The sequence below is a fragment of the Triturus cristatus genome, chromosome 4_1, assembly GCF_964204655.1.
Source record: "Triturus cristatus chromosome 4_1, aTriCri1.1, whole genome shotgun sequence".
Lineage (NCBI taxonomy): Eukaryota > Metazoa > Chordata > Amphibia > Caudata > Salamandridae > Triturus > Triturus cristatus.
The window spans coordinates 1,054,252,266-1,054,396,444 of record NC_140585.1 but is presented as its reverse complement, the minus strand read 5'-3'; positions in this window follow the sequence as shown (position 1 = coordinate 1,054,396,444).

Here is a 144,179-nt window from a genome sequence, read left to right as displayed (position 1 = left end):
TGACTTACGCCGGCCAAAGTGACAGGCGCACTTTGAAGCTCTCCACTCAGCTGGCTTAGACAGCTGGGTGGAGACCAAGCACAGGCCTACAGGGCGTGAAGGAGCAACCAGCCAGCCAGCTCCATCCAATCCAAGCGCCTCCTAATGCTGGTTAGCAGCATGAGAGCAGTGTCCGAATTGGTTAGGGGAACTCGACTACTGATTCAGAAGTGGAACACTGAGGAGGATGGAGGATGTGCCGCAGTGGGTAAGTACTATTTACTTTAAATGTTAATCTAGTGTTTGGTTTTTACTTTTGGAAGGAGGGGTGTTGTGTTTTGGGCTTTTTCTAGGAAGGGACTATTTTATTTTGAGCTTTTGGAGGGTGGGGTGGTTTACTTTATGGTTTTGGAGGGAGGGGGTGTTTTATTTAGTTTTTTGCGAAGTTGTGGGGCACTTCACTCCCCCGCCACTTTAAAAGGGTACAAGCTGCCCCTGCATTCTTTCAAGGACTTGATGAAGTGAAGGTCTCTTTAGTTTCATTCTTGACTTCCTGAAGGAAAAGCAACTCCTCTCAGTAGCCTTGGTGCCACTCTTCACAGTGATTTACAAATCAAATGTGTCAATTGTTTTCTTAATAGGTTCCCAGTAAGAAGGCTACAGACACATAGGGCACAAAAAAAACTCACTAATATGGGTAATTCTTGATTGAAGATGACAAATAATGTAGAGATTAATAAGAAAGGCACCAAATCTAGGGTTGCGCTTCTCAGGATCCTAGGGCATCGTTGATGTAACCATCCCCATTGATTGCTCCTGGGATCATGTGCCTTCCACTCCTTGTGCTTCTCTAGATCCTTGGGCTTCGTTGTCAGTCACTCACTTGTCATTTCATCAGCACACATAGATGGACTTGTGTGGCTCGCACTTCTCATTCTCCTCAGGTTTCTCATCTTACATAGTTCCCTGGTTGCTTCATGGCATGGTTGCTTCATGGCATTCAATCAGCAAGAATTATTTGCTGTGACTACTTCACACGTCTCGCATTTCTTGTTCTGTGTCACTCACACATTGGTTTGTGGCAAACCATGAGGCAAGTTCCTTGGACTGAGTTCTTCACACCCTTCCAGATCCTCGTGTATGTGGTTCCTACATTACTTCATGCCTTCCAATCAGCATACAATCCTCATTGTGAGAAACCAATCAGGGATCTGTTTTTGGGTGGTTCATAGTGATAATTCCATTTCTGTAACTCTGAAAAGCCACTTTTCTCCCCAGATTGGAACAAGCCTTAAGAGCCAGGAAGCAAAGGACCGGGCCACCATCAGCCCAGAACAGGAGTACCAGTAGCCAGCCAGTAGAAGATGCTCATTCAGAACTAGGACTTTGCCCAGAAATAGGAGGAAGCCCAGGAGCAGCCAGCAGCAGAACCCTCCTCCCACTTAACTATCTGATTTGCAACTTTTCTGTCTTCCCTTACCCCCAAACTCCCTCTGTCTTCCCTTTCACCGCTACTCATCTCCTTCTCATCCCTGCCCCTCCACCTCTAATGCTCATTTATTCTCATCCTCAAATTTCATCCATCACCTACCACCCGACCCATTTCTCTTCTCTCCTCTAGTTTTTCTTTCTATAGTTATTACTCCCAGGACCTGCAGTTTCCTTTATTTGCCTTTTTTCTTCTCCCCGCAGTGCCACGGATTCCATAACTCAAACAATTACATTATTGCCACCCATATGAAAAAACATACAGAATACCCTTTACCACAACAAATGTTTAATATAATTATTATCAAAATCTTATGTCATTTAGACATCAGAATTAATCTGATATATCACATACATTAAAACACAAACCTAACCTAGCAGACAAACCATTGACACTGTAATATAATAAAAAATCTGGTAGAGAAAGTTCCAAGCATTATGGTACATTATCTTCATTTAAATGTACATTCAACCTATACAGTAAATGTTAGAAGGCTTTTCTTTATTATAAGGCATTACATTTTCAATGTTTTATCGACTAAGGATCCATAGTTTCGGCCAACGCATTTCAAGCCTTCATTATTATTACACCTCTACCCGGCTATTTTTAGTTTTCTTCTTTTATCGATGTATTTAAAATATATTCAACAAAATATTGTTCCATTATTCAAATTATTCATATAATTTTAACAATATTTATTCAGATCACTTCAAATCCACATCATTACAGAATTCTTCAGGACATACGTCCCATACGTTTTGTTTAAACTGGTACTTTGCACATCTAAAACACATGCAATCACTTTATAAAGTACATACCAAATGCTATTCTTCATTAGAACCCGAATCTTCCTATGTTTTAAAAATAATCACAACTAATGGCATTAGTCCATTCCTTTGTATTGTCACTTTAAATCAGGCCTGTTAACTGACTCAATTGTCTCCCAAAACTTGCATAAGGCCATATCACAATCTCGCCAGAGAATAACTAAGACATATTTTTCTACTAGAGATGAAATTCTAGGAAACATTGACATGTTTTCTCACTAAATAGTCTGAAACTGAAGAAGGTTGGGGATCTAATCACAAGGAAGACCTTGCATGATTTATAAATAGACCCTTGGCCCTAAAAGGTGAGTGCAAAGTAGTGAAGTGCATTATTGACATATCAAGTTAATTTATTGCCAATGGGATTCTCTCTGTGTGATTGAGGAAAATGTTGCCTAGGCAATCTTAGTAGAATGAACAGGAACAAACAAATAGTATATAGGAATAATAATGGAACACAACTAAGTTGGTTAACAGGCCTGTTATAAAGTGACTATATGAAGGGATAGAATACTGACATTAAAGCTTTAACCGACAGCCCAATGTATGAAGTGCTGTAACACAAATGTGTTCACTCTTGGAGTAAGCACAGTCTTTGCAGCAGAAACATGGCGGTACAACTGACTCCAAACAGAGCAGAAGAATCATGACTTTGGCAGAGAGGGTACTCTGCTACATTTGTGAGAGTACTCTGTCTTCAGACTCTAAACTTAGACCAACATCTCTAAGCTCTAGCCTTTCAGTGGCAGTGCTTATCAGATAAAGATTCATCTCAATTAGACAACCATTGACATCCTCCACAATACTTATGTGAATGGAAGGCATGTTGTTTATAAACAACTATGCACACAAGCACTCTTTTATTTACAAACCACAAAAGATAACCATCACTCAGGCTGTTTGATAAATATAATCTTCATCAATGTGAATGTAAGTAGTTAGTCCTTGCTTTACTTTAAAAACATAACCATACATATCACTACACGTCTAACACCTAATTTATATCTGGGGATTCTTTCAAAAAGGTTTATTACTTTATTGTTTAGTGTAATGCAATCTGTTTTAGTGTTAGCTAGTAATCACAAAATAGGGGTGACTGGTATACTCACTTGAAATTGATTTGCAACTCCCATTACTCATTTACTACTACTCGTGGGATAGTGTACTTTGTGTAAAATTGCAATGTTTTTATTTATTTTCCTCCCCTGTTGTGTGTTTATTTTGATACCAAGTAAGTTAACAGACAGATCTGCCTTGCTGTGTGTGCCCTCTTCTTTGAAAGCACAATGCAAACAATTACAAGAAATGTGTGGGTCAGTGGCATTGTTTGAATCAGATTGTGCTCCAGCTGATCAAATATATCCTGAATTGTTTTCTGTGCCCAACATCGAAGCAAATATCTGGTTTAAAAGTCCACAGAAAATGCCAGTAAGACCACAGGAAGGCCTTTTTGGATGTAATCTTCTTGGTACAGATGAACAGTTATTTCACTTCTAATGCTTTGATGTCCTACTAATAATATTCACTACTCTAGGTTATACTGTTCTTCTTTCATGTCATTCTGACATAAGCACAGGACCAATCACATGGAAATCTACTTGCGGAACCCCCAACTGTACTAATATATTCTAAAACACAGAACAGAAGGAGCGCAAGAAATCAAGTGTTGTGGCAGGGAAGGTAAGCATTTCCCACCCTATGCCTGTTTCTCATTACAGATCTTCCACAATGAGGATACACCAAGCAGTGATAAGTCTACAAGCAGTATCCAACAGTAGAACCCCAGGAATCATGCACCAACAATGGTTCGAGAGGGAATAAGATTGCCAACACACACTTGTACCAAGAGTGACAACTGGAAGATACAGAAATGTGACAGCCACAGGCGGCCAAGATGACTTAAAGCATTGTCCACCAAAACAAGAACACAATGAATAGGAAGTTGGGATCTAAGACATTGGAAAGACCTGTTCAATAACTTCTGTAATGTCTGTCACACATCTGTAATGTACTGTGAGGTGGATTTGTAGAGTGCTGCTTGTCACCTGTGAGGGTATCTAGACGGGTCCACTCATAGAATATCGATGCTAAAATCACTGATGTAAAAAATATCCTAAAAATATATAGAATGCAAAAATATCGACTCCCTATACTTAAACAGGTAAGTACAAAAATATTGAATCAAAAATATGAAAGGTAAAAATATAGATGTAAATAATATAGATTTAAAAATATAAATACAATAAAGTAATATATATTAAATATATAAAATAATAACATTATTTTTTACAAAATTAATTACATTTAATATACATTTTAACTAAATATAAAAACAAAACTTAATTTAAAAAAATATAAACACGCAAACATAATAATTTATACATAAACATATATTTACTTAAAATAATGGATTAACTATTATGTTTATTTAATTTTTAAACTTTTAAATTATATAAAAATAAAATATATACATATATCAATAATTTTAAATAAAAAAAATTCTATAAATAATTAAAACATTAAACTATTAAAATAAACATTTCGCATATACAATAAATCTAGCAGTAGAGCAAATGTTGGATAGCAAAATTATAAAATGTACTATTCCAACTCCAGTGAGTGCAACAGTAGGGAAAGTGTTGGATAGCGAAGGGGTAAAAAAGTGATATTCCCACTCCAAAGAGTGCAACAGTAGGGAAAGTGTTGGATAGAGGAGGGGTAAAATTTACTAGTCCTACTCCAGTGAGTGCAAAAGTAGGGTAAATGTTGGATAGCCGAAGAATAGAATTTACTATTCCAACTCCAGTGAGTGCAACAGTAGGGAAAATGTTAGATGGTGGAGGGGTAAAAATTACTATTCCCATTCCAGTGAGTGCAAAAGTAGAGAAAGTGCTGGGTAGTGAAGGGGTAAAAATGACTATTCCCACTACAAAGCGTGCACCAGTAGGGAAAGTGTTGGATAGCGGAATCGTTAAAATTACTATTCCTACTCCAGTGAGTGCAAAAGTAGGGAAAGTGCTGGCTAGCGGAGGGGTAAAAATTACTATTCCCACTCCAGTAAGTGCAACAGTAGGGAAAGTTTTGGATAGCGGAAGGGGTAAAAAATACTATTACCACTCCAGTAAGTGCAACAGTAGAGAAAGTTTTGGATAGCGGAAGGGGTCAAAATTACTATTCCCACTCCAGTAAGTGCAACAGTAGAGAAAGTATTGGTTAGCGGAGGGGGAAAAATTACTATTCCCACTCCAGTGAGTGCAACAGTAGGAAAAGTGCTGGATAGCAGAGAGGTAAAAATTATTATTCCCACTCCAATGAGTGCAACAGTAGGGAAACTGCTGGATAGGGGAGGGATGCAAATTACTATTCCCACTCCACTGATTGCAACAGTGGGGAAAATGCTGGATAGCGGAGGGGAAAAAATTACTATTCCCAACCCAGTGAGTGCAACAGTAGGGAACGTGTTGGATAGCAGAAAAACAAAACTGACTAATAACATCTAAACAATTCGAAAAAATGTAATAATCTTAAAAATAAATAAATAATATGTTAAAAATATAAAATTTTGTATATCAAACATATAAAAAGAACACATAATATAATGTTAATTACATATAGCAAAAAGGTACAGCTATTATATAAAATTAATTAATAAATACATTTATAAACAATATTTATTTAAAATGAGAAAATATTAACAAACAAACAAATTATTTAAAACATAAATGTATTTATTTAATTTCCTACCCTATAACACCACACCAATAAAAAGAGACTTCAACATTTTTATTTAAATGTATTCCCGTAATTAACAATGAATTAAAAAAATGTATTTAAAAAAAGATAATAAACACTCTTTGAATACACATTCTTTAACACTATAATATCCACAACACACACCTAAAATAAATTACACAATTACCATAATTAATTACTAATTAATTAATTTAAATTAATTAACAACTAATTAATAATTCATCAATAAAAATAAATTACTTCCCACCCTTCCCACCATTTACACCTATAAACACCACAACACACACCTAAAATTAATGACACAATTATCAATATTAATTACTACTTAATTAATTTATATTAATTAACAACTAATTATTAAATAAATAATAATACATTAATTTCCACATTTAACACTATAACATCACAATTAAACAAATATTAATAAATAAAATTATTCAATACATTTCATATGAATAAATTACTTCCCACCCTATTCCCCTATAAGCCCACAACCTGCTACAGAACTAAAAACGCACAATTCAAATTAAAAAAAAATTAATAACTACTCAAATTTAACACATATAATAAAAATACAAAAATTCTAATACAAGAAACCAAACATCAAACACATAGAAAATCTATACTAAAATACATAATATTCATAAAAAATCGATATTTTTAACAACTACATTTTTGCCAAAAATATTAAACACTCCGATATTTTTGAAATCGATATTACTTACCTAAAATCAAAATTTTTGACCACAAGAATTTGTCTGTTGATATTCCTGACCCACAATAATTTGCCACGATATTTGTACAATTCAATATTTTTTACTCGATATTCTGTCTCCGCACCATCTAGACGATGAGTAGGTGAGTGCAGGTGTGTAGTGAGGCTAGGCTTGAATAAAGGCAGTCTTTATGGTCCCACAAGAAGACTAGTTAAATAGCGAGGTCTTCAGCTTCTTTCAGAATTCAAGAAGTGAAGAGGCCCTGATGTGTTAGAGGAAGTCATTCCAGGATTTGGGGGCTTGGTAAGAGGAGGATCAACCTCCTGTTCTGATTCTGTAGATGTGGGGTGTGTGTGAGAGTGAGAGTGATGTTGAGCAAAGTTTTCTGGCGGGTTGGTGAAATTGAAGGTGGTGATTGAGGTATGCTGGTCCTGTTTTGTGTAGTGAATTGGATGCACATGTGAGAAGTTTGAATTGGCAGTGCTTCTGGATGGGGAGCCAGAAGAGCTCTCTGAGGATTGATGTGGTGTGGGTTCTGCACAGGAGCTGGAAGACGAGCCTAGGGGTAGCGTTTTGGATGGTTTGAAGTCTGTAAAGGAGATGGGTTTGATACAGGCATTGAGTGGTTGCCATTGTCCAATCTGCTCGTGATCAGGGCATGCGAGATGATGTGTATGGTATCCATTGGGAGCCACTTGAAGATGTTATGTAACATGTAGAAGAATGAGTAGGCAACTGCGTTGACCTGGGACTTCAGGGCGAGGTTGGTGTCCAGAATGAGGCCTCGGTTCCTAGTTTAGTTGGTTGGGGTGGGTGTGGATCCAAGATCGGCGAGCCACCAGGTGGAGCCCGAAGGTGAGCATTTATTCCCAAAGCTTAGCACTTCAGTTTTGTTGGTGTTGAGATTGAGACAGTTTTCTTTCATCCAATTGGCCACACTGGTCATGCATTATTTGAAGTTTGTCGTGGTGGGGACAGTGTCTTTTAAGAGGGAAAAAATGAGCTTTGTTTCATTGACGTAGGAGATTATGTTGATTTCTTGGGATCTGATGATGTTTATCAGAGGAATCATCTATATTTTGAAATGTGTGGGGGTGAGTTTCCACAGATGAGGTCCTTGTATTCCTGCTGTGTGCAGTCTGGTGGTGAGTGTATGGTGGAAGATGAGTGTATGGTGGAAGACGGTATCTAAAATGGTAGAGAGGTCAAGGAGGATGAGGGTGGCGGTCTGGCCACAGTAAAGGATGGTGCGTATGTCATCTGCAGAAGTGATGAGGGCTGTTTTGATGCTGTGGTTGTTTGAGAATGCTGATTGTTAGTCATCCAGGAGTTTTTGGCCTTCTAGGTCCGAGAGTTGTTTGTAGATGGTCTTCTCAATTACTTTGGCTCGGAAGGGGAGCAGTGAGATCAGTCAGTGGGGGTGATTTCTGTGTGTTTCCAGCTATCTGGGAATGTGGATGTTTTGAGGGAGGTATTGATGATGGAAGTGAGTGCAACACTGATTGTGGTTCTTCCCAGGTTGTAAATAAACATGTAATGAGGAGGAACTCCTTTATCCAACTAATGAACAGCTATGGGGAAGGAGAAAACACACTATTTAGCATCATCTAGCACATATGACCAGATTGACTTTTCCCATCTTCTCATGTCGTGCGTCATATTAATGGTTCCAATGGAAGCTAGGAGTAGAATATCCTTGATAAACCTGGGACAACCCCAGGAGGAATCACAGTGGCCACTTACCCATATCCATGTAGGAACTGTATGAAACTTAGGGGCATATTATCAAGACAGGTGATAAAATTATCGCCGCTTTAGCGGCAGAAAACTGCCGCTAAAACGGCAATAATGGGCTTGATAATATGCTCTATGGAATTCCAATTGAAGCTCAGGTTAGATATCCTTCACATCTAACATGGGTTTCAATTGGAAGTCCATAGAGCATATTATCAAGCCCATTATCGCCGTTTTAGCAGCAGTTTTCTGCCGCTAAAGCGGCGATAATTTTATCGCCTTCTTGAAAATATGCCCCTTAGAAAGACGTAACAACTTTGTTTGGAAGAAAACAATCCTTATTGCATACCAATGGCAACCAAAAGTTACCATTTAAAGCAGAGCAACAAAGAGAACAGATACACTAAGCTTAAGATATTTATAAAGGCCAGGTCAGGCCTTCCAACAGTGTCACAAACTATAGGAGCATTCATCCAATTAGGGACCAAGGAAAGCAAAACTGAGGTAAAGGAAAAGCAAATCTGATGTAAGAATGTGTAAAAAGGTACAGAGCCTGAAAAAACTGTTTTAAACAGATTAAAAGCATATCATTAATCTTCACCACTACAAAGCCTCTGTTTTGACCCACCTGGAAAACATACAAGATGGTACATAATCATTAGGCAACTGATACGCCTATCTAAAGCTCTAATGATATTCAATATGAGAGCCCTAGCAGAAACACACAGCAGAGCAAAAACGTTTCCAGATTCATGAAAAATGAAAATGCCTACAACCAGCAGATGGTAAATTATTTTAATGTGTTTATTTGCCTTGATGTAGGCCATGGAAAGATGAAACAAAGGAAGTTACCAAGACCTTAGCATTGAAGGGCGGACATAAGACCAATTCTTTATATTGTCCACAAACTGCCTTTGACAACATACAGCAAACGGAGTCTTTAGGCAAGACCTAAAAACATTTCCCTGTAGAGAGAAAAGAAATACTCAAGTTACATGTGCAAATGCACATTTTCCCGTGATTTACCAATACAAACTAGCCAAAATCTTTTACCCTGTAGGAAAATGTCTGTAAATTTACGACTGTTGTAGATTTCCTGTAATATGACTGGGATTCTTTGTGAATCCCTAAAGGGTTAAAATCTACTCCAACGGAATGAGTATACAGGGGGAGAATATTTCTGAACTTTTTCCAACCTGATTTGTCTGCAGCGCCATATATAACCATTACATTTTCTTAATCATATGTTTATAACCCAGAACAATCACTAAAACTTGAATAAAGACACAAACTCTTGAAATATAAAAAGCAAAAACAATAATTATTAAATAGAAGAAAACACAAACTTTGCTGAAATTCATTATATCCACCCTAGCACAGTGGAAATAATCTCAAATAACAAATATGAAATGAGAAAAAATTAATCATCTTTCATGGAACTACAGCATTGATTATGGTGGAAAGTATTTAAAATGAAATTTGAGAATATCAACATCACAATTAGCATATTTAAGGAAGGAAAAGCTTACACAGACAACCAAAAATTACACAAACGTTTGGCACATATTGAATTGAACATGACTAGTTCAAGACTAGCAAATGATGGGTTGCAACATGCATAATTTGAGTGGCCAGTGAAAGGCTGGGGACATGCTTGTGTAGAAAATTATGCCTACGCCATATTTAATGGTAAAACAAGTGTGGGCTACAGTGGTTATAATGTACCACGTTAGCTCTTGGTATTAGTGAAGATCAACATGTTTCTTGCCGCTAAGTCTAAAAAGATCAAGGCAAATCATCAGGACCGTGAAAGATAACATAACATAAAGTGGTTCAATGTACCGACGGTTCGAGCCGATCCGAGTAACTGGTAGGTCATACACATCCTGCACCGATCAATAACCGCAGTAGGATATTTCAGCGCAACTCCGTTTCGGCTCATTGGAGCCCTCCATTCCACATCAAGCGGTCGGTGCATTGAACTGATTTAAGTTACACAATATCCTTTCTGCACTTGGAACAGCCAGGCACCAAGTAAGACTGGTGCATACAACTGTCCATTTAGGAGTAGTTTCAATGGTTCTTTCACGGTCCTGATGAATTGCCTTGATCTTTTTAGACTTAGCTGCAAGAAACATGTTGACCTTCACTAATACCAAGAGCTAACGTGGTCCATTATAACCACTGTAGCCCACACTTGTTTTTAATATAACCTAGGGTTCTAAATAACTAATAGAATCTCCTTTACTTATCCTTAGAGTTAGTTTTAAACACCCCTCACCGCTCTCCTCACACACCAGACCCTCACTACAACACCCACACTTCACAGACAGCAGCTCAAAAGACATCCGGCAAAGAACCCCCGCAGGGCCCAACGAGGAGCTGCCCAATGATGAAGCATGTCACCCCTCGGGTGTGTGAGGATTCTTGCTCCTGAAGGAACAGATCCCTTGGACTCGATCCATTCAGGACACCACCGACCTACCACCTTAAATAACTGCACATCTTTCTGTTTCTCAGTCTGACCCAGGGGCGTGTGTGCTGGACATTCATTAGCCCTTTGTCCCTCCTTTTGTTTTTGGTATTATTATATCATCATCATAAACGTATTTATTTGGCTGTAGATACGCCATTAGAACAGAACAATACATACAACTAATACATAAAACAAGTAAAATAACGATGAAATGATAACACTCAGTTAAACAGGGACAGATAAAAAATTGTCAGTTCCACAAAATGTCCCAATTTTCAATGTTAGATGAATAAAACTAATTACTGCCATACAAACGTTTTCCGTGGGAGAAGTTGAATAAAATGTATTGTCAGTTTATACTTCCTAATATTAAGATATTTAAAAAGTAGGACAAGAAACAGTTTCCGAGGGGAACCACACAGTGAGCAGAAAAGCACAGCGGGCAAAGTACTTCTCTGTAACATTATCACAAAAGCAGGCTGGGTGGTTTTGAAACCAAGTACCAGTCACTGGAAATGCTCAGAGAAAGTGTAGGCATGTTAAATAGAATCTATACTGAACAGTTCAAACTCACAGTAAATAGGGTTGAGGCACTAGTGGCGTTTCCAGCGCAGAGTGTTCACTCACCACCCATTTTGCATTTCCAATTAGCCTTTTTTATGCTTTTGAGGTTTGTAAAACAAATGCTTCACTCCGAATTTAGTAGTGCTATTGATAAGTATTGGATGCTCAAACAACTCAGGGGGCCGCAAAGCTGCTAAAGTTTGTTTAACATATTTAAGCTCAGATAGAGCTTTCATGTTGTCCAATAATAGCCAGTCATTAATAACTGCTTTGGAGAACTCTGTATCAGGTGTTACCCAAATTGAAAGCCAAAACAGGATGGGCCAAGCTTTTATAAAAATCAGCGATATAGGGTAAGCTAATCTCAGAACGGCAGATGGAGTTAGGGCATGATTTCAGTATGCCCAATAGGTGATAAATAAAGTTTTCTCAACATACTGGAGGGGTCTGGGGGCTCAAAAACCCAGACCCCGCCCCCATTTGTGCCCACAGTGACACTCTTAGATTTACATAACTCTTCATCAGTGCTTAATTTTAGCCGGTGGTTTCTGGGGTTCAGCACCGGCACTCAATCATCAACACCGGCGCTTTTCATGAGTGCCTGCTGAGGATACATTCATTTACGGGAGATTAAGTGATTTCTGCAGAATCACAGGCTGCTGAGCTGACACCGAGATCCAAACCTGGTTCCACAGCTCCAAAGTTGCCAGCTCTGGCTATTACACCACATCCTCTCCCCACTTTCATGGTTAGTAGTTGGTTCTGTTTTAGGCAGAACTAACAGGAGAAATGGCCTGGGGCAAGCTGTCTCCTGACGGGAGCCCCAGCACTTCTTTTATTACAAATTAACCACTGATCTACAGAATAGCTTTGATTGATTAAGCCACTAGTTTCGTTGCAAATCGAAATACAACCTCACTTGAGCTCAGCAGTTGTTGAGGTTTAATAGTAAACAGATGCCTCCAATCTAGGCATGAAGGGAACAGTAAACCCAGATATAAAAACTGGTATACTCTCCATAATTCTTTATATGCTATATAGTAAGATCTGATCTTGCTTGCCTTTGGTCCACATGTTATAACATAAGATTTCTTTGCATTAATATTCAGGTCCAAATCATTCATAAATCTAGTGAAGGCATCCAATAAAGAATGGAGGCTGTTTACCTGTCCTAAAGAGGAGCATAGCAACATCTGCATACAATACTACTACCATTGGGTGACTTCCCAACCGTGGCCAATCTTTCCATTGGCTAAATAAGAATGTTTTCAGACCATTACTACATGTAGAAATAGAAGGGGGTCAAAACACACCCATTTAACCCCTCTTGACAGTCCAATCTTTTCTGTGCAGGCCCCATTGGTACCATAACAAACCCTGGAAGATGTATCCTGACGTAGTCTCTTGAAGATGATAATTAAAATCTTCTCCACCCCCATTGATTTCATCAGTTGCCAAGTTTGGATCAATTCACTAGGTCAGAATCATTAGTTAAATCCATAAAACTCATATAGATTGATTCATGGTATATTTCCCAGTTAAAATGTGGAGATTGAGGCATTGCTCCATCATTTCCAATCCCTGGTGGAATCCATATTGGATCCCACAGAGAGTTCCAATTGACTCAGCCCAGGCTTCTAGCCTTAAAAGTAAGACTCTATCCAATATTCTCCTTGCTCTGCAAAAAGTGACATGGAGTGATAACAGGTAGCAAGAATCGAGCCTCCATTTTTAAAGATGGGACTATGATTGCTTATGTCCAAGTATGTGGGGGTAGTTCCTATAATAGTGGCACTGTTCACATTTGTCAACAGTGGAGACCACAAAGGGATATTCGTTAAAAAAATATCGACTGGTACACCATGCGGTGCTGGGGTCTTGCAATGGGAGAGGATGTGGTCCGTCGGCTAGACTGCTGACTTTGGTGCTGGAAACCAGGGTTCTAGCTTCGGGGTCGCGTCCACATCCTGTGATACTGGGCAAATCCCTTAATCTCCCGTGCCTGAATGTGTAACGTAACCGGTGCTGATGTGAAGTGCTCCAATACCTTCGGGTCGAGTTTGCGCTATCAAAAATCTACACAAAAAAAAGGTAGACTAATCAACAAAGCATTGCTCACTGCCTGAAACTGGATTGAATTGGAGAAGTAGAACAACCCCTCAGTGTAAGCCACTGCTTCATGCAATTCTGGCACACCATGGATGTCTCTTGAGTTAAAAACTTTTGAAAAGTATTCCACCCATTTATCAACAGGAATTATGTAACCAAGGATGAGAAGGTGTTTTACACCTTTCAGCATTAGGATGGTCTCCCCCCCAATGTTTGTCTTCACCCTGCTATTCTGATCCATTTTTGTTGGCCATAGGACTCTGTGCACTTTGTCACCACTCACCAGTGCAAAAGTGCTTGCGCTCACTCAGTAACACTTGGTAAAATTAGCTTACTCCTGATTGAGATAGTTCATTTACTTCTAAAACCCTATAAAAGTGGTATACCATATGCTCAGGGACTGTGAATTGAATGCTACTAGTGACCCTGCAGTACCTTTTGTGCCACCCACTTGAGTAGCCCTCTAAAACATGTCTCAGGCCTGCCATTGGAGCCTGCTGGTCATTGGAAACTGCCAATTCGACTTGGCAAAATAACCCATTTTCCAATCCTAAAATTAATGTTTAGTATCTGAGGAACTGTAATGCAAAATCATCTTTAATGATAAAGTCGTATTTTAAGTCACTATTCTGAAAACACCATGTTTAGAAAGTCGTCATTTTCTTGTTCTAACCATTTGGGGCCTGCAGCCTGTTCCTGGGTCACATTTCTAGATGTGAGTAGCAGTAGGCCTTTGCATATTTCTCCCTGACAGCAACACAATAGAGGGACTACGCCATCTCAAGTAGGATGGAAGGCAGAGCTATGCACACTAGACTTTTGTGCCTGTAGTCATGCTGAAGCCAGGGCATGAAGGCAGGGAATTGCAGACACTTCTGTGGGGGGAATCCTCCAGAAAGTTCTCCCACTTCAAAGAGGTCACCAGGTATAAAAACTGGACCCTCAGACCCACTCTTCAGTTAATTTCTAAATCTGTTGAAAGTCTCTCAGAGGACTGCCTACTGCTGTGTACTGCTGTATACTTCATGGGACTGCTTTTTTGCACCAAAAAGGGCTGCTCTGCTGCCTGAAGCCAGCTCTGAACCACAGAGGTCCACCCAGCTCCTTGAGCCCTGCTCTTCTCCTTGAACAAAGCACTTCCAGATGTGACCACAAGGGAGAGTTGGCTGGCCTCCTGATCAAACCTCAGAGACAACAAAGGCTTCAACCAACTTGATCCCACACCTGGGCCCTGCCTGATTGAGTCTTTATTCTCCAACTGGTGCTTCTCCAGTCCCGGACCCTTGGAAGTGGTTATAAAGGTTCCCTGATAGGCAAAATCTGTAACCTGACTTTGTGACAGCTCCCCATACATTTTTTCTGCAGCAGCAAATCATGTTTAGTGCCTCCTCACAAACGGGGTATCGGCCTTGTGGAACCACTGCTGACTACAGTTTGCAGCTGCATTTCTATGGAGATTTTCAACTTCCAAAAAAGAGACCAAGTCCGAACATAGAATCCTCACTGCAACTTTGTCCAGTGTCCCCCCAATGACGACGCCTCCTCCTCAGACCCTGACAGTTTCCTTGCCCCGGTGAGCTTTACCTTCTCAGACATTTTTCCTTGGCATTTATACTAAGTCTGGAGAAGAGACCGGGCACAATCGCCTTTGTGTATTCGAATCAAGCTCCATTGCGGTCGGCCATAACTTTAGTCTTTGCCTAGGTCTTGCACAAATAGACGAACACGATTGGTGCTTTGATCTTCTAGGTGATGTTTTTCACTTTAAACTTAAAAAATGTATGACTTCGGTTATACTGATTGGATTTTTGTCGTTTTGATATTAAATAATTTACCAAAATGTACTCTATTTTCTAAACTCATGTGGCATTGTTCTTGTTTTTGTATTTTTGCTTTATTATTGATTGTGTGTTGCATAAATACTTTACACATTGCCTCTAAGCTAGGCCTGAATGCTTTTGTGCTAAGGTGCCAGAGTGTTAAGCACAGGTTAATTTAGTGAATTTAGTGACCATCAACCTATTTTCTCACAAGGGGTTATTGCTAAAATAGGGGGCATTTACCATGCCCCAGAAAGCTCCAATGTCCTTACATTGTCCAGCTGCTTCAAGGTCTTCCCAGGTTTTTGTCCTGATCTCTTTAATTGTGTTTTAGTTAAAAAAAGCCTACACTCCCTGATTTAATCCCAAAATCTTGGCTCTTTTTTTAGGGCTGCCAAAAGCTGTTGATGAGCACTGGAGTAAGCATGATTTAGCCAGCCTCTTCTAGCTGCACGTTAGTTAAGCTATGGTGAATGGCAGTACAGAGATATTGAAAAACACAAACTATTTCAAAAGGTATTCCTCACAATTCAAGCATGTTCCAAAAGCATCTCCTTCATCGCCCAATAAGTTCAACCAAAAACCTATAGGAATCAGTCTAACACCCTATTTTTCCGAATATATAATCACCAACCCCTGCTGTGGGTATCAAATTCATATTGAATTTTGTCTTTTTCAGTGTAAAGCAACAGAATGGCTCTCCAAATATTTTATTTTATGTGGTATTTTCACTTCTACTTGTAGGGGACACTTTGCGACAAATGTGCCCGAAATTAAATGTACTACCATCTATATAAACAAATTTATAAGTGGTTAGAAAATTCAAATATATATTTGACAACATTTGGCTATACCCCAATTAATACTCATGCTTAAAGTAGTTCTACCGGGGTTCGCTTGACTCTCACAGCACTGGGAAGCCTGAGGGTGGCCATGCAAGCTTTATAAGTCAAGATAAGATAAGATATGTATTAACTCAATGATTTAAAAAGTGGCTTATGTCCCGTTTCTTCATGTGGTACATGAGAATGAAAATAGTTATCAGTAAAACAAAAATCTGTAAAAATAAACTGTAAATAATTTTAAAACATATTTTTATTTGTCCTGAGTAGGCTTTTAAAAACGTATAGAAACACACAAATAAATATAAAATCTGCCTCTTTCCACAAAAGAACAATAATGAGTAGATCAAAACAGTTAAATCACCTGCCGTGTGCCTAACAAAACAATCGACTGACGAGCAACAGAAAATAAAAGCACATATAATAATGAAAACTTATGTTACGCATACACCACAAACTAATTAAAATCAAAACACATGACATCTAGCTCCGGCTGCATTACTGGCCTCTCTTTGTATTGAGCACCAATCCAAAATAGCCAACGTGTTCAAAAGGCCGTGTTTATTTTACTGTATGGTACACGTCTGTATTTCAAAGTGTTCTGATTTCTTTGTGGATGGCAACTCCACATCAAGGTGTCGTGCCACGTAATGTGTGCTTCAACCACATGAAAGCCTGTGTATGTTTTACAGAATTCCGATGGCATGCCGTGGGAAGGAAAGGGCTGACATTCCTGAGCATCAAACCGGCTTTGCATCTTTGATTGTTGATGTAGGCTCTGAAGTTTCTGTTTCGAAATCCTTTGATGCCACTTTATTTTGAAAGCTATAGTCACACTACTATCAGTTGAACTGCCTCAGTGGCTGGTGACTCTCTTCTGACTCCCAGCAAATCAGCCCCGATCAGGTAGGTTGCGTCAATGCTGAGCAATCTTGCAAGGTGGCTGGGTAATTCCTGATTACCAACCCAATAGCAATGGGGTGGGGAGGGGGCATTTTTTCCTTGTACATAATAAAAGGGAATGAAAATACTATGTATTTGCCCAGTGTGCTGCTTTTCCTTAATGCGCAATACACCATGTAAATAACCCTCAACTGGGGGAAAAGCAGGTGCCCCCTGGCATTCTCTGGAGGCTATAAATGGTGCAGGTCTCCAGGTGCATTGCTGGGGATGTTTGTGAATTCTCACAAGTAGTACATTGACGCCTGTAAATAGGAGTACTTGTCCTTTCTTTATGGAGCATAAGCACACACTGTACTGCAGAATCACCATCTCAAGTATCAATTTGACGTGGTCATGTCTTGTTAAGGGTAACATGATTTTTAATGTCTCAGCAAACCTCATGAAGATTTTTTTCCTAACATTTCCTTATTACATGAACTTTTCAGAAATTAAAAAAATGGGGGGGGGGGGAAAGAGTTACAAGTAGGTGTTTGCAGAAAACCGCAGCAAAAGAAAACCCTTAATTTTACTGAGAGACTTTCAATGAAAATTCATCGGCAAAACATTTTCGCAGAACTCTTTGCTTGCAGGCAAATATGTGTTAAGTTCAGAAACTTCTCACAATTGTGCCCACACATTTTAAAGAAAAAACTCTAACTTTTTTCTCTATGATATGCATTTTGAAGCAGTAAATAAGTGCTGTTCCCAGGATAAATCTTCGCACTCACAGCCTTAACTTAACCGTGACTATGCAGATGCTGCCATTGGACATGAGGGTTCAACAATTATTCACATTTCTCTGAAACCCAGAAATTCTATTTCTGCCACTTTTACCCTCCTGGACCACTTTGGTCTCACAGAATGGCCCACAGCTGTTTGTGTGGCCCCTTCTGTGACACCCTTGTGAAAGCCTGAAGTTAGCAGTGTACAAAGGAAAGTGGAAGTTTGGTCAATTGATTGAGAACATGGCCCCATGCAAAAAGCCATTTCCCCTACTCCTGCTCCTTGTAGGCACAGGAATATGGGAAGAATAGCCTTTAAGTCTGCACTATGTATGCGTCACCCAAGCAAGAGGCGCATTAGTTGCATGCACCCCAAATAATTTTTGGGGAGTAGACACAGCCAAAGTAGACCCTTCAGGGATGACCCAATAGAATAGTTCATTCTTGGACTATGCAAAATTTCAAAGCTGTTCCTTTGCAAACTACCCATGTTTCTTGCACATAAAAACACTACTCATTGGTTGCATAGTTCTAAGTATGTGGTTTATCATGTCAAACTCTGAGCATTTGCCTCATTATAAACCAGTTGAGAGATAAACAAGATGTGCAAATTTCATTGCAGTTTCAAGGTAGCAAGATAGTAGTTTCACAGTGTTGGACTTCACCCTCTCTGCAGGGTTACCCCCAAAACATTTTGTCGTCACCCCTCCTTTTTTCTGAATTTAATTTATGATTACCTTAGAACTCTGTGCACTTTACCACTGCTAACCAGTGCTAAAGTGCTTGTGCTCTCTCCCTAAAACATGATCAAATTGGCCTACACCTGATTGGCCCATTTATATGACTTCTAAGTCCTTAGTACATGGTACTTGAAGGAAATTGGGTTACTGGTTGAGAGGGGTGAATCCCTACTTACGCAGCAACCTCAATGTCAGGGTGAGACACAAGCATGCCCCAAATTAACCTGTGCTTAACCTGCTGGTACTTTGGCAAAAGGCAGTCAGGCTTAACTTAAGAGCAACGTGTAAAGTATGTATGCAGGAATTTAAACAGTTATAAAGTGAAAACACAGTACAAGAAAATTCCCACCCAAATATAGAAACATAGAGTAAAATGTTATAAATGATTTGAGGTAAAAATGACAAAATTCCAATTGGTATAACCAGAGATATGTAGCTTTAAAGATTTAAGTGAAAGTAGTGCCTAGAAGCACAAAGCAACAACTGTGGTGATCTGGTCATGCTGGACCAGGACAAAGTCACAAGTTCAGGCCGACCACAATGGAGCACCAACTGGATACAGGTACCAAGATAGGCCAGCTAAACAAAGTGCTGTAAATCCTGGGTTGCTGAGCTTTGCGAGATCCAGCATCAAGGATGCATCACACAGTGGCAGTTCTGAGGAAGCTGCTGGGCTGCGATGCAGAGTTTTGTGTCATCATCAAGAAGGCTTCTAGCAAATGGCTTGTGATGCAAAGTCCTACGTTAAAGATGCGGAGCACTGAGTCATTGTTGAGGATGCCGCCACAGAGGGGCTTGTGAGATGAAGGCCTGCATCTGTGATGCGTCACACAACAGCGGTTCTAAGGAGACTGTGGGCTTGGGTGCGATGCACTGAGGCAGTGCTGTAGTAGTCACAAGAAGATGCATCACCCTGCATCGGTTTCACTTACAGGACCACAACTGGGTTGGCAGAGCACCTTCAGGCCCATCTCTAAAGGGCCTGGACTGGGGTGGCACAACTTGGGGTGTAGTATTCTCAGCAGACAGAGTTCTGGTGCTGGGGTTCAAGATGGTTAAAGACTGTTCTCTCCCTGAGGCTCTCATCAGGAGACCAGAAGCAAAAAAGCCCTTGGGATCAAGATGCCTTTCAGTCAGGCACCAGAGAAACAGTGCAGCAGTGCAGCAGGACAACACAGTAGCAATCCGTCTTGTAGAGCAGCGCAGCTGTCCTTCCTAGCCTTTCACAGTTACACAAGTCCAGAGGTGTATTGAAGAGTTGTAATTGAGGGTCAATTATTTATACCTGGTACACACTTTGAAGTAGGGGAAGCTTCTGGAAGTTTTGACCCCCAGAGGTGCTTGGAATTTCCTGCCCCTTGCCCTGACCCCAGCTTGAGAGACTAGTGTCAAACCCTTTGTGAGCGTGCTCAGGTAGAGCCTTAGTGATGTGCGATTGAGGTAGGTGACAGCTCCACCACATCATTAACCCAGAGATGGCCCATCCTGCCAACACTTATTCTCCATTGTCTCACTGCCTGGGAGCAATACACAAAAAAGGAATTTTCAGAATTGTGACTTAAAATCCAACTTTACCGTTAAAGATGGCTTTTAATTCCACGTTTTTTAGACCCCAAACTTGACCCTCCTACCTACTCCCAATTAAAAGTAATCACTCATTTAGTGTAATAAGTGAATCCAGTGTTATCCTATGGGAGAGGCAGACCTTGCAGCAGTGAAAAACAAATGTTAGGAGTTTTTCACTACCAGGACATGTAAAACTTAAAAGTACATATCCAACTTTTTAAATCCACTGCATTCTGCCCTCTGGGCTATTTAGGACCTACCTTAGGAGTGTATTAAAAAGGAAGGTTCAGGCCTGGCAGAAGGTTTAGTTTTACAAGTTAAAATGCCAGCTTAAACTGCACACACAGGTGGCAATGGCAGACCTGAGACATGTTTAAACGGCTTCTCGGGTGGGTGGCACACCAAGTGTTGCAGGCCCACTAGTAACATTTAATTTAGAGGCCCTGGGTGCATTTTGTACCACTTAACTAGGGACTTACTAGTAAATTAAATAGTCCAATTGGTTGTAAGCAAAGTTCCCATGTTTAAAGGAGAGAGCACAACCACTTTAGCACTGGTTAGCAGTGGTACAGTGCGCTGAGTCCTAATGTCAGCAAAACCAAAGTCAGCAAAACAGCAGGATGAAAGGCAAAAGGTTGGGGGAAAAACATGCCAAGGATGTCAGGTCCAACAGTACTATATGGTACTCAGGTTCTGTACTTTAAATGCTACAAGTGGGCCTGCAACTCTCACTGTGTTAGACCACTAAAGCAGCCCTTCAAATCATTTTCAGGTCTGCCATTGCAGTCTGTCGTGCAGTTCTAAACTGCCAATTCGACTTGGCAAAATAAACCTTTTGCCTTGCCTAAAACTCCCTTTTTGAATATTGCCCCTAAGGTAAGTCCTAAAAACCACACAGGGCAGGGAACATTGTATTTAAAACATAGGGCGTGTGTTTTAAGTTTTATATGTTCTGGTAGAGAAAAACTCCAATGTTCATTTTCATTACTGTAAGGCCACCTCTCCGATAGGATTACCTTATTACATTCAATAAGTGATGACTTTTGTTTGGGAGCAGGTAGAAATATTATGTTTTGACCCAAATGAATTGTAATTTAAAATCCTCTTTAATTTTAATGTTGAATTTTAAGTCATGATTCTGAAAATGCCACTTTTAGAAATGTAGATTTTTCTGCCCTAACCATTTGGTGCCTGATGCCAGTGTACTGGCTCACATGATTGAATGGCTTATCTGTTGGTCTTTGAGCATTCCTCCCAGACAGTGAAACAAAGAGGACTTGTGGTTGGCAGGATGGGCCATCTTGTCTGAATTGCTGGGGGTGGATCTGGTCCCTGCCCCACTTACATTTCAAATGACTGCCTCCAGCACATACATAAAGGAATCTGACACTGGTTGTTTGTCTCCCCACATCTTGGAGCCTTGACAGAAGAAGGGAAAAACTTTGCAGAAATAAGATGTGGAGGTAGCCTAAAAGATTTTGCCACTTCAACGGGTGTCCCCGGGTATACATTTTGGACTCTCAGAACAACTCTTCAGTACACTCCTGGAGCTGTGGACATTACAGAGAAAAGATTGCCTTTTTCCCCAGAGGACTGCCTGGCTGCTTGAAGCCTGCCTTGTTTCCCAGAGGACTGCCCTGATGCTAGAGGCCTGCCTCGATCCCCAGAGGACTCCCCTCCTGCTACTAGAGGACTGTCATGCTGCTTGAGGCCTGCCTTATTACCCAGAGGACTGCCCTTGTGTTCGAAGCCTTTCCTGTTCCTCAGAGGACTGCACTGCTGCTTGAGACCTGCAGTACTCTGTAAGAAGGAAGAGTAGACCAGCTTCATTTATTCCAAGCTAACCTGAGTGACTCCAAGGGTCCATTGGCTTACCTCCAGTTCTGAGTTACAAGGACACAACTGCTTCAGAAGCCTCCCTGCAGCTGCCCAGCTGGCCTGCTACACTGGACCTGCCTGAGCCCTGTTGGCCTCTGCTGGAGTTACTCTCTGATCCCCAAGAGGTCCTTGGCCCCTTGGCTGACATCAGAGTTCACTACTTTCTTAACTGAAGGTTTTATCAAGTCTGATGTGAAGCAACGCAAAGCGATGTTAAAGCCCACAAAGGCTCAATGAACAGATGAAAGATTCATTGGAACCATCACTGAGTGATGCAAAGATACGCAAATCCCAGCTGCACATCTGCAAGCTTCATTGGAACAGATGCCAAGCAAAGCAAAGACATGTCGCACAGATTTATCAGAACCAAGGCTGGCTGATGAGAAGCATCACAAACTAACGCCACGTAGACCTTGCACCAAGACATAAGGTACAATTTTCAGTGCGCCAAACATGGTCAAGTGCCAAGCCTGTGCTCCATCGCAGTCGGCCTGAACTTGTGACCTTGTCCCAGTCCAGCAGGACCAGATACCCATAGTTAGTGCTGTCTGCTTCTTCGTGCTGTTTGTTCTTGAAACTTTAAAATTAAAATTCAATGTCCCCAAGTCTACTGATTGGATTTTTGGTGTTGTGGTGTTATTTTATTTATTACATTTTACTCTTTTTTTCCTAATGGGCATGGGATTTTTCTTGTGTCGTGTTCTCACTTTATTACTATTGTATGCTGCATAAATACTTTACACATTGCCTCGAAGTTAAACCTGACTGCTTTTCTGCCAAGCTACCAGAGGATTAAGCCCAGTTTTATTGTGGTTGTTGCTAGAGTGGGGCTTACCCCCATCAACCAATAACCAGATTTCTTACGCACAGAATATCAGTTTCACAGTATACGAACTTCACAGAACACCTGTTAAAAAACTGCACATTCCTTTCGGTGTCAAATTGCAGTTGTGAGGAAACATTTTAGATACTGGGAAAAACTAACAAATGACATGACATATGGCATAAACATATCGGTATCCGGATCTGCCAAGACTTTGCTTGTGTGATACAATTGTTTCAGGCACCTAGAGCAGTCACATGCTTGACCTCTCCATACAAAGACAGTGAGAACACAGCCGGGGTCACCCTGTCAGTATTTGCAGAGGGCCGCCCTACAAGGATCAGAAGAGTGTTCCACATGCAGTAACAAAGAAACGTGGGCGAGCCACCCTCTGTGTTTCTGTTCTGACTCCAACCTATGTGCTAACCTGGCTACTATGCACATAGGCAGAAGGCATGTTAGTGATTGTGTCCTACCCTGAGCTTTGTTGGGACACCGCATTCGGTTGTACCTCTGCACAAAATGTAATCTGGGACACATTTGCTGCTGACATTATCTTTCTTTACAATATTCCCATTTTTTTGCCGTTTTAATGTTTTAATGTTCTTTATGGCTTTATGCATACAGTACAACATTCACGACAAACCTCGTTCAAAAGCCTAAGACATAATGGCTTCCACAAAGCTAAAGGCAAACGTGCACTTTAAAAATACTGCATCTGCTTGAAATTCAAACAGTGAGCACTTTAGAGAGCATCAGTCCTGAAAATGTAAATACATCGATTGCTTTAAAAACACTTACAATGAATGATAATTGCAATTGAATTAGCAAGATAACTATAAACAAATTAAACAGGTCGATCTTTGTAATGACCTAAATGACTCCCGTTTTTCTCTTTAATTAAGATGCAAATTTTTATATTATACAATCTTAAGCATTCTTCACAGATCTTATTGTTTAAATTATGAGTTGCATAATAGCATTTGTTCTGTAAACAATTAGGCACCTCAGTCTGCCAGTTGCAGATGGAATAGTGGCAGTCCCAAAGTGACATGAACATTCTTTTCGAAGGTTAGAAAGACATCTTGGTTGCTGGAAATGAAACACAAGGAGGGGATATGCACAGAATTCTCCCCAAATTCACTAGCACAGATGGGTCAAAAGTACATTTTACACATACTATGGGGCAGATTTCCAAGCCCCCTGCGCCACCAGTACGTCACATTTTGTGATGTACTCGAGGCGCATTTCACTTTTCCATATTTACAAGGAGAGGAAAAGCCTCCCTGCGTGATTTTTCCTCTCCTTGCAAATATGGCCCCTTCCTACTCAGCACTTTGCTTGGAAGGGGCGTTCCATGATGTTGCTGTGGGTGTCCCCACCCAACACCCATGAACCGAGGCACATTTCCAGATTTACGAGGAATCGTAAATCTGGAAATGTGTGTCATTGCTACGCCTCCCCAGGGGAGGCGTAGCGGGACACAACGAGGATAAATCTTTTCATTTTTCCTCGTTTTTTCCTCTTTCAAAGCGTGCTGCATTCTACAGCATGCATTGAAAGAGGAAAATGCCTGTAGTGATTGTTTTTGTGCAGGAAGGTGCCCCTTCCTGCACATAAACAATCTCCCCACGACGCAGGCATCCATGCACCATGGTGCAAGGGTGCCTGCGTCGGCGCATGGCTGGGGGAAGCACAGGAATGCGACATTATTGTAAATATGTTGCATTCCTGTGCTTATGAAGTGCTGCAGCGTGATGCAGCCAAAGGGCTAGCGTTGCTGCGCTGCAGCACTTCCTTGTAGATCTGCCCCTAAATCCACATAAAATCAAGCTCTATTTGTGCCTGAGTCTGGTGCAGAAGAATACTGGAAATGAATGACAGCTTGGCAAGAAACATGTGATCTCTGCTCACTGTGAGCAGGAGGGTTCATCATTGTATTCTACCTTTAATTTAGGGGAAACAATTAAATTCCTTTGCTTTCATATGATCCATATATGTCAATACGGCTCCTGTGTGTGACATGGGTAAATGAGTGGAATCCTGCCGACATTGAGAGGCTCCCATCACTTCAGCCACGTGACATACTGGACCCTAGGACATGTGTGCAGGAAGGACTAGCGTTGAAATGTGAGTGCAGTAGCTGCTCACAGGTCCTGCCTTTGTATTTTGGTTCAAGCCCCAGAAAGCTGCAGTGACACATATGGCCAAGTAAATAGCTCTTTGCAAATGTGTTAGATTGCAGCCCTTACGAATGCATCAAACAGTATTAGGGTTGCGCCCAGTGGACAGCCAGGGCTGACCTTCTATAGGAGTCAGAGGGCTGAATTTAGAGTTCAGCGGAAGGGATACCCCCCACAAAAACATGACAGGTATAAATTCTGCCACATTACATGTGAATTATGTCTAATGGAACTTGTCATATGAAGGAAGCTATACATGTCACAATTGTGACAGAGTAACCCACCCGCTGAACTCTAACTCAGGCCCACAGTAACACCCTACTTAAGCAGGATGCAACAGCAGCCTATCAGGGTAGAATGGGCTAAGGTGTCTGCAGGTCATTTAGGCCTGAGGCAGTGCACCCAATTGTTTTATGGCCATATAAAGGATTTTCTACTTTAAAAAACGAATGTTCCTAGGTAATCTGCCAGACCCTGAAATGCTCAACTTTTTCATGAGTTTCTCTCCAATTCTTCCTGTAAATCCACTAATTTGTTATATTTTAAAAATGATGCTGTAAATTGAGTGGTTTGGTTTATAGTTGGAGTTTTTTGTGGGAGTGAGAAGCTCCACCCGCCACTTACTAGATCTGTGCCCTACATGGATGGTGGGCTACAAGTATTACTTCAAAAGTGCCACAAAGGACCATTAATGGATCTACTATTTATTGTGCTCAGTAGCCTGTATTAAAACCTAAGTTCATGCTTCTAGATCTTGTGACAAACCACTTGTGGCTTCTATAGTCTATACTATGGACCTTTTGATATCAAAACATAGAGGCAACAATAACAACATTTTATACCAACAATACCTTAAAGGAAAATGGGCTGCATTTAAAAAAATAAAAATAAAACGTTTTCATTTAATTTTTTAAGGGCAGGTAGTGGTCCCTGGGACCACTGTCTGCCCCTAAAAAATATTTCCCCTGCATTTGCAAAGGGAAATGGGTGTCCTGGGGACTTCTTCCCATTTCCAACTGCATTACCACCCTCTTGAAGAGGGCAGTAAATTGCGAGTGTTTTGTGACCACAATTGCTCCTTCCTAATTGCGAGTCGCTAAACACTATTTTACGAGTCGCAATTTTTTGCGACTCGCTAAATAGTGTTAGTACATGGCCCACAGGGATTTTGCATGCGCAAACGGGTCGCAAACCCATTTGCGCATGCAAAATCACATCGTACATCTGTCCCTAGATGTTAACATTGTTGCCTCTCTGTTTTGATATAAAACTTCCGGTATTAGGTTGTTTGGTAGTCAGCCTATAGAGGGGGACAACCAGCTTACATACACAGGGGATTTTATTGGTTGTGCAGCACATTGGTCCTTAGCTACCTATGTTGTTTATAAGTTATACTAAGGGCTTTATTATGAGTTTAGGAGGGGGGATACCAGTCATAAAAGTGACAGATGTACCTTCTGCCCAATACAAGCACCAAAGGCTAAAACATACTTGAAATGAGGCGAATGGATACTCGTGCAGGAGAAGCCGGTGCAGGTAAGAGCAGAGGGGTGGGGTGTGGGCGACTCGACAGATGATGACAAGGGAAAATTAAATAAATAATTACTTTCCCTTGTCTGTCGAGTCCCCCCACCTCACCCCACCGCTCTTACCTGCACAGGATGCTCCTGTACCCACCACATTTGTGAGTTTCCCATCCTCTATTAAGGCCCTAACTTTCTATTAACATTAATCATAATTCCTTCAAGTTTGCAGAAGACTTTCATCAGATCACGTTAATCAACAATGCTTTTCAAATATTCACATAATGTTCTACATAAGTCAGTCACTGTATAATGTTTTGCCTAGTTCAGAGAATTATGGCAGTACAACAATGCTAAGCACTGAAATAGCTTTCAATGGGAGCTATAAATGTACACTCTGTATGCAAATAATTTGAAGCTGAGGAGTTGTTTGTCTCTTATGAGTAAGAAAATCAATACAATTGACGTCTGTGTAAATCATATTGATATATCAATGATACAGTGGTAATTTGGAAAGCAGAATAGACAAGACAATAACAGTTGCTACAGCGTGTAAATGTAATCAACACATTTTCTGCGTTCTACTGAGAAACAAGCAGCAAAAATGGAGAGGGGTTCATAAGCAACAATGAACAAGCACAGACATTTTAAGTATTTACATATATAATATTGCTTGCCATTTTGCAGTTTTTTTCCCAAAAACAAATGGGTTACATTTATTTTATAGTCAAATAACTTACAGAATATAAGGAGGATTCGATGTGGGAATTGTTTCAAAACATTGCGAAAATAGCCTGTCCATAATTAACAGCTTAAACAGTCAATTCTACAAAGTACTTTATTCCTTGAAAATAAATGCAGGAGCTCAAAGTTTTTCTTAAGATCCTCTCAATGGAGCTGGGGAGGGTGGGGTTTCCGAATGTCAAGTATGCCTTGATTCCACCTCATGTTTCCTTCTTCCACAATCTTCCACTTTTGGGGCCCGATTAACAGAACTAACTTAAGACAAAATCCTAAACTTACTACCATTTACTCATTTTGGTATTCACAGAAGGCACTTACTCATTTTGGTATTCACAGAAGGCACTTACTCATTGTTGAGTAAGTGCCTTCTGTGAATACCAAAATGAGTAAGGGCACTTACTCATTTTGGTATTCACAGAAGGCACATACTCATTTTGGTATTCACAGAAGTCACTTACTCATCAATGAGTAAGTGCCTTCTGTGAATACCAAAATGAGTAAGTGCCTTCTGTGAAAACCAAAATGGTAGTAAGTTTAGGATTTTGTCTTAAGTTAGTTCTGTGAATCGGGCCCCTTGCCTCTATTTCTCACTCTTGCAAGTTCCCTTTTCCTCCTTTTGCCACTACTTGCCTAGCTTTTTTTTTCTCTTTCTCCTTCTTTATTCTTTATCTGTCTTGTTCTCCGTTGCTCTTGGTTAAATTCTGATAATAAAAAATAAGTCCAGGTGACCAAAATTGTGAGGCCGTGAGCACAACCCATAACCGATGGCGCAAATTAAGCAAATATTCTTCATTACAAATTGCATAAAAGATTGCTTTTGACGGTCCTCATCTCAAAACAACTATGGCTGATTGCAAATTGCTTCTGCAGACATTTATGTAAACCACTAAGAGGTGTGGGATATCGAGGTGCACCTTCCAGTAAATTAAATAAATTGTTGTAATGCTCTAGGAAGGCACAGATCACTAGTAAACCCATTACTGCACATGTACCCTTTATGGTCATTGCCCGTATGTTTAAGATGTTTAAAACTTTATTAGGTAAGGTGGAAATATCTTATTGATATGCAGCCTTTTAGGACTATCAATGAAGAGTCATAGGACTTCTCAATAAAATTAGAAAGGATTGTCACACTTAATTTAAGACAGTCTCTTACCATTACATTTCCATTTTAGTTTTTAGAATTTCAGACTTAGGGCCTCATTGCGATGGCGGTGAGACCGTAACTGTCAGCCCGTTGGTGGCGGTCCCACCGCCATCTGACCCTGCCTCACCACCGCCACATTTTGAAGACGGGCGAGTGGTTGGTGATCGGAGAGATCAAGCCCGTCAGACCATCGGAGGGAACCGCAATACCTACAATGGTGGCGGTGCCTGCCAGGCACCGCAATAGGGATTGCAATGTCCCTTCCAGCCAGCCATTCATGGTGGTTTACCCGCCATGAAAAGGCAGGCAGAAAGGGAGACTAGGAGCCCATAGTGGGTCCCTATTCCCCTCTGGCACTCAGACATGGGACCTGGGGGGCACCCTATCTCTGCACCATGTGGCAGGCACCGCATGGTGCCTGAAACTCAGTGCAGGGATATGCAAAATGTGTATTTTATGTACTGCGTCGTGTGTTGCAGCCGAAAGCACATGCCGCAATACAAAGAATACCCTTTGCGACTGACTTGAAGGCGGTCACATTCTAATTCCAATGGTGGGACCTCCAGCTGAAAGTAGGGCGGTCCCATTCCTGATATCATCCATCATAATGAGGCCCTGAATTCTTCCATCCAGCCCCGTAAAACACCCAAAGTGCTGATAACATAAATGGAGATAATCTTTTATATTTTTTCCTTTTGTCATTGGCTTGTCAATTTGTTTTGCACCGTTTTTGTCAGTAAGATGGACATGCAGTAAACGAAAAGTGATTGAAGCAGCACAGGCCAGTGCTATGGACTAGATTTATTCACAACAGCCTTATCATGCTGTAGGGGTAGAATGTTGGGGTTGTGAGTTTCCTGCGTGGAACTTGGAATGTGGGCTGGAGCAGGGGTTCACGGGAGGCCGGCAGTTGCTGGTGGACGGAGGAGAAATAAAGAAGCTTGAAGTTACCACAGTCTGGAAATCCTTTCAGTGGCGACAATCTGTCCAGCAGTGCTTCTGTCTCGTCGAGCATCGAGTGACCTTGCCGGGTGCTGGTGCTCCTGTTAGAGGTCAGACACACATATTTGGTCTTTGAAAGAAGATATAATAAAGAAACATGGGAAGAAAATCTTGAAGTGACTTATGGACTCCAATTTGATACATTCAAACAAATTGTGGAAACCAGCTTTTCTGGTTCAGTACAGTTTATGTGTTCCTCGGCAAGTGCGTGAAAAGAGGTCAGACCGCCGCGCTGCCAGGTGGATCCTTGTACTTATGTTGATGGTGGTGTGGAGGATCATTTGGCCTCTCAGCACCACCTGAGTATTTCACCACCTGAATGTCACCTGGGTAGTATTCCAGGCCGTCACATTTTGGACAAGTGGTCCATGCGCCGCTGTTCTGGGACATTGCGCACATCATTGACAGTACTGCGCATGTCCGGAGGCCATTTTAGTGGATTGGGACGCTTCAGGACATTGTGTACATCAGTTGGGCATTACTGCGCATGTCAGGTGGCCATTTTAAATGATTGGAAAGATTCCCAAAAACACGCACAATATCCTGTAAAAACAAACTCACCATGTGTTTACCGTGTCGGCTTGCTTGGGTGAGGACGAGTCACCTGTTTTCATAGTTTTTCCATCAATCTGCCTGCTTTATTTTTTTGGGTGACAGGCACCCCGATAAGGAAGTACATTGTAAGTCTGTCTGTGTTAATTACCTGCATTATCCCTCGGTGACGGCACACCATTAAAGAAGAAATTGTGAATCTGCCTGCACCTGAGAGAATCTTACCTGTATTATTGCCAGAGACAGCCACACTGAAACAAAAACATTTTAAAGAAAATAAAGGTAACAAATGATTAACATACCTGTATAAATAAACCCGGAACAGAATACACTGTGGCAACATCTTTCTAACAATTATCCCAGTAATTATCTCATGGAGAGAATTTTAGCACCAGCACCATTTCTACAAGTACCACATACTCACCCATTGAGTTGCCAATGATGGAAAGAAACCTTTGAAGCTTACTTGGAAGTAATTGATGGTGATACTTTCACCTCCAAGAGGAATAAACCACTTTTAGTTTTCAATTTAGGTACTGAAGGTCGGAACATTTTAAAAACACTACCATTGGAAATTGTAAGTGTTTTCACATTGGGTGGGGAAAACAGTGATTCTTCAACGGCGATTGATGAATATGCGTCCATTATCAGTACCTTAGACAAATGATTTAATCCTAAAAAAAACACTGTTCTTGAACACCACAAGTTTCCTCAACATTTCCAATTTCCAGGCGAATCGATTGGCAATTATGTTGCAAGTCTCAGAACATGTAACTATAGGGAGTTCAAGGATGAAATCATTAGGGACCAATTAATAAAAATAACTAATAATAAGAAAGTGCATCCGAAGACACTGATTTAGAATCAGCATTAAAGATGGTGAGAAGTATTGAACATTCACAAATTTGCATGAAAGAAATGAATGAGTGTACCAAACCCATGGAGGTGAAACATCTTAAAACCAGATCAAATCCTAAGCAACCAAATAAAGGAACCAGTGCTGTTTTTCCCTGCAAGGTTGAAGGATACTCATCTAAACTTAGGAATGAGAAAGTTTAAAAGGGTGAAAACAGATGTTTCCGCTGTGGTAGCAAGTCTCATCAGGGCAATGTCAGATTTTGCTCAGCATTGAGTCAAACGTGTTTCAAGTGTGGAAAAAAGGCCACTTTGCATGTGTGTGCAGAGCAAACATTGGTCAACGATCCACTCCCTCACAGTCAGTCAAGAACTTTGAGGAGGATTTTTGTGACTCCGATGGCGAGGGCAACAATGTTCTAATGTTATCCTCAACAGACCAAGTGGAGAGTGCGGTTGTAGAGATATTTTCTATGGAAAGTTCACAGAAAAAGAAGCCTCCATCTTGCATAATTTCTGTGAACAAGAGAGATCTAAAATTCTTGGCAGATTCTGGTTCTCCTTTCACTTCGCGACACCGAAAAGTATTTTGGTGAAATTGAGAACACTGTTGTGCATTAGAATTTTCGCATATGCGGCAAAAGAGTGGAAGTGGTGGGGAAATTTGATGTTGATTTACAGTTTGATGGTAAACATGCTGGGCGACTCATACATTGTCAAGGATGGTGCCAATTTATTAGGTTGGGAAGAACAAGGTGAACTAGGGATTATTTTGGACCCTAATCATCCTGACATGGTGATCTCCAAACAGAAAGGTGATGATATGTTTTGTACCCATTCATTAACTGATTTTTCTAATTCCAGACAGGTTAACCAAATAGAAGCTGAGGAATGGGCCAAATATTACCCCAAGGTTTTTAGTGAACAGTTGGGGAAACTTAAGGGTTTCCAACACTGTGTAATTTTAAAACACAACACAAAGGCTGTAGCTCACAAGGTGCGCGAGGTACCATTAAGTTTATGTGAAGAACTAAAAATTGAACTGGATAAATTATGTTCTGTTGGCATAATAGAACCCATTAAAGGTTCAGAATGATTGCCAACCATTGTACTTGCACATAAGGAAGATAAGTTGATAAGACTTTGTGTTTATCTTAGGGATCTCAATTCTAATATCTGGGTAGATCGCCAACCTTTGCACAACATAAACGAAATGTTGTCAACTTTGGGTAATGTCAAATACTTTACTTCTCTAGACGTATCTTCAGCGTATCACCAGATTAAGTTAAGTAGGGACTCTATGCACTTAATGTCATTTTCACGCCTGAAGGGGCATTTCGGTATATCCGAATGCCATTCAGGGTAGCATCAGCATCTGCTGCTCAATGTGCACCAAAACCCAAGAACAAACACCAGCTTTGTTCATTGCTTAGGCTGGTGGAGTATGTGAGAAGTTGGTCTGGTATATGCTGACCACTAATTAAAGTGGGCACCTTGTACCAGTCCAAACAACCCTTATTGATGATTAGGTTAAAGACAACCTTTATTGAAAGCTATCCTAGTGGTAGCTATGGAGAGCAGCCTTCAGGCTAAGTCTCGAAGGAATGTAAAGCAGCTTGGTTTACCAGATTATAACCTCCTGAATGACCAAATGAAAGGAGAACCACACTAGGAATATATAAAATATATGTATATATTACTAAACACACTCTACTAACCTCTTTATGAGATTAGAGAACAAAGCACGCATTATTAAATCGCTAGAACGACAGTAAATAGCATAATAGAGGGGGAGAACAAACCATATACTAAGAAAGTGGTATAACAACCACGACTTGAGTAGACACAGTGCCTACAGCATGTAGAATCACGTGGACCCCAAGGAACCACCCAAGGTAGTGACACAGGGGACCCACGGAGGACGGGTGCAGTGTGAGAACACAGACGCGAGTTCTGTACAACTCTAAGGGAAAGTTGCGGTTCGAATTTTAAAGATTAAGGACACTTCGGACTTCAAGCAACTCCAGTTAAACATAGAAGGTTGTAAGGCCACGGGGACCAAGATATGTTGATGGCAACCAAAGTCTGGAGGTGAGATGTCCCCCAAAGGATGTCGAGTGCTGGGGGGTCAGTGTCCGGATTGAACACCAACAAGCCTTGGCAACTGCAACCCATGGGGTCAGAGGAAAGATGCTTCGGTGAGGACCAGCAAGACCCTGGGGACTCTCCAAGCTATGGAGAGTCAGGGCACGTCTAGAGCAACCAAGAAAGCCCACAGAAAGTCAATGTTACCTTCACAGGGATCCACAGTTCGACGGACCAGGGATCGCGAAGGGACCTCAAGCTGAATCACAAAATACCAGCCCACGGAACACTCGTGGAGTGTAGGCCAGAAACCTTCAGTGCAATTACTGCTCGGGGTCAGGTCTCCAAGTAGCCCAAAGCACAGCCTCAGGGGTTGCCAAAAAGCATATGCTGCTGCAAATGTACAAGGTGCACAGGGATTTGGGTTGCACAGTCCCCACAAGGGATAAGGGCCTCAGAATAGCTGAGAGCGAAGATCAACCTCAGAGACCATGGGAACCTACCTCCTGTGTTGCAGAAATCTTTGTAGTCCTCAGGAACTTGGGAGATGCAAACTGGTCAGATGTGTTTAGGTGCCTGCCTTGCAGGGGAGTAAACCCTTTATTCCAAGGGAGATTCTTCAGTCATCCAGCGTCGTGCAGATCATCGAAGTACTTGGTTTCTGTAGCAGAATTTAGTCCAGGTAAAATCTAAAGTCCTGTAGTCAGGGGTTCCTACTTTATACCCAAGGAAGGGGTGGGACAAACTCTGGAAACCCACCTATGGGAGGGTCAGGACAGAGGTGTGGATACACCCATGTCCTTTGTCCAGGTTTGCACCAGAGCAGGAGCAAATGCCTCCTGCAACTGGTTTGAGATGGACTATGCACAGGGACACCAAATGTGCCCCTAGTGCAGACATCAAAGCGCTCTCAGAGTGCACCCACCCAGCCCCAATACACTAAAGCCTGTCTGGGAGGTGGTCACACCTCCCTGTGACAGGAAGCCTATTGTCAAGCCTTCCCCTGCTTGAGCTTGGCTCAGCAGCATGAGGGCAGACTCGTGTCTGTGGCTGGCAGCATCCATTTTGTGATGTCAGGGTCGAGAAAGCTGGTACTGGGTAGCCCGGTATGTCATATTTCCCCCTCTAGGAGGGTGGAATCATACCTCCCCCGCCAGTTACTGGTGGGGAGGTATGATTCCAAGGTGTTTGACACCAAACACAACATGTTTCCATGCAGCGTATTAAAGTTAGCATTTATCGCGAGGTTATAATGCACTTAAGTATTTATGGTTGGCTGCATCACAAACAACCCCGGAATATGGATTCCGAAGGCTGCAGAGGGGCTCTGCTCATGCAGGTGCACCCTCTCACATAATGCCCAGCACCCTGCCTTAAGGATTGATAAGGCCTGCCATAGAGGTGACTGATAGTTTTATATGTGCAGTGATATAGGATAGCTATAGTGAACCTATATCTAAGTAAGGGGTGCAAGCACCACCTTACACAGGCTGCTGTAGCAGATCTTTGGTGTCATTTTCAATGGTCTCTCAGGGGTGGCACAATACATGCTGCGCCCCTGGGAGGCCCTAGGGTACCTATGCCCTGGGTACATAGTATACCATATACTAGGGACTTATAAGGGTACCCCAGAATCCAATCTGGAGTGTACCTAAAGTACATGCAATCAAATCAAATCAAATCAAAATAAGCTTTATTCGATTTTAGAGTATAAAATCACAAAAGCAGCAAAACAGATAAAAACATGTTAAAATATTCCTAGCTAAAAGTACAAATGCGCTGTACTCCTATAACTTGTTCATTTGTAAGTGTACTTGTTCTAGGCTGGTAAGTGAATTCATCATTTAAAAGAAAGAAAAAAGAAAAACAGAAATATACACTACATACATACAGAAAAATCCTGTACAATAAAAGCTAAGCTGTTTTCTAAGAGGATAGAACATTTATGCTTTTCCTTGCTCTCAATATGCTCTTTATATAACCAACCATAACTCCAATGTAGTAATCACTTTCCAATAATTGCAAGTATAGCAGAGCCGGTCGACATTGTCTCTATTCCCCCTTGTTAGCAGAGGCAGAATCCATCTTGATCTTACCGTAGCATAACATTTACAAAACAAAATTACATGAATATTCGATTGCGGGGACATATCATCACAGGGGCAACGTCATAATTCTTTGGACCAATTGTTAATATCTGGGTAACTTATTAAACGATAAAAAGTCCCAAATCTGAAGCGAGTTAAAACATGCCTATCGTACCCCCTAAACATCTTAAAAGGTATGGTTGCATGTCATAGGTTGATAAAATCAATTGATGCTGGATTACTGTAGGTTTTCTCTTCTCCAGTGCAAGTCGGATTGTCTCTACATGAGACATGCATAAAGCTTTAAACTCTTTCCGGGATGTGGAATTCATTGACTCTGGGCAGGTATAAAAAGTTGGGTATACTAAAAAAAAAGGGAGTTTAAGAGGGACAAATCAACCAGGCCACCCTCCACTCAGTCAGTAATACACACTACATGACCTGGAGATATCAAGCACTATTTCAAAATGAATGGGATTGGGAATGGGGTAATATAAACAATTATTATACCCTCAAAAGTAGTTCATATCATGAACTATCAATACCATCCCAAGTGCCTCAAAATTTAACATTTAAAACAACCCAACATGTGCAAAACATTCCACCAAAGGCATCAACCAGAAAAAATGTGTGGAGAATGAGAAAGCATCTCACGTGCGCAACACCAGAGGAGCTGCTGGCTGGTTCTCGCGAGAACCAGCCAGCACATGTTGGGTTGTTTTAAATGTTAAATTTTGAGGCACTTGGGATGGTATTGATAGTTCATGATATGAACTACTTTTGAGGGTATAATAATTGTTTATATTACCCCATTCCCATTCCCATTCATTTTGAAATAGTGCTTGATATCTCCAGGTCTTGTAGTGTGTATTATAAAAAGTTGGGTGACAAAGATCATTCATACATTTTTTTACATAATTCAACCAAGGAATCTTGGCAGCATGGTCCAACCTCATAGAGTCTTTAATTATTTCTCGATTGAGACCAGTGCAACTTGAGGTCCAAATCCTGTGCCAAAGTAACAGTGGTTGTACCTTAATAACATCTGTGATGTACGATATACCCAGCTCACTATGACAATTAAACACAGGGCAACTGGCAGGCACTTCTAAAATGAACCTTAAAAATGCATTTTCGACATATTGAATAGGGGTGGGATCATGAAAGACCCAAACTCCTACCCCATAGGTAGCAATACTTGCACATTTTGCCTGGTAAATCTTGAGGAGAATCCCTGGGGCCTTTTACCCATTTTTTTAAAAAAGTTGACCAGGTCGACTTCATAAACAAGAGGCTTCGACTCTTGACCGCTTGATTCCAAGAACCAGTGCGATCAAATAGGACACCCAGGTACGTGAACGTATTTGTGGATTCCACCCTACTTTCCCCAAGTGGCAGAGTCCTCAGTTTCTGTTTTCCCCTCCCACTGGTCATAACAAAAGATTTTTTAGCGTTCAATTTTAATCCCAGGTTATCCATAAAAATAGAGTAAGAGAAAATAGCTTTTTGTAGACCAAGCTGTGTACGGGCCATAAGCACTGCATCATCTGCATAGAGAAGGGATACTATTGGGTGCTTATTAATATACAGTGGGTCCCTCGCCTTTCCCACCAATTCCTGTTCCAGGGTGTTAGTATAAAGAGTGAACAGAAATTGTGCCAGGACACAGCCCTGCCTGACACCCCTCTCTACTCCAAACGACGCAGTACATTCTCCTTTCGTTCCATATCGAACATTGGCGGTTGCCCCAGAATAAAGTTGTCGCAAGAACTGTACCAAAACTGGATCGACCTTTAGATCAATCAGGATATTCCACAATTTACTGTATATAACACAGTCAAAAGCAGCTGTAAGGTCTGCAAACGCCAAGTAAAGATTTCATGCTTTTGCCTGGGTATACTTCCCAATTAGGATACTGAGATTAAATACCTGTTCATTAGTTCCTAGCCCCTGTCTAAAGCCATAGGGACCCCGTCTGGGCCTGGGGCCTTTCCACTGTTGCTTGCGTTTGCTTGCGTTTATGGACCCAATGACCTCCTCATGCGTAGGTTGGAAATCAATGAGTGGAAAGACAGGCAGACCGCCCCTTGTTGATTCACACAAGCTGTTACGCTTTGACTGACCTCCTGTAGCTCATAACCATTTGAGAGGAAGTCAACCCATGTCTTCTCGTCTATTGCCACCTCAACTGACGGGTCTTTAGTCTTACTAAAAAACGGTGCATTCACTGCCCGCCAAAAAGAAGAGCTGTCCTACATTCAATCAATTTAGATGAGAAAACAGCTAGACTGGGGTCCTGAATAGCAGGATTCCAGTCAGACTAAGTCAAAAACAGTGTCACATCAACAAAAAGTGGGGGTAACTATAAGAAGCAGATCCTACTCTCCTACAGAGTATTACTCCAAATTTGTTAAAAAAAATTCCGATGGGTTACGCAATCTCCGGAAGAAAAATATGAAGTATGTGTGGGATGATGAATCTGATAAGGATTTTGGATCAATCAAAAAGGAACTCATAGGTGCTGGTTCCCTCAAAAAATTTGACATCAATGATTTATGTATCATAACCACCGATGCTAGTAATCTGTGGCTTGGTGCATTACTTATGCAAAAAAGGACCGATGGGAAAGAAGAGACCATTGCATTTGCATCCAGGACACTGTGAGGGGCGGAATCGTCTTACTCCAAGATAGAGAAAGAATCATTGGCCATGTGTGTGTTGGGGTGTACATTATTTCAAAAACTTTGTGTAGAGAAAGAGTTTGTTTTAAGATCTCATCACAAACCCTTGTTAGACCTGTTCACCACCAAGGGTGGGAGAAGAGCAACTCCATGCATCACAAAGTGGCAAAACAGATTACAAGAATATTTGTACAGGGTGGAGTATGTGCCTGGTGTCCAAAACTATGTTGCCGATTGTCTTTCGAGATTGCCATTTGAAGGCAACAATGAAGATCTAGAAATGGTGTGTGTGGTGAATTTGATTGTTGATACCACGAAGGGAGCTTTGTCTGAGCTGGTATGGTTGGATGCGGAATCAAATGATGAAACTTTCTAGGAAGTGATGAAGCTTGTGGCAAATGGTTGGCCTGTGATCATGAATACTCCGGAAGCATTGATCCCTTTCAGGAATGTAAGGGAAGAATTATCCATTGTGGGGAGCATTCTGTGCAGGACGGGGCAGGTGGTTGTTCCAGAGTATCTAAGGAAAAGAGTACTGGTTCTCGCACACAAAGGACATCTTGGTATTCGGGCCATGAAAAGAAGGATAAGGGAAGATTTCCAGTGGCCTGGTGTTGACAAGGCGATCGAATGTTATGTCAGAAATTGTTGTATGTGTGTCCTCAGTGACAAGTTACAAGCGCCTTGTCTGCCTCCTGTCAATCCCATTGTGATTAAAAATACACCATGGAGGGGGCGTGGCTTGGCGCCTGAGCGGATGGCGGCGCCTGGGTGAAGCCCCGGGACCCGTGCGGGAGGTTCGGCGTTCCGAACACGGCTGTCGATCTACGGAGACCGTCCATGAGTGTCTGAACATCTTTTGGAGCCCTTATAGACCTCGTTCCTGGTATTCACTCTTTCTTTTTCGTACGGGGAAGGCTCCGGCGGCGCCGCTTCGGATGCGGCCGCCATTTTGAATTTTATCACGCGAGCGCGCGTTTCCCTCACAGCAACGAGGAAATGTATGCCACATGCAGCAAACTCACCATGCTCTTGTTTCTCCTTCAGTAATTCATTTTATGCCAATTTTGTTCCCTCTATTATGTGGCAGACACTTTTATAAAGGGTCCTGAATCATTGTAAAGCCTTCACCTTTCTACTTTTTCCTCAGAAAATTTTTATGGAGTCTTTTTTTTTGGTTTCCTACAGTATGTCTATGGGGTGAACTATTGCCACATTGTGGTAACTCTATCTTCCACTGCCATTAATATGGTTTTTGACGGAGACTGTTTTTGAGATGCCTCTCTTACACACCTGTGACGCGTTTTGTTCAGTTTTGTGCTCTTATATTTTCATATGCTGAAGTAATGGATTGTGGCACATCCTCTTTTTTGACACATCTTTCAGCTTTTTGGTTTACTTTTCTGTGAGTCATACTTCTGCTTCACAAAAGGACACGGAGACAGAACTTGAACAAGTGTTTTTGACGAAGGCGTTTTCCCTGTGTTACCTTGCCATCGCTCTTTGCGCTTAGTGCCCGCTTGTTGTGTCTGAATACTAGCACACTAATACGGGCTCGGTCTGTGCTAACAGAGTTGTATGGGTAGAACAAAGTCACCACATTCTTCTTTCTCCAAACCAAAACGTATTTTTATAAAAGTTCGAAGATTTTTTCAGACCTTTCTAAACTGGAAAACTCCTTAGCTCTCAATCTAAATACAACAATGGAGCCCCCATCCACAGTTTCAGGAAAATCCAACACTAAACGCCTAAAGAAAGACCCTCCTTCGCCACCTAAATCGACTTCGCCGGTATCAATGGAGTTACTGTTGGAAGAGATTAGAGCCCTTCGACCATTTATGGAAGAAACTAACACCAAGCTACAAGTTCTTACGGACAATTGGTCTCAACTGGAGGCTAGGGTCTCGTCAGTGGAGCATAATATGTCTTCTTTTAAGGAAACCTGTGTTACTGTTTCTCATCTACATTCTCAAGTTTCTACGCTTCAAAAGCAAGTTAAGAACTTGGAAAATCACAGTAGGCGCAATAACCTACGTATTTATGGCCTGGGAGAAGGTCTTGAAGGGACAGACTCTCTTGCGTTTTTCAAGTCATTCCTCCCTAAGCTGCTCCATATGCCTGAGGGGGCGATTCTTAACATTCAGCGTGCACATAGACTAGGTCGACCCCCAGCTACTTCTACGCCTACTCCACGGCCTAGAGGAGTCATCATATACTTTCTTGAATACACAGATTTGTTGAAAGTTCTCTCAGCAGTTAGAGCATCTCCTAAAGTTACATGGTCTGGTTCATCACTATTCTTTGCGCAGGACTATGCTAAAGCCACTCCTAACAGACGCAAAGCCTTTTTGAACATGCGTGAAGACTTGCGCTCAATTGGAGCTAGATATGGTCTTTTTCATCCGTGTCTATTTAAAGTTACCTATAACAACAAAACCATCATGTATGAGGATCCTGTGCGTTTGCAAAGCTTTATTAACTCGTGCAAGCCAGCCACTATGGATTCTTCTGATTAGACCTCTGCTCGTTGACTCTTTCATATGGTTTTCTCGCTGGCTGATGGTCTGAATTTCTGTTTCTCTCTTTCAATTGTTTGGTAAATGGTTGTTTGTTCCTTATTTACAGATGTTTTGGTTGTTCCTTCCCTCTTGAGATTTCGTCTTTTCATGTTCCTCAGTTCCCTGATTTTTGTCTTTACGTACAAGTCTTCTAATGCTGATTCAATTTTGTCGTCACAGGCTCCCTATTTTCGCTTCATGATGCCTTCCCGGCCTTCCGCTGGGCTGATCCCTGGTGCGTCGTCCACCCCATGTGGTTCCACCCTCCTCCCTGTCTTTGCTTGGTTGCTCCCTATGTAGGTATGTTTCCCTTTTGTATACCCGTACTTTCTATTTTCTTTTTCTTTTTGCTTCTTTTTCTCTTCTTTATTCCTTCTTTTTATTCTTTTCCTTCCTCGAATGCATTCGGATTCTGTTTTCTTCCAATATTTTTTTCTGTTCCTTTGGTATTCTTTCTCCCTTTTTCTATCTCTATTTTGTCTACCTGCTCCCGAATCCATACTTTCTGTCCATTATGCCTTTTTCGTATTGATTTTATACATCTTGTTCTTATCAATTTTTTCCTCTCCTACCTTTTTATTGATATGTTTATTGTCTTTCAGTCATCTGCTGGTTTTCTTTTTACAATTGTTTATTGCATTGTATGTATATGGTTTCATGATTTGATTCATATAAAGTTGAGTTCAGAGTCGCTACATTGAATATTAAAGGTATGAACCATCCTATTAAAAGACAACGAGTTTTATCCCATCTAGCTAGATTAAAAACTGATGTTGCCTTCCTTCAAGAAACCCATTTATCTGACACCGAAGCAACTAAATTAAAGAAGAGTTGGGTTGGTAATGTGTTTTCTTCTCCAGCTTTGGGTAAGAAAAATGGTGTTCTCATTCTATCCCATAAAAAGTTTGATGTCTCCCTTATCTCTCAAGAAATTGACTCTGATGGCCGTTGGGTTATTGTTAAGTTACTTATTGATAAGATACCGTTAGTTTTCTTTAATGTCTATGCTCCAGTTTCTGTTGATAATACCTTTTGGTTACAGATTTCTGATAAATTACTTTCACTTGATGACGATTATATTATTTTTGGCGGTGATTGTAATCAAATATGTGATCACATTTTAGATAGAAATTCCCCAGTCAGATTTGTACCTCATAAAATACACTCACAATTTAATTCTGCCATTCACCAAAAACCCTTAGTCGATATTTGGAGATTGTGTCACGCTGATTTACGTGAGTATAGCTTCTTCTCCCCACACAAATCACAGTCTCGTATTGATTACCTTTTCTTTAGTAAACCCCTAACGCAACATGTTCTCCACTCTGAAATTGGTTCCATTTTAATTTCGGATCACGCCCCGGTTTTTGTTGACTTTGACCTGATTCTTTACACTTCGTCTGCTGGTTGTTGGCGATTTAATAATTCATTGCTCATAGATTCTAATTTCTCTAGCCAATTCAGTTCTTTCGCTTCAGAATTCTTCGTCATAAATACAACTCTTGATTCCTCAGCCGCTATGATTTGGGACTCCTTCAAGCCAGCCGCAAGGGGTTTCATTATTAATTTTGTTTCTCAAAAGAAAAAGAGTTCTGAGAAACGTTCAGCTCAAATGCTTGCCCAAATAAAAAAACTAGAGTATATCTACTATCATTCCTATTCTGACACTTCTTTGAAAGACCTTATTACTGCTAAGATTGCTTTTAATAAATTCTCCACGGAGGCAGCTTCCTCTTATTTACTGAAGAGTAGTGCTCGTTACTATGGAGGTCAGAACAAAATGGGGAAGCTATTGGCTAATTATCTTAAAGCTCGTAAGGATCGAATTAGAATAAATTCCTTGACCAATTCTAATGGTAATATTCTTCTTAAGGATGAAGATATCTTGTCTGAATTTGTGTCCTTTTATAAAACCCTTTACACTCCCAAATCCCGACCTCTCCCCTCATATTTGACTTCTTATTTTCAATCCATTAGTCCTCCTCCCTCACAACATATTGATTTTGACCCATTACAGATAGATGTCACTTTGGCAGAGATTACTCATGCTGTGTTGGTTTTACGTCGAGGTAAAACACCTGGTCCTGACGGCTTTACTATTGAATTTTATGACCATTTCTCAAAGATTCTTCTTCCCCAACTTCTTCTTTTATTCAATTTCTTTGCTGAGAACGGATCGTCTATAGGCACTTTTCAGGATGCTATGATTTGTTTAATTCCAAAGGAGGGTAAGGACCCTTCTTTTTGTAAAAACTATCGACCTATATCTTTAGTTAATACGGATTACAACATTTTTGCTAAAATTTCTGCTTTACGTATTGACCCTGTCTTGCCTGAACTTCTTGGACCGGAGCAGTCAGGCTTCGTAAAGGGCCGTTTATCTTCTGACAATTCTAGAGTCTTTTTTAATATTCTTAGCAAGGCTTCTTCCATTGATTATCCGCTTGCTGCCATAGCTCTAGACGCTGAAAAAGCTTTTGATAGGATAGGTTGGGACTTTATGTTCCATGTCTTGAAATGGATTGGATTCCCTCCCAAATTGATCTCATTGATTTCTCTGTTGTATTCTGGTCCCAAGGCATCTATTTTTGCTAATGGTAAAGTTTCTGATTATTTTTCTCTTTCTAGAGGTGTTCGTCAGGGTTGTCCTTTATCCCCTCTCTTATTCGTAGTTGCGTTGGAACCATTTCTTACTAAAATTAGACAAGATGCTCAAATTACAGGCTTCCAACTAGGTTATCACCAAGTCAAAATGTCTGTTTACGCAGATGATATTCTTTTATATTGTTCCAATCCTGATACTTCTCTTTCCCCTTTCCTTTCTTAGGTAGATGCGTTTTCAAAAATTTCGGGATATCGCCTAAATCGAGATAAATGTGAAGTTCTTCCCCTTAATATTTTATGCCTCAAACATTATTTTACCCACACTGGCTTTTCTTGGCAATCCTCAAAATTAAAATATTTAGGTTTATGGTTTTCTCCATCTATTTCAGAAACACTGAAACAGAATTTTGATTATCTCACTAAAAAACTGAATGACTCAATTACTAAATGGCATCCTCTTTTTCTCTCCTGGTGGGGTAGATTAGATTCTATTAAGATGATGCTTGCTCCCATTATTTTATATTCTCTCTCAATGATTCCTATTCATATCCCAGACTATTATTTTAAAAGAATTGACAGCATTTTATCAAAGTTCCTTTGGAAGGGAAAGCCCTCTCGTATAGCTTTATCCGTTCTTAAAAAAGATAAATCAAATGGCGGACTTAAATTTCCTGACTTTAAATCTTATCATTATGCTTTCTCTTTAAAACAGGCCTCTCGATGGCTTTCCTCTGATTCTCCTACATATCCCCCGATTTGGTTACGCATAGAAACATTCTTCACTTCTCCCTTTGACTTTCTAGAATCCCTTGCTTTTACTGCTAATACCTCTTTTTTATGTCATTCCGTCATCTTTCATACACATAACCTTTTATCTCCTCTCCTACCATCTTCCTATCCTTCGCTTGTCTCACTTTCTCAACAACCCATTTGGCTTAATAAGTTGTTATGCATTAAGAATCGGACTTTCTATTGGAAATCGTGGCATTCCAAAGGGCTAACTTGGATTTCTCAACTCTTATCCAATAATAAACTTCTATCTTTTTTAAATCTTAAATCTAGCTTTGCTCTTTCTAACTCTTCTAAGAAACAATATGATCTTTTGCTTCCATCTCTTCATTGTTATCTTTCGTTACTTCCACCTTCTCCTGATATTCCTAGCACTTGTTCTACGTTATTTCCTTTACTAAATACCTCCCCTTCTGCATCTTCCCTCTACAAATGTTTACTATCCTCTTCGGTATGGTGCAAAACAAAGACTGAATTGGCATGGGAAAGGGACCTCTCGCAATGTTGGCCTATCTCTTTATGGGACAAACTATGGCTAAAGATTCACACAACTTCACGGGCAGCCAACACCACTCAAACCCTTTATTTTGTATATCAACATTTATTATTTTCTCCTGTAACCTTAGCTTCCTTCTCCCCTACCACCTCATCGTCATGCTGGTCGTGTTCATGCTTAAGGGCTGATTTGAAACACATGCTATTTGAATGTCCCAATATTGACAAATTTTGGCATTTAGTTTGGTCCCAAATTAATAAAATATCTCATACTAGGATTTCCTTTTCCCTTCCTAATATTTTTCTGGGTTCTCGGTCCCCCTCTTGGCATGACTCCACATCTCATTCTCAACTCATTGATTTGCTACTCGCTATTGCCTTACATTTAATTACTTCCAATTGGAAACATGCAGAAAAAGTTACTTATAGAGCCTGGTGGAATACCCTCTGTTTCCACCATAGACTAGACACTAAGGGGCATATTATCAAGCCAGGCGATAAAATTATCGCTGCTTTAGCGGCAGAAAACTGCCGCTAAAACGGCGATAATGGGCTTGATAATATGCTCTATGGAATTCCAATTGAAGCTCAGGTTAGACGTCCTTCACATCTAACATGGGCTTCAATTGGAATTCCATAGAGCATATTATCAAGCCCATTTTCGCAGTTTTAGCAGCAGTTTTCTGCCGCTAAAGCGGCGATAATTTTATCGCCTGACTTGATAATATGCCCCTAACTTTGTTACCCCTGTGTCCTTAGCAATTAAATGGGATTTGCTTTGGTTACCTCTCACAATATATTTATCGGCCTCAGCCTCCTCAAATACCTCCACTAATACTATTGTGAGAACATCAGATGATGTCCGTAAGCCGCCATGATTTTATATCGTTGTCTTTTTACTGAGTAATTATTGCTGTTCTGCATATTATATTCATATGATTGTATATAGTATACCTTTCTTGATGTTTTTATTACATGCAATGCTTTCTCCTTACTGTTTCATTTTGTTTCGCATTTTTTACATCAGATCTATATTGTTCTTCCCTTCCCCCCCCTTTTTTCTCTTTTCCCTTCCTTTATTTTTTCTTCTAGGATATAATGTTTATTGTAACCAGTATCTTTATTTTTTATCATATATTATGGTTATTTATTGTCATCTCTTTGTGGTTTCAATAAACTCAAATTAAAAAAAAAAAAAAAATACACCAAGGAGTAAAGTGGCATTTGATGTCGCTGGTCCCTTTGGTGTTGTAGGTAGTACACCCAAGTATGCATTGGTCATGATAGACTATATGTTGAAGTGAAATTCATGGACGGTATGAACACTGATGCTATCATCTAATTCTTCTAGGAAGTATTTTTTAGGGAAGGTTTTCCAGAGGAGTTGGTAACTGACCACAGAACCTAGTTGACATCTAGGGAAATTAATTTTTTTCTCGATTATTCAGGTATAAAGCCTGTTTTAACTTCTCTCTACCACCCTCGTATTAATGGTCTTATGGAGCATCAAAGAACAATTACAAGTTACGCTCATCAATGGCTTACATTGGAAAGAGGCAATGAATGAACAGTTGTGGGCTATGAGAACTAATCCCCATATAAGCACAGAAATGTCTCCTTTTACTTTGTTAAAGGGGAGGATTGCGGGGTCCAAGCTCAATAAAGAATGGATAGAAAAGTAAACCATTGATGCAGCAAAAAAGGCTAGCATGGCGGATGTGAGGGCTGCTGTACAGGAGAAGTATGGTTGCACTAGTGAACGTCATTGGGTGTTGGCTGTTCAGGTTGAAGACTGGGTGAGAATTAATAGACCAGGATTGGTTCGGAAGGGTTGCTCATGTTTTTCGGCACCTGTCTGAGTTGTGGAGGGGAAGGATCATGTAGTGGTGTTAGAAAATGGGAAGACATGAAACAAATATTTATTTCTGTTGTACCCAAATCTAAAGCTGAGTATGTTAGAAGATAGGAGTACATGTTGATTCCACTCAGGTCAAACGGAGTGCTGCGGGGAGAGTATCTGACAGAGTGTGGGCACATCCTGCAATATTCAATGATTATGAAATGTTTTGATCCATTATTCTCTTGCTCTGTACTTGCTCAGTTACTTGTTCGCTGTCAGCTCTTTTCTACATTTATATCTGTGGATGTATTGTTTTCCTTTCATTTGTATATTTTGTTTTGTTTCCTTCTCATGCATTTTGCTCATTTTGTTCATTTTGTTTAGTACGAAGGGGGATGTATAGGTGTAGAATGTTGGGGTTGTGAGTTCCCTGCATGGAACTTGGAGTGCGGGTTGGAGCACAGATTCGCAGGAGACCGCCAGTTGCTGGTGGACGGAGGAGAATTAAAGAGGCTTGAAGCTTACCTCAGTCTGGACATCCTTTCACATGGGCATCAGATAAAAATTAGAGAACAGGAAATAAAAGAGTTGTTTAATAAAAAAAAAGAAAAGTAAGGATATTTACTTCATATAAAGCAAACCAAAAACAGTCTCCCAACTTGGCCTGAGCCAAGTTGAACTCCGCTTCAAGCCATTTTAAGGCCAAAGCCAACTCTGCTGTCCTTGATGTGGGGAAAATATGCTCTTTGCACTATTGAAACCTTCTCTCTCAATTCTTTTGTGAGATGTGTGGGTAGGCACAAGTAGGTGGCCAATGGGTTTCAAGTACCAACTTATGTGTTTAGCATTTGTCAAATTGAACTGCATGTGTAACTAGAAAACATATTACAATTCATTCCCCCAGTGACTGATAGTTTCTCCAAAGGATTCACTCTCCCTGCCTCCTGAATAATATTCATATCCTGTTGAAGGCTCACCTCCCCACCCCTCCTGATTAATATTGATATCCCATATTCCACTCCTTAAAATCAATATTCAAATGCCCCCTCTCCAGTGGCACTGTCTGGCTGAAACTTTACAATGCTATGCTGACAATCCCGTCGTGTAATTCCTATAAATCCTCATAGGATCTGGGCATTTTAGACAACATAAACTAAGGGATTATTGTTCAGACTGATTCCAGACACCTCCATAGGATATGCTTGTCTGAAAGACAGCTAGCTCACAGTGCTACTATAACCCCTACCCAACCTTACCAATGAGAAAATAGTTTCTGGCAACTATCGAACATGACAACCCTGACCCCTCAGGGATCATGGAAACCGTACAGTACTTTTCGCTCAGTCATTCCAGTATAAAATACGAGTGTTGCAACAACCATTAGACAAAAACAGATATAGACGATTATCAGCACCAATAGAGTAAATAAAAGTAAGAATTCTACCATAGTGCTAAAACAATTAATATATGCAGGCATATATATAAATGGCAGTACTCCTATGATGCAAACCAAGTTCTAAAATGTTACTGATAACATCAAATGCCTTAATAATATCTTATACATAGTAAAATGTTGCATGGAAAATCACTTGATGACCTAATCAATTCAAAACCTTAGCCACAATTTCGAGGTCTTTAAGGATTCTTACAGTTACCAGATTGTAATTGTAATTGAGGGATTATGGCACTCATTACAAATGTTAGGTTCCCTGTGCAATAATTCTCCATTCAAAGAATAAACAAACTTTTTAACAATGATTTTCTTACCTACTACTGCTACTGGTTTAGTAGAAAAAACGGCCCATTATAGCTGAAGAACAGTTTTCTCAACTTGTTTGGTCATTGTTGATATTGAGGTTGCTGAAACAAAGTTGTAGTCCAAGCAGTAGAGTGAAGCAAGAGAATCAGAGAATATCTACATTATTGTGAAAAAAATAACAAGTATTCTAGAAGATATGTGACATCTGGCCTGGTACGCAAATATGCTCCACCTCTGCACTAATTCCATAGACAGTAGTAGAACACACACCATGTCACCAAGTAGAACTCTCAGGCAACATGACTTCATCCATACCTGCTACACCGCCACACACAACAAAGGGCACAAAATAAGAACAGAGAACCACACAAACAATAAAAAACACACACATGACATTCACACAGTTTCAGCCTGATACTCCCCTAGGCCAGAGCGGAGGAAAAAGCCAGAGGGAACCTTACCCCTTCAGTTGTTCAACCTCTAATGAGTACCACAGTGACTCCAGACTCCCCTTTATTCAAAATGTAGCACCGGGTACCACATAAATAACAGGATACACATTGACCTACACCGGCATCACTGAAAACAACATTAAGCTGAATGCAAAAGCAAACACATCTTTAAACTCCAAAAATAAAATCTAAGATTATTAGAAGGACACTGGTAGTTGTAGTGGTCAAATCTACATGCCTTGTATCAAAAGTTCAAATTTTACATTCAGCACATTCCTTATTCATAACTTTGTAGTAATATTTGAAACAGCACTACAAGAAATTCACACACTTCCTTATCTGACACGTATTTTAAAATGTCATAATTACTAGAGTGTTCTAACGTGCTACACTAAAAGGGCCTGATTGAGCACCAGATGTCCATGGTCACATACACCTACTTGAACAGTGAATATACTTAAAGACCGGGGCCACTGCCTCATCACTTTAGCTTTTCAGCAAGCCACATATCCAAATGCCCAAATAGATGTGTGCAATGCTTTTGCTACACAGAAACTGTGTCTGATCAGTCAGTCATGAAGCAAATCAACATTAAAAAGCTGCACATATATGCTACTCCTTTTGAAAGTGTATAAGGTGTACCAATGACTTCTCAAAGGCAGGAGCAGCCCGTACAGGTAAGAGTGGTTGGGCGCAGGGCTGGGTGGGGGGAATTCGACAGACGACGAGGGAAAATTAAATAAATAATTAATTTCCCCTCATCATCGTCTGTCAAATTCCCCCCCCCCCCCACCCCCTGGCCCCACTGCTCTTACCTGCACGGGTCGCTTCTGCTCAGAGGATACACAAAAGGATCAAAGCAATGGAAACTTTATCACCAAAATATTCCATAGTTGCTCTTCAGTGGCATAGGGTACACCAATCCTTCTAGCAACCGCACAAAGGTGTAAACCATTCAATTATATAGGTCAGAACAAGCTCCAGCATGCCTTCTCTGAGCTTGCTCCTGCAACCTCGATCACTAAGCACAGTGATCCACATGTAACAGCATGCAGGAGCTCTGGGTAGCGCTCTGCCCCACCTTATGGGAACCATGATTCACCTTGTGTACAGAGCTTTAAACAATTCCTCTTCCAAATGATCGGGAGATCGGGAAATACATCCCTATAAAGTCAGTGTCTAGAAGAATACTACTTCTTGCCCATATGAGAAACACAAACATCTCTATCACCACAGCTCTCTTTACTACTTCCAGTACTCAGTTCACCCTTGTGGTCTTGCTTTCATGCAGGGCAACACTTGTGATGTCCTGAACATAGTAATGTTGGATTGCATGGGCAGGGTGTTGCCTTCCCTTTGCCCTAGTTTCAGTTCAGTTTTCCCAGCTCATCCCCATTCTAGTGACGTGAAATACAGTACAATACGCCACCTCAAGTCTGTCTTCCTGAGGAAGTCCTTATTTTATAAACATATTGGGTCAAAAGCGGGTTGTGGGCGAGTAGATTCTGCTTCACATGGGTACCCCCACTTTTTGCTGGTGTTTCACTGTTTTTCGACCTTAGTCTAGCTGTGGCACTGCTAATCAAGACCCCAGCCTAGCTGATTCCTCTCTAAAATGGTTTCCATGTACTTTAGGTACATTTCGAATTGGATTCTGGAGTGCCTTATAAGCCCCTAGTATATGGTATACTATGTACCAAGGGCATAGGTACCTCAGAGGCCTACCAGGAGCTGAAGGATGTATTATGCCTTCCCTGGGAAGCACTCCAAAATGACACCACAGGTCTGCTACTGCAGCCTGGGTAAGATGGTGCTTGCACCCCTTACTGTGGTATAGGCTACCTATATCACTATCATTGCACACACATAAAACACCTATAAGTCACTCCTATGGCAGGTCTTAACAATCCTGAAGGCAGAGTGCTTGGTTTTTATGTGAGAGAGTGCCCCTGCATGAGCAGAGCCCCTCTGCAGCATTCAGAGTATCTCCTCTGATGCTGTTTGTGGTGCAGCCTGACCATATACTCTTAAGTGCATTATAACCTTGCGGTAAATGCTAACTTTGGACTGGCTGCACGGAAACATGTCGTGTTTGGTGTCAAACGCTTTGGAATACTACCCTACTGCCAGTTCTGGCGGCGGGGGTAGCGTTCCACCCTTCTAGAGGGAGAGACATGTTCACACTGGTCTACCCGGTAAAGTCTTTCTAAAGCCTTGGCATCACAAAATGGATGCCACTGCCACAGACATGGGTCTGGCCTCCTGCTGCAGACCGAAACTCCGGCAGGGGAGGCCTGGACAATAGGTTTCCTGTCCCAGGGAGGTGTAACCACCTCCCCAGACAGGCAGATGTGTATTGGGGCTGGGCGGGAACACTTGCTGGTGCTTTGAAGTCCTGCACTGGGGGCACTCTTGGTGCATAGTCCAGTTCAAACCGGTTGCAGGGGCTACCTGCCCCTGCTCTGGCGTGAAACTGGACAAAGGAAATGGGTGTAACCACCCCTCTTTCCAAACCCTCCCATAGGTGGGTCCCTAGAGTATGTCCAACCCCGAAACTTTGTTTTAGTATGGGAACCCAGTCCTTGAGACTTTAGATCACCCTGGACGAAACTCTGCAACATATATCCTGGACCTTCGACGTTCTATTTCAACTAGAAGACTGAAGAAATCTCCCTTGGGGTCAAGGAATGACTCCCCTGCTTGGCAGGCTCCAAAGAAGCAACTGTCCATTCTGCAATTCTGAAGCTCCCGCCGGACACCGAAGTCTCTGCATCCCCAGAGGTGGATTTCCAAACTTCCCCGAGGCTACCCTGAGTCCACAGCAAAACTGAGGCCTGTGGCTATCGTGGGTGATGTGGAACCGTGACCCCTGGACACCGTGATCTTTTGCTGATCCATCATCTTCCTGGTTTTCCTTGAAGTTGTGCTTTGGGCTCAGAATAGCCCCAACCTTGAGCAACTTCTGCACCAAAGATCTCTGGCCTCCACTCTACGAGTGACCCGTGGGTTGGTTTCAAGTGCGACCGCTTGAGGCTCCTTTGCGATCGCTAGCCCATTGGCCAGTGGGTCCCCACGAAGGCAACTCCTCTTCTGATTGGGCTTCTCTGGTTGCTCCAGACGTGCCCCAACTTACCTTTGCTGGGTGAGTCCCCCAGACCTTGCTGGTCTGAACCGACGTCCCTTTTCTATTTCCACGTGACTTGCCGTTGCCAAGGCTTGCTGGGTCCATCCTGGTCGCTGACACCGCAGCACTCGACAGACTTCATGGGACAGCTCGACTCCAGCTCCTGGTCATTGTTGATGCCTCCTGGACCTCGTGGCTGAAGAGTCAAGACACCTGTCAATTCACCTGAAGCACCCGACATCTGTGGGCATTGGACTATCGTGCCCTTGGTCACTGGTAAATGACCCAGACTCTTTCCCCTCTGCTTTCAGGTTCCTTCCATCCTAGATCCAGGCTTGGATCTCTCCGGACACTTATCCTCTTCACGGCAGCAGCACTTCCTGAGCAGCTTCCATTGGAAACAGCGCCGAGACCCGACACCATTTGACACCTCTCCACCCGGCTTCCCTGGGTGAGGTAACTTGAGTACTCTGGTGCTCCTGTGGGTGTTGGCCCTAGACACCTCTAAGTCCAAAAGGGTTCACTCGTAGTCATCCTCTAAGTCTCCTTAAACTGTTAATTTCCAACCGCGACTTTCCCCATAGAAGTTAACGGCGATTCGCGACTGTGTTCTCACACTGCACCCGTCCCCCGTGGGTCCCCTGTGTCACTACCTTGGGTGGTCCCTTGTGGTCCAAGCACTTCTACAGGCTCTAGGCCTTGTGTCTAGTTCAGTTGTGGTTCTTATACCACTTTATTGGTATATGGTTTGGTACACCCCTAGGGCCCAAACGTGTATTTGAGCTTTTACTGTTGAATACTGACTTGTAACTTAAGTACTTCGAACTCCAGCCTCATAAAGAGACTAGAGGGGTGTGTTTTATCTTAAATACATATATTTTAAATATATACCTGGTGTGGTTGTCCTTTCATTTGCTCATTCAAGAGATTATAGACTGGTAAAACAAGCTGCTTTACATTCCTTCAAGACTTAGCTTGAAGGCTGCTCTCCATAGCTACCACTAGGATAGCTTTCAATAAAGGTTGTCTTTATCCTAGACCATAAGGGGTTGTTTGGACTGATAAAAGGTGCCCACTATAACTAGTGGACGGCATATATCAGGCCAACTTCTCACACGGGTTCTCTGTGGTATACTGACCTAGGAAAAGTGATTTACAGCTCGATCACCAGGTCAACTCTTTCCTGGCTAAGCTTACACCAGTATATCATATACTAAGGTGAACACCCTGAAACCAAGACATCATCCATACCTATAACCATTGTTCCCTGTAGCATGTGCGTGTAAGCGGACGTGCAAACTGCCTTTTCCCAGTGCACCCACACTCTCCCAAAGCGTGCACTTCACTGCTCCATGCATGACCAAGAGATGGTTCGTGAGCAGCGCGACAAAATGCTCACTTTCCTGGAGCTGAATTGTAGTGACATCAAGTTTATAAGGGTGGGTGGAAGAGCAGAGTACGTGAGAAGGACTTGCAAAGTCTTTCCCTTTTCTGCCTGGGTTATGCTACAGTGAATGACAAAGCTCGGAGCAGGAAGTTGTTAATATGCTGCTTTCATTATATTTGTTGAGTGGGGGGTCTACAAGGATGCTGCAGCAACAGCTTCCTCCGGGAGCCTGATGAAGGAATGGGTGGATGTATTATTGGCAGTGGCGCTGATAAAAATTAATATATGGTATCTGTTATAAAGTGCTGGGTAAAAATGCCCACATCCTTTAAGAATTAAGCTTAAAGCAATGTCCTTTGATGGCTGTAAGAGATACCAATCTAGTAACTGAAGTGCACAGAGTTAAACTGGAAAACCTGGGATCGGTTTCTGCTTGACCAAATTGTGTGATCCTAGGCAAACACATTATTTCACTGAGCAACTATTTTGTTCATTATCACATAAAAGACCATCATCAATTACTTGAGTTCAGGATGTGTGGTGTACAAAGAAATTTGTCTCGTTTTTGATTTAATAGCTTATGAAGTAGCTCTATCTAAAATAAGAATTTAGGTCACATACTCTGCCTATATAATAACTGACTTGCCCCTTTGTTCATTTAGCATGGTCATCAGGGCCCAGGTGGAAAGATTTTTCAGTTCATGTTTAAAAACTTACACTTTTTAGAAATACTTTGCAATTAAACTGATGTGCTAAGGTGAAATGCTTCTGCATGTTAAAGAAATACACTTTCTTGAATCTTACAATATATACCGTAATGTTTGTTGCATGATTTAGATGTCAGGGCTCAACACATACAGTGGCTCTTAGAGCCAGAGACGATCCTGGCTCAGGTCCACCTGTTAATTTGTTATCTCGCCAACCTCTATTCACAGCCCGCTCTACATTGGACTGCATTTGTTCTCCATCCCCTTCTATGTCTCCTTAGTCTGTTTCATGTGTCAAGTGTGCTGCCAGAGAAAGGAGAAATCATACTTGTCACTATGTCTTTAAGAGGCATGAAAAAGTAGGGAGTCTCCGAAAGGGGCACAGCAAAAAAGAAGTTAAACTGTTACTGGGGTTTGTTGAAGTCATAGTGGTCTTGGGAGTGTAACAATCACCTGCTCACTTGTAAGGGCTGCATTTTCATTACCTTCACTCTGTTTAAGGTGTTTAGAATCTCATTCACACGCTTTTGCATATAATCACAGTTGCAATGGCACCATTGCTTGGTGCACTCTGCAGAGATGCCAACAATTGGATGCACAGTATTTTAAGCTCCTTTCAGATACACTGACAGGCATTGTGCGAATCTCACACTTCCTTCAGCCTCAACTCCAGAACTCTCCATCGTAGCCCATTATAAACACCCACCTACATGTAAAAATAAATCACAGAATATAGAGTGCTGCTTGGGGTGCCACAAATGACACACAACAACTAGACCAGTCAGTATTGTTCCAATTTATTTGCAATGCCAGTCCTGCCAACTAAAACAAAGGGGCATATAAGCAAGGGCTTGATCGCCACTTTAGCGGCACTTTTTGCCGCTAAAGCGGCGATATTTCTATCGCCCTATCAGCAAGCTGCTGCTAACAGCAGTTAGCGACAGCTTTCAGGCGATAGCGACCGGTTTGGGGCCCGCTTTGCATGTCAGCGATATTTATCGCTAATGACATGCAAAGTGGACGTACCTAAACTGTTAGCGACTGAAAGCAGTCGCTAAAACAGCTATCGCCTATTAGCAACGCAGGCGAAGCGATAACAAAAGTTGCGCTAAGCGTGATTATCACTAGTAATTAACACCTGCTTGAAACCTTACTTACCTGTATTCCCCAATGGGAGGTGGATTATCAGCCTAAGTCCACCATGGCGTTAATGCGTGAATATCGCTGGATTTCCAGCGATATTCAGGCATTTCGCCGCTATCGCTGGATATTTTAGCACAGTGGAGATAAACGTTGCTAATAGCATGTTTTCTCCGCTAAAATATCCGGCGATAGGCAGCGATAAAAATGGACGCGCTAAGCGCGTTTTGCGATAAATATCGCAACTTCTTGCTAATATGCCCCAAAATGTTCACCATGTGAGAAGGAGGGCAGGGCCTTGGAGGAGGTTGGGCCCTATGTTTAGAAATACCTAAGAGGCCCTTTAGCCACTCCCCTGACCCCAACCCCCAACAAAAAAAAAAGGAAGTTACTGAAGCTGGGCTGGTGCCGATGTTCTAGGGTGTTTTCACACCCCTTGGTGGACGTCAGCAATTAAAAGCCTTAAAAAAAAGGAGTTGGAAACTCGCTGTTTACAGTGGTTTTCAGCTTGCTTTCCCTGCCACCTTGTGATATTGGCTCCTCACCAGGTGACCCTGTGAATGGAGCCGATATTGTGTGACACATAGTGGCACTGTATGAGTTGGGAGGTCTTCACTGTCTACTTTCCTTTAGGCCTACCCACAGGGAGCAGAACATGCGTTCACATGTAATAAGTACAACACTAAATCATGTTTATGTGATACTAAGTTAAAAGTGAGATAATTAACATTTTATTTTTGTATTTGGGTGCTAGAATTCAAATTTATTTGGTTTTGAATTAACCCCAGTGAGATTATGTATACTGGAACACAACCGATTCATGTTGAGTATAAAATGACACTACTCATTGCATAGCGACTTTTGGCCCTACTCATCATCTGGTACGATTTCCCCCCACAATCAATTCACAAGTAAAGACAATGACTTATGCAGACTGTGAATTAGAGACACCCAATTATTGGCTTCAAGCATTCCAAGCAAAGGTTCTCAATGTCACAGTCTGAGCCCAGTACCTGTTTGAACTCAACTTTGATACCCCAAATCAAGCAGTTCTCAAAATTGTTGAAAAACACAGACACGCTTTACCCTGTTTGGTTCTCACCAGTATGATAATAAAAATACTTTCAGCTGTGGTCTCAGCTTCATGGTGAATCATTAGGTAGCAATGCCACTGAGGAGAGTGGTATAGTGAGTCTGTCCAGGAGTGAGAGGACGCTGATAATATTAGTTGACAGATTTAATAAGTAGATAATGTGGAGTTTAAAATCCACAGACCTAACACCAGTAGAGTTCCTGGATTCCATGAAGTAGTGCCTGGGAAAGAGGGCTCAGGGGCCAAAGGGGATGAGACTCGGGGGTCGCAAGCCAAGAAGGAGAAAGTAAAGCAGAAGAAAAACAACAGACGTCAAGCCAAGACCCGATACTCCTACTGGGCCATGATCACCCCTGAGATTCAGAACTCCAAGGAGAAGTGGCTCATGCTCTTGCAGGTAAGATGGCTGCCACTCTCTTTGTGACTTGTTCATCATTAGGATTATTTGGGGGATGTTTTTTAATCATATGCTGTAGCAAACACCACCAACCCCAACCCCCCTCTTCTGGGGCCATAAAGGCTGCATTAACTATCCTTAACCCTTCCAGGTCATTGTCGCCAGGACACCACTTTACCCTCAGCAACGTCTTATAATCATAAAACCTTCTGAGTCCTCATAATTTATTTAACTTGGGGTGCAGGTGCCACTAGAGCAAACAATACATATCATGATGGATTATATTGACATTACAAAACTGTCTCGACCTTAATATATGTAGCTGTATGTGTGAACTGCACCTATTTTCGCTATTGTTGTAAACAAAGGTTTGGAGTGGTGATTGTTACAGATTTATATAGCTGAGCATAGCACTCACATGCATGATCATTTCCTTGGTACACATAGACTTGTCTGCATTGCACAGACATCTTACACAGCCACACACGGAGGAAAAGATAACATTGTCCAGAACTTACTTTACACACAAAACAGAGGGTTGATATGGGATGTAACAGTGGCATTCCTCATGGGTCCTAAAAGTGAATTCAATGGTAGCTCAAGGACACAGCATTTTCAGAACTTCATTTCAGGCATTGCAATGGACCAGATTTCTTCTGATACAAACCCAGGCCCAGATTCACAAAGTTTAGCATCGGGTTAGCGTTACTTTTGTAATGCTAACCCAACAGTAAACCTATTTGGGGATTAGCAAACCAACGCTAATTGGTATTAGTGTTGGTTTGTATGGAAAAGTAACGCAAAGCAGCACAAAACAATGCTTTGCATTACTTTGCATCAAGGGGCGTTACATGGGTGGTGCATGGACATTCCCTTGCCACCACCCATGCTTTTTGTTGCTCAACCCTATCTGCTAACATTATTAGAAAGGGCCCAGATTCACAAAGGTTTTGTGTTGGGTTAGCGTTACTTTTGAAATACTAAACTGATGCTAAATCTATTTGGGGTTTAAAAAACAAGGCCCAAATTCTGAAAGGTTTCACGGAACGCAGCATAGTGCAAAAGCCAAAAATGCTGTGCTGCATTGCATGACAGTGAGAGAGCAGGAGAGTGCCATATTCACAGAGATATGGCTCTCTCCTCCCCTCTCCCTAGTGCAGGTGCTGATTTCAGCTGCCGTGCACCAGGCACACACCTTAACGCCATGGAGCTAGGGTGTGTGCCTGAGTCTACCATAGGTCTTGTAGAGGAAGGGTACCTTTTCTGTACAAAATACTATGGCTAGACACACCATAAAGCTTTTCCTACTTTGTATGTGTGCTTCACAGTGCAGTACGCATGCAAAGTTGTAAAAAAAAAGGAGAAATGAAAACATTTCTCCTTTTACTGCCTGCTTTCCAGCAGCACTAATTTTTGGTTCAAAACCCTGTCTACTCATGTTAGTACATAGGGTTTAGCGTAAAAAAACATGGATGGTTGCATGGGAACACCCATGCACCACGCATTTAACACCCCCTTGATGCACAGTAATGCAATGCAGCATTTCGTCCTGCTTCACTTTACTTTCCCTTACAAACCAACGCTAATTCAGGCCTGAACAGTGTTGGCAGCTCTTTTACAAGGTGGAGTGCTAACTGCTTCATGAACAGGCCAGGCAGAACATCACTGAGTGCACTAAAAGGACTGTTGCCTTGAAAATTTCAGCCAACTGGTTGTCATGAATGGGACTGAAGTGAGCTACTTTGTGGGTGGGGTTCTAAGAGGAGTTCTGATGGGTAGGGTGGACAGAGACTGGAATCTTTTAAAGTTTTTTTGTAAAGCAGATTTTGAAATAGTTCTTCAAAGTGTTAGCAGGACTGGGCAACCCTGGATTGGGTTACTATATATGGTTGTATCTCAATAGTCAGTCTGTGAAGCTCTTTGGTGAGGCCTGATGCATCACCAATCCAGTATAAAGAAAGGCCTGTTTGGATGCTTGGATTTGTTTCTCTTTTTAGATGCGTGGCCAGGGTGGCAAGTGTATCTTTGGAGGTGGGGAACAAGAGTGCTTTCAAGCTGTCTGTTAAAATTGTTAGAGTCCAATTTATTCATAATGAGTGCTCAATCATCAGAGAACCAAGTCTCTGTGAGCAAAAGTATACTTATACCTCATAAGATGCAAAGAGGTTAGCTATATGCAACCTGTGTTTAAATGCAGATCTTACATTGCAAAACATTGCTTTCATCTGATGGTTTAGACAGCTCTGCAAAGTTCATACCCTTTTTTCAAGGGAACATTAAGAATTCTGCTCTGTTGGCTTTTTGATGCTATCTGCAAAATTGTAATTAGATGAGCATAGTGAAAAAGTGCCTCCTGGGAGTGCATTTTAGAATGGTTTAATTAAATTTAAAACAGTGTAGTGCCCGTTCCTTAGCCTATTGTGCTATCAACATCCACAATTTAAATACACATCAGCATCTCAGCTTTCTATTTGTGTTTGTGATCTGTCTATAACCAGGCATATAGATTATTCTGCATTGGAACAAGTTCTTGCCATCCCTCACATCAACAAGAACCTCTGTACAGGTAGTACTTCTCTTCAAGGTAGAGTAAGAGCCATGTTTAGCAAAGACCCTTTCAGCATTTTGCAATTTTCTCTTGGTTCCCAACTTAATGCAGAGTTGCTTCCTCTTAACATTAACACCCTCTTAACTTGATACAAATCCCAACTTCCTTCCCTGACCAGCCTAGCCCGAAAGTCACCAGCATCTCACCGAACTGCATGCTACACTATTGTTGGTCTGCAGTCAAACACTGTCAAGAGATATCAGACTTGATCCTGGACCATAATCTTGATATGCTGAGCCTTACCGAAACATGGGGCAACGCCTCATCTAACCATGCTCTAGATCTTCCACTTCCCCCCAATTACTCCATGTTACATAAAGACCAGGAAGATAGACTAGGTGAAGGAATCATACTCATTCACAGAAACTCTCAGAGAGGCAGGATCCTGCAAATGACTCAGTTTCAGTCTTTCGAATGCATGTCAGAGGAAATGACCTCATCCACTCCCACCAACAACAGACTGAATGTGATCTACGATCCACCGAGTCATAACAATTCCTTCATCGAGGAATGTATGGGTCTCTTGACCTCTCAACTGATTAGCCCAGTCAACACGATTTTCCTTGGTGACTTCAACATCCACTGGGGAATCGAGGGTAACAGCCTGGTGGACACCTTTACGGGCTTTCTCAAGATAATGATCTCCAACAACACTGCCTTAAACACACACACCACAAAGGCACCATCCTCGACCTCATAATCTCAAATTCCCCCAACCTACAGTCATACTACCCAATTCCAATTGACTGGTCTAACCACATGCAAATCCCATTCTCCCTTCTCCGGCTCTCATACTAAAACTTCCAGGCAACCCAAGAAAGAGAAAATATGGTTCAGGGACACATCCAACCTTGACACAGAATCAATGGCCCTTCCTATCATAATCTCAATTACACTTCACCTTGATATTAATGAGGCCACCGACAAATACAACTCCTTTATCAACAAATTTTCACCCCTAAAGTGCAAATTATCTAGACCAAAACCCTCCAATTCTTGGTTCTCAAAAGATCTTTACGAAGAAAGAAAGCTCCTCCACCAATTCAGCTTTCAAGCCAGCAATGGCCCGCTGCAACAACTTTGTGGATTTCTTTGATAGAAACATCAGAGACATCCATATATTGCTACACTCCAGTGAATCTCCAGAAACTAAGGTTGTACTGTGCAAGGTGCTTCATTTGCAGTCTTCTTTCTCATCCATTTCCGAACGTGACCTACAGCAAACAATCTCCAAAGTGAAACCCTTCAACCACGTTCAGGACACCATTCCAGAGTCTATCAGCAAATCTCTTGCCACAGACCTTCTCCCCCTATGTACCAACACGGTCAACTCCTCTCTTCAACAGAGGCTATTTCCAGAATTACTAAAAGTGGGTGAAGTTTCCTCTCTTGAAAAAACAGTCTCTCGACCTAGAGAGCATGAACAACTACAGCCCGATTTCCCCACTTTCATTTTTAGGCAAAGTCATTGAAAGTTGTGTCACTTCTCAGCTCACTTCACACAAAAACAACCTGCTAGACTCTCTTCAATCACGTTTCCACCAGGGCCGCAGTACAGAAACTGAGATCCTACAAATAGTCGATTACTCTCTCAGAATTCCTAACTATGGGAACTCCATCCTCCTGGTCCTCCTAGATTTGTCTGCTGCATTTGACACTGTCAATCATCTGGACCTCCTTCGCACTCTTTAACAACAAATGGGCTGTAGAGGCACAGTCGTCAAGTGGTTCTCCTCTTATGTAACCAACCGCTCCCAAATTGTGAAAATGGGCAACTCGTTCTCGAGACCAGTTGATGTACAACAAGGGGTCTCTCAAGGCTCGATCCTCTCTCCAACTCTCTTTAACCTAAAACTAGAACCACTATCTGTGATTCTCAGAAATGATGGGATTCTCTTTCACCTCTACGCTGACGACACTCAAATATACATGGAAATCTCTTCTACTGAAAGCCTTGCCCTCCTTTGAATCATGCTCCTAAAGATGCAAAACTAGATGTCTAACCATCATCTAAAACTCAACCCAACTAAAACGGAATTTCTTTTGATCTCACCTTCAAAAGCAAAACCCCCAGTACAGGAATGGATGGCCAACTTTCCCATTCCTGGACGGCTTCCCTGCCATTGTTCAGAGTGTTAGATCCCTTGGTATCACCCTTGACAATCATCTAGACATCCACAGCCACATCTCAGCCAATGCCAAAAGTGCATGACACCAACTCAGACAGCTGTGGGGCATCAGACAACTGATCCCATAACAAGACCTCAAAACAGTGGTGCAGTCTCTCGTCCTTTCCAGACTAGATTACGGAATTGCCCTTCTCTCAGGCATTCCCAGTTCATGTAGGCCCACTGAGAGCAACTCTACATACATCAGAGTGCTTCGAGTGAGGTCTAAAGAAATTTCCCCAGGCCTGCTAACCCTCCGATGGCTTCCTATTGAAGGTCGGGCCCACTTCAAAACCGCCTGCATTACCCACAGAGCGCTGCATTCCTCTTCACCCTCCTATCTAAGTGAGAAACTGAAAATCTCTGGAGCAGATAGGGGTTCCAGAAATGCCGGATTCCTGCTCCTGGAAGCCCCCACCTTCAGCCAAGAACGGTACATGAGCCAGTCATTCTCTGGTAGTGCCAAGAGGATCTGAAACGCCTTACCTCCCTCCCTTCACCTAACAACCTGCATAGCCATCTTCAACAAGCATTTGCAATGCAAAAGGTCTCGCATTTATGCAAGTTTGAGCTATTGACATTGCATATAACAATGCCTTTTTTATTTGTTTTCGTTTTAAAAACATAAATAAAGAGCATTGTCATTTACAATGCCAATAACTTTAACTCGTGTAACTGCGAGACCTATTGCATTGCAAATGCTTGTTTTTTACTGGTATCGCTTGACATACATCAAATTACTATAGTTCAAATATTTTCATTCTAATTGTAACGAGTCATTGATGCATTTATAAATTAATGTGACTTGGGCTACATGTGAAAGTGTAAAGCCCTCCTCCATTATGTGGGGACCGCTCTGCACTCACTCGGTGAGTACACTCGCTGGTGTGAGTATATGTGCAGAGCTTCCTGTAACTACCAGGCACTTCTGTGCCCACCCACCAAATGCCCTGTGTCACTGCACCCGCCCCGTGTGCCAACAGCTCAGTAAACCCCCCTCCCCAGTACGCGCTCACCACAGCGCCTCCTGGACGCACAGTACGGGCGGGGGTAGATCCTATGGGGGTCGGGGCACTTACCGCAGGAGGTTGGCTCTGGATCCTTTTGCTTTTCTCCACTGGATCCCGCCAGGAGAGGCAGCTGGTTGGTCACAGACTTGTCGCCCCATCCCTTGGTTACACTGTAAGAATACAGTGAGGACACCTCTTCCTTCGGGTGCTCTGCAAGGGCCCTGAAGAGGTCCCTGGCACCCCCCGGGGGTATCACTGATCCCCAGTTAGATGTTGAAATGTCAGGACAGTGTCTTGTGCTCTGCTCTCGAGCTCTGCAAGTGGCATCAAAAGGAGGCGGAAGGCCTCAGACTTGTCACTCTCCCCCGTGGTGTCTCCTCCCTGCCCTCTGGCGTCTCCTTCATGCCCCCTGGCGTCTCCTCCCTGCCCTGCGGGGTCTCCTCTTTGCCCCCGATGTCTCTGCCTGCCCCCTGGCATCTCCTGCCTGCCCTCCGGCGTCTCTTGCCTGTCCTGCGGTGTCGCCTCCCTGACTCGGGGTGCCCCCTCCTTGCCCTTCGGACACAGGGCTTGAACTCGGGGTCTCTCCATGGTGGTCCACGAGCCCCTGGAAAGACCCATCCCAAGTCCTGAGGGCAGATTTCATTGCAATCAAGAGGGCTTCAAGTTGCACTCAGCGGCCCGAGTCGTCTCATTCTTCCCCACGGGCCCTGTTCCCCGCTCTTCATTGCTTTCACCGTAAGATCTCACCACGGAGGCCGCTATGCTCATGTGCCCTGTGAGGGTTGCCAAGAGGCGTCGGGCCTCGTAGAGCGCCCCGTGCCCCAGACTTGCACCATACAGAGTCCAGGAGGAGCCGTGCACGGTGCTCGCCAGCTGCAGGGCTTCTGTCAGGATGCGCCGGGAGGCCTTGGACGTGACAGCCTTGATGTCTGGACTCTGGAGAGACTGCTCTGCAGTTGTCAATGCCTCTGTAACTTGGGTCAAAAGGTGCGGGACTGTATCACCCGGGTCTCCCTGCCCAGCCATGTCGAGCAGGGTCAGCTTTTCTGTAAAGTGATCCTTGTGTTTTCGTCCGCCCTGCGAATAGGGGTTTGTATAAAAGAGTGTGCCCCTGCAAGAAGAAGGCTTCTTGCTTTTCCTGTGTGGTGTCTTGGACAGATTCCAGTGCTTCGCTCAAGAGCTCCTCCAGTGCTGCCAAGAGGTGCTCGACGGCATCAGACGTGTCACCCCGGCCCGAGGTTTCACGGTAAACAGTCAGGAGAAGCACTTCTTCGCTCTCTGGTAGCTCTGCTAAGTGCTCCAAGATCCGCCGGGTGAGCACACCTCGAGCACTCCGGACAGATTTTTTCGCTGTTAATAAGAGGTCTCCAAGTTTCCTCAAGGGACGCGTTGGGGCCACAGACCTCTCTTCGTGTTCCGCGTAATATCTACTCTCAAACATGCGGTCTAATTCAAGCATGCGTTGACATTTTGAATATTTACTCTCAAGCATGCGTTGAAATTCTGAATATTTACTCTCAAGCACATACTGCATCGTTGTCTTAAAGTTTCTTTATGGCCACCATGTTTAGAAAAAAATGTTTCCTTATGGCCACCTATGGCCACCATGTTTAGAAATAAATGTATCACCCATCTTGGAATGGCAAAACAATGCTACAATATGGATAATACTTTTCCATGATAATTGTCTGGTTTAGAGGAAGTGGCCGCGCACAATTTGGCGCACCGAGGAAATGTGCTGCAAGTAAGCGGCACATTAGCACTGTCTGGAGAGGTGTAACATGATCTAAAGATCAAAATAAAAAGACACACACATACATATGTATGTATGTATGTATCATTTTTTCTTATTACAATATCCTGGCAGACAACCAATCCCATCAGGACTTTGAAGAGATTCTAGAAGGAATTATTACAATGCAGATCTTCTACGACAAGGGTTTGTCAAAAGGTGTAATCAGAACCAAAATCCCTGCATACATATGTATTCTGGAGATTCAATGTAACAAATTGCCTACTTATTGGCTTTCGCACAATGTAATTACCAATCCAGCCTTAAAAGCCTATTACCTTTAGCAAAAGCTTTTCACAATAAGTAAGTCAGGCTTACTGGCATGTTCATAACTTTTCATAGTAAACACATCAAACTTCCCGAATGTGACTTAAGTTTTTTCAGTGAACTAATAAGACCCACCAAGACCCACTGACTTGACAGCATAACCAACAAAGTCCTACTTAAATTTGCATTTGGTGGAACCATCATGCATACAGTAATTAAATCATAAATGTATTTAAAAAAATTACAGTTGGCAAAGCTAAATACTATCTCTTCTAAGATGGCACAACAACAATTATCAAAGTGCAAATCATCTATTCCCATGGCTTGTCAAAAGGAGGTAACCAACAGCAAAACCCTAGCCTATTGCGGCAATCCGCAAGATTTCATGTAATAAAATACCCTTAGGCAAGCTTTAGGAGAAAGTAATAGCAATCCACCCTCAAATGCCTACTGACTTTAACAAGTGTTTTCACAATAAATATGTCAGGCCTACTGCGTTTATACTACCTTTCCCTAATAAGCAGATCAGGCATATAACTTTGATAATTGGTTTGCTACCATGACCAGCATAAGCTTTCCCGCGAGCCAAAAAGTGCAATACAAGAACTCTTTTTCAGTAGAAGCACACATCTGCTTGATCAAATGCTCTACTCAAGGTAACCAACATGTGGGCAGAGCATAAGACACTTTCACTGTAGTACTTCTGAAAGCTCTCTTTCTGTTGATCACATAGGATTTGGAAACAAGAAATCCTAAAACGGAGATTCGCAGGCAAAGACGGAAATAGCAACAGAGCTCCGCTCTTGGTTCTCGTCATCGGTGGTTGAAACAATTCTTACGACGGCAGTAGCACATACTCCACCGTTAACTATTGGCGCATTTCAAACGTGCCTAATAATATCACGTTGAAAACGGATCATTTAACAGGTGTCAATTGGGTGATTGTCATACCTTCAAAATACCCACTTGTGCTTAAAAGGTGGTAAAGTGCATCTGCCAAAGCAGTACCGGGTAACTGCTGACATAAGCCCATCATGAGAGGGACAGCAGGCAGTGCGTTTTCCAGACTCTGTGCCAGCAACTACAGCAACCTCCCAGGGGATGTAGTGAACTGGCGAATGTGTCTGACATAAGACATATTGCATTATATACTGAGAGAGTCTTTGGATCCAACATACCGTGGTTCACACCGTGGGGATCAGGACAGGGCGGCTGGAAGAAAGGTCACTGCCGGGCAGCTGGAGTCGGTGGAAGGAACGGGTTTCATCGCGGACTGGGAGGTGATGACAATGCTGGTGCCCACAAACTAGTACTACAACTTTATCTGTCAACGCACAGTGTGGGGAGCTATGCTAGTTTGCCGGCACCCTCCCTAGATTCAGAATAACAATAACATGTTGACAGCTGCACCTCTCTATGACAGCTCCACACACCCCTCTCCCCCCTCACATACCGTGGCAACCTCACACGTAGAACACTGTTGCAGGGCAGTGTCCACATCGGGTACATCTACCTCCGCTTCAGACGCCATTTCTGCTGAGCAACAACTGATGCAGGAAGTGGAAACAGAGACGACACCAGCTGGAAACCGATACAGGAAGACCAGCACTTCCAAAGCAGTACCGGGTAACTGCTGACATAAGCCCATCATGAGAGGGACAGCAGGCAGTGCATGTTCCAGACTCGGTGCCAGCAACTACAGCAACCTCCATGGGGATGTAGCGAACTGGCGAATGTGTCTGACAGAAGACATATCGCATTATATACTGAGAGAGTCTTTGGATCCAACATACCGTGGTTCACACCGTGGGGATCAGGACAGGGCGGCTGGAAGAAAGGTCACTGCCGGGCAGCTGAAGTCGGTGGAAGGAACGGGTTTCATCGTGGACTGGGAGGTGATGGGAATGCTGGTGCCCACAAACTAGTACTCCAACTTTATCTGTCAGCGCACAGTGTGGGAAGCTATGCTAGTTTGCCAGCACCCTCCCTAGATTCAGAATAACAATAACATGTTGACAGCTGCACCTCTCTATGACAGCTCCACACACCCCTCCCCCCCCACATACCGTGGCAACCTCACGCGCAGAACACTGTTGCAGGGCAGTGTCCACATCGGGTACATCTACCTCCGCTTGAGATGCCATTTCTGCTGAGCAACAACTGATGCAGGAGGCGGAAACAGTGGCGACACCAGCTGGAAACCGAGACAGGCAGACCAGCACTAAACAGCGAAGAAGGACTGCCGAGGGACCTGACGACAATAACCACAGAGGTCTAATAAACAAGCGCTCGCCATGATGTTTTCTTCTCCTTTTTCTGCCGTCCCACTTGGACGGCCTCGCCTGCTAAAAGATTTCTTTTCTTTATGGGGCCATGTGTTTGGCCCCATAAAGTTAAGAGACCTGTGGCGACAAACGTAAAGCAGGCGAGGCCGTCCAAATGGGATGGCCGAAAAAGCCGAGCGAATACGTCACCAGGAGCTCTTTTCCAATGGCTGGCCACCGTTTAGCATAAACGGTGATGCCAGCCAATGGAAAAGAGGGGCGGGGCATAATGCCCTTTACTAAAAAATCCCCATATCATTAAATCTCGCCAGCGAGACTGCGCATGCGCGCAGCCTACGCCAGGTGAGTCCTGAAAAGGATCTCAAGCTCCTCCTATTTGACAGACACCTTGGTTAATCATCCGCGACCACACCTAAATACTCTATCCAGTAGACATACCTTCATTGTGTCCTCCTACTATCCTAATCAATGCTTGAACCGTGTACATTTCTTGTCCAACGGCGGCATCTGTCCTGGTCACAGGTACTGATGCAAAATGTTTGAACGTAATTACTGTAACTGTAGCCTGCTGTACCCTTGTATCATGCTACTGCTGTACAGCACTCTGATGCCTTCGGGCCATGTCCACGCTAAATAAAATAGCAAAAATAAAATAAAATAAAATTGCTACATGTAACATTAAAATAATCTTGAATATCGACCAACAGGACTGCTCAATCCATTTATAGATTCCTTCTTGGACGTTAGTACATTATTGAGAGGCTCGTCTGGATATTTCTCATGAACTATGTGAGATGGATGGGGGCCACCAGAGGGCAACGTCCCAAAGTGCAAAGATTCAGATAAGTTTGACTTAGGCACGCCTTTAGTGGACCAGTTGAATACCCGCTACACAGCTACAGGTAAGATGGTCTCAAATAGAGACCAGCTCACTTCACATCTTTGAAGAAGGTTAAATGATTAAGATGGACATTGTATAGAGGCTCTAAGATGGCAGTTTTACAGCTGAATACTGGGAATGGATAAGAAGAAATATATACCTCACTTAGGGCCTCATGTAGGTAGCCAAATACCGGTCGGTAACGGCCGATTTTCGGTAAATATGCCGTTACCGACCGGTATTCAGACAAGTGAGATGTAGGAGTCCAAAAACCACCTTTCGGTAAATATGAGGCGGTAAATACCGAATCATATTTACCGAATTCTAAAATACCGAATCAGATTTACCGAATACATACTTAACGAATCGGTAAATATGAAGTGGTAAAAATCAAAATGACATGTAGGAGCACTCGGTAATTAAGAAATCCAAGAAAATCGGTAAATAAGAGTCGGTAATTAACACGGATTGAAAGCAGGTGGTAACCATCAACAGTGCATATTAGCAATCCCAAAATGCAACAGCGTGGACAACATGGCCGCTATGTATGTCATTGCAAGGCGCCTACGTCTCCAGCCAGCAGGACTGAGGGTTTGGCGACGGGAGGAACGCATCTACAGACAGCGCATCACACTATTCCAGCTGACTGATGCAGAGATACATGAGAGGTACAGGCTACACCCCGAAACCATCATGGACTAATTCAGGGACCTGCACCCACTCCTGGACCAGCCAATAAGAAGGGCGCACGCCATACCCCCACATGTGCAGGTGCTCTGCAGCCTACATCTGCTGGCATCCGGCAGGTAGCAGGTGGTGATAGCTGCGGTGGGTGGTGTATCCCAGAGTTGCCTGTCACGTGTCTTCAGGAAGTTCCTGGATGCCATGATGCAGAGAATGCACCACTACATCAGCTTCCCCAACACACAGGCTGCACTGCAGAAAACAAAAACAGACTTTCAACACATGGCACAGTTCCCCCATGTCATCGGCTGTATTGATGGTACACACATCCCAATCTGTCCACCAGCTGACACAGAGCACATCTACAGGAACAGGAAGTGCACCCACTCCATCAATGTGCATACCGATTTGAATGATTTTGTTAAGGGTCCTGTGGGTGGCAGAACCAAAAGGTGGGCGTATGCTATTTATTTGACAGGCGAGGAATGTACCACAACACCAGACCATTCCTTGGTATGTAGGCACATTCAATTACACGGCGCATGCAATGTACAAGCCCCGAATTTGGCGTGCGTCCTACGAGGTATCCCAGTGCCTGTGATTACACCTCCTTTCACGCTGCTTGCAAACGGTAGTTATTCAATTTTGAATAATGAAGCTTGCTGCGGGATGTTAGTGGGAAACCTAACTGTCTCGCAGAAAGTTGTCTGCTGCATTAATGTTCTTTTCCACCCCCGCATGGGCGGCTGGATGTTTCCATCTGGCCTTCGATTCCAACCTTGAAAGCAGAGTTCAACAAGTTGAGCAGAAGAAGAGCGCTATTGTCCCACAAAGAGGTGCCTTTGACTTCCTCTCGTGAAACATTTGTCCTTCACGTTGCTAATACGCGCACTGAGGTACAGGCGCTTCTGAATACTGACCTCCCCCTACATTTCGGCTCTTTGATCCAAACTATTTCCAATGCCTCGGCCACGACCGGCCTGGCTCATTTTTTTAACTTGTGGGCTCGGGTCTCGTGACCTCTTTCCAAACTATTTTTGGTGTGATTCCGGCATTTTTTCATTCACTTTTCTCGAGCATCTTTGGAGGTGTCCCGCTGCTTCTGGCGCTAGTGGCAGGTGTGCTGCATTTCCTTTTTCTACTCCGGAATGGCTGGTCCTTCTGTGCCACACGAGCACCTGTCCCGTCTGCATCTTCTTCGTGATAGGATGCTTGACTTTTATGGTACTTTGCCATTGGCGACTTTGAGCCTGGCTTATGGATTATCCTTCAGGTATTCCTACTTCACCTGCGTGCAACCTGTATTTCACTGCCTGGATTGTCCCTTTGAATGGCCTCTGGATTTGTGCCTGACCAACACGGTGTCTCCGGTGCCGGATTTCGATCGACTGATGAGGCCCTTAGTGTCTCACGAGTTGGCCTGTTCTGGTGTCCGGATTATGGCCTGTGGTGCGGCGCATGGTATCCTGGGTAATTGGGACATATCAACTGCTGCCTACGACTTCTTGGCTATGAGCTATTTGGAGGAACATTCCGGTTGCCCTCTGATTGTGCTAGAGGCTCCGATGGTTGGAGAACACGTATGTTCCTTTTCTTTACTTAATTGGATGGCTGAGACTTTTAGTGGCCCTGCAAACGATTTTTTGTTGGAAGCAGTGGCCACATATGCTGCCTATACATTCATGGATTAACTGGACTGTCGTCCATTGCGCCTGTGCTACTGGACAGCACCCTGGCGCAACATTTATTTCTTTTATTTATCTTTTTTCTCTTCCTGATGGTCGTTTTGAGTTTTTTTATATACTTGCTTTTTTTGATAGAATTCTATGATGCTATTTTATGTAGTTTCGGACTTTGGCACAGCATTGGTTACGCCTTGTTCTGCGCTGACTAAACTGAACTCTGCGTTCTCTCTTTTCTTGCCTATTAAATGGTGCTTCGATCAAGGGGCCGTGTAGTGAGTTCTCCCTGAATACGTACATACATTGTTCAGTTAGCATGACCACGTTAAATGTTTGCAAGCCATCTTTTTGTCTTTGCACACGACACTACGTTTACATGTTATTTCTTAAATAAACTGCTGACTCGAGACTTGCTTCACACGAGAGCAATCTGTTGTTCCCATCCCAAGCTCTGCGCAGCGACCTTGGTCTGTACATGGTGTGACAAACAGTCTGGAATATTACGCAATGCATGTTTTCCACTCTAGGTTGATCGACCCACTATTTAGCCATGACACACGCGCAGCTGCAAACACCTGAAAGTTGGTGCTTTTAATGTCACAGACATCATGTTTATTATTCAGACCGAAGACGAGCCTTCCTGCGAGAAGACTCCTGATGCTCCTGTGATGTGATTTCACTAAGCTGATCTTTGAGGTATGGGGTCCCCTATTCAAGCCTGAGAGACCTTCTATTGGCATGGTACTGATTTTAGCTTTAGTGAAGGGAAGGTGGTAGTATCCTCGGTATTTTCCGATTCGGTAAATACCACCTCGGTATTTACCGATTCGGTAAATACCACCTCGGTATTTTCCGATTCGGTAAATACCACCTCGGTATTTACCGATTCAGTGAATTCCGATTCGTGATTACCGAATGTTACCGAATCGGTAACTGTTACCGAATTTTTACCTACATATAACTTGCCGATTCTAATTTACCGATTCGGTACGGCTCGGTATTTAAGAATCTGTAAAATTTATTTACCTACATGAGGCCCCTAATGTGCACAACAGATGAGATGTGCAACCTTCAATAAACATTTAAGAGACTCAAGTGTCAGGGAGACAAAATGAATCATGCCTTGAATGGCTACCATGAGAGTATCAAATAAACAGAAAAAATTCGCAAAGACGTACGATGTAAATTCAAGTGCTAGAAAGTCAAATGGGCATTCGGCTTATTGACCTATTTCCATCCTTATTCCGCTCTCCTACCCCATAAATGTGGTTTCTGTTGACAGCAGTGCTGAAAATGAAAGCAGTTGCCAAATTCTTTCGGAAGGATAAGATTAGACAGTGAAGAAGTCAAGATAGTGGCCCAAAAGGAGTATGTTAGTTGCACACTCAAGGATGGCAGTCTTACATTTGAATATCGGAGGTGGAAAGAAAACATATCGCTTTCACTTACACTGTCATCAAAAGAAGAGAAGGATGCCCAAATATGGCAGTTGTCAAATAAATGCATTGCAGATTAAGGTGCTAGAAAGCCAAATGCGTCCTGCGCCGAAGGCAACAATTCTTTGTATGCTGTGTTTTGTGTAAACATCTGCTTGGTGTGGCAATCTTGTGGTCTAACGATAAAGGCAAAGGTATGAGAGACACAAAAAGAGGCAGGTTGCACAGGGACGTAGCCGAGATAATATGTGTGCATGTGAGCATGGCTGTGTTTCCCTGCATTAGTAATGACAGAGCCAGTGGGCTTGGCTTTCATGTGTTACCACATGCAATCACCGGCTTTCACAAATGCACACAGACTATTTGTCCATTTTACTGGATAATCTGTTGCATGGTGAAGCACCCTTGTTGAATACAGAACAGGGCACAGATAGAGAAGACAAAGATAGATGTAGGTTGCACAGGGGCAGAGAACAAATAGCATTTGTGTGTGCCAATGTTTGCTTGTGCTAGCACAGTAAGGGGCTCATTTATGAGTCCTTGCGTCACTTTTGCGCCATCGGTGCGTCACTTTTTGTGACGCACCAGCGGCGTAAAAATTGGACCTTGTTGCACCATATTTACAAAGTGACGCACCTAGGTAGATGTGTCACTTTGTAAACCCCTGCGCTACATTATACCTGCGTCAGGTATAATGGATGCAGGGTGGGCGTTCCCACGTAAGTAAGTATCGTAGAAGTGATGCCGTGAAATCTACGAGATTTCACTGCACCACTTCTAGGGTGCAAATGCGTCAATATCTTACGCCTGTCTCACAGCAGGCGTAAGACTGACGCAGGCCCTTTCACACGGGGCGTGCCCCTTGTGAAAGGACACATTGCTGGAGTTGCGTCACTTTTGTGACACACTCCACCAATGTGTTACTTTTGCGCCTACAGATGCGTCAAGAAATACTGACGTATCTGTAACTCTTCTTTCTAGTTTGCATTGAGAGACAGCCTTGGAAGGTGGGAGGGTAAGGATAGGAGGACCCCTGATATTTCCATGTTTCATAGGGGTCTACCTGAATCTCCTTCCACTGTTGGTCTTGTGGTAACATTTCAAGGATGGTAGATAATTGCTGGTGGTGGAAACAGTCATTCAACACTACAGATGCCTTAAACATGTGTAATTAAAAGCTTTACACATGAAAGTGTTGCTTTTGATCTCTATGTAATGCTGGGAGCCTCTTCTTGGAAAATTGGCCAATTGTGGATGTTCGACCATGCAAAACCTTCTATAGTTTTAATTTATGACATAATTCACAAGAATTATTCTGTGTATGTTTTTCTAGTTTTGAAAAGGTACACATCAGAGCTATATTTGGATTCTGAACATATTGGCTTAATTAAAGCACTTAGAAAAAATATTTGATTTTTGTCCTTTCGCTGGAGGTGGGCAGATAATGAACTGCCTAAGGAGTCATCATTATCAAAGATGAGTTGAGTGACTGCAATGTATTTGTTAATAACAAAACAAAGAGCAAGCTAGCTCTGTGCCGAGCTAGGAGAATATTTTTACAGAGTTGACAAACAGCAGAAGTCCATGGATCTCTGAAGCTTGCCACCTTGCCATTAACATAACTTCTAGTGCAAGAGATGTTTTATGCAAAAAAAGTATTGCACAGGTAAATGTGTCCCTAAAATTGGGTATTGACGTGAAATTCTCATGTGATTGTGAAAGCACATTTTCGTGGGGTATCTTACTAGATATTGTCTAAACTTCAGGGCATTATCTAGATGGCAGAGTGTAGAGGTAATCTTCTAATTGTTGGCTCTTGCCAAATGCACCCTCTTTATGTAGAATAAGAGCTATTTAAAGAATCTGTGTCCATACACAAACATATGTTCGCTCAGAATTCCAGGATCCAGATCATTGTTAGCCCCCGCATGAAATGTGTATTAAAAGGGGATTACTGTGAAATAAGTGAATACCTCATTCATATCATTCAGAAATAGCAGTTGTATTAATACCCATACAATACGCTGTGCAGTTAATAATTAAGGTGCAATGAATAACATTAGTAGATGAATTGCTTCCACAATGTTTTAAGGTCAATGGTACTTTTTCCTTCAGATTTAGGAAACATCACCTCTGGGAATTTAAACCTGCCAGGCCCCCCTGCAGAACAGGATTTCTACCACAGCATGTCCCGTGGTTTAGATATGCTGCATCAGGAAATCGTTTTAGAATTATGGTGGCATCAGATCCTTACACACAGACAAGGGCATAGGGAAGTGGTCGGGACTATGTGGCGGTGGTGATGAGCAGGGAGACCAGAATGGGAGACTGCTTGGTAGGTATGGGATCAGGGATTGACAAATTTGTAGGCCATTGCAGGGAATGGGTGGCTGATTTTAGGACTTTGCTTCGCTTGGGGGCTCAGAGCATGGGGTGGAGAAATGTCCAGGGGCAGCTCCTCCATTTGAGCAGAGGAGTGTTGCTCCACTTAACTTCCCCAGAGAACGAAAAATAAAATGGTAATGAAGTTAACTTATTGCCATTTTATTTTCCATCAACCCATCCTGAACTGAGTGTCCGGGCGGGGCGGGACCTGTTGAGTGGCAACAATGGTGGGCTGCCCGACTGTGCACTAGTTTATAGTGCACATGTCCCTTTGGCCGGCCATCTTGAGATGGCTAGCATGACATGCGCATTATAAACCTTGGGAGCTTACACAAGCCTCCAGGGTCCTTGGGAGCGGCGAGAAAGGCTGCTGACAGCAATCAGGGCATTGCTCCTTTGCAGCTCCAGGATTGGTTAAGCCCAGCTGGACATAACGCGATGTGAGGAGAAGATGACCAGTGCGAGGACGACATTTCTCCAGAAAATGTGGTAAGTATCTTTTTTTTCTTTTGTGTATGTAATTGTCTTATGTGCCTTTTTAAAAATGTGTTAAACCTTTTTCCCGCCCTTCTAATCGGCGGACTTTTCAGTCCACACTGGAAATATCACCAACTTGTGGAAATCAACCCACTACCTTGTGAAGCAGTTTGCTGGAACAGGGATTATTCCCTATTTTCCATATGACCTGAGAGGATCCCTCTGCCATTAAAAGGACATGAAGAGTAGAGTAAATGTGGCTGTGAGCCCATCCAGTTTACTGATCAAATCCCGAAATCAGGATGTTTAATTTGCCCCCCAAACTTAAGTTTCTCCCAGCAAAATCAGCAGACTGCCAGACTTAGCCAAACTTCAAACCTCCTATTAGCTGAAAGAATAGTTAAAATGATCGAACCTGTTTATCAGAAAGGCTTTTGACAAAAAACGCGTGTAAATTAACATTTTGTTAGCAAGCTCTTAATAGTGGTAGCAGAAACATTGACAACATGGGCTTCAAAGGAGACACACTGTATCGAGATTAATGTTGACAATTTTCAACAGTTTAAAAATTGACTTTTTTTAATGCTTTGATCACTTCTGAATCGCCTGGCCTCCGACAGTCTGCTTGTGTACCTGACTCTACTATGAAACCCTGACATAAGCTCTGTTGAAACGAGAAAAACCTCCAGGAACTTGGACTAAAGTTTCTAGGAACAGCTTTGTCATCTGCACATAAATATTATGGTCTCTTTCGAGACATGTCTCATGGGGGGGACACAGTTTTAAAGTACAGGCCATGTTTATTTACGTTACAGTTTTAGTAAGTGTACATCTAGCCTAGGAATAGAATCCACATGTGCCGCAAGCCAAGGAATGAAAGGCAGATTGCGATTGGGTGGTCACACTGGGATATTTGGCAAACAAAACTTGTTTAGAAATGAAGCTACAAGTTTACGTTTAAAGCTCTTTGTATTCAGAGCGGATTATAAATTAATTAATGAGGAAAAATAAGGAAAAAGGACCACCAGAAGCCGTAAAAGGATAGTGTAATTGAACGATTTTACTGTAAACGTTGTAACACGGGGGTGTGTGTACTCGTGAGCAGCAGGTGCCTACAATGTAAACTTCTTCTTTCTTCTTTAGGGGCATATTTACAAGGGCTTTATCTCCGCTCTTTTGGCTTAAAAAGCCATAAAAGCGGAGATTAAAATATCGCCCTATTTACAAGAGGGTGCTAACATGCATAATCGCATCTTAGCACCCTTTTTCCCAACGCCTCCCTTTGCATCTCTAATGAGATGCAAAGTGGGCGTCACTGGGTGTTTCTCGGATGGACTACCTTGCAAATATTGCTGATGTTCACATTGCGATATTTACAAGGCAGCCCACAGGATTTTAGCACACGTTAGATTTTGGCGAAAACGGCTGTTTTTGCCAAAAACTAAGGTCTGATAAAATCCAGATTTACCTATGCTTTACATAGGGGGTGGATTATGCTGATACGACCACAGGGTCGTATCAGCAAGGTTATCGCCGTATTGCAGGGAACATCGCTGGAAAACCAGCGATGTTCCCTGCAAAACAGAGATAACCTCGCTATCTCTGGAATTTTTATCGCCCTGGAGAAACGCGTTGTTAATAACGCGCTAGCAGGGCGATACATTCCAGAGATAGCCTGCGATAAAAAAGTTATCGCTAAGCACGGCCAGCGATAATTATCACTGGCCGTTGCTAATTTGCCCCTATGTCACTAAGGGGCATATTAGCAAGAACCTTGTTAAAATTATCACCGTTTTAGCGGCAGGCAACTGCCGCTAAAACGGCGATAATGGGGTTGCTAATATGCGTTATAGAATTCCCATAGAAGCCCAGGTTAGATGTCCTGCACATCTAACCTGAGCTTCTATTGGAATTCTATAACGCATATTAGCAAGCCCATTATCGCCGTTTTAGCTGCAGTTTCCTGCCGCTAAAACGGCGATAATTTTAACGAGGTTCTTGCTAATATGCCCCTAAGACTTTACGCCATAAGAAAGTGGTGTAAAGTGACGTGAAAGAGTGCAAAGCCTTGGAAGGTGACCTTTCCACTACTTTGCGCCACATTGTCTCAGGGGGGCATAACATGGGAGTGAAATGTCTGGATCTCCGCAAACCCCCGCAGTTCTTGATGCATAACACATTCTACTAAGATAGTCAGACCAGTGTTTTGCACCAAAAAAGTAACACCTCTCTCAAGCAGTGGCTAACTTCGAGAAATGTTTTAATTTCTCCAAACATTTCACATATTGCTTGGATGCAGCACAGTACAGAACACCTCCATTGAAGGAATGTAGAGTGTATCTTGGCACATGCTTTTGCACTGAAAGTTTATGCTTCCAGTACAAATCCCATACTAGACATCTCACCCACCTCTGCACAATGGTGCAAAGATTGTGTGTGGGGCTAGCAGCATGTATCTGCACCAGAGCAGGGGATGATAGGAGCAGGAAGCCATTTAAATAAATGTGGCTATGTGCCACCATAATCCCCTTGAGCAACACATCATAGCAACTTTGGTTGCTGCACTAAATTCAGTGCTTAATTTGAGCCTGTGTTTTCCAGTGCTCAGCACCAGCACTTAATCATTAACACTGGTGCTGTTGAGTACCAGTTAAAAACACATTCATTTATGGTAGGCATGGGGAGATTAAGGGTCACATTATGATGGTGGAAGGACCGCCGGGCCGGTGGTGGCGGTCCTTCCGCCATCACCAAGCTCATTACTCAACACCAAATTAGGATGGCGGTGGGTATCGCGACGGACGCAAAGTTCGTCTGGCACATTTTCGCCAGAGGCAATCGCACAGATTGCCTGGCGGAAGGTGCAGGGCCCCTGAAATGGTGGCGATACCTAGCAGGCACCGTCCACCAGATCAGGATGTGGGTTCAGGAAGACCTTTCGCCGCCATGGAAAGGCTGGCGGGAATTGGGTTTAGGGGCCCATTTTGGGCGCCCTTGCTTGAGGGCTGTCGCTGCACTGGGGGGTACCAATGGTACCCCACTGTATTTCCATGCACCAAGTGGCAGGCACCACGTGGGGCCCGCCCCACGGTGCAGGGAAATACGGTGCAAGCACTTTTAACATTTTGGATGGTGCTGTAGCCAGCAGCACCGCCAGCAATGTTAAAAGCCCAGGATGCACCCGCCATTATGGCGGGCGCATCCTGATCGCAGTGGTGGGACTGCCGCATGCCTGGCGAGCGGTCCCTAACACCGCTACGGTGGCGGGCCGACCAAGTCTGCCTGCCATCATAATCAGCCCCTAAGTGATTTGCCCAGAATCACAGGATGTTGAGCCGGCACTGAGACTCAAAACTCACTGCCTTCTGACAAGAGCACCAGCATTTTTTTTTTTTTACGATTTAACCACTGACTGAATTGCACTAAAATGAATAATTCTGCCCCACAGCAAGTTAAGTGTTTATTGCAACGGTTTGTATGCAAATGATATTCAAGGAAACTCAAAGGACTCACTCAGCTCTTCACTCTACTGAGGTAGATCAGATACGTACCTTTGAGTAGACAGATCATAACACTTGTTCTAACTGTGCTTAGAAGTGAGAAGAAAGCAGCATGAAGCACTGTATAAGAAGAGATAATTTTGCATTTCAATGTGCTTTTTGTTGTTCAACTGTTGAGAAAAGGTCAATATTGTTATTTTATGGGATATAAACATGGATTTCTCTTCGTGGCCTTTATTTCTCAAGTATAAATGTTGAAGTGGATTCGATAGTTAACAAACAACAGAGAAGTTGGTCAAACGCCTTGTTCAAGACTGCACATCTGATATTAAACATCCATTGACCCTTCCCCTTTTAAGAAATTTCACGCCAATGTATGATTCATTTTACCGACCTCAGACGTATCTATTGGTGTCTAGAACTTAAGAACTAATTTTGCATAAATACTGCTTTCCACTAAGTTGTATGCAGTTTCTGAAACTTTAGATATTTTCACTTCTCAGGCTCTTGTTTGTCATTGTCTCTCTTCTCTGCTGACAACGGTTGCATAGTACACTTCCCAACTGAGCATCACAAGAAACAATGTTTTGGTGGGTGAATGTTAAAAAAAACACTTTGCTGCTGGGAAAAGTCACTGCAAATGTGTGAGCTACCTCCTGCACTCAGTCAGTGTCTTTGAAAGGAAGCACACAAAACACAAAGCAGGTGTACCCCTGATTCTGGGAGTCTTCAGCCAGGAAAGGCAGTGTACACTATTTTATCTCTGAATATATCCCACCTATGTAATTTGTCAAACCTTGTGTGACTTGTGCTAAGAGAATATTTGTGCATTGTGTTTGATTGTAGTATTTGAAGTAACAACATCATGCACCCTACTATCAAATTCAACATAGCTCCCCCCTCTGTCTATCAGATTTGGGTTACCCCTTTTCCCTCTTCAGCAGTCACACTGTAAAGGTGTGTACCCTTGCCTCAAAGAAACAACTTAAAATAGTACCTCCTTCCCTCTTCAAAAAAGCAATCTTTTGAAGAGGGAAGTACCTCTGTATTCCGAAGATAGCCATAACAATAATTTTGAAGTTGGGTCCTTTCTGTTTGGGAGTGTGAACCTTATGATTCGCCTAAAACCCCTTGATATGAAGTCATATTGAATATTGAACAGCCTTCCTACTGTGTTTCATTCTAAGACGTGTTTGTGAATCTTGTAAAGTGCTCAAAGCCTAATTCACACTCTTCAAAGCCCCAAAAAGAAATAGATTGACATATACCTCAAACAGAGTTGCAGAATTATAAAGAATGTGTGCCACTGCAACGTGATGCACGGTGAAGCAAAGCGGTGCAAAGTTGTGATGAAGTATAAAAGCACTAAAACCTCTTTAGCTCTGAAAAGTTGCCCTTAGAGCTACTTTTCCTCTACAGGACATTCGACTTGCAGTATAAGATGTTCCAAGACTGCCAGCCATAGCTTTGGATGCACAGGTCAGAACTATAAAGATTGTCAAACCTAGCTTTACAACAAAAAATAACCCCCTTCTGCGGCAGAAGTAAACTCAGGGACATGCTTTATGTTTTTTTTGCTAAAATCTCTCTGACTGCATGTGTGCCTTACTGTACAACATACATCCAATGGATGAAATGTTAAAACATTTGTCTACCCAGAAGATTTTGTACTGGAAGTCTATTGCGGTGGAAGAGAGCAGCAGCAGGCCATACTTAGTAAATATCGCCTTCTGGTGCTCCGCCCTCCAATGTAAACCAGGTGCAGCAACTTTGGTTACTGCACAGCATTGCACTTCTTTTTTAATACATCTGCCCCACGGTAAGGAGGTACAATGGTTGTTGAATAAAATTAGGAGGTACAATGGTTGTTGGATAAAATTAGAATGCAGCAATCTATCACTGCGTTATGCTCTGAACTTCAACTGTGCACCTAGGCAAGCTGACTCTGGTGATAAGGCTGTCTACGTTGCTTTCACCCTACTTTTTGACACCTAACAGCATTCATATTCAACATGTTTTCCTCCAGGCGATTCTCAGCGAGCCTCCTTGGCTAAATTAGTTTTTAACTCCTGGACCACTTAGCCATGCAGTACCTGAATTATTCTCATGGAGAGTCAAGAGCAGGCTTTAACTCTGATTAGGAGCCTCTCTGTAAATTTAGCCATAACGGCTCTGCTGGTAATATCATTACCAGCATCTTTGACTACAGTACTTTGAAGACAGTCCGATGTTTGGGGGACTAATGCGCAACATTGGAGACAATGCTTCTATTAATATTATGGTACACAAACTATAACAGCAAGTTGGATCATCTGCCAGCATTACCACTGCAGCTCACTGTACAAAAAAAACTGAGCCAACTTATACAGGTAACTTTGGGGCATATTACGTCCTTCACATCTAACATGGGCTTCAATTGGAATTCCATAGAGCATATTATCAAGCCCATTATCGCCGTTTTAGCGGCAGTTTTCTGCCGCTAAAGCAGCGATAATTGTATCGCCTGGCTTGATAATATGCCCCTTTGATCTTTTTGTAATTTCTGAAAATTTGGGGCCACATGTATAAAAGGTTTAAGTGGTCGCAAATGGAGAATCGGGCCATCTGCAACTGCTAAATAACCTTTTGACATGCACTGGACCTATTTTGTGAGTCGGTAACCTATTACCGACTCGCAAAATAGGGTTTGTTAGTCAGTAATAGGAAGGTGCGTGCCAAGGGTGTCCCTTCCTAATAGCAAGTCGCACGAGGATGTATAAATGCGGTCTCAAAACATTCTCAGTTTACCACCTACTACAACTAGGTGGTAAGCCAGTCGCAAATGGGAAAAGGTCCTTCGTGAATGGTTGTGAAAATATTTTCTTACTGTCAGGCAGTGGTTCCACGGACCACTGCCTACTCCTAAAAAATGAAAATGAAACATTTCATTTTTTCTTTATGAAATGCATACCATTTTCCTTAAAGGAAAACGTGCTGCATTGAATAAAAAAAATGACTTTATTTAAAAGCTCACACGGATATGGTGTCCTGCTGTCCCTAGCAGGCCCACCATCACTGTGTTTTTAGCGATTCCCCATGGGTTGCAAATTGAGACCTTTCTTAGTAATATTGATAAGGTAGGTCAATTGCGACCCCATTAGGAATCGCTAAATGTGTCTGAGACACATTAGTACACCGCATTTAGCGATTTCCAATTGCGAGTCAAAAAAATGAGCAGTTTTGAACTCGCAAAATGAAGCAGTCGTACATTTAACCCTTAGATCCTGCCCTTATTTGAAGGTATAAATGTTATCTTTAGAATATCAAATTAATTTTTATTTCCACATGGTGACCTGAACAGGCCTAGTGAGGAACAGAAATCTTAGGTGTGTGTCAATTAAATGTTAATCATTAGGCCCAGGTGGAGTTTGTAGAGTTGTGCTATGCGAAACTCCGTGAAGTTGAAAGAAACTCACTGTGTACGTGGAGTTCTGCTTGCATGTGGAGTTTGGTGGCACGACCGTTCACGTTGCTATGGGAATGCAAAATGTAATCTTGCATTCCAGATCGTGTGTGAATAGAACCATACAGTTCTCATGTGCGTCCTCATGTTCCAAATTACGAGCAAATGGTATCACGCGGTCTGCATAGATGCGGCCATCTTATTTTTCTGCTCTCTGTTATGGTTCTGGACCTATATCTTAATCCCTCTTTAATCTATTTAATCCTCCCCCTTTAAAACTTATCTACCCCTCATTTTTATTTCTTATATTATTGTGTGTCTTTGTGTTCATGTACTTTACCTTTTTTGGAGAAAGAAAATAGTGTTTTTTGTTACTTTTTTTTGTGTTTATTTATTTTTCCCCTTACTTCCTTATTTCTTTCTTCTTTCCTTTACCTTTCTTTTACTTCTTTACCCCATCCATGCCATGTAAGAGGGATGTTTTCCTTGTGGGCGGTGCTGCCGCTTAGGTGTGCAACTCTAGGTGATCTTTAGTGGGGAGCTAGGGATAGCACTGTTTTTTTATGCAGCACCACCTCCCCTCCATGCTGGTAGAAGGCAATCAGTAATAGCAGTGATTTAGCTTTCTCTCTATGACTTGGTTTATGTAGCTCGTACAGTCCCAAGCTAGCAGCGATGTGAAGTATGCATCTATGTAGTGCAAAAAGGGGAGACTGAGTTGGTACATCAAGGGGTTAGAACATGAGATTGAGAAATTAGAATAGAATCAAAGATCGTTCACTGTAATGCATTACTTACAAATGTAGTTTTTGTTAAGGAAGTTTGGAATAGGGATTTTAGGATTAGAGTGGGCAAATCAACGAAAGTCGATAGACTCGAAACTAGTACTATAGGTGACCTGTTTAAGAGAAGTACAATTATATGACTGTGTTTACCTGTCATAATAATTTTGTAGAGATTAACTAAACCACTATTCTGTTCTGTTCTTTTTTTTAATCTTATTCATTTCTTACATCAGCACCCAAGGTAAAGCAGAGGCACATTGCTAAGGGTCTGGGACAAGCTGGTCAGGAGGCGCCAACCACTAGCGCCGCTGTCGAGAGCTCTGCTAACCCCAGTAAGAACTAATACTTACTTGTTATTTCCCCAAAGTTGGGTTTTGTTATGATTTTTGTAGGTTTAGGGCAGAATCTTGGGCTATATTGTAATGTTAGTGCTGGGTTCTAGGATGGGAGTTGCTGCCTGGAAACTGACGTTGCTGGTGAGAACTAATGTTGATGGTGAGAACTAAAGTTTCCCTGACACCCTTTCCTTCCATGTGGTGACAAGGACGAGATACAAACCCACTCATGCAAAGCACATTGGATTCAATTTGTGTTCCATTTCTCTTATCCCTGCATCATATATTTTTTTCTTATAGTATTTGTTTTTCTTTTTTGGTAGCTGCCTTTTTCCGGTCTCTAGTTCACTAAGGTATCTTCTGCTTTGTTGGTAATCTTTCCCTCTCTCCTATATATCTTGTGGTACCGCAAGAGTAAGACTAAGAAAAACTAATTTTTTGGTACTCTACTGTCTACCGTGAAGATTGCAGACGCATGTAAGCTAGTATTATAAATAATATTCACCATGTATATTTGTTGAGAAGGCTTTCTTTTTCCTGCTCATACTCTAACAGTTAAGTTCATGAGAGAGTGGCCATGTACTCATCGCCCACCTTCCCAATGTTGTGGGCTGTCATATTAATTTTCATTTATACAGTATACCAGCAGTTTTCCATGACATTGTAGCATGGCTAAAAAAAGTATGAGGTCCCACTACCATTGCATTTGCAAACCAACAGCTTATATCTTTCATTGACCATTATTCCACGCCTGGCTTGCTTAGCATTGTGTGAACCAAACAAATGCCCAGAATTATATTTTTGTTAGATGACACTGCAGTACTAATGGAACTGTGGTGATGTATTGTGGTTCTATTTTATTGTTGAAAAACATTAAAGGTGGGGTATCTGGCATCTAAAATATGTATAATGTTTTATTCTAGCCACACAGACCACCTGTGACGCCGGCTCCAGTGCCACTGCAGGAGGCGAATCATTGGGATGAGGAAAAGCAGCAGAAGGGATGGGTAATGGTAAGTCATATAACATTTTGCTTATTGTCGATTATACTCACTAGCTAGTACCGGGGTATCATCAATTTATGACCGGGAACCCCCTATCTTTACCAGCTGCAGTGGTGGTTGAGTTATTATGGCCTCTTCTATCTGGAACTCACCAAAAGCTCACATAAAGGAGAATGGTTTATGAGTGAAAGGGTGAGTGGGTGAAAGAGTGTGGGGTGGAATAAAGGGATGGATGGGCAAAATGATGAGTGGAAGAAAGGGTGGATATTGAATGGATGGATAATGGATTGGAAAATTTGATGAAAGACTGGATGAGAGAAAGTAAAGCTTAATCATGATGGCTATGGGTGAATGAATATTTGGAATGTTTTGATGAATAATTAAGGCAGCTCTTCTCATGGAGAGTGACATGCTGCTCACCTACTTTGCTCACTTTGTTGATGTAGGGTTCTCAAAGCTATCTGTAGTGTTGTGTTTCGATTTAGATGTCCGTACATAGGTTTTCCTAAATCATGTCCTTATATAGGCACAATTCGTATTGTCCTTATTTAGGCATAGAATCCCAGTCCTTAGTTAGGCATTGGCCATGCTATCCAAATACAGGCATGGTCACCTACATCCGTCCATCCCCACGTCACAACGAGTTCTTAGAAACCAGACCCTTAAGCCATTGGGACTTTCCCTAGCTAGGATTATTGATTTCTCCAAGAACTCATCTATTATGCTTAAACTACTATTCCTTAGGGGTTCATTCATGACGTCTTCCTCTGCCGGACTTTACGTCAATGCTAACATTCCTAAGCACCTTCCAGGTATAAATATACCTTCCCGTACCATGGCAAACCTCTACTCGGCTGCACAGCTCGATATGGCTCGCCACGACAAGTTCGGAAGAATTTGAGTACCCGCCTGATGTACTGACCAGATGCTGTCATCCCTGCTCGCAGAGAATCCAGCTTCCAGTGTTCTGACTCCCTTCGCGGGGTATTAGAGTTTGAGACCCGGAAAGAGATTCCCATCTCTCTCATTCTAAGGTATGGAGCTGACTAGAACCTAGAGGGACTCTTGGCATATGCAAAACTATAGCTTACCATACTATAGAATACGGCACCTACTTCTTACCTTGTACTAAACTTAGGTTAGGTACACTGGGTTAGAACTATTTCGAAGCATAAAACGAGTATCCACTTTATAGCCTATGTTATTTATGTATGTGTATATATGTCATAGCTAGAAGACAATGCTGTTGCAGTATTATTTGTTCTTACTGCTTACACTGTACGTATTATATCTCGTATACTGTCTTGCGATTGTAACAGCTCATATCTCTTACACGAGAAACAAGACTGTTCAATAAATCCTTTTATTGAAACGCCCATTTATCTATTTCTGTGTAACTCTGAAGAAACTAAGCATGCACGATTGACTGAGTGAAACTGTTATCTGTTGTTTCCACGATTCTGAGCCATGTTCCGATTCTAAGGGAAACAAAGTTGTCATGTTTATGCGGTTGCCAGAAACTACTTCCTTCTTGTTTATTCAAGGAGTTTCTAGTGGCCTCTGAGTCAGCTAGCACACAAAGTAATTAAGTTTAATGTACTCGATAGAGGCATACTGACCTCAGTCCTATGCCACAACTATCGTGTATATTATTCCAATGTGCAGAGCCTATAAGGGAAATAGGAATTACACTACAATAGGAGGCCATTTTTTTATTTTTTGCTCTACTCCCTTTACTTACTGTATTTGTTAATTGAACAAGATGTATCCCACCCATCATTCATCACCCCCCCTTGGTGATTTGCCACCTATGACCGAAGTGTAGTATGGTTCAATTTGTGACTTCATGTGACTGCAGTGTTGGTTGAGCAATGTGCGTCTGCTTCAGTTAATGCATAATTTAAAATGTTTTAAATGCATTGCAAACCGAACACACAAGGTATGTTTGCCTGCCCCCACTCAGTCACACTTCACTGCTTTATTTATTTATTTTTTCCTAAGTTTTTCCATCCTAGCCTACAAAAAATTGGAAAATCCATTGGCATGTGCCACATTTGATTTTATAACCATGTGAAGTGAAATGATTCAAGAATATATTTCATGGTTTCTTATAACCGATTCATTTTACACCTGTTAAGATTTTTCCCATTCAACTTCCATCAACTAGTACAGTGACTGAAAAAGCCAAAGATGGTGAATCGATGATCAGTGTAGTGACCCATCTATTCTATTTCAAGCTCTACCCTACCTACCTAATACTTCTACCCTACCCTGCAGTAGAATAAGTCTAGTTTAATTTCCTTACTAAATGACCAGCACATGAATTTGTTGGAAATAATATATGGTGGTGGGAGAGGCTAGTGAGTAAAGCAGAATTAAGTGCATGATTTGGTGTCAAGTTTGGTGTATGTGATATAATGTGATGAACTTGCCAAATACATTATATATAGGCCATTCCTTTCCTGTAGTACAGTCCATAATTTTCCCCAACATCTACTTCTGGCAAACAGAATGATGCCTACATTTCATACGTGAGGTTTGTGATGTAGTATTTGCATTTGGAGAAGAGCAGGGCCATTGGATATTAAAAGTATATAATTGCCAACTGCAGCTGCCCCAGCTGCAGACAGTAGCAAGATACCCGACACGCTGGCTAGCAATGAGCATGAGCAATTATTTTAGCACAACACAAACTTGTACTACATAGTTCATAATGCTGTACTCATTAATGAGAGGTAATTTATTTTTCCACTCAAAGTGTCTTTTTATTTATACTTACGTGGAAAAGCTATAGAAGAATAAAAAATGAAATCACTCTTTTTTAATCTGGTGTTAAAATGCTCTAATACTCTCCTACCACACTGTCAATGCTTTCAAGGCATGTGTGAGTAAAACAAAATTGGCCTGGTGACACTCTTAATCATAAGCTCATCAAATTCCAATGGCCCTAGTGGAACAGCAATGTACTGCTACTGTGGCACCCACTAAATTAAAACAACTGTTTGCACAAAACATTATTTACATTTTGTCTTTTTTGTTTTTCCCAATATAGGTACTTCTGCTGGACCACCCATAGACCCCACCAGGAAGGAGATAGCGGCCTGTCTGCAGCTGCACAGGCTGGAGTACTGGCAGATGGTGGTCCTGGAAGATAAGGAGAAGGAAATAACTGCCTCTCTGTCGGGCCCAGGTGCAGCCGGTCCTCCTCAGCCTCCAGCCACCCCATCGGCACAACTGCCTCCGCCACCCATCGGCTGCCACCCCTCCCACACTGACAACAGATCATTGCTGTGCCGCATTCTGCAGCAGCTGGACACGGCAGCAGGAGCCGGCTCACCACGATGGAGCAGAGCCTGGACCAGCACTAAACTGATATCCATAATGCCCTCTCATAGCCATATTTAACATTTTTGGTTTTGGTTGGAGGGACTTGTGGCTTAAGGGGTTTGGGACTAGGTTTGACTTTGCTTAGACATTTGGGACCTTGGGCTTGTGTCAGTTCAGTTTGTTTGGGGAGAGGGGTAGGCATGTTGTGTGGGTGGAGAGGATGGGTATCTTTATAAAATAAAATGAAGGGGAAACTATAGTTCATCTAAATGTATGAATGAAGTAGTTTGTTTTACTTTTACTTTGCACTGCTGCCTCCAGTTTTCATCGAGCCTCTTTATGTGCTTGTAAGGGAGATTGCACCACTTAGTTATAGAGTTATACCTCTCTAACTATTTTGACCATTGGGGGGATGCTGAAATGACCTATATTGTCTTCAACAACCTAGACAAATGATGGTATCAGTTAGTTACTTACTTACTAAGTTATTTAGTTCACTTCACTCCATAGTAGTCATAACTGAATATAGATGAAGCAATAACAGGGAAGGCATCACAACTTCACAAATGAGGTCCCACTTCCAGTTCCACCCAGGTGAGCTCCAACTGTAGGATTGATCAGAATGATTACCCATCGTAGGCAACTAAATGGAAATAAAAAGACTTAGTGGGTTATATCAAAGCTTTACAAAGAATTGACAACAGAGTACTACACATTGATGACAAGCATTCCTGATAGTGAAAAAATAACAAAAAACAATCTGGCTAATGGAGAGCTAGTAGTAACTGAGTTACAAAATCCTCGTGTCATAAAAATGGACTCAAAAGTCTGGAGCGGAAAAGCTTAGTTTAGTCGTTTATGGTTATGTAACACAAGGCCTAAATGACAATGACGACTGATATTCTTTGTTCTATATCTAAAATATGGATCCCTTTTCATTCGCGGGTGGGTATATGGAGCCAGTGTAGCTATTGCTTAAAAGATTATGCAGTAAGTTGCTGTTGCTTCCCCACATCCGTCTCACCAAGTGTGTGATTCATTGATGCTATAAATAAAGCTACACCTCAATAAATCACACATCATGGAGGAAGAGGGTTAGGAGTTTAATGAATAGATAGGTGTCAAGGTACTACGTCGTCCCTTACCTTGAGGCGTTTTCGGAGACGTAGTAGGGTTTTGCAGGGACGCAAGGAACCAACTTCCCTAATAACTAATTTATTACTTGTATGAGGTTTAATTACTACAAGATGTAAACTAGCTGTTTGGGAGGAGGGCCGGATACTGGACGTGTTGACGTTTTTTCAGTTGACGACCTGTAAAATACAATGCAGAACTGCTCAGTATACTAAACAGATCTCCCTATCTAAAGCATCTACAGAGACAGAGGTTACCAGAATGCTTGTCGTTACTCATGCTATTAAATGCCTACCTGCGATCAACTCTTGTCTGGCCTACGTCCTAGTATTTTCTTTTGGATATTTGACTGGTGAGATTCGTAGTTCCTGCGTGCTTTTAATCTGGGTTGGAATTTTCTGTTGACAATAAAACACATAAATCTTTCAGAACATCAAGCTTCACATATTCATATACATATACATATTAAGATAGTCATATACATATACATATACATATAAGGAAATGAATCCCTTCCCCTCGTGTACTCACTCATATACTGGCACTGCTTGAAGTATTTCGGTTCTACTGTCCCAGCGAACTTTCATCTGCTTAAATAACCAGATTTAGCAAACACTGCAAACATTTCCCTATGATCTCAATGACATAAATATACGTTAGCTAACAAAGGAAAACCTTGTAATTTCAGCGTACAAGTTCTAATCACGATGTCCCTTTATTCTAAAAGGTTCCAAAAATTGTCTTTAGTTGTATTTCACTGCAGTGACCTTTCTTGCGTTGGGCGCCTTGAAATCAACAAACTAAAAGAACTTATCTCCTTTTTCTTGTCTGTTCTGCAGGTTTCAGCTGAAGATTGATGACCGTGACCCCTCCCGTTGAAGATTGAACGCTGAAGCGGCCTGCTCCGATGATCAGGTAAGCGTGATTCCGGGACACCTCCAGCGCGATCCTCACAGGTGGCAAGCGAAAGGCAAAGCGCCTTCCAGAATGCTGGGTGCGGTTTAAATAGAAAACCGCACCCAAGCGTTCTCTCGTAAACACCCTCTGCGCTTGCACGCTCCGTCACGTCTTTGACAGGCAGTGCGAGCGCACAGGGAATCACACAGAGAGCATCGGAAGACTACCAAACAATGCGAGCGCTCAAAGCTAAGTTCTACAGTAACGCATCCTCCTAAGTGAGGGCATATATCACAGTGAACAATAACGCCTCCTAAAAAAGCGATGCAAAGGCAAGGAATACAAAGAAAATATTACACATCCCCCAACCTTCCCAAAAACAATTCACAGCAAATAATACTCTAATGAAACAAAAACTGTTCCTATTTACTAATGCACCTCATGCATACATTACCGCAATAACGAGGTGCAGGAGCACGGGAAAGGGGCGGGGAGTTTATAAGTAGAAGGAAGGAATGGAGTATCTACTCGAGGTATGTACTAGTTGCGAGTCCAGCCCAGCAACTCTCATGTTTCTCCTGACAGTACTCCCCTCTCAAGAGCCCCCCTAAAACATGTGCAATCGGTTTCGGTTTATTGGGACACCTTCTATGAAACGCTTTGGCCTCTTTCAGAGTGTTCTTAAGATGAGTGAGTGGCTCCCAAGTTCGTTCTTCCGGACCATAACCTTTACAGTCAATCAGATAAAACAGTTTTCCTCGAACCCTCTTTGAGTCTAAAATTGTCTTGACCTCAAATTCAGGATGACCTTCAACAATAAGTGGAGGGGAAGGTCGAAGAATACGAGTATCAGGATGAAATGGTTTGATCAGAGAGGCATGAAAAACTGGATGACAGCGATATGTGGACGGGAGTGTTAAACGAACACAGACTGGATTTAGTACTTTTTCCACACTAAAAGGACCAATAAATCTTGGGTTGAATTTTTTATTTCCCTTAAGTCTCAAGTTTCTGGTATTCAACCATACTTTATCTCCTTCGGAATACAAGGGTTGAACAGTTCGATGTTTATCTGCTGCTTCTTTTTGACTTTCTTTAGCTCTTGCTAAATGATACTGAGCTTGTGAATGAATGAAGGTTAATTTAGTTACATAGTCATGAATTGATGGTACTGAGTCAGACATTGTTACATCATCAGGAATACATTTGGGATGGAACCCGTAATTACAGAAAAATGGTGACATTTGAAGAGATGAATGTTCTTCATTATTATAAGCAAATTCTAGAGCACATAACAAGGTCGACCAGTCATCGTCAAAAGAACTTATAGTACAACGAAGGAGTTGTTCTATGGTTTGATTTGTGCGTTCAGTTAACCCATCCGTTTGAGGGTGATAACTGGAGGATAATTGCACTTCCATGTTCAAGAACTCACTCAACTTCTGCCAAACGTGAGAGATAAATTGGGACCCCCTATCGGAAATAACCACCGAAGGAATTCCATGCAGTCGAATTACGTTAGACATAAGCACTTGTGCTAACTCCATAGCAGACGGTAATTTCTTTAATGGAATTAAATGAGCCATTCGAGACAACTGGTCAACTACTGTTAAAATGATAGAGTACCCCTTCTTAGTTGGAGGAAGTTCTACCACAAAATCCAAAGAAATAGTATGCCAGGGTTGGGGCGGAATTGGTAAAGGTCTTAATAGACCACTTGGTGCTTGATGTGAACTCTTATTTTGACAGCACACACTGCATGTCTCAACAAAAGTTTGTATGTCCTTGAACATGGAAGGCCACCAAAATGTTCTCTTGATAAGCTCATAGGTCTTAGCAATTCCTGGGTGAGCTGTTAACAGAGTTTCATGATGTAACCTCATTACAGATTGTTGAACATCAGGGGAAGGTACCAGAAGTTGATCATGAATATACAACAGTTTGTCTCATTCCTGGGCTGAAGGATAGTCTTTCTTCCATTGATTCAAATGTTTTGATTCTAGTACCTTCCTTATATCTGCAACTAAATCACATGCAAAAATACTAGCCTGAAAACAGGTTGTTGGTATCACAGGTTTTACAACAATCTCGTGCTCAGTTTCCTTTTCCCCAATGCGGGATAAAGCATCCGCTTTCTGATTTTCTTTTCCTGGACGGTACGTGATTACAAAATTATAATCATTAAAAAATAAGGACCATCGCAATTGCCTAACGGACAAAGCTTTTTCTTGTCAAAAACATCAGTGAGGTCGGAATATTCAGACGGGACTCCTTCTAGGAGTAAAATGCTAGATGACTTGTTAACAAAATCAAAGCCTTGTACCACGTTTTCAACACAGTTTTCTGAGAAACACAGATCATGACACTGAGCTGATTTAAAGGTGATAATTTTGAATACCCAATCTATTACAGGATTGTGAAGAATCAGCCATGGAATTCCCAGGATTAACTGGAACTGTGGTGCATCTATGACATCAAAGGTGATTTTTTCTCTATGTAAAGGGGAACACCTCATGTCTAATAATTCAGTCTGTTTTAAAATAGGTCCGGGCGAGAGCTCTTTCCCGTCTACGGCTCTCACAATTTCTGGTTGAGTCTTGAATTCGGTTTTATAGCCTAGTTTAGACAAAAAACGTGTGTCTATAAAGTTTCCAGTAGCTCCGGAATCTATTAGGGCATCAATATCCCAAGAACAATCTGAATGGGATAAAGCTGTTAACCTAACCTAATACAAAGATGACGACATCCCATTGGTGGTATAGAAGAGGCCAAACAAGAATAATCACTCGACAAAGTGACCTCGTCTTTTATCGAGTGTTCTAGATTTCCGGCTGTACTTGTGCTAGAGCCACTTTGGAACCTTTTACCCTTGCTTTATTGGGACGATTAGGACATTCTTTAACGAAATGTCCACTTTTGCCACAATATAGACATTGATTTAATCTCCTCCTCTTTTCTTTTTCTTCTCTAGAAAGAGGGCCTCGAATTGTGCCTATCTGCGTAGGTTCTGTGGCCTCTAGTTTAGCAGGGATGTCCTTTGTTGCATTTGGTTTGTCCTTAAACAAAATCAACTTGTGATCCGATTGCCCTCTTTCACCTCTTCGTTCTGACAACCTATGATTTAATTTTACCACTAAATCTATGAATTCGTGAATATCCTCAGGAGGTTCCAAAATTTGTGTTACCATGTCCTTTAAGTCTTCCTTTAAACCTCTATAAAAGAGGGAGACTTGTTTCTCTTCTGGCCACCTTGCTTCTAGTACCAATCTATTGAATACTGATATGTAATGAAGCAAATCTGAAGACCCTTGTTTTAAATTTAAGAGTTCATTGTCCGCAGACTGAACAAACACGTGTTTTGCAAAAATATTCTTCATTGCACATTCGAAATTCTTGAAATTATACAACACTGGGTCATTACTCTCTACCAGAGGAACAGACCAAAGGGCAGCATCTCCTCCTAAATATGATAAGACAAAGGCAACCTTTGATGAGTCATCGGGAAAGGCTGTTGCCTTGGCTATGAAATGTAAATGGCATTGATTCATAAAGATAGCAAATTTATTGCTATCTCCATAGAATCTCTCGGGTTGTGCTAGAGGAATAGGAACCGGAGTGACCACTTGAATTTGCGTTGGGGTACTAGAGGAAGAAGAGGCTGAATCAGAAAAGGTTTTCTGAAAAGTCGCTGGTTTTAGCAAAGGTTTCTGTTGTACAGCACTTTGTAAAACGGAAATGTCTCTGCGTAAAGCTGCATTTTCTGTTTTTAAATCATTTAACATGGTTGCTATGTCCAGTAAGAACACTTGAGCGTTTGGGTCCATTGCGTCCGGGCAAAACAGTCTACGCGGGCTTTGCCTTCTGTCAAGGTACTACGTCGTCCCTTACCTTGAGGCGTTTTCGGAGACGTAGTAGGGTTTTGCAGGGACGCAAGGAACCAACTTCTCTAATAACTAATTTATTACTTGTATGAGGTTTAATTACTACAAGATGTAAACTAGCTGTTTGGGAGGAGGGCCGGATACTGGACGTGTTGACGTTTTTTCAGTTGACGACCTGTAAAATACAATGCAGAACTGCTCAGTACACTAAACAGATCTTCCTATCTAAAGCATCTACAGAGACAGAGGTTACCAGAATGCTTGTCGTTACTCATGCTATTAAATGCCTACCTGCGATCAACTCTTGTCTGGCCTACGTCCTAGTATTTTCTTTTGGATATTTGACTGATGAGATTCGTAGTTCCTGCGTGCTTTTAATCTGGGTTGGAATTTTCTGTTGACAATAAAACACATAAATCTTTCAGAACATCAAGCTTCACATATTCATATACATATACATATTAAGATATTCATATACATATACATATACATATAAGGAAATTAATCCCTTCCCCTCGTGTACTCACTCATATACTGGCTCTGCTTGAAGTATTTCGGTTCTACTGTCCCAGAGAACTTTCATCTGCTTAAATAACCAGATTTAGCAAACACTGCAAACATTTCACTATGATCTCAATGACAGAAATATACGTTAGCTAACAAAGGAAAACCTTGTAATTTCCGCGTACAAGTTCTAATCACGATGTCCCTTTATTCTAAAAGGTTCCAAAATTTTTCTTTAGTTGTATTTCACTGCAGTGACCTTTCTTGCGTTGGGCGCCTTGAAATCAACAAACTAAAAGAACTTATCTCCTTTTTCTTGTCTGTTCTGCAGGTTTCAGCTAAAGATTGATGACCGTGACCCCTCCCGTTGAAGATTGAACGCTGAAGCGGCCTGCTCCGATGATCAGGTAAGCGTGATTCCGGGACACCTCCAGCGCGATCCTCACAGGTGGCAAAGCGCCTTCCAGAATGCTGGGTGCGGTTTAAATAGTAAACCGCACCCAAGCGTTCTCTCGTAAACACCCTCTGCGCTTGCACGCTCCGTCACGTCTTTGACAGGCAGTGCGAGCGCACAGGGAATCACACAGAGAGCATCGGAAGACTACCAAACAATGCGAGCGCTCAAAGCTAAGTTCTACAGTAACGCATCCTCCTAAGTGAGCGCATATCACAGTGAACAATAACGCATCCTAAAAAAGCGATGCAAAGGCAAGGAATACAAAGAAAATATTACACATCCCCCAACCTTCCCAAAAACAATTCGCAGCAAATAATACTCTAATGAAACAAAAACTGTTCCTATTTACTAATGCACCTCATGCATACATTACCACAATAACGAGGTGCAGGAGCACGGGAAAGGGGCGGGTTTTTATAAGTAGAAGGAATGAATAGAGTATCTACTCGAGGTATGTACTAGTTGCGAGTCCAGCCCAGCAACTCTCATGTTTCTCCTGACAATAGGAGAGGAGATTTGGGGAAAGGTTTGACAAAGACAAACACTACACAAGAACAACATTAATCTGGACCGTGAGCAGCATATAATTCACCATCAATCTGTTGTGGAAGGAAACAAAGGAATGAGTATGACAGTGTACAGTTAAATGCATTCAAACAGTGTTTCTGACCCCGAGACCCAACTTACCAGATATCTAAGTGGCGCATCTTCTAAGTTGAGAGTGAATTAAACCCACCCACCCAGTTCTCCAAATATGATTGTTAAAATAAAAATGATACTCTATTGCAAAATTAGGTGGTGCATCTGCATTCTCCTCAGGAATGTCCATCCCTCTTGGGTGCCTATCTGAACTGGTCCGTTAGGTAAGCAGGAGTGCTGAGCTCATCTTTCATCTTACGTTCGTGCAGGAGACTAGATTTAGAAGACCTGCAGATTGTAAAACAAACTGTATTTTAGAGTTAAGGAGAAGGACAGAAGGAAGCAAAGCTACATACGGAGTATATCAAGAAGACTCAGATGCGGAGAAAAAAGACTAGAGGGGGACTCAGAGTCTAACTGTTGCCACAAGTCCAACACACACACACAGAGCAGCATTTAACAAAACATGCCTCTCTCCATTCTACATAGCTTAGTACTAGGCCTCAAACTCTTGGTTAACTTTTGAACTGAAGTCAATAACTTCTTGCTTCTAGCTGTTGAGTGGGTAGTCAAGCAGCTCCCACCCTGAGTTCTTCCATCCTCCTCCTGGCTCAGAGTAGCTCCATCCCAGACCAGTTATCATGACCCAAGATAGATGTGTAGTGTACTGCTGTAGTATCGAAGAAGGTAAGGTAAGGTAAAAAGATTACCCATGACTCAGGCCCTAAATATTGCAAATCAATCATTTTAAGAAAGCTCCCAAATTACAGTCCAACACACTGGCCCTCACTGTCAGCTGCCACAAAAATCAACACTCCCAATAACTCGATAATCAGATTGCTCATTAGTGCAATGGTTACCTGTTCCAATCTAAGCACGGTGGTAGGTACACTATCTCCCCTTTGATGAAAGCAACAGATTTGAATTTGGCTGTCTTGTAAATCAAACTAATGTCTGGGGCAGCCATCCTAGATGATGAAAAAAACAGAAGGATCATAGGAGTGGATCATACAGGTTAATTAATTTTCGCTAGGTAAGTTTGTAAATGTCAATCACTTCCAAGGAAAAAATTATCACCCATCACTCAGGTCCAGATGTTGCAAAGGAATCATCACTGCAAGATAGTTCCCACATTACAGTGCAACACACACCCTCCTTCACTGTCAGCAACCACTTGATGAATCATCAATCATCATCATCACTCACACAATCAGTCACTCACCATTGAAATAGTTGTAGCTACCTCTTCCAATCCAAGCTCGGGTAGTTTAGGTATTAGGTATTGATCTTTGATGCAGGCAACACATTGGAATTTGGTATTGGCAGGAACTCTTGTAAATCAACGATCTTCTGGGGCAGACCTGCTAGTGCTAAATAATGTAAAAAGGGATAGGCAATAGGCATGCGAGGGGGGCAGGCATTGTCTCCAATGTCATGAAGGAATTTTGGAGGCTTCTTCAATGCACAATGGTCCAACTGCAATTCGGCAATATATGTGACTAAAAAATGGTGGGGCAGCACAAATCCAACACAAAAATAATAATGTTCCACTAGCAACTTTTGCAAAGATAAAAATGTAGCGAGAAATAATTAAAAGGTTCTACATGGGTACTGACATACTTAGCCCGGAAAGCAGAGTTTGTCCTAAAACTCAGTTTGTTCTCCTAGAAGTTGATCAGCTAACACACTTGATTACATTTCTGACCAATCATCCCCCTCCTGTGCTGTTTCAGGAATGGTGTAATTGTGTGGTATGGATTGTTGGTTAATTTTGATCATAGTCAATCTCTCCACGTTTTAAGGTGAGAGACTGGTCCTTCTCACTGTAACAACTGCACCAGCTGCTCTGAACACATGCTCAGCGTCTACACACTGGCTACAGGATAAACCAGATACTTTATTGCTGGTCTGCTGTGCTCTGGCCATTGGTGCATCTACCCATACAATATATCAATGTATTTTGATCCACATAGACCTCTTTTGGATCCTACATATACTGCTGGAACATCCTGTGGATGGTCCTTGGTGCTGCCACTTGCTCAACCTGTTTTACCATCGCCTCTGCACTGGACTAGAGCTCTTCCAATTGAAACCAATACAATGCAGAGGTTGGGTCTGGTTCTTCCGTTGCTATTGTTATCAGTGTTCTGGTTGATGGTATTGTTGGCTGCTGTGAGACAAGACTACCATCTCTGGAATTTGAATGTGGCACCACAGACCTGTGGGGTGATACTCTAAGTTACAGATGTCCTTCTTGCAGGTCTCTGGCTTGCTCTAGAATCCATCTTTTTTATTTGGAAACATCCCCTTCAGAAGAAGGAATGAAGTGGTCAGAATCTTTGGTACCCTGGATCAAGTAGTGTGGCACAGATGTACTCTTTGGACATGATGAAGTCATGTTGCAGCCTTGTATTACAAGCCAAGCGAAGGATTAAGCTCTCAACCTAGGCATGTGCTTCTGTGTTTTCATTCACACCTGCGGCGGCGAATATTTCATACACCTTCTTTACCTGGTCCTGTAGGAGATGCAACAACGGGATAGCCTGGCCCATTTTACTGTCCTCTTTGCTAACGTGCTGTGTGAAAGCCTCATAAGGGAGTAGCATCTGTGTCAGGCATTTGACTAGGCCCCATTTGTCCACATCCATGGTCATAGCTTCCCGATTGCTTTCCCTCCTCTTTTTTTTTATTATTTCCCAGAAAAAGGAGTGGTTACATAGAGAAATGGATCTATACAGATACAAATATCAATATTACAAACGGCCATATATCCACATAACAATGTTATTCTTCTTATATAGAAAAACAAAGAGAGAAAAGAAAGTAGTTTAAACCTGCACAATATTAATTAAACATTTCATACTCTGTTATAGCAAAAATTTGGAGAAAACAGAGAAACTTTATACATCGGACCTAGTTCATCAAAGGCCCCCAGATTTTCCTGCTCCTTCTCCCCGCCCTCCATCCTTTACATTTAACCAGTGCCAGTTATATATATGGAGCATTCTGGCATACCAAGCTTGATCAGCAATCGGGCTACCGTCGTTACCATAAATCAAAAATATACCTGTGTCGGTTCTAGTTGTGCTTTCTCATCGAAACCTAGCAGAATCATAGTTGGCGAAATAGACACATCCTGTCTTAACACCTTATGCATAAAGTTTCCTATCCCTTTTTTCAGGGATTTAGCTTACTGCAATCAAAAACATATGGGCCAGATCTGCAGGGCCCTGCCCACATCTCGGGCAATGATCATTTTCCCTTTTCCCCCAACCAAATAGTTTTGATGGAACATCCCACTTTTCTTAAAATGACATAGTAATTGATCTGTTTGTACTGCTCAAACAGATGTTGCAACATGTAACAGGTAGAGTTCCAACATTTTGGTACTTCCTGGGTCAGGGCTTTAACTGGTGCTCTATCATTACAATGAATAATCTACAACTGCTTTCGGGCTTTAAAAGAATGGCTGACATGAGTGCAGATCCTTCTGCAGGTGGTCAGTCTGTTGCTGACTATGTCTTATGTTTTTTGAGGAAGTCTTGCACCACCAGGTTGATGCAATGGACCAAACATAGGACCCTGAAATATCCTCTGTCTGGCATGGCCTTGACTATGTTACTGCCATTGTCCATGGCAACAAATCTAATTCTGAGACGTCTGGGTTGCAGCGATTCACAAACCTTGATGTTAAATTCCTCCAAGATGTTTACAGCTGTATGTGATTTCTCCATGGAGAAAAATGGTCACTGTTGCATGATGCTGACTGCTCTTAAAACCTTCTTCAGGGCTTATACCTGCAGATATCTTTTGCTTTATCCCAGTGATGCACATGTAATCAGACACCTGACAACTGGTCAACATGTCTGTCGTCAGGTGGATGGTGTGAACAAAACTTTGCTGCAAGGCTTGTCCAAACAACTGCAGTTCATCGCGATGCAGCGCTGGAACAGCAACTCTGGCAATATAGATCCTACTTTGTATCTTCCATTTCGGGCAGATGACTGCCACAAATTCCAAGAATCCTACTCCTTCAACAAAATAACAAGGGAGGAGATCCAGTGCTAATATTTTTGTCAGCTTCCCATTGTAGAAACGTGTGGTTGGATGGCTCCACTTGTAGGTCCCCTCCTACCTAAACATGCCTGGATTTTCTTCTTTGCTGGTGCCACTGACACAGGTGTCTTTTGAGAAGTAGATGGTGGTGGTAGACTCAATGTGCGTCATGTTGGGGCAGCAACTGATTGATGTGGTATCTCCATCTCACTCGGGTGCATATGTACAAGGAAGTGGAGGAGTGAAGCATTAGCTGTCATGGCTTAACGCCTCACTCCGCCACTTCAGAAATGGAATGCTGCACCATATTTACAAGGATATGGTGCAGCCTTGCCATTCCCCCTGCGCTGGCACTGCACTTAGCAGTGTAGTGCCAATGCAGGCACCCTTGCGCCATCGTGCAAGGGTGTCTGCATGCAGGGGAAGATTGTTATGTGCAGGAAGGTACCCCTTCCTCCACATAAACAATCTTGAAATGCCATTTTGTCACTTTTATGTGTGCTGCTTAATGCCACACACATGGAAGTCACAAAACGTAATGTTTTTTAAAGATTGTTTATGTGAAGGAAGGGTCACCTTCCTGTACATAAACAATCCAAGGAGTTTTGCTTTTTCCATGTGTGCTGCACAAGGCAGAAAAAAACAAAAACCAGGAGAAATAAACCATTTCTCCTCATTTCGCCAACTCAAGACCAGGTTTTCCCTGGTCTTAATTCTAGCGCTGCCTCCTATTTACGCTGCCCATGTAACTAGTTGGCAGTGTCAAAATCAATAAGTGTTGTGGTGGAACACTAACCGCTATACCCACAGCCCACCCCTTTCACGCTAAGCATAGCATGAAAGGGGGCCTTATTTACAAGGCTGTGTTAAGCCACATTAAGTGGCTTGACGCTGCCTTGTAAATAAGGCAAAGCCCTTATTGCCACGGAAACATCACAAACAGTGACGTTCCCGTGGCGACAGGGGCTTGTACATATGCCCCTCAGAGTCTTGTGCCATTGTGAAGTCACTATTGGTGGGTGATTATGCTGGTGCACTGCTGGGGACAGAGCTGCTTTGTGTGAAGATGTCACCCTCTTCTTTCTCATCATCACCCTCCACCTTGATTGGACTTGCAGCTGATGCTCACCATCACGACCACATTCAGCAATTTTTTAAGGTGCTCCTCCCACTAGATTGTTTGGTGTCTTTTCATATGGGTCGTTTGGCCTCCAGTACCATAATTGTACCAGACTTACCTTGATGAACATTTGTGTGCCAAATGCTGCATAATGCAATATGCTCCCCCTCTTTACTAACTGTAAAAAAAAGGCCCACACTGGAGAGAAGTGCCTTTTTACTGTGCCACTGCCAATGTCTGAAGAAGAACAGGAGATAGTGGAAGAGCTGTTGATTGCCTCTCTGCTTCTCCTGAGGTAGGAGCTGGTGTAGGACCCAGCTGGGGCTTTGCAAATATGAGAGCTGGTGGCAGTGCCAACTGTGCCACATCCCTCAGAGCAGACTGAATAGCAATGTCAGACCACTCTGTGTCACCTTCCACAGTAACTGCCTTGTCATCGTCATCCTCCTCATCTTCCCCTTCCATAAGCATAAGGCCTTCAGGAACTTTAATTTTCCCTTGCCTCTTCTGTTGTCTTCTGGACTCTGTCGGGGTCCACTCCATGTCCCTATCATCATCATCACCAGACATGGTGCTTGAAGAAGATGGAATACTGTCCTTTTTTTTCCTAGCTGGAAATCTGGGAGCCAATGATTCTAAAAGAGGAGCTTCTTGCTCTGAAGGATGCCCAACCTCCTGCTCTGCTCTAACAGGAAAATGTACTATTGCTGGCTGCTGCTGTCCACTTTGCTCTGTTTCCTGAAATGATTGTGTACTACTTCGCGAAAGGGACAAATCCAATTCAACTTCACTGCTTGTGGGTGTCGACATGATTGCAGTGGCTGCCTCACTGACAGACATGGTCCTGGCTTAGGTTGGGGTGGTGCTGTTGATTCAGAAGTATTGCTCCCAGCTTGCTCCCCGTAGGGAGATGCAGCAGTTTGCCGAAAAAGTTTCTGAATGACACGCCATGCGTGGAAAGTTGCTTCTTCACACTGCAATTTTCTTGGCAACAACTTACTTTGGGGCCCTCTTCTTAAAGCTCTTAGTTGGCAGCTGCACCAAGCTGCACAAACGGAAGTGATTGGAGGACTTACATGTGACTACACAGGCCTTCTGTTTGGCAGTATTGTGGGTGATGTCTCTTCTCTTGTGCACCAAAAAGCAAACAAGCAAGAAAAACATTTAGTGTGAAACATGTTGCTGTTTGCAGTTTGAGGAAGTACAGACAATGGCGTTATTAGTGTGGTAGTTTTATTAACTTAGATAACCCCTTTAAAGTCAAACCACACCACTGTACCATACTTCCCAATCAGAATATAACACACACTACACAGAATGATAAAGCTCTTGCCTTTATGTTCAATATGAAAAAGGACAAAATGGGTGGTGGGCGCACTCGTTATTTTGGAAGATAGACTGAGATTTTAACGGTAGGCGTGCAATATTGCCTTATGCTTGCGTGGCACGTGATATGAATAAAAGGGGGGTGGCCTAGTATGAAATTAACTAGGACTGTAATATGCACAGCTGTAAAGTTGTTTCAAGCATTTAATTCATTTCACATCAAATAAACAATAATCATATTCAATTTTTTCATATGAGTTTCCACAATATACATGATCATTCAATATGTGTACATTTGTACAGTGATAGACGCAAGTAACAAATTAAATAACGTTCCAAACACCCAATGCATTTCGGGACATTTGTGGTCCCTTCGTCAGGGGTAAACTGTTGGAGAAGAAAGGAGAGTATATATCAGAATCTGCACGTTGCGTGAACAAAAAGTCGTATTTTAAACTTAAATGAGGTATACGGTACCTTTGGGTAGTTCGCATGTGTTACATGTTCATACTCTATGGAAAGAGTTCAAAAGAATGAGAAGTGTAAGAAGAACTGATCTCTCTATTGATTGGTGGTAGTAAATAATGCAAGGAACCCCGATGTCGTACCTGATCAATTGTGTCATTTTACACGATTTTCATGTTGCAGCGAAAAAAAAAAAGTCTGCAAAAATAAAGACTGAGTATTAACTGCGCTGTGTGAGGCATTATGTCTGAATACGCTAAATGCTAAAAGCGGAGCTCACCTTGATAACGTTAGTTCAGGTGGCGGTGAAAACCGTTACTGAGGCTGAGTGTTACCGATCTGAAAATAAAGGACAAAACCTTATATTCTAGTCAAATCTGTTAGTAGAAGCCCATAGAAGTGGGGCCATATAAAAGAATGTGCTTACCGATTCGGAAAAAGATTCGTTGCAAGGTATGTTTCCACGAGCGCTCTCGGTCGAGGTTTGTTGCTCGTCAATTTCAGGCGAGTTTATAATCACGCTGCGAGTGTGGACATAGAAACTAAGAAAAGATTATGAGGAAACATAGTCTTGAAAAAAGACTCAAGTGTTGCCTGTAACATCGATACGAGTCTACAAAATCTAAATAGTCTTTTGTAAAGTATGTGTGTAATCCAATTAAGAAATTAAATGAAAATAGAACCATCTTAAATGATTCAAATAATTTCCGGGGTAGGATAAAGGCGCAATGAGCGCGCTCGATGCGCGCGAGTCGTTTGTCAATAAAGTTATGAAAAAGTAAATAAAACCTAAACAAGTGATGTTGATGAATATAATTGTAAATAATGGAGTTTGATGGGTAAAGTTGTCAGATTGTGTGACCGCCAGAGTATAAATTACCTGGCTTCATAAAATGGTGTAAGTGCGTAGTCGTCTGAACGTGAATTCCATAATAAATTTCGGCAACAATATATAAGTTCAAAACATAATTAGATGATACAGGTCATATAAATTATATAATCAATAGCAACATCAACAATTTGATACAAAACATCATCGTAAACAAAGATCAAGTTCTATATTTGTGGGGATTCAGACAAAAGATGCAAATGTGTGTGAGAGTACGCGTGTGTGTAATGTCAGGTAGGAACTAATCGTGGGTTGAATGCATTATAGGTGTAAGTGCTTTCAAGTTGAGTCGGGATCCCAAAGTGGAGTACGAGTATCAGATATGAGTGTTATTTTAGAGAAAGCAAGCCATCTCAAATTTATCATTGAGTCCGTGCGGAGTAAGAGTTTTGAGCTTCTTAATCCAGAATGCCTCTCTTTGTAAAAGGTACTTTGAATTATCGCGATCTGTGTGTTTTGGTACTTCTTCGATGATTTGGAATTTCAGTTGGGCAATTTGGTGTCGTGATTCCTCCCAATGTGTCGCTATGCTAGACGTCGTGCTTTTGGTGCGTATTTTGCTTTTATGTTCCGTTAATCTGATTTTCATTTTCCTCTCAGTTTTGCCGACGTATAGTAGCCCACAAGGGCATTTGATGATGTAAATGACATTTTCTGAGTTGCATGTTGTGCTGCTGTGAATTTTAATTTTTTGACCCGTGGATGGATGCAATAAAATATCACCTGTGATTACGTTGTTGCAATGTGTACAGTTCCAGCATTTTTGTGTGCCTTTACTTGGTTCAAGAGTCCTTGTTGGTTTTTGTTTTTTAGATAATAATTCTTTCAAGTTCTGTTTCCTGAAATGATTGTGTACTACTTCGCGAAAGGGACAAATCCAATTCAACTTCACTGCTTGTGGGTGTCGACATGATTGCAGTGGCTGCCTCACTGACAGACATGGTCCTGGCTTAGGTTGGGGTGGTGCTGTTGATTCAGAAGTATTGCTCCCAGCTTGCTCCCCGTAGGGAGATGCAGCAGTTTGCCGAAAAAGTTTCTGAATGGCACGCCATGCGTGGAAAGTTGCTTCTTCACACTACAATTTTCTTGGCAACAACTTACTTTGGGGCCCTCTTCTTAAAGCTCTTAGTTGGCAGCTGCACCAAGCTGCACAAACGGAAGTGATTGGAGGACTTACATGTGACTACACAGGCCTTCTGTTTGGCAGTATTGTGGGTGATGTCTCTTCTCTTGTGCACCAAAAAGCAAACAAGCAAGAAAGACATTTAGTGTGAAACATGTTGCTGTTTGCAGTTTGAGGAAGTACAGACAATGGCGTTATTAGTGTGGTAGTTTTATTAACTTAGATAACCCCTTTAAAGTCAAACCACACCACTGTACCATACTTCCCAATCAGAATATAACACACACTACACAGAATGATAAAGCTCTTGCCTTTATGTTCAATATGAAAAAGGAGACACCAGTGACACTCAGGGAACTAAGTGGGTAAATGGAATAGAAATCTTTTTAAAAACGGAGGTTAGTCTATGGCAGGCAATGTGGTCTGGGGGGATGGAATAATTGTAATCATAATTACACATATAAATGATGCTAATGTATACTCTAGAGTGCGCCACAGCCAGAGGATCAAGGAGTAAATTGAATTATATATACTTAAAAAACTGAATGCTGTTACGTGGCTGTGTGCCTATGCTGGATGGATGGATGATGGATCGACCAAGGCAAAACAGGAAAAAATGATTTTCACAAACATTTTTTACAAACTAAAATTATAAAAATGAGAATTCAATTTTGAATTGATTTTTTAAAAAAATATACAAAGAAAAATACAAAGAAATTTAAATAAAAAATTTAAATTAATACATTTTTTAAATAAAATGTAATTAAATTCTAAATTGAAATATAAAAATAACAATAAGTGACATTATCCTCAGGCATATTATTAATCTGATATTCTTCCATGCAAGCCTATTGCAAAGGCACACTGGCTGGATGCACAAAATGGCTGCCAGCCAGTGCCACTTGGTCAACAACAACACTGGGCATGAGTATTGAGGAACAAACAAGACATGAGGCCTATGGCAAAAGCACACAGGCTGGTTACACGAAATGACCACTGACCACATGGTCAAGCAGCAAGCAAGAAGGCATGGACAGAAAAAAAGAACACATGCAGGCTTATGGCAAAAGCACACAGACTAGCTACACAAAATTGACACTGACCACATGGTCAAGCAGCAAACAAAGAGGCATGGGGAACAAAGAAGACATGCAGGCATATGGCAAAGCACACTTGTTGACTACACAAAACAGCTACCAGCCACATGGTCACAACAACAACAACCAGCAAGGAGGCATGGCCACAATAAAGAACACATGCAGGCCCATGGCAAAAGCACACTGGCTGCCTACATAAAATAAACACAAGGAGATGATGGACCAAGCGCTGAAACTTTTCAGACACTCACCCCCAGTTACAGATCTGGGTTGAATCCATCATCGTTCTTCAGCTCACTTGTTCACTTCGCCACCCCAGTTCAGACTCAGCTATTTGCAAATCAGTCTTGACCCTGTGCTTCATACGAACAGTCCAGCCTGAACTGACAAGCCAGGTCTTCCCTGAACCAAAAACAAGCATCCTGGGACCGTATTAGGGATAACACCCCTCATCAGCCAGGCTAGCTTGAATCCAGTGGCAAAGTGAGCAAGGGACCCACGTCTGGGCATACTCTGCCAATTTAGGGTGAACAAAGCAAATACAAGGAGATGATGGACGGAGCGCTGAAACTTTTCAGGCACTCACCCTCAGTCACAGATCTGGGTTAAATCCATCATCGTTCTTTAGCTCACTTTGCCACCCCAGTTCAGATCCCGCTATATGCAAATCTGCCTTGACCCTGTGCCTCATGGGAACAGTCCAGCCCAAACTGCCAAGACAGATCTTGCCACCAGCCACATGGCCAAACAACAACAAGCAGGAGGCATGGAAAACAGAGAACACATACAGGTCTATGTGGACACTGACTATATAAAAAATGGGTTCATGGCCACATGGCTTGGGGAACAAAGACAAATGGTGGCCTATGGCAAACACACTCACACACTGGCCAGACAAATGAGGCATGGAGAACATTTACTAAACTGTGCAAAATCTTTCATTTACAAAAGAAGAAAAATTACATCCAGAAAAATACCTAGGTCCTTACTTAAGCTGCAGGCCACCCACCACAATGCTTTTAAAAAAATCAAATAAAACTAGAAATAAATCCTGGTGCATGCCACCAATCAAACAAACAACACCCTTATACATCAGTTTTTGAACTTATTTGTGAAATCCCAAATACAAAGGACCTGATTAGGAGTTTGGCAGTGTGGGACCAGGACTGCCATGGCGCTGCCCTGCTCCTGCACTGCCAAACCCCTGAGCGTACAGCCCACCAGATTACAACTTTTTTGGTCACTGGCAGGCAGTTCTTTGGCATTCCCACAGTGGTGCCTTTGAAATAGGCACCGTAAGGGGAATGTCAAAGGCAATACCTGAACGGCAGGGCAGTCGCGGCTGGTACACGTAAGTAAGTGCGGTGGTGCGGGGCGGGGCGGAGGTGAGGCGGGGGTAGTCAACAGATGACAGAATAGAGAAAATAAATAAATAAAACTGTTGTCTGTCGACTATCCCCAAGCCCCACCCCACCTTACTTACCTGCACTGGCTGTGATTGCTGCATGCCATGCAGGTACTGGGGTGCATGAACACAGGGGGCCACAACATGTGCCCCCTGCATGCACCTACCTCATGGTTCAGAGGCAATAAGGGGTCCTGTAGGGCCCCCTGTATTTCCTCTCTGCCACGGTTCTCATGGCGAGGAACCACCATGAAAACCATGGCAGAGAGGAAACTTGTCATATGCTTGACTGGATGACAGTAGTCCAGCCAAGCATTTTGCGGCATCAAGACCGACAACGCCAGGGATCTCTGTTCTCTGCGGTTGCAGCGGTGCAATGGCGGTCTGACCACCCTAGTTGTAATAGGGCAGTCAGAAGACCACCACCACCAGGCATGAGCCTTGCGGTCCGTGGAATGCCAAATTCATAATCAGGCCCAAAGTCCTTAAATCCAATGGTATACATGCAACAGACAAGGAGAGTGATCGTTCCAGCTCAAAAGCCCAATGAAAAGTTACCAGGAGATTGACAAAGCACTGGGAGGAGCCTGCTAGACAGGAGTCTCTGGAGCACTTCCTTCCTGTTTGAAAAAAAGTTTTTAAAAAGTCTTCGCACACAAAAAAAACAACTCCAACTACATTTTCAGAATGTGGCTTCCTTTAAAATATTCATTCCACACTCCTAAAGGGACAAGCTACATTCTTTTTAAAAAAAACAAAATTATGTTTATTGGCATTTTGTAAATACCAAAACATGGTATTGTAGATCTGGTTAACATGTGTACATATTTCCTGTTTGCGCACTGTACATTTCAGCCCAATACAGTCAATACAATAAGTACAGTGAATATTCCGGGATGACAACAGGGGGTCCCACCTCCTGTATATACCCTTTTGTAGACTACTTCAGTCACTTGTCTCCGAGTGTGTGTCAGATCGTGGGGGTTCACATATATACCCTTGGTAAGCATTCCACTTGCTACATATTCGAGTCCATTTTTGGGGGCACCCTCTGTGTATATATACAGATTTTTCAACAACCATTATACCGTCCATGTCACAACACCACTGTGAAAGGGTAGGGGTCTGTCGGGATCCCCAGTGTTGTGTTATGTTTCGCTTCGCCACCATAATGCCGAGCGTCACCCATTCCTGAGTCGCACGGTTGAGGTCTGTGGGTTCCCAAATGTTGAGAATGCATCTCTTTGGTTCCGGAAGAGTCGTTGACGTCTGTTACTTGTGAGATCGTATGCATAACCGCCTCCCAATACCTTACTATCCTCGGGCAGTGCCAGATCGTATGTAAAAATGTGCCTGTCTCGCCACACTGACGGAGGCAGAGTGGCGTATCACAGCTACCAATCTTATGTAAAGGCATGCCCGTATAATAGGTGCGATGTAAACATTTTAATTGTATTAATTTGAATTTGGAGGATACCGCCACCTCTTTGGGGGATGCAAGCGCCTCCTGCCAGTCCGAATCATCTAAGTCGCCTAGCTCCGATTCCCACTTCGTCCGTAGGGCTGCGATGGTGCCTGGTTGATTAATAATTATTTTACGGTAGGTGAGGGAGATGGCCTTCTTTGTCAGATGGTCCGTTAGGATTCTATCCTCCAACGGTGATGCCTCTGCTAGCAGTGTGCCTGGTGTGACTTTCTCAGTGAGTGCATGTCTTATCTGCATATAACGGAACATTTCTGTGTGCGCTAGATTGTAAGTGTGCTGCAATTGGTCAAATGGAATCACTGCGCCCTTTTTCCATAGGTCTCCCACTTTAGAGATGCCTATCAGGTACCACTGTGTAAAACCTTTAGGGGCATATCAGCAAGGGCCGGCTATAATTATCGCTCAGCGCTCTTAGCGTGAGGATAATTATCCCCGGCCAACTCTGAATTTTATCACAGAGATAGCGTGCTATCAGCAACGCTTATCTCCAAAGCGATAAATTTCAGAGCGCAAGCTGCCAATTGTGAGATTATCGCTGGAAATACAGCGATAATCCCACAAGGTTTGGCGATAGCTTGCTGATAGATATAGACATACTTAGCCATGATATCCACCTTACATAGGATATCATGGCTAAGTAAGAAAAATACCAGACGTAAAAAAGCAGCGTTAACCACGGTTAGCGCTGCTTTTTTTAATCTCTAACAGGGTTAGCGATATCCTTGATCATAGGAGAAATGTCGCTTAGCGACATTTCTCCTATTATTCCACTCTGGAACGCCCCCTTTGCATCTCATTAGAGTAAAAGGGTGCTAACATGCAAATTTGCGTGTTAGCACCCTGTTGCTGATAGGGCGCTAGTTTTATCTCTGCTTTTTTGGCTTTTAAAGCCAAAAAAGCAGAGATAAAGCCCTTGTTGATATGCCCCTTAGTGTTTCGTAGCCTGCCAAGCTTCTGTACATCCCATAGTGGTGTGGCTTGTGTGATGACCCCCTCCCATCCCAGTGCTTTCTGCGCCTCTAACCACACCTGTACCGTGTGCGCCCCTGGGCCCATGAGAGTGGATCGTTTGGTCTTATTATAGTGTGTTCCCATGATCCCAGCAGACTCCAACATATGTCTATCCATGCGGTAAGCGGGATCGTCGTGGGGTGCATGAAGCCATTGATTAATGACTGTCAGTTGGGAGGCCCAATAGTAGATTCTTATATTGGGGAGGGCGATACCTCCATCATACTAACTTTGCACTAGTTTGGGCGTTGCAATCCAGGTCACCTTTCCGTCCCACAGTAGTGCTGTCACTTCCGCGTTTATTGCCGTAAAGTAGGACAAGGGGACTGGGAATGGTGTATTCTGGAGAGCGTAAAGGAATCTGGGGAGCGCCATCATTTTGAGGAGGGCCGTCCTTCCCAGCAATTTAAGTGGGAGGGAGCGCCAGTATTTGACATCACTTTTAAATCGCAATAGTGGCTGTGTGAGATTCTCATTTGTGAACTGTGCAGTGTCATGTGTTACATAAATTCCCAAATATTTAAAACCTGCGCTTGTAATTTGAATGTCACAAACTCGTGGGAGCCATGGTGGGGGTCCGTGTAGGATGTAGAGGATTGACTTCCCCCAATTTATAGTGTACCCAGACACTCACCCATATGAGGTAAAAATATCTAGTAAGCAATTAATGGAGCGTTCTGGGGATGTGAGATATAACAATATATCATCTGCATAGAGGGAGATGCGGTCCTCCCATCCATGCGTCCATTTCATACCACCAATAACTAGATCCTGGAGTACCCACACCGCTAATGGCTCCAGCACTAACGCAAAAAGGAGCGGGGACAAGGGACAGCCCTGTCTTGTTCCTCTGCCCAGCAGAAAATCAGTTGAGATATGGCCGTTGACAGCAACATGTGCCAAGAGCAGTGTGTATAATAGCTGTACCCAAGCACAAAACTTGGGACCAAAACCCATGCGTTGGAGGACTGCAAATAGGAATGGCCATTCGACAAGGTCAAACGCCATGCATGCGTGACAAGATACATTCTTCGTACTTCTTTGAGAGGAAAATCATGTCACAAATAAACTATTTGGAGTATAAAACATGATTTTCCAAGGAGTTGGGATGGAAACTCTCTCTTGATTTCTTACCTTCCCACCATAGGATCGGACTTTCCATGCCCCTTGCCTTTTTCCATTTGCCGATGAACTTGCCTTCTGGATAATTTGGAGCTGTCTGGTGAAAGACAAGACTTGAACTTTTCTGATTAAAGCTCTATTCCCCTTGCCATGCCCGAAGACTCTCCTTTAATGGACTAAAAACCCTTTTGCCCATGCTAAGAGTACTATTTTGAACTGTCCTCTCACCATTGTTGGTGGAAGAAAACCTTAACCAGAACCATCATTTTCATGGATTCTTATGTTTAGCAATAGATTTACTGTAAGACTCATGACAAAATGTTGCCTGAGTCTTCATTAATTGTGTCTTAAGGTTCTTTTCATGGGAACTGTGCTTACAAATTATCTGATTTCTAATACATGATAGAGAGAGTCATAGATCATTTTCAGAACATCAGGTTCTTTTGCTCTTGTTCTGTGTAGCCACAGCAGGGTTACTGGTATGTATGATTCTTGTCCGATTGAACTTTTTAAGAAGGTTTGGTCTTCCTGTTGCCATTCTTTACCTTTATAGTATGGTCCTAAGGGTTGTCAATTTAAATTTGATTTCTGATCTGTGAGTTGGCTAGCTATTAACTGGTCATTTTTGAGTAGCCAATGGGTCTGCACACTGATTCCTCACCCATCACTGCAACGAGCAAAGTCCATTGAAGGACCAATGCCTCTGTGGTGAAGTATAGTATTTGATACAGGTGACTAAGTTTATGGTTGTACCCAGAAACAACTACCTCTGGAACACCAGTATAGGTCACAACTTCTCATTGTTCAATATTGTCTTGACAAATGAATCTGCATATATTGAAATTGCCTTAATATGGCAGTTACTACCCCATGCAAGGCACTGTATATCACTACAGATTCTGACCAAAGCTTTTTAAGCTTTGTTTGAAAAGAAATGCTCTTCATATTTGGTGGGAAATAGTATGTTAGAAATATAATTTACATATCTAAATGAAATTCTGAGATACAACTTCCACTTTAACAGCAGACCTGGTTGTTTAATAATATCTCCATGTTTTAAGAGGTGCAAATAATATAAATGCCAGACAATTTGTGCCAACAGTAAGTTACAATACATATATGTTTCAAATTGTCATATCCCATGATAAGTGGTTTAAAATAGGTTTCTTTTGTCAGACATTTTTGTTTTAATCAATTCTAGATCAGACTGAAAAAAACTTCTGTGTAGCTGTTGGAATCCTTGTAATTGATACCTGATCCATTCACTAAGTTCCACCACTAAAATGAAAAGGCATATATCCCTCTAATTATCATGCATGGCAATGGTACTCAACAGTTAGGATAAGCATCACATATTGTGTGGTTTCCGAATAGAAGGAGATGGATCAACAATTTAGGCTTGCACTTGTATTGGTAATTGGTGCTCAATATAAGGAATGCCCATGGGATTGATGGGCATCCCACATATAGGTTTTAAGTTAGAATACCCCTTGATATCCATCTCTTTGTTAGAAACCATGCAACTGGGTTGAATTAGACTTGTTTGTCAACATTTTTTTATTTATTCTGCAGCATCTTCCAAGAGATTTACAAGCCATGCTGTTTCTTCTTCATTTTCACTTATACAACATGGTAAATGAAGGTGCCCCTGTCACCTTATTTTTTTCATTTATGGATGAGGTACACTGTTGAGGTACTCTAAAGTTGACATGATATGGCAGATAAGGTTGTATGTTTTTGTGTTTATGTTGGAAAGCTTATAATGAATTTTCAAAAATTAAATAATGACAGGATGGTAATCTATACGCAATGATGTGGGCACTTGAGAAACACTCAAATGGACATTAGTGATGTTGCCGCAAAATATTACAAGAGACTATATTCCTCCCCCTGGGGGCCCACATCAGAATGGGTGCTAGAGTGGGTTGTGCAGCGTCCCTTCCCCCCCTGTCGCTGCTGCAATTGTTGGACCTGGAGGAGCCTCTTCAGATAGAGGTCAGCCTAGCAATCCATGAGATGGTCTGTGGTAAGACTCTGGGTACGGACGGGCTCCTTGTGAAATACTACTCGACCTTTGGAGCCACTCTCACTCCTTGTCTATTGGAAATGTACCAGGAGGCACACCAACAGGGCATCCTGCCAGGTTCACTAGATGAGGCTCTCATAATGGTGTTGCCAAAGCTGGGCAGGGACCCTCTTGAGGTGAGTTCTTACCACCTGCTCTCAATGTTAAACATTGATTACAAGATTTTGAGTAAAGCCTTACCCAATAGACTGCTCCCAATACTTAGCTCCTTGGTCCATTAGGATAAATGAGGAGTTCTACCACAGAGTGTGATGCACTTCAATATTACACGATTGTGTCATATTATAGTTGCGGAGAAGGGGAAGGCCGGCCTGCCAGTGGCGGTCTCTCTTGATATTGAGAAAGCATTTGATATGCTGGGTTGGGCTTCTCTGCTACAGATGTTAGAGGCGCTTGGGTTTGGCCCTGATTTTCTGGGCTGGATTATGCTCTAATATACTGCTCCGGCAGCAATGGTCCTCACCGGCTGGCAGTATCGCAGTGTTTTTTATAGCAAGAGGGACAAGCCGAGGGTGCTCTTGGTCCCCTGAGCTTTTTGCGCCTGCCATGGAACCACTCGCTGCCATGCTAAGTATTAAGGGTCCCCTTTGGTGTGCTCAGATAGTGCCAGATGTGTTGGTGTACCTCAGGTATCCTACCCAATCCCTACTGTCCCTCTATGACCTACTTGATCTTTTTGGGGAGATATCAGGCCCTAGGTCAAATCATGCTTATTTCCTTTGTGCTATATTGTGCCAGGGCACAGGAAAGAGCCAGGGCTCCTCCCCTGGAGCTTCCACAATTTTTGGTATCTAGGGGTGAATGTGTACCACAACGACAAAGACCTCTTCAAAAGCAACCATAGTAAGGCCTTGGCCTCGATTCGACCCTCCATGCATTTTTTAATTTGTTTGCTACAATCACCCATTGGCAGGGAATCAGTAGCAAAGATGCTAATTCTCCAGAGGCTCCTATATTTTTTTGCCACTCTGCCTTTGGTGCCACCCAAGTCCTTTTTTCAGTCATTGCGGAGCCTGGAGGCTGATCTTGTCTGGGGACCCACTCGGAAATGAGTCTCTTTATCCGTGGTTCAATATCCCATGCTCCAGGAGGGACTGGGGGTTCCATACCTGGAACTACATATATTTTGCGGGGGCCCAGTTGCAAAGGCGTATGTGTTGGCTGGCCGGAAGTGGAACAACGGAGAGTAACATGGTTCAGGCGGACTTACAGGGTGGGAGCGTGTTGGATTGGCTTCTCAGGCTGGGGAGACAGGCTGGAGAGCTCTGACTGCTCACACAAGTTGTTAAACTTGTTTGGAAGTGATATATGCAGCCGGGGAGGGCACCAACCCCTTAAGCACCACAATTGCCACTTTGGAGGGTACTTGCTCTGAGATCTGTTCTGGGCGTCCATGACGCTTACCCATGGCAACAGGTGGGAATGACTCATTTAGGTGACATATATAATGATGTGGTCCCATTAACCTTCCAGGGTCTGCAAGAACCAAATGTGCCCTGCATTTTGCGATGCAGGGCGCGCAACGAAATTCATTTTATTTATTTAATTGTTTACTTACCTCCAATTATCCATATTCCGGTTTTTAGTACCCTCCACCCTGCCCCTCCCCCGCCCCGCCTTTCCGCCCCACGGAACTCCCTCCACGGGCCGCGGCTGTTGTGTACTAACCACCCCCGGGTGTACCATTGCACGTATCTAACATTCCTTGGGGCAGATTTACAAGGCCCTTGCGCCACTTTTGTATTACTGTTCCTATGTTAAAAGTGACGCAAAAGTGGCGCAAGGGGCTTGTAAATCTGCGCCCTTGTATGCACGTTGTTTATCGCATTGTTTCATCGATGGCAGCACGTTTCTACATTCATCTAACAGGATATTAACAGACTTGTCGAGGGGTTATCCCATCCATCCAGTTCAAGTATAGTTCATGTTATCTAGAAAAACATGACACACTTCTTTCACGTTTGATTTTTCATTTGGGTCACGATAAAGGTTTTTGATCATTCACACAATCATAGCAACAAGTGCCATTTTCCTTGTGTTAATTAGTCCTCATTTTATGTTCGCAGATTTTATCCCCTGATGAAGGGCAATGCCCGAAATGCATTGGGAAGACCAAAGGGAGAACCGTAATTGTGGGAAAAAAAACTTTATTGATCAAGCCATAATTGAAATGCATCATGGAATTTGGATGCTTCGTGAATGAAGTTAATTCATGTAACAGTGGCTACAAATATATCAGATGAACTTACTCTTGTTGAACTATTGTCATTCTTTCAAACAAAAGGATTTTTCTAAAAAGGATTTAAAGCCTCAACAGAGGATTTCTGGGTGCCTAGGGGGAGAATCCCCTTTGGGGGCGGGGGGAGGGGGTGCAACTCCAATTGCCACAGACCCACTCCTTTGCCTTTTGGGGATTTCAAAGTGCACCAAACGTACTAAGCATAATTTGAAAATCGACGGCCTGGTTACAGGTGACACATAAGTGGGCCCTGAAGCAGATGTTATGACATATTAGGATGTGAGGAGCGAGTAAAGTTGAGAAGATGTGGGACACCTGCGTTCTAAAGTTGTTTAATAGCTTGAATCCATTGCCGCCCCCGGGCTTGGACCACGAACTTGGAGAGCCAGATAACTGACTGAGTAACTCCATTAGATGACCTGACCGTTCCCATGCTCATGACTCGCAGACTGGAGAGAGACTAGTGTTCCTATGGGCAGAAATACGCAAGGGATCCTCTGCTCCCCTTTGTCCCCGGAAGACCTATGTCACATTCCATCTCTTGTGAACCTCCTGGTCCCAGTTAGCTGTATTGAGCAGCGCCAGCCACATAGTTTTGGGAGTTATTGATTTTATTATGTTTTCTTTCTGCTTCAAAGTTTTAATGATGTATTTAAAGCTTGGCTATTTCTATATGGCATAAAATGTATGGGCTCCTCTTCCGCTCTTCCTCCCTTTTCGTTGATATCCCTCTGAGGCCCCCAATACATGGTGCCACTTGCTAACACGATTGCTTACATGTCGATGTATCAAGATGTGTTTGCTACACCACTGTATAAATGTGTACATCACTGATCCTGGTAACATATGTGAATCCTTTTGATTGAAAATATCAATAATGAGATTTTTTTGAAAAATGAAAGCTTACAGAAATTTGAAAAGGAAAAAAGTCGCAATGAATAAGCTCAGCCAGATATTTAAAACAAAGTCAATACGTAAACGAACAAAAGGAGATATGACTTGCCCTTGGAAATTCTAAAACACAAGGTTTCAGATGGAAAAACTTTAATTAGCAATTACAATTTCTGAGAGTTGTGCAGGTAGTTCATTACTGAAACTAACTGATATCAAAACAACAAATATTATTTTGTGTAGCTGGAATATTGCATATTCATATTTTTTATTACATACTGCTGAAAAGATGCTGTTCCCAGGCTACTGTCTTTGTATGCTCTTTATATTCTTTCCATATTCCTTTACTGAGTTGATTTCATTTGATTTTTTTAGTTTTAATATTATTATTCCTTGTTATTTGTTAAACCAGCTGTTAATCTCATTTATTTCTTATTGTGTACCTTTTTAGTGCTATTTTTGTGCCTCCATACGAAGTATTCTGATGTTCCAAGCAATATGAGATACAATCAAATATATCATCTCTAAGGCTGCAGAGCAGTGATAGAGAGGATGCAAGGGTATGCTAGAAACTACACTCGAGAGTTGACCCACTCTTTTTTCATACTTTTTTATCATTTTAGGGCCGGTGACGTGCTAAAGTGTTATTATCAATACATATGTTGTTACTTTATAGGCCGGATTTACAAACAAGTACTTTGGAAGTAAACCAATCTGTCTGTATTTTGTCCTTAATGAAAGCCTATTATATGATGCAAGATAAATTAGGGTAGCTTATTGGACTTGGCCTTCTCTGCAGGGTCACTTCTAAAGTTTTTGCATTCAGACCACCTGATTTGCAGAATTTGTTTTTGTTGGCTTTAGGACACTGCTAACCTGTGCTAACGTGCTTGTACTTTCTCTCTAAAACATTGCAATAAACACCCGATTGTCACACTTAATTTAATTGTAAGTCCCTAGTATATGCTACTAAATGTACCCATGTCCTCTATTTGAAATGCTATAGCGGGCCTGCAGCACTCATTGTGCCACCCTCTAAAGTAGCACTTTAAAACATGTCTCCGGCCTGTCACTGCAGCCTGTAGTGCAATTTTAAACTGCCATTTCAGGATGGCAAAATCAACTTTTTGCCAGGTCTAAAACAACATATTTAATACATATGAGTAACCCCTTGGTTAGACTCAATTGGCTCGTAGCTCAGGGTGCATTGTAATTCAAGGTGGGATGTGGGTTTAAATTTTACATGTCCTGGTACTGAAATACTCCTAATTTATTTTTCACTACTGTAAGGCATATCTCTCTTAATGATTAACACTGGTTTCCCTTTTTACATTTAATACGTGCTAACTTTAGATTTGTAGCAGGGAGTGGTATCATATTCAGACTCAAATACATTGTAATTTAAAATCCTCTTTGATGGCAAAGTCAGATTTTAATTCACAATTTGGAAAATACCACTAGAAAGTTGTCAATTTACTGCCCTAACAATGTCTGTGCCTTTGACAGTGTCCTGGGTCACATGAATGTGAATAGCTTTGCTAATGGACTTTGTATATTTCTTCAGACAGTGACACAAAAGGGAGGAGGTGTGGAAAGGATGGGCTGTTCCCTGCCCCACTTGCACTTTAACGGGGCTTGCTGCCAGCACACACATAGGAACCTGATACTAGTCTTTTGTCACCCCAGACTTCTTGGAGCCTTGACTGGGAAAGAAAAGAACCTTCCAGAACCAGACGTAGGATAGTATGGGAAGCACCCCCTTTCAAATGCTGTTATAAAGGTTAAACCCTCAGAACAACCCTCCAGTACACTCCTGGGGGCATATTAACAATGGCCAGTGATAATTATCGCTGGCCGTGCTTAGCGATAATTTTGTTCACGCAGCCTATCTCTGGAATTTATCACCCTGGTAGTGCGTTATTAACAACGTGTTTCTCCAGGGCGATAAAAATTCCAGAGATAGCGAGGTTATCGCCGTTTTGCAGGGAACATCGCTGGTTTTCCAGCGATGTTCCCTGCAAAACGGCGATAACTTTGCTGATACGACCCACAGGGTAGTATCAGCATAATCCACCCCAATGTTAGGGATAGGTAAGTCTGCATTTTAGCAGACGTTAGTTTTTGGAGAAAACAGCGTTTTCTCCAAAAACTAACGTGTGCTAAAATGCTGGGGCAGCCTTATAAATATCGCGATGAGAACATCAGCGATATTTGCAAGGTAGTCCATCCAGGGTACGCTCAGTGACGCACACTTTGCATCTCATTAGAGATGCAAAGGGAGGTGTTGGGAAAAAGGGTGCTAACATGCGATTATGCATGTTAGCACCCTCTTGTAAATAGGGCGATAGTTTTATCTCCGCTTTTTTGTCTTTTTAAGCCCAAAAAGCGAAGATAAAGCTCTTGTAAATATGCCCCCTGGACCTGTGGAAGACCCCCAGAGGACTGCTTTGCTTCTACTAGAGGACTACCCTGCTGCTTAAAGGCCTGCCTTGCTGCTGGAAGGAGATCTGGCCTATCTCCTCATATCCAGGATCACAAGAAGTGACCCCAAGGGTAGTTGGCTGGCCTCCTGTGTGAGCTACAGGGACATAACAAGCTTCCAGGGATTTGAACTCTGCACCCGTTCCTTGTTGGAATCAGTTCTAACCATCTCAAGTGGTACACCCGGGTCCTGGACCCTGGTGTTGGGAGTACTTCTTCCAGACCTTAAGACTTGAAAACCTTTTCACCAAAAAGTACCCTGAAAACCAAGAAAAGGCCAGGACTGACTTACAAACCAGCCCTTCAGTCCACGGTACATCGCCGTTCATCCTGACTTCATGGTAGCCCCTGCTATGTTCCCATGAGGCTCAGGGTCAGACTGATTTGCATATGGCCATGTCTGAACCGGGGTGGTGGAGTGAGCTAAAGAATGATGATGGATTAAACCCAAATCAGTTGACTGGGGGTGAGTGCTTGCAATGTTCAGCACTCCGTCCATCATCCTCTTTGGTTTTGCTTTGTTCGCCCTAAGTTGGCAGGGTATGCCCAGACGTGGGTCCCTTGCTCACTTTGCCACTGGATTCAAGCTAGCTTGGCTGATGACGACTGTTTAGCCAGAAACCGGTCCCAGGATGCTTGTTTCCGGTCCAGGGAAGACATGGCTTGGCAGTTTGGGCTGGACTGTTCTCATGAGGCACAGGGTCAGACTGATTTGCATATGGCCATGTCTGAACTGGGGTGGCGGAGTGAGCTAAAGAATGATGATGGATTAAACCCAGATCAGTTGACTGGGGGTGAGTGCTTGCAATGTTCAACACTCCGTCCATCATCCCCTCTGGTTTTGCTTTGTTTGCCCTAAGCTGGCAGGGTATGCACAGACGTGGATCCCTTGCTTACTTTGCCACTGGATTCAAGCTAGCCTGGCTGATGATGGCTGATTAGCCAGAAACTGGTCGCAGGATGCTTGTTTCCGGTCCAGGGAAGACATGGCTCGGCAGTTCGGGCTGGACTGATCCCATGAGGCACAGGATCAGACTGATTTGCATATGGCCATGTCTGAACTGGGGTGGCAGAGTGAGCTAAAGAATGATGATGGGTTAAACCCAAATCAGTTGACTGGGGGTGAGTGCTTGCAATGTTCAGCACTCCGTCCATCATCCCCTTGGGTTTTGCTTTGTTCGCCCTAAGTTGGTAGGGTATGCCCAGACGTGGGTCCCTTGCTCACTTTGCCACTGGATTCAAGCTAGCTTGGCTGATGATGGCTGATTAGCCAGAAACCGGTCCCAGGATGCTTGTTTCCGGTCCAGGGAAGACATGGCTTGGCAGTTTGGGCTGGACTGTTCCCATGAGGCACATGGTCAGACTGATTTGCATATGGCCATGTCTGAACTGGGGTGGCGGAGTGAGCTAAAGAATGATGATGGATTAAACCCAGATCAGTTGACTGGGGGTGAGTCCTTGAAATGTTTAACACTCCGTCCATCATCCCCTTTGGTTTTGCTATGTTCTTTTTCCACGGCAGCAAAACCTGTTCACCAGGACCTCTCAGTAAAGGCTATTTTATGTTATGTTATTATGGAAAAAGTTTTGAACGATCTGAAGAAAAGACTTTCAGGGAAAATCAGTTCACTTCAAATTAATAGCTATGATTTTATTCCTTTTGTACATGTATAATTAACACAGCCTACTTGTGTGTCACAACACCGCCGCTTCTTCCAGGTGATTACTATTAATCACTATATCCACTTCATACGAGTGCGCTGAGATTTTCAGTTACACAATGTTAATTAATATCTGTTAATCTCTAATCCGTATAGTCACTTCATATGAATCATCTATTACAAATCCCAATTAAGCAAATATCAAAATCTTATAAAGTAATTTGGCATCAATGGTCCTCAATTGTGACAAATCTGATCAGTTGACCCCAAATTATGGGAAACTTTGCTTGTTCAGAAAAGTGCATCTTGAACTATGCACTACATGTGGACTTGTATGAAGTGGATATAATAATTAGTAGAAATCAGCCCTGTAGAAGCGACTGTGTTATGAAACATGTGTTAACTGCATAAATCATGGGGAACAACCTTTACAACGCAACTTTTACAACGCACTACACTTACATCCACTACAACGCATTCCATTACAACGCAGGACACTACAACGCATTTTTAAAAACTACCTTTACAACGCATTCCATTACAACGCATACTACCTTTACAACGCATACTATTACAACGCATAATATTACATTAAAACCCCTACACTATCCAACACTTGCCCTACTGTTGCACCCCCTGGAGTTAGAATAGTAATTTTTACCCCTATACTATCCAACACTTACCCTACTGTTGCACCCCCTGGAGTTAGAATAGTAATTTTTACCCCTATACTATCCAACACTTGCCCTACTGTTGCACCCCCTGGAGTTAGAATAGTAATTTTTACCCCTATACTATCCAACACTTGCCCTACTGTTGCACCCCCTGGAGTTAGAATAGTATTTTTTACCCCTATACTATCCAACACTTGCCCTACTGTTGCACCCCCTGGAGTTAGAATAGTAATTTGTACCCCTATACTATCCAACACTTGCCCTACTGTTGCACCCCCTGGAGTTAGAATAGTAATTTTTACCCCTATACTATCCAACACTTACCCTACTGTTGCACCCCCTGGAGTTAGAATAGTAATTTTTACCCCTATACTATCCAACACTTACTCTACTGTTGCACCCCCTGGAGTTAGAATAGTAATTTTTACCCCTATACTATCCAACACTTGCCCTACTGTTGCACCCCCTGGAGTTAGAATAGTAATTTTTACCCCTATACTATCCAACACTTGCCCTACTGTTGCACCCCCTGGAGTTAGAATAGTAATTTTTACCCCTATACTATCCAACACTTACCCTACTGTTGCACCCCCTGGAGTAAGAATAGTATTTTTTACCTCTATACTATCCAATACTTACCTTAAATCCAATGTAATATTATGCGTTGTAATGGTATGCGTTCTAAAGGTAGTATGCGTTGTAATGGAATGCGTTGTAAAGGTAGTTTTTAAAAATGCGTTGAAGTGTCCTGCGTTGTAATGGAATGCGTTGTAGTGGATGTTGCGTTGTAAAAAATGCGTTGTAAGTGCATGCGTTGTAAAAGTGTGCGTTGTAACGTCATACATCCATCAATCATACATGTATGAAAGTAATAAAATCACATCTATTGATTGGAGGCAAAATGATTTTGTAGGAGAGATTTACCTTCAGATAACTAAAAGCTTTCTCCAAATGGACTTACTACTGGTTGCAAACTCTGAGTGCTTGGCCAATATGATTGGCAATGTGTCCTTTCTGGTGAGGGTTGTCAATTCGGTCAGATGGCCATCTTGGTTGATGGTGGGTAGGTTGGCAACGAGTTTCCTTGGGTTGAGTTGTGTGTGAAGCTGCAATAGATGTTTGCAATTTTGCTGTGAAAGACGTTATTGGAGGGATGTTGGGAGTTAGCGATGCTGTTGACAGCGGCTGAGGGCAAGGTGAAGTCTATGACGATCAAGAACATCTCCTAGCAGCTGTTGGAGCTTCCGTCAATTCATTCCACTAGTGCTTTATTCTTGGTATCTCTTATTTGCTGCTGATAAAAGCTTAGTGTAGCATTGAAGGTGGTTCTCTCAGTGGTGTCCCAGCTAGTTCTTTGTTTCCTTTCTATTTGTTAACAGTGTTGTTTGGTGTCTCTGAGATCTTCAGTGTTCCAGCTGGCCTGCTTGTTTGATTTGCTTTGCTTATTGGGTTTAATAGGTGTAACATAGTCCACACAGTTCTTCATCCAGTTATTGAAGTTGGTGATGTCCTTATTGATGTTGTCTCTGGGTCTAGGTTGATCCATGCTAAGGGAGCTGAGTCAGTCTGCTTTTGTGATTATGCCCTAGCTCCAGCTTAGAAAGCTGACACTGGTTGTGGTGTTTACATGAGGGGTGTTGATTTGGGAGTGGATGATGGAGTGGTTAGTCCATGTCAGCAGCATGGTAGAGTTGTATTTGATGCTGTCGCTGGTGGTGAAGATGAGCTCCAGGGTGTGTCCTGTGCTGTCTGTTGATTCTGAGACAAGTTGGTGAGTCTGATGATACCCAGGCATTTGAGAAGTGCTGTGGAGTAGGAATAATTTATGTCTTCTAGGTAGAAGTTGAGGTCACTGAGGAGTATGTAGGTTCTGGAGTCAATGGTGAACAGGGCGAAAAACTTGAGGATTTGGGTAGTAAAGGTGACTCACAGTGCAGGTGGTTGGTAGGTGAGGGTTCTGTTCACGGTGAAGTATTCTGAGATTTTCTGCTTGAGCTGCAGGTGTTTCAAGAATGAGGTGCCATCTTCAGTGAATGTAGTGCATTTGATGGATTCCTTGAAGATGATAGTGAGTCCTCCTCCTGGCTTGTGAGGGCACTTCTGTCAAGCAATCTTGTAGCTTAGATAGCTGTGGCGATCTGGGAGGCTGATGTGAGGTTGAGCCAGTTCTCATTGATGAAGAAAATGCCTGGTGAGTCACTGCTCACCTGGTCCCATATATTGGTTGCATTTTTTCTCAGTGATCATTTGCTAAGAAGCATGCATGCGATTGGGTGTTGACATGTGGTCTGCCGAGGCGAGTTTTATTGCGTAGGTGTGGTGAAGTCATAGGTGGTGTTTGTGTGGGGTCTGTTGGTGGGTGGCTGCAGGAGAACAAGCTGTGGGTTCAAGTGAAAGCTCCTACCATGGTATGAGGCACGGAAGCAGTTGGGTGTATAGCATTCGGGTCGAGCTACCTAAGGAGCGCTGTGGAATATCGCTGGGCGGTGATGGGACAAGGGTTTTGGGCACTGGGAAGGGTCATGATCCAGACAGGTGCAAATGGGCTGGCCTTTGGCGTGCCTATACTGCGACAGTGGTGCTCCTGCCGCACATTCATGCAGCAGCCACCATTAAGTAGGTCCTGGGAGAGGGAGGAGCATGGGAGGGCATTGGGTTGGACTGGTCTTCATGGGAAGATGAGGCGGGAAAGTGAAAGGAGTACGTAAGAAGTGGGACAGGAGGGAGGCAGGAAATGAGCAGTAGTGGGACTGCTCAGAGCACAACAGAGGCCTGAGTGGGTGCAGGGCACACAAGATAAACAGGCACAAAAGTGGTGAAAGGAGCAGAGGTTCAGAGAGTGAAAAAGGGTGAAAACAAGGCAATAGTTGAAAAGAGGCTCAAAAGCAAGGCACAAAAGTGATGAAGAGAGCAGAGGCTCAAAGGGTGAAAAAAAGAGGAGGTGAGGCAGTGGTGAAAAAGAGGATCAAAAGAAAGAGTGAAAGGTGTGAAGCGAGGCTTGAGAAGTGTAAAGGGAGTAAAGAGGCTATGGAAGAGAGTGGAGACGAAGAAAAAAGCAGACACACGAGAGACGGAAGGAGCAGAAGAGAGAGAAAGGGCGCTGAAGCGTGCGGCAAAGCAGGAGCCCCAGGCAGCAGAATCTGGGTTTGTAAGGGCCTAGACTAGTCAGAGGTTTAGACACAAGTAAGTGACTTTGTCCTCGCCTTGTGCGTGCAGATGCACAGTGTTGGAGCTTTGATATTTAGGCTCTAGATTTCACCCACATAAAATGTAATTAATATCTCCAGTTCTACTGGTTGGATTTTCTTCATTTTGGCATGATTTTATTAATTCGATTTTACTCTAGTTTTCGAAATTGGTTTGGGATTGTTCTTGTGTTGTTTTTTCACTTTATTACTATTTGTGTGCTGCATACATTTTTACACATTGCTTCTAAGTTAAGCTTGCAAGTTAATTTAGTGACTATTGGGGCTCACCCTGATAAGGATTGTGGCAGTTGTTTTAGTAAGGTTTTTGCCCCTTCAACCAATAACCCGATTTCGTACAGGGCTGAATAATGTGTGAATGTTATTACATCACAAAGAACCAATTGAAAGCACACTGCCTGCAAGGAGAAATATTGTGGACTTCAAGGTGCAGATGTTCAGGATGCTGCAGGCCACAGGGAGAAATCTCTGGCAAAATAGGAATATTCATGAGGGTCCCACCAGCGCAATGAACAGGTGGTGAAGAAGTGTGTGAAGTCTCAGATAGTTAAAAGGGACTAACATCAAGACAATACAAATAATACAAGTAACTAAGGAAGGATTTAAAACCACAGAAGTGTATGTGAGTTGTGACTCTGTTCCAATTTTGGAAGAATCTGAATCTGAACCTTGGTTATGGTGTGCATATTACTATGAGGTATGCACACTCTGCTGGCCAGTTAAGGGGGTGCATGTGAGGAAGCACTTGAGTGCTGACTCTGATGCAGCTGTGGCTTAAGCTTCTTTGGTGTGGGTCGGACCTGCAGGTCTAGTAAGAAGCCTGACATGCTTATTTGAGATGAAGAGATGGTTGTGGTCTATGTCGTGCACAACTGATAAGAAAGAGCCGCAATATATCAAGCCTTTCAGGCATCCATCCAAATGTCTACATCAAAACAGACTGAGCATGTCAGAGAAGACCCTAAAAGTAAAAACAAATTGTATAGATAGGAGGAGGAAGTGGAAGACAAAAGAAATGAGTCTATCTATGAACGTGTGTTGAACTAGACCGGGAGCCACATTATCATGAGATAGTTCGGAAGCCATTTGGGGGTCTGGCTGTTTCGATATGAAAGACAATCTCACAATAAGGGCATTTTAGAGTTAGGCTTGTACTGAAGTACTGAAAAATTAATTTAAAAATGTCTGCGACAGTGAAAAATTATAATAAATGATTACTTTCTTTTTAGAGTGCCTGTATGAGATAAAGGATTTAATCTGACAAATGTACGAAGGTTGTTTGCTCTTTTAAGATGTAAAACTGTCCCTCATGACATGCAGTGAATGTACTTTGAGGGAGATGGAATAATGCACTGAACAGCTATTTGGTGTATGATCCCGCCTCCCTCTAAGAGAAGCAGCACTCTTCTGATGCCATTCTATGAATAGTTTAAAAAAAGTAATGCCAAATGCTCTATCTAACTACACAGCTAAAGCTGCCTATGTGCAGACTGGAAAAATGAAAATCCATCTTGACATCCTTTTTCAATCACACACTCCTCAAGTTCAATCAAGGCCAATCTTGGCATACACCCATCAGTCCTATGCCTGTGGGTTGTTCTCACACAGGAAAATCCATTGGCTCGGGGCTAGAATATATGTGCCATGACAGTTATTTTCCTCCCTTGTCTTTACATGGAAAAGATGCTTTTATTTGAAGAAGTCTATTATCCTAGACTTCCTGAAAATAATGGGATCTTTGTATAACATTTTCCGCACTTATTGCACGTTGAAATGAGTCTAAATACTGATGTGAATTATCCGTGGGAAATTGTGCTACACATATTTCTGAATACATACAAAGATGTGGCTTTGTGAGTGTTCATTACATGAGCTCGGCCAACTCCCATTCCACTCATATATGATCTCCCATTTTTAGTGTGGTAAATCCACATTTCTGGCCCATATGATGATGCAATCTACACATGGTACAGCGATTGCAGTTCTTTGAAATGTAGGGGCATATTTACGAGAAAATATTAGAGCATGGAGCTGCGCCAAATCTGGCTATGCCACGCTCCGACATTTTCAAAATGCTGGGATGCGCCATCTTCACAAGAACATGGCACACCCTGTGTTTTCCCTAGCACCAACACAGGCACCTTTGCAACATAGTGCAAGGGTGCCTGCGTTGCAGGGAATGATTGTTTATGGGTTTTGTTTTTCTTGCAGAGTTTTATATAGCGCAAACTTGACCCGAATCCAATCAGAGCGCTTTACATAGCACCAGTTACCCAGGTCCGAAGTCAAGCGCCCTAGCCGTTAGGCCAACTCCTCTCCCTTGGTGCAGGAAGGCGTCCCTTGCTGCACATAAACAATTACTAATGGCAATTTGTTATTTCTATGTGTGCTGCGGAGTAGCACATTGTCATTATTTAATTATTATTTGTGTGCAGGAAGGGACACTTTCCTGCACATAAACAATCATTAATTGCATTTTGCGCTTTCTATGTGTGCTGCATTGTGCAGCACACATAGAAAAAGGAAAAACAAGGAGAATAAAAATAATTTCTCTTCTTTTCGCCATTCTAATGTCTGCTCTTGCATGGCATTCATTTTTGGCGATGCCTCAGGTTTACACACCTCCTTGTGACTAAATACGAGGCAGTGTCCAAAGCAATGGGTGACTTAACAACACTTTGTATGTTTGGAGAATGGCATATCGCCACCAGAACGTCGCTAAAAGTGACGGTCTGGTGGCGATATCCCCTGATAAATATGCACCAGAATTTGCAATTTCCATTTGAAGATGTCACTTTTTGCACTCTTATGTTTGACTTGTATATGCAAACATATGCAAGAAACCTTTAGTGAAACTGTTATTATGTGTTGAAGAAAACTAGTATTGCTAGGCCTTATGATATTTAAATATGTGCACTGCGAAATGTATTACGATTTTGAATCAATATCTTTGCTAAATGAATTTGTGCACCATACACATTTAGTGATCCACACTTATTTTCATGTTTACAGATCTCTGCTCTGTATGAAAAAATATTGATTCTTTGGTTAAGAGTGTAGCACTTGACCTGGTTTTCTGTACAATCACTGAGATTTCATGCATTGTCCACAGAACAATGGTGATGTAGGACGTCCTCTTTTTTCCACGATAACAGCAAATAGAACCATTTATTTACAACAACAAAATGTCGACTATTACAGCTTCAAAGACAAGAGTATTAATTTAACTTAGGAGGACAGTAGCTTTCATTAGTTTCAGAAAGGAACACAGAACCTTGACTATAGTTCTTTCGAATTATAGAGAATCTTGCAAATGGATTTCAGATTTTGGCTATTAAAACTGGAACTTTAAGGACTAAGAACCATATGTAGGAAGCCAAATTGCGATCACAAATGCTGAAATTCGCCGAATTTCGGCGGTTGCGATCGCAATTTGGGCAGTGTGCTATGTAGCACACAAAAACCCACACGCAAAATAAGGAATCGCATTTTGCTAATGCATTTAAGGAATCCCAAATTGCGATTCCATAAATGCAATGTAGGAAGCACCCAAGTTGTGCAATTTTGGCTTAAGGAATCGCATATTACCACCAACCTCAGCCTTTTTTGCATTTTTCAAAGTGCCATGTGGCGCACATACATGCCCTTAGCGCATGTATGTGCGCCACATGTGCACACATGTTTATTTCAGGGGTGCAAAAGGGTGTCCTATTGACACCCTTGCAACCTTGAAATTGCATTCTTAATTGCGATTCTCTAATTGAGATTCGCAAATTGAGAATGTCTTCCTATTCATTCCTATGGGCCTTCTAGCCCATAGGAATGAATGGCAAGGTATTCCTTATTTGCGAATCTCAATTTGGGATTCGCAAATAAGGAATAGGTGGGAATCGCAAAATATTTTGCTAATCCTACCTACATTCCGTTTTGCAATTCTCTAATTGCGATTCCCTAAAAATTGCAATTAGAGAATCGCAAAACACGGTTTACCTACATATGGCCCTAAAACACCGACCGTATCTGAAGATGTACAAACATTTTGAGGGTCAGCATCATCATCTCAAAACGGGTGCTCGGCTTGCCTCTCCATAGCACGTATGTCTTTTCATCAAAGCATATCATTTTGCTGTTTATAACAACATCAATCTTCAGCTAGATGCAGAGAAGGCCTTTTCCCTTGGTGCAGCTCATTTCCTGCAACACAGTAACCTACTTATGCAAATAAATTCCAGCTTTTAGAGGCAATATATTTAAGAGGGTACCAATAAATTTAAATTAAAATAAAATTTAAATGCATTGGTACCCACTTAGGTATATTACTTCTGCTCACTGTAAATCTGTACCTGGTAGCAGGTTTATTTCTTTATAAGTCACTCTCTTGGGCCTTCTTCGTAGATTTATTGTGTTACTTGCCAAGGATACACATTTGTTCTTCGAGGAGCTCTGAATCTGGCAGTGACAGTCGACCAGCAGTTCCAGGACTTTAGAAAATTCATCCTAATGGTTCATTAAATAATAAACTCTTGTGTCCTGGAAAGATCAATATTCGACATTTCAGCTGATCACAAAACAATGTATGTACCTCGAATTTATATGGTTTTGTAAGGAGGCCATTGGGTTCGCAGAACACTGGTGTCAATTGTTTGTAAAAAAAAAAAACCTTGGTTCATACTTATTTAATGTATTTATTTGTAAATCTCGAAGCAAGAACACCACCGTGTCTAGAAGTTGGAGAAACCGTATTGTAAGGGCCATAAGAGCAGGCGTTTAAGCGGTATGAACAACATTTGGACTGAATATCAGATTTGTTTTTGTGCTCACTATATTAATCGTTCTGTAAATGGAGAATAGCATGTGCAAGTAATACTTGAGTCAGTTTTACACATGCCCTTACTATACATGTTCCTCTGTGTCAGAACCAGAGAAAAGAATGCGGTAAAAGAGTTGGCAAAAAATACAAAGTAACATATGCTGTAAATCAATTGCCAGTTAAAATTTCTGGTTAAAATTAGTAGCTGGTTAAAAGTTAATTAAAAACTGTTCCCACAGGTATCTTTCGCAGCCTAGTTTTGGCCTGACAAGTGCAAAAACACTTTCAAAATTTTCCACTGCGCTAACCAGCCCATCTAAAAATTGGTGCAAAAGATATGTGAAAAAATGGCACCAATACAGGAGTAATTTAGATGACAAGATGCCACACATGTTATTGTTGCATATTCAAATAGATGGTAATCGGGCTTCAGTTCAGATCCAACTTGCATTTGTTTTAAATAAAGTAACTGTTTTCCAAAGATATCCTCTTGTGCTAAACTGTAAAGACCTTTAAGATCTAATAAATATACCCTATATGCATGACACTATTCCTCTGTTCAGAAGGCTGGGTACATTTATTCATTTCAGTGGTAAAAAAATGCATTACATGAAATAGACAATTTAAAGGAGATCAAATCCTCTTGGCAATAATGAGCTTGCCATCTACTTGCTCAGGCCTATTAAGGAAACCAAACAGCACAACAGAACCGTTTAAAGATGAAAAAAACATGGCACAGAAACCATCTCAGATTAACCATGATCACAAAAGACTATAATCACCTAGTCATTGCTTGTTCCTTTAAGACCTATTACTAAAGTATGCAGGAAGTCACTACTCAGTCACTCACTCATGAACGTTTTGAGCTTTCAATCTGTTCACTCAGAGTGTCGAGGAGTCTAAAGGAGACGTACTATTCTCTTACATCCCTGCTGCTTCCTTCTGTGATCAAGTCATAGAGTCATCATCCTTAAAGGACTCATAGCGAGATCGCAAAATTAGTCCATCGACAATATCCATCATCAGTAAGCACTATTTTCCAAAAATGTGTCTTCTGTGGCTTAGCCTAAATGTTCAGTAATTAAATGCTGTAATGCCTTGCAGGATTTGTGGAAAGATAATGGTGCAATAGGTATTTCTTAAATTTCCTGCGGCTCTATTCTTCAGCAAAGGTGAAGACCAGAAGCTCCTCACTTACACCATTTATCATTGAGCTGGTGCTCTTCCTTGTGGTTATGCTCATTTCTGTCATTTTTCAGGTGCACTTTTCAGTGCTGATCTTTGGTCGCCTTGAGCTGGGAATAAAAAGTGCCAAAACACACCTCTACCACTTTCTCCAGAACGATGCATGTGGTATTAGATTAGGCCACTCTAGGAGTGCCACATGGATTTTTCAAATTGTAACCCTGTCATCTTGTATTCCTTTGGCTGTCATCAGCTTGTCATCACTACCAAGAACCATTCAGAGATCATTTTATTTCAATGGAATCAAAATGTATTCAGTTCATAGTTTGTTGAGTTAATAAGTGTAAGATCTGAGTTTGCTTTTACCTTTGATGAGTAACAGAGTTTCACTGTCTACATTACTTTATTGTTTACATCTGGTCACTTATCTATAAAATAGTGTGCAGAAGACTTTACTGATATACAGATATCATCCTACAATATAATATTGAGGTTTCTGCATCCCTGAAAGGCAGCAATTAGTCTTAAAAGTCTGTACTGCATTGTGCTATGGTTGCTTAGATATAGTGCTTCATACATCTAAAGAAGCCCCAAAGAAGTTTACAGATGTGTAGCATGCTACTTCATCGTAGGCTTTAGCTGTATGAGGGTTTGTCTACTGTATGGCCTATATGGTTAATGATTTAATGTCACAAGTGACGTATGTGCTGGGGTAACGCAAACTCATTTAGTCAGTTAGTGATGTAACAGAAAGGGATCAAATAATAATGGAGTTGGAGAGTTAGTGGGTATCAAAGTTGCAACTACTATTTTATCTTGGCAGCAGTAAATCTACTTTAACGCAACTAAGAAATGTTTGACTTCTACTACCAATTAGTTGGGTGGAGAGGCTCAAGCATTAGTATCTCTATCCAGATATGACCCTTTTCCCAATTTGCCCTTAGATAATAAGGCATCATAATCCATGCCTGTAGTGTCATTGAGTTATGACGAATAAGCTGCTTGATCTCTTTCAGAAACAATATAAAAATACTAGTCACAAATGCTCAACCCACAAATATAAGACAGTAACAACTGTTTTTTGTAGGCACCCCATGCGTTGAGAGGGAAGGGTCTTTTTTTGTTACATTTTAGGTCTGCCCTGGAGACTCTGGGCCAGAAGTACTAACATTAGAAATGCTGATTTACTAATTGCGGTTCTATCTAAATCACAATTAGGAAATTGGTAATCCTAATGTATGAAACTTTTTGGAGTTTCATTAGTAATTCCTAGTGGGTCGCAAATAGAACTACCTCATGCATATTAATGAAGTAGGTCGCAATTTGTGGCCAATTAGGAATCGCTGCCATCACAGGAATGGTGGCCTACTGAGGTCAACAAGACCACCATGTCTGGGATTGCTTTTTAATAAAGCAATCTCTCTTTTAAAAAAAAAATACATCCTGTTTTACTTAAAGGAAAATGGAATGTGTTTAAAAAGAAAAAAAATTGCTTTGCAGGTTCACTTTTCATGGGATCACTGTCTGCTCTTAAAAAACATGTTTTTCATTCTCAAATGGGCAGGGGCCCCCATTTTGAAAGGGTTACCACCTCATGCAAAGAGTCGGTAAAAAATGAATGTTTTGCAACCGCAATTCAGTCGCAAAGCATTTATACATCTCATTCAGAGTCGATATTTGGAAGGGACTCCCTACACCCGCCCCTTCCAAATACTGAATCACAAACACAAATTGTGATTTGGTAACATGTTATATGTAATCAAAAAATATATATATAAATTAGAAATATGAACTAAGATAGCTGCACAGAGGGGCTTTGGGATAGCCATCTTCGTCCAATGGTCTATTCAGCAGACTTTTCACATTTTACTCACACCACAGTAGCATACAGTATGAATCAAGGCATCCGTCACCTTCTTCCATGCTCTATGGCAATATGAGTGGTGGGATTTTCCTGATAACATCTAATCATCACAGAGAAAAAAAAGTCACATTTAATGCCAGTGCCAATGGCCAAATACTTTACGTTTTCAATTCTTTTTTTCCATTATTTAAGTTTTTGGTTTTATTTCTTAGTAAATCTTGTGTCAATGTCTGCAGATTACAGTAAAGCACTTCATATCCCTAATAAGAATAATATTTCCCTATTATGTACATTAAAGCCCTCATCACAAGTGCAGGGCTAAATTCAGATCCCTGTTCAAATGGTTATTTGCAGAAGGATTGGAATTATGAGTTCTCTGATAATTATTCCACCCTCACAGTTTCTTTGGACTGACAAACTTAGCAAACACTTTTTGTGGGTAAAGGCCCCTAAAAAGGCAAAACTTGCGGAATTTGTCCTATTAAATACTGATTCACTTGCAAATTAAACATTTTGGATTGTAGGCCTTCACCGCAGGATAATGTTATTTGCAATGCGCAGCGAATACCTCACCATATTCCGCCTAACGTGCTATGAGTGCTGAAAACTAAGGAAGGGTTGCTAGGCCCATTCTAAATGCTGTAACATTTTTCTATTAAAATTATACAAGATGTTTACATTTTTTTAAATGATAAAATCTTATAGCAAGGCTGCGGACGCCACATTTAGGTGATGCCATATTTTTTTCAAATGGATTTATTCTTTTAATTTGGGGCATATGCAAAAAAAACTAAAAAACAATTAACCATCACACCAGCATGTTTTTGCCAAACCTATTGGCTTTGCCAAAGCTTGCTTGTTTATGATATGTAGAAAGCCTTCCATGTCATCCATTCACCTATATCTCTGTACTTCTCAAAACGTGAGAGTCTGATCTAGTTTCCCACAGAGGAGTCTTCAAATTATCATCTGGTGCCGAAATAACCACAGAAGTGAGCATTTAAGGCCTCCAGGACCTCAGAGGAAGGCACTCAGACACGTTCAGGGCATCAGGCAGCCACCAACAGCAAAGTCCAGTTCCAGTCTAGTTGCCACTGGTCCACTGGAAGTCTTCACAGGAATTTCCTCTTCAGCTTTTTTTACGTTTCTGGAGCCACCTAGGGGATCAGAATTGTGATCCTTGGAGATTGTTCTGTCCTTGAATTCCAAGTGGAAGGGGTTCCGACCTCCTAAGGTTCTTCTCACCGGTCACAGATACCAAGTGCAGCAGGTTCAGTCCACCTGGTATCCTTTTACAAGTCCAGCACTGTTCTGAGGAAGGCTGGGTGAGGGTTCAGCTTTGTAGGGTTCAACAGCATGTTGGCTAGAGGACACACTAAGACACTCCTAGTCCCTCTTTCACCAGTGGACTAATTATTTCCAGGCCTGGCATACCTACCTTTTCAAGTAGGTTCTGTTTGCCTTACTGCAAAAGGTTGGTCAAACTCTTCAGCAACACTAACCTTGAGCTCTGAGAGCTAGGAAGTGTATGTGACTGTACTATGAAAACCATTACTGTCCTTCCACATTTAACACTAAATTCTAGATTGAAGCCGGCTCTGGACCCACAAAAAAACAAAACATAGTCTAGTAAGACAAAGCAGGCCCTTCAGTAAGCAGAGAGAGGATACACAAGAATCTCTTCCAACGATGAAAACATTTTACATGTGCCTCAGACTTGCGTGACATGCTGAGTTTGACACTGTTATGCTCACAGGAAGGGTAGCAAACCCCCCTCTGAATATTCTGCTGAGTTCAGATGGGTCATCCCTACCCATTTAGGTTGACCTATCAATGAAAGTGGTCTATCGAGTGGCTCCTTTAAGGAATTTTACACATCATTACAGGCACAGCATCAGATGCAGACTAAGGCGAATCAGCCTATTTTACCTCAGGCAAGTAAATATAATTTTTCTGAAAACATATATATTTCCCAACTAGTTAGAAAAAAATCAGGCTTTTGAATTTATTGCATTTTTAACAATAGTTAGGAAAGGGTACTGAAATTTTTTCTGTAGCTCTTTCATACTGGATAAGGCAGAAAGAGTGATTTAATCTCCTTTATCGTTATTCTCCATAGGAACAGCTAAATCTAACACAGTGAAAATAGCTGGTGATTTTTTCACTGTAGTTACATCCTAACTTCACATGAGTTATGTACCACTTCTAGGCACTTTGCACTGTACCATATGGCCAATAAGGTGATGTTGAGAGCTTGAGGACAGTAGAGGAGCAACTTTAGCGGAGGCCTTTGTCATGTTTTCAGGATCACAAAGAAGATGGTCCACATGTGGCGCTGAGGGGTATATGTGCAAGGGAAGTGGTGGATTGAGGCGTTAGCCTTCCTGGCTTAACACCTCACTCTGTCACTTCAGAAATGTAGGGCTGCACCATATTTACAAGAATATGGTGAAGCTCTGGATTTCTCCCTGCTCTGGCGCTACACTTAGCAGCAAAGCACCAACGCAGGCCCCTGTGCACCACAGTACAAGGGTAGCTGCGTGCAGGAGAGCATTGTTTATGTGCAGGAAGGTCCCCCTTCCTGCACATAAACAATCTTTAAATGCAGTTTTGTAACTTCTATGTGTGCTGCTTAATGCAGCACACATAGAAGTTGCAAAACAGCATTAAAAAAATAAATGATAATTTATGTGCAGGAAGGGTGGCCTTCCTGTACATAAACTATCATTGGCCTTTTGCTGTTTTCATGTGTGCTGCACAAACCAGCACACACGAAAACAGCAAAAACGAGGAGAAATAAAACATTTCTCCTCGTTGCACCAGGGTAAGACCAGGTTTTCCCTGGTCTTACTTCTGGCGCTGCCTCCTATTTACGCCTCCCTTGTAAATAGGAGGCAGCGTCGGAATCAATGAGTGTTGCGGTGGAACGCCACGTCAACACCCATTGCCCTCCTCTTTCACGCTAAGCATAGTGAAAAGGAGGCCTTTTTTACAAGGCAGCCTTAAGCCATTTTAAGTGGCTTAATGCTGCCTTGTAAATAAGGAGAGGCCCCTATCGCCGGAGAACGACCTTTACAACGCGGTCGTTACACCGCGGTATGTTAACATCGTGGTCATTACAACGCAAGTTGTTACAACGACTTGCGCTGGATGGCGCTCTAAACTAGGGAATAGTATGATTTACTATTCCAACACCTTCCCTACTGTTACGCAGGCTGGAGTTGGAATAGTAAATCATACTATTCCTAAGTCCAGCGCCCTCCAGCGCAAGTCGTTGTAACGACTTGCGTTGTAACGAACGCTATGTAAAATACAACGTTGTGAATGTATGTGATGTAACGTCATACATTCCTATCGCCATCACAACGTCACTGAAAGTGACATTGTGATGGCCATACAGGCTTGTAAATATGCCCCTTAATTTTACATGCCTTCCAGTAATATTAAATATTCAAATGGGGTTTTAATCCATTTTCGACTTTGTTTTAGGAGTTAGAAGACATACACTGCGGCCTGGATAGACGTGTCCCAGTGTTAGAGTTTAAAATTATCAGCAGCTGAGTCCCAAATCATGAAAAACTGGGGGTGAACACTCATAAAGGGGTTACTTTGCAACACTGTCTGACTTTGGAAAGGCTGGAGGAGTTGAGATTCCCCCACGGCCAGTCAAAGGCTGAAGACCCAGATCTAACCCTGCCTACCACCAAGTAAGAGATGTGATTCTTTGAGCTCTCAAATAAAGGTTTAGCCATTATCTCTCAATGTCTGTGATAGGAAGCCCACATCAACGTCGTTGGTGGCCCAAGCCTGTGCAATGCCTCTAGCCCTACAAGAAACTTTTTATGAATGTGTTTTACAAAAACCAAAAATCATTTAAAAAAAGACACGTTTCTAAGGTAAAAACCTTTTGACTGGGGGTGACGGTTTGATTTCTTCAGCATTTCGTACATCATTTGTTTGTGCAGCATTTATTTTCCCTAAGTGGCCAAGGGTATGCCCAGATGTGGGTCCCTTGCTCGCTGTGCCACTGGATTCAAACTAGCCTGGCTGATGAGGGCGGATACCCTGAAACCAGTCCAGGATGCTTGTGTCTGGTCCGAGGAGTACTGTTCCCATGGGGAGCAGAGTCAGGTCCAAGATTTACTTGCATATGGCTGGGTCCAAACTGGGGTGGCATGGTGAACAAAAGAACTATGGATTCCACCAACATTTCTTGACTGGGGGTGAGTGTTTGAAAAGATTTCGCACTCAGTCCATCATCCTGTTGAGTTTGCCTTAACAAAATTAAAGCATTTGACAAAATAAGCACACTGTAATGAGTTTACTGTGCTATTGTTGAGATTAAGTTACCATTAAGATTGATCATTTTCAATAAATAAAAATGAGTATTTAAATGCCTCGAACAAAATTTTTATTGTTGTATATTTCCTCATTTTTGACCAACCGGTGTTGTTTTCACAACTTTGATAATTAAATATGTTATAAACATTCATACACCTTAAGGTGCAGATTTACAAGATCCCATGTAACGAGGGGCCATTATAGCAAGCAAATGCAATAAATATCGAAAAACGCGCTTGGCTCGTTTTATTTTATCGCCGTCTATCGCAGGATCACATCGCACTCTTAGCGGCATATTATCAACGCTTTGCTAAAATGCGATGTGAAATCCAGCGATAGCGGGGATTAGCAGGAGAAATCCTGCGATAATGCGAGTGCGATACTGAGAAGCTTGCTAATGGGCATGCGTGGACTCAACTTAACAATCCACCTCCATGTTAAGGGTGGTTAAGTAAACAATTTTACAGGCGAAAATAGTTGCGATGAACGGTGCTTAGCGCACCTTTATTCATCGCTTCGCGGATATGGCTCCGCATTGATAATAGAGCGATGGTGTGTTAGCGGCATTATTCACTACATTTTAGTGGGGAATGCCTACTTTGCATGTCATTAGCGATAAATATCGCTGACAGGCAAAGTGGCAAAAAAAGGGCGCTATTGTCAGAAAACTGTTAGCGACAGCTTGCTGATAGGGCGATAAAAATATCGCTGCTTTAGTGGCAAAAAGTGCCACTAAAGCGGCGATATTGCCCTTGATGATATGCCCCGAAATCTTTTATTGCTTCGGTTGCACATCAGGGGAATCAACGGTGGGTGCAGTAGTATCGGATGCAAGCCAGACTGCCAGGGTGACTATCTATTATTTAACTAGTTTAATGTGAATTAATTTGATATGCATTGCATTTATTCTATGTGATTAAAATGAAACCTGCCATGGGGCTAGCCTTAGGGGTTGTCGCAATTGTGATTTTTTTCCCACAATAAATTCAGAAGCTTCTCGAATATGACGGGAAATTACACGTTTTTGCAAAAGGCACTTAGTCAAATCACATGTGAAAATACCTCAAGTATTAAAGTTACACGAGATAGCAACAGAAGACTGGTTTAATATCTCTATCCGACTCAATGTTCTGGTACACAAATATTTTTGGCACATTTTTGAAAATTCGGGAAATACGATTTATGGTAATTTCATAAAATTTCGAACATTGAACAGGGCGTATTCACTCCTATTGAACCTATACTGACCTGAGAGAAAAAGATGAGATATTTTCATCCATGGACATGTTGAGTTATAGATGTTTAATAGAGTGGAATATATAGGGAACTTCTATCAGTTCTCCCCATTTATCTAACTCAATTATATTTGCCGTTTTCTATGGGTCCCCACTTCCCCCATAGAACCAAAATGCCTGGCCGTGGCAAACTGCTGCAATGGTTATTGTTTTATTGCAAGCATAAGGCGCAAAAATAACGATATATTGTACCGCTCAAAGGTAGCTGCTATATGCTAGCTATAAAAACTGTTATGATGTGACTGTTTTACTAGAGATGATTTTAAAATAACAAACCTTTCAGATGTGAGTTCATTTTATTATTATTTAAGAAGGAGAGAGGAATAAATCACTACCTAGCCAAGCACACAGATCACAAGGAGCTGCAATGTTGTAATGCCCCATTACAACAACAACATGATGGAAAGTAAATCACTATCTAACTGGGCATCCACGTGCAGACAAAAAATAGCCAGTATTTATGGATATTATAAAAATGAAATAAAAAACACTCTTTGTACCCGCTTTGTCACTGAGCAGAAAGGAACTATTTTGAGGTAAATATTAGCAATGTGCTCGCAATTTCAGCAGTACTTCAAGGGGAATGGAGCCAGTGACTGCAGTAGGCTGACCCACTGCCCCATGCTGTATGCTGTGATAGGTGGAAGCAAAATGTGAATGACAATTAAACAAACCAATGGATAATGCTTGATACCCAAAAGCCACTCTATGTATATAAATGATGTATGATCTTTCTTAGAAAAAAAATAGTCTCGCGAGGTAGTAATAGCTATCTCAAAGTCTAGACCTAAAACAATGTAATTAATGCATACCACAGCTGAACAGCGGGTCATTGGAGAATACTGGCATGCTCCTGTATGAGGGGCATTTGGCAAGTGAGTTTGTATTGGCAGAAGAACAGACTCTCAGCATCTCATGTTCAGCGAGCCAAGGGCTGACACTGCTTGTCTTAAAAGTGTGTGGACATAAGAGTAACACGGCGTGGCCAGGAGGGACAGTTCTGATCAGATGATAAAATGTCACAACGAATAAAGCTACAATTCGAAGACAGCCAAATCTTCTGCTTCTTTGATTTTCTTCCGCGCATGATTTTTATGAAAATTGCCAACCTCTGGGTTTTTCCTTATACTGCATTTTATCTGCTTCCATAAATGAATATTATTCTGCAACCTTAGACCTGAATATAAGGGTTTGATCAGATAAATTAACACGGTGATTAATATTTCTAATATAGTTATGTCGTATTCATTCAAAATAATGTACAATATTTTTAGCTGAGTAATTTTGGAATTATGTGATTTTGAGAACAGTCAATGCTTCACAGGATTTACTCGGCCAAGAAGTCACCCTCTGTGAGGCTTCAATGTGCTTGGGGCACTGGTCTATCTGTTCGGACCCAGAGGTTTATCTGTCATAGAAAATATCGTTGTTCATTTCAGCAACCTGAAAAAGAATAATATGTCCCTAGAAAAAAAAAAGATCTTCCGTCTTGAACGTAGCCCTGTGGTTCCAAAGACATCTCAAGTACCTCTCTATTTCTTTTTTGTTTACAGTCAAGAGACCCTTATAAGAAGAGTCGTCCTAGATATTTGTGTGTATATATATATATAAATATATATATATATATATATATATATATATATATATATATATATATATATATATATTATATATATATATATATATATATAAATATATATGTCAAACCAAAGATGCCCACAGCAACGGAAGCGCACTCAACTTCAGAAGCATCAGATTTATTTAAAAGGAAAACAAGCTGCAGCGTTTCTGTTACATTTTGCTCCGACGCGTTTCAAGGCATCTGCCTCTTAATCATGGAGTCTCAGCATGCTCTCCGCAGATGACTCTCACACCCTGCTCATTTAAATATCCTTAGTAGGATTAATTAGTGACGTAGTGCCGTGAATGCAGTCTGGGACTTGTGGTCAGAATGAGAGTCCTTTTACACCCTCCAGTGGGCTCTGCTTCGTGCATGAAATTAAATCCCTTGTTATCCTGTAGTAGGCCATAGTGCTGAGCGAGTTTGATTTCTCCGCTTCTGAAGTGCTGTAACACGAGTTCTAGCAAAGTTCCACCTCGTAGCCTCCTTGTAGTTTAAGGATGGTGCAGCTTCCCACGGCAGGGCTGCCGTGTGAATATGTCAAACCAAAGATGCCCACAGCAACGGAAGCGCACTCAACTTCAGAAGCATCAGATTTATTTAAAAGGAAAACAAGCTGCAGCGTTTCTGTTACATTTTGCTCCGACGCGTTTCAAGGCATCTGCCTCTTAATCATGGAGTCTCAGCATGCTCTCCGCAGATGACTCTCACACCCTGCTCATTTAAATATCCTTAGTAGGATTAATTAGTGACGTAGTGCCGTGAATGCAGTCTGGGACTTGTGGTCAGAATGAGAGTCCTTTTACACCCTCCAGTGGGCTCTGCTTCGTGCATGAAATTAAATCCCTTGTTATCCTGTAGTAGGCCATAGTGCTGAGCGAGTTTGATTTCTCCGCTTCTGAAGTGCTGTAACACGAGTTCTAGCAAAGTTCCACCTCGTAGCCTCCTTGTAGTTTAAGGATGGTGCAGCTTCCCACGGCAGGGCTGCCGTGTGAATATGTCAAACCAAAGATGCCCACAGCAACGGAAGCGCACTCAACTTCAGAAGCATCAGATTTATTTAAAAGGAAAACAAGCTGCAGCGTTTCTGTTACATTTTGCTCCGACGCGTTTCAAGGCATCTGCCTCTTAATCATGGAGTCTCAGCATGCTCTCCGCAGATGACTCTCACACCCTGCTCATTTAAATATCCTTAGTAGGATTAATTAGTGACGTAGTGCCGTGAATGCAGTCTGGGACTTGTGGTCAGAATGAGAGTCCTTTTACACCCTCCAGTGGGCTCTGCTTCGTGCATGAAATTAAATCCCTTGTTATCCTGTAGTAGGCCATAGTGCTGAGCGAGTTTGATTTCTCCGCTTCTGAAGTGCTGTAACACGAGTTCTAGCAAAGTTCCACCTCGTAGCCTCCTTGTAGTTTAAGGATGGTGCAGCTTCCCACGGCAGGGCTGCCGTGTGAATATGTCAAACCAAAGATGCCCACAGCAACGGAAGCGCACTCAACTTCAGAAGCATCAGATTTATTTAAAAGGAAAACAAGCTGCAGCGTTTCTGTTACATTTTGCTCCGACGCGTTTCAAGGCATCTGCCTCTTAATCATGGAGTCTCAGCATGCTCTCCGCAGATGACTCTCACACCCTGCTCATTTAAATATCCTTAGTAGGATTAATTAGTGACGTAGTGCCGTGAATGCAGTCTGGGACTTGTGGTCAGAATGAGAGTCCTTTTACACCCTCCAGTGGGCTCTGCTTCGTGCATGAAATTAAATCCCTTGTTATCCTGTAGTAGGCCATAGTGCTGAGCGAGTTTGATTTCTCCGCTTCTGAAGTGCTGTAACACGAGTTCTAGCAAAGTTCCACCTCGTAGCCTCCTTGTAGTTTAAGGATGGTGCAGCTTCCCACGGCAGGGCTGCCGTGTGAATATGTCAAACCAAAGATGCCCACAGCAACGGAAGCGCACTCAACTTCAGAAGCATCAGATTTATTTAAAAGGAAAACAAGCTGCAGCGTTTCTGTTACATTTTGCTCCGACGCGTTTCAAGGCATCTGCCTCTTAATCATGGAGTCTCAGCATGCTCTCCGCAGATGACTCTCACACCCTGCTCATTTAAATATCCTTAGTAGGATTAATTAGTGACGTAGTGCCGTGAATGCAGTCTGGGACTTGTGGTCAGAATGAGAGTCCTTTTACACCCTCCAGTGGGCTCTGCTTCGTGCATGAAATTAAATCCCTTGTTATCCTGTAGTAGGCCATAGTGCTGAGCGAGTTTGATTTCTCCGCTTCTGAAGTGCTGTAACACGAGTTCTAGCAAAGTTCCACCTCGTAGCCTCCTTGTAGTTTAAGGATGGTGCAGCTTCCCACGGCAGGGCTGCCGTGTGAATATGTCAAACCAAAGATGCCCACAGCAACGGAAGCGCACTCAACTTCAGAAGCATCAGATTTATTTAAAAGGAAAACAAGCTGCAGCGTTTCTGTTACATTTTGCTCCGACGCGTTTCAAGGCATCTGCCTCTTAATCATGGAGTCTCAGCATGCTCTCCGCAGATGACTCTCACACCCTGCTCATTTAAATATCCTTAGTAGGATTAATTAGTGACGTAGTGCCGTGAATGCAGTCTGGGACTTGTGGTCAGAATGAGAGTCCTTTTACACCCTCCAGTGGGCTCTGCTTCGTGCATGAAATTAAATCCCTTGTTATCCTGTAGTAGGCCATAGTGCTGAGCGAGTTTGATTTCTCCGCTTCTGAAGTGCTGTAACACGAGTTCTAGCAAAGTTCCACCTCGTAGCCTCCTTGTAGTTTAAGGATGGTGCAGCTTCCCACGGCAGGGCTGCCGTGTGAATATGTCAAACCAAAGATGCCCACAGCAACGGAAGCGCACTCAACTTCAGAAGCATCAGATTTATTTAAAAGGAAAACAAGCTGCAGCGTTTCTGTTACATTTTGCTCCGACGCGTTTCAAGGCATCTGCCTCTTAATCATGGAGTCTCAGCATGCTCTCCGCAGATGACTCTCACACCCTGCTCATTTAAATATCCTTAGTAGGATTAATTAGTGACGTAGTGCCGTGAATGCAGTCTGGGACTTGTGGTCAGAATGAGAGTCCTTTTACACCCTCCAGTGGGCTCTGCTTCGTGCATGAAATTAAATCCCTTGTTATCCTGTAGTAGGCCATAGTGCTGAGCGAGTTTGTTTTCTCCGCTTCTGAAGTGCTGTAACACGAGTTCTAGCAAAGTTCCACCTCGTAGCCTCCTTGTAGTTTAAGGATGGTGCAGCTTCCCACGGCAGGGCTGCCGTGTGAATATGTCAAACCAAAGATGCCCACAGCAACGGAAGCGCACTCAACTTCAGAAGCATCAGATTTATTTAAAAGGAAAACAAGCTGCAGCGTTTCTGTTACATTTTGCTCCGACGCGTTTCAAGGCATCTGCCTCTTAATCATGGAGTCTCAGCATGCTCTCCGCAGATGACTCTCACACCCTGCTCATTTAAATATCCTTAGTAGGATTAATTAGTGACGTAGTGCCGTGAATGCAGTCTGGGACTTGTGGTCAGAATGAGAGTCCTTTTACACCCTCCAGTGGGCTCTGCTTCGTGCATGAAATTAAATCCCTTGTTATCCTGTAGTAGGCCATAGTGCTGAGCGAGTTTGATTTCTCCGCTTCTGAAGTGCTGTAACACGAGTTCTAGCAAAGTTCCACCTCGTAGCCTCCTTGTAGTTTAAGGATGGTGCAGCTTCCCACGGCAGGGCTGCCGTGTGAATATGTCAAACCAAAGATGCCCACAGCAACGGAAGCGCACTCAACTTCAGAAGCATCAGATTTATTTAAAAGGAAAACAAGCTGCAGCGTTTCTGTTACATTTTGCTCCGACGCGTTTCAAGGCATCTGCCTCTTAATCATGGAGTCTCAGCATGCTCTCCGCAGATGACTCTCACACCCTGCTCATTTAAATATCCTTAGTAGGATTAATTAGTGACGTAGTGCCGTGAATGCAGTCTGGGACTTGTGGTCAGAATGAGGGCAATATTGCGGGCAATATTGGTGTAATATAAATATATATATATATATATATATATTATCTACTGGCGGTCGCCAGTAGATAGTTATAGTTAGGACCCTCTTACCATAGGAAATCCGCAACATTCTATTTTGAATAACTTTGGCGCCGGTCGACGAATCCTCGCAAAATTTTCAAAATAGGTGGGGCGTTGAGCTCCGCTCCTACCCTGAAAGTCTCGGGGGGATTCGTCAAGCGGGGGCTGAGATAAAAGGGGGGTCCCAAAACGCGTTTTTCCCATGCATTTTTCCATAGGACCTTTAGACAGAGCTACAGCCCGAACGGCTGAACAGAATTTAATGAAATTTGGCAGAGAGGTAGTCCTCAGGTCAAGGAAGTGCCTTTTGTAGGTTTGGTGTAAATCTGTTCAGTAGATTCTGAGAAAATAGCCTTTAAATCAATATATATATCTGAGCCAGCTTACGGTGCGCTTACGGTGCGCTTACCGTACGCGTACGGTGACGTGCGCGAGCGCGATTCTGATTGGCCGTTAGATCTTAGTAAACATTCGAATCGGTCGAAACCAGGAAGCGGCGGCCGCCATTTTCTCTCTCGCACTCTGACAGGGGGTTGAAAAACAAAGTGCAAAAACATGTAAAGGGGCTGTTTAGACAGCTCCCAAGCACCTAGCCATGTCGAGGGAGTCCCCAACGACCCCCCAAGTGAAAAAAGGCAATTTTAATTTTTTCGAAAATTTCGCCGATTACGCTTACCGTACGCGTACGGTAATAAATAATAAAAAAAAATATATATATCCACATTCTCCCCACCCCGTGTGCAAATGGTGCCCGAATGGCACCATTTGTGCATGGCTTATTACAGCAAAACAAAACATATATTTTACCTGTCACAACGATGCTCATCATATGTCCTCCATGTGCGCATGGTGCGCGAAGCGCATCGTGCGTTCATGGCCCATCTAGCATAACGTGGGCACGCGGTGCGCGAAGCGCACCGCGTGCTCACTGTGCGCGCACGGTGCACGAAGCGCACCGTGCGCGCACGGAACGAACTGCGTTAAGTGGGCGCGCACGCCACAAATGGCGTAAAGTAACTTAGCATTTAAAAAACCGTACAAATTCACTGAAAAAACCATAGGTTTCACACACGTTATAGTTAGGAATTAGCATTTAAAAAACCTTGCAAATTCACTGAAAAAACCATAGGTTTCACACATGTTATAGTTAGCTGGACATTTTACTGATAAAAAACCAATGAAATTCCCCCGTTATAGTTACTGTAGGCAACTATAACTCACGCGACCGTAATCCTCTGCTGATGACATATGTGTCTTTATGAAAAAAAAATATTTGTAATATATGTATAGCTAAAATTTAATGGAAGAAGACATGGGCAAATAAGTGTCTAAATACAGTATTAGCATCAGCAGAGGATTACGGTCGCGTTAGTTATAGTTGCCTACAGTAACTATAACGGGGGAATTTCATTGGTTTTTTATCAGTAAAATGTCCAGCTAACTATAACATGTGTGAAACCTATGGTTTTTTCAGTGAATATATATATATATATATATATATATATATATTCACTTAAAAAACCATAGGTTTCACACACGTTATAGTTAGGAATTAGCATTTAAAAAACCTTGCAAATTCACTTAAAAAACCATAGGTTTCACACAGGTTATAGTTAGGTGGACATTTCCCTCGTAAAAAACCAATGAAATTCCCCCGTTATAGTTAGTTCAGATAACTATAACTCGCTCGCACACCGTGCGCGCATTGTGGGCGCTCGGTGCGCTTCGCGCACCGAGCACCCACCAAGCGACGTGCGCGCACCGTGCGTGCACCGTGCGCGCACCCCGCGAAATTTTAAAAATAATAAAAATGTTTTTTTCACCCTTGGGGGTCCTTCTCTGACCCCCTGACAAAGGCTAGGGGGTCAGGAACTGTCCACCCTGCCCCCTTTTCACGTTCTCCACCTTTATTTTTCACCCCCTCAGACTGCGAGAGACAAAATGGCGGCCGACACTTCCTGGTTTCGACCGATTCGAATGTGTACCGACATCTAACAACCAATCAGAATTGCGCTCGCGCACGTCAGGGTGCACGCACAGTGCGCGCACGTGCCCACGTATAGATATTGATATGGTTTTAAATGCTATTTTCTCAGGAAATACTGAACAGATTTACACAAGACCTTCAAAAGGCACTTCCTTGACCTTATGGCTACCTCTCTGCCAAATTTCACGTAATTCTGTTCAGCCGTTCGGGCTGTACCTTCGACTAAAGGTCCTATGGAAAAATGCATGGGGAAAACGTGTTTTGAGACCCCTCCTTTTTCTCGGCCCCCGCTTGACGAATCACCCCGAGACTTTCAGGGTTGGAGCTGAGCAGAGCGCCCCATTAGTTTTGAAAATTTCGCGAGGATTCGTCAACCGGCGCCAAAGTTATTCAAAATAGAATTTTGAGATTTCCTATGGAAACTAGGTTGTAACTATAACTAGTAGATAATATATATATATATATATATATATATATATATATATATATATATATATATATATATATATATATATATATATATATATATATACATTATCACTTCCAGTCCACCAGAAACGCAAAGCATTCCAGAGAGGGTGCTTGCCTTGACTTGGTGTTTGGACCATGGAATATATATAGCTAAAAATTCTTCAAAATAAGAGGCAGCATTCTCGAGGGAGGAAAGTAACCCGGTTTAATCATGCAAGTTACCAGTACAATGGACGCGTTTCGGCTTGGGCCTTCATTAACATTCAAGACTTTTGCATCATTTCCGTGTATTTCAATATGCAAAACTGTTACAACTTCCTGTGTAATCGGAAGATTCATTGGATAGAAAGGGGACATTATTTAAAATCACATACCACTTTACCGTTCTAACGCGCCATTTTGGAAAATGCAATT